Source organism: Ranitomeya variabilis, chromosome 6 (assembly GCF_051348905.1).
Source record: "Ranitomeya variabilis isolate aRanVar5 chromosome 6, aRanVar5.hap1, whole genome shotgun sequence".
NCBI lineage: Eukaryota > Metazoa > Chordata > Amphibia > Anura > Dendrobatidae > Ranitomeya > Ranitomeya variabilis.
In genome coordinates, this window is record NC_135237.1 from 415,811,622 (window position 1) to 415,955,800 (window position 144,179).

At 43.1% G+C, this 144,179-nt stretch overlaps 1 protein-coding gene across 2 annotated transcripts; it reads right to left on the bottom strand.

Moving 5' to 3' along the window:
- Positions 1 to 6,673: 6,673 nt before the first annotated feature.
- EMILIN2 (elastin microfibril interfacer 2) lies at positions 6,674 to 119,381 on the bottom strand. 2 transcript variants are annotated; one of them, XM_077270308.1, is made up of 9 exons: positions 119,083 to 119,381; positions 117,577 to 117,699; positions 49,088 to 49,260; positions 46,128 to 47,999; positions 43,475 to 43,915; positions 37,159 to 37,188; positions 23,659 to 23,694; positions 21,303 to 21,434; positions 6,674 to 9,717 (listed from the first exon to the last, which is right to left on the bottom strand). In XM_077270308.1, the coding sequence occupies exons 1-9, from the start codon at positions 119,211 to 119,213 to the stop codon at positions 9,380 to 9,382; spliced, it is 3,276 nt and encodes a 1,091-aa protein (XP_077126423.1). In that variant the 5' UTR covers positions 119,214 to 119,381; the 3' UTR covers positions 6,674 to 9,379. The 2 variants fall into 2 exon arrangements, with proteins under 2 accessions (XP_077126423.1, XP_077126424.1); XM_077270309.1 differs by lacking the exons at positions 117,577 to 117,699; positions 119,083 to 119,381 and adding an exon at positions 50,682 to 50,879.
- Positions 119,382 to 144,179: the final 24,798 nt, after the last annotated feature.

A 144,179-nucleotide genomic window follows, 5' to 3' on the forward strand; every position in this document is an offset into this window, starting at 1 on the left:
AATAAATATTTTAAAAAGAAGAGGGCCCAATACTGACCCCTGTGGTACCCCACTGCTAACCGCGACCCAGTCAGAGTGTGCTCCATTAATAACCACCCTTTGTTTCCTATCCCTGAGCCAGCTCTCAACCCACTTACACATATTTTCCCCTATCCCCATTATTCTCATTTTATGTACCAACCTTTTGTGTGGCACCGTATCAAAAGCTTTTGAGAAGTCCATATACATCTACTGGGTTCCCTTGGTCCAGTCCGGAACTTACCTCTTCATAGAAGCTGATCAAATTAGTCTGACATGAACGGTCCCTAGTAAACCCGTGCTGATACTGGGTCATGAGGTTATTCCTCTTCATGCTGGAGCACGATGCACCAAGTTATATTTACACGGTGGATTTTACTCTGTAGGCCTTTGTTTAGGCTATGGATAGCAAACAGTCTGGAATCTGGTGTGGTGTCTCATTAGAGTACAGCTGATTTAGTTGTCTATATCAAGATGGCTGTTCTCATGATCTCTGATTATCTCATAACATAATTCATATAATTATAGTCAATATAGTTCTCAAGGTAATTTATTCCATGAGTAATTTATACAGTCTCCTTAAAGAAGCACTAAAATCAAAAATATTATCCTCATATATTGCAGTCATCATATTATTTAGTACTGTGTACTTACAATTTCTCATTTTGCCTTTTTCTCAGTTAATACTTCTCTATAACCTAACGTGATTAAAAACAGACTAAGCTCTATGTAGAAATAAGAAGTCTCTATTCCCTGCATGAGTCATCATTAGGACTATAATTCTACATCACTGGCAGGGAGCAGCTGGGTCAGGAGTTGAAGAAGGTGGATGATAAATGTAGGGACAATAGACTTCCTGTTTCTACATAGAGCTTAGAAGGATTTATCTAGTATGTTTTTAATCATAGACGTCCAAATCCCGTTTTGTGTTTTTGTGTGTGTGGGAGTGGGGCGGGGGGGGGGGGGGGGGGTGTTCAGACACAAGCCTCAAATGGACCCACAAATATGAAGATAAGTGCAATGTCAAAGTACCCTAACTCTTCAATAGTGGCTCAATCACTCAAGTTCGGATCTAGATTTCACAACACAGTCTACAAAGTTGCATTTGTCTTGCATTTTTTGTTGTATGTATCACACACATCCTCCATATTATATTCCGTGGTTACATCCTGTTTACTACCGTTATCTACATTAATCTTTGTAGGAAACAGCTGCTATATTATTTGTTGTGGAGTCATGTGCACTGGAAATTAGTTTAAAAAAATTCCAAAGCCCATACGCCATTGGTGTTCAGATACGTTCCATTATAGCAGTGATCTTTCTTATATGTGCAAAAGTTATGGTAACATTTAAAATGACTTGGGGTGTCAATATATATAGCTGTTTGTGACTTGCTGTTAACCATGTACTTAACTTGTCCAAGCATTTTGGATAAAAATTGAATTTTAAACCTGAGTCAAGTTACTACCATTCTCAGACCCACTACACAAACCGCTATGTTCACAGGTATCTTAAGATGGCACACAGAAACAAGCAGAAAAAGGATGGATATAGAGAATGTAATGTGACATTTTATTCAGGTTTGTCAACCTCTGTCACAAAATTTAGCAGTTTTTAATTATTAATTAACTTTCAAATTGAAACTTGAAAAAGGCCTTTCCTAAACTGTTCTCACAAAGTAGTCCATAATGTGTTGGTTCACTGAAAGATTAAAGAGGTTGTCCAGTACTTTTACATTGATGACCTATTCTTAGGATTCTTATCCTTAGGATGATCCTATCCTTACAATAGCTCATCAATGTCTGGTCAGCCTGGGTCCGACACCCAGCACCCCTGCCGATCAGCTGTTATCGATGTTGGTGGCCTCTGGCCAGAAGTACTCACTTGCCAAGCTGCTCCGTCTTTTGGTAGTGGCTGAGACTTGGTACAGCACATCCACCTCCTAAACAAACTAATAGGAGGTGGATGTGTGGTACCCTGTGGCGGCCACTATCAGAAGACGGCCAGCTCTGCAAGTGTGTACTTCCAGCTGGAGCAGGTCACCGCCGACACCAATAACAGCACAATGCTTTGGAGGAACTTTGGCCCACCACATCTTTGCAGAATTGTTGTAATTCAGCCATATTGGAGGATTTTTGAGCGTAAACCACCTTTCTAAAATCATCCCAGAGCATATCAATCGTATTAAGGTAAGGACTTTGACTAGGCCACTCCAAAGTCTTAATTTTGTTTTTCTTAAGCAATTCAGAGATGGACTGGCTGGTGTGTTTCAGATCATTGTTCTGCCACATAACCCAAGTGCACTTCAGCTTGAGGTCATGAACAAATGGCCGGACATTCTCCTTCATAATTTTTTGGTAGACAGCAAAATTCATGGTTACATTTATCACAGTAAGTCTTCCAGTCCTGAAGCAGCAAAATAGCCCCAGACCATCACACTAACACCAACATAGTTTACTGTTGGTGTGATGTTCCTTTTCTGAAATGCTGTGTTACTTCTACGCCAGATGTAATGGGACATACACCTTTCAAAAAGTTCAACTTTTGTCTTGTCAGTCCACAGAGTATTCTCCCAAAAGTCTTGAGGATCATCAAGATGTTTTCTGGCAAAACTGAGACTAAGGCTAGGTTCACATTGCGTTAGTGGGTGATCGCTAACGGACAGCGTTGCACGGCGAAAATGTCGCAATTAACGCCGTGCAACGGGTCCGTTAGCGCACCCATTGACAGCAATGTAAATTTTGCCTGTAGCGCATCACTAGCGCGTGCCTTTTTCGGCTCGCGCTAGCGATGTGCCGTTCTTTTGTAGCGCGCCTCGGACGCTGCTTGCAGCGTCCACGGCGCGCCCGAGGTCCGTTCCCCGCTCTCGCAGATCGGGGATCTGCGAGAGCGGGCTCCTACAAAAACATTGCGTTAGCGCAATCCGCAAGCGCTAGCGCTAAACGGATTGCCCTAATGCAATGTGAACCTAGCCTAACCTTTATGTTCGTATTGCTCATCAGTGGCTTATGCCTTGGAACTCTGCCATACAGGCCATTTTTGGCCAGCTTCTTTCTTGCAGTGGAGTCATGAACACTGACCTTAACTGAAGCAAATGAGGCATGCAGTTGTTCTTTGGATGTTGTTGTGGGGTCTTTTGCGACCTCTTGGATGAGTCATCACTGTGCTCTTGGGGTAATTTTTGGTCGGTCGGCCACTACTAGGATTGTTCACCACTGTTCCACGTTTTGCCATTTGTGGATAATGGCTCTCACTGTGGTTCGCTGGAGTCACAAAGCTTGAGAAATGGCTTTATAACCTTTTCCAGACTGATAGATCTCTATTACTTTGTTTCTCATCTGTCCCAGAATTTCTTTGGATCATGGCATGATGTCTAGCTTTTGAGGAGCAGTTGGTCTATATCACTCTGTCAGGCACTTCCTATTAAGCAATTTCTTGATTGATAACAGGTGTGGCTAGGGAATTTGAACTTAGCTTCCCAAAGATGTGATAAATTACAGTTAATTTATGCTTTAAGAGGTGGGTGGGGGCAAACGTCTTCACACAGGGCCCTGTAGATTTGGATTTATTTTCCCCTTAATAAAATACCTTCATTTAAAAACTGCATTTTGTGTTTACTTGTTTTATCTTTGACTAATATTTAAATTTGTTTGTTGATCTGAAACATGTAAGTGTGACAAACAAGCAAAAGTATAAGAAATCAGGAAGGGGGCAAACACTTTTTCACACAACTGTAGATATGCACACCAAGCACTTTATATATGTAGCACGGTCTCCCTATGAAGTGGATAGATGCCACTGCATCTATCCAGACTGTGGCCACTGTATGGCGTATACTTCCTGAACATAAGTCCTACAGTAGCCACAGGGCCATATTTGCCACTAGGCACGTGAGGGCATGTGCCTAGGGCGCCAGGATGCAGGGGGCGGCAACTGAGCAAGGTTTTGTTTTTTTTAAGGCTGGGGTCCGCCCGCCCACCCCCCTCAACCCTCCCCACCCACCACCTCCCCACCTCCTTGAAGACGATATACTCACCCTCCTCCAGTGGTCTCAGCGCCAGCAGCAAGTCCTGTGCTCACAGCGGTCACGTGGTACCGCTCATTAAGGTGATGAATATGGACGCATATTCATGACCTTAATGAGCGGTACCATGTGACCGCTCACACAGGAAGAATCTTCGGCGCCGGGAGTTGGGACAGAAGTGCAGGAGGAAGAGTCCATTCAGCGTGCTGTGAGGAGGGTGAGTATGATGGGCAGGGGAGGAGGAGGACGGGGGAGCCATGCATACAAGGATGGGAGGGGGGAATGAAGCCACGCATACAAGGATGGGAGGAGGGGGGAACGGAGCCACGCATACAAGGATGGGAGGAGGCGGGGGAATGGAGCCACGCATACAAGGATGGGAGGAGGGGGGAACGGAGCCACGCATACAAGGATGGGAGGAGGGGGGAATGAAGCCACGCATACAAGGATGGGAGGAGGGGGAACGGAGGCACGCATACAAGGATACAGGGGGGATGAGATGAGCCATGCATACAGGATGGGAGAGGGGGAGATGAGCCATGCATACAGGATGGGGGGAGATGAGCCATGCATACAAGATGGGAGGGGGGGCATTATACAGTATGGAGCATCATGTGTGGCCATTATACAGTATGGAGTATCATGTGGCGTCATTATACAGTATTGAGCATCATGTGGGGTCATCATACAGTATGGAGCATCATGTATGGCCATTATACTGTATAGAGCACTTGTGTGGCCATTATACAGTATGGAGCATCATGTGTGGCTATTATACAGTATAGATCACTGTGTGGCCATTATACAGTATTGAGCATCGTGTGTCCATTATACAGTATGGAGCATCATGTGTGGCCATTATACAGTATGGAGCATCATGTGTGTCCATTATACAGTATGGAGCATCATGTGTGGCCATTATACAGTATGGAGCATCATGTGTGGTCATTATACAGTATGGAGCACTGTGTGGTCATTATACAGTATGGTGCACTGTGTGGCCATTATACAGTATGGAGCATCATGTGTGGCCATTATACAGTATGGAGCACTGTGTGGCCATTATACAGTATGGAGCATCATGTGTGGCCATTATACAGTATGGAGCATCATGTGTGGCCATTATACAGTATGGAGTATCATGTGGCGTCATTATACAGTATTGAGCATCATGTGGGGTCATCATACAGTATGGAGCATCATGTATGGCCATTATACTGTATAGAGCACTTGTGTGGCCATTATACAGTATGGAGCATCATGTGTGGCTATTATACAGTATAGATCACTGTGTGGCCATTATACAGTATTGAGCATCGTGTGTCCATTATACAGTATGGAGCATCATGTGTGGCCATTATACAGTATGGAGCATCATGTGTGTCCATTATACAGTATGGAGCATCATGTGTGGCCATTATACAGTATGGAGCATCATGTGTGGTCATTATACAGTATGGAGCACTGTGTGGTCATTATACAGTATGGTGCACTGTGTGGCCATTATACAGTATGGAGCATCATGTGTGGCCATTATACAGTATGGAGCACTGTGTGGCCATTATACAGTATGGAGCATCATGTGTGGCCATTATACAGTATGGAGCATCATGTGTGGCCATTATACAGTATGGAGCACTGTGTGGCCATTATATAGTATGGAGCACTGTGTGGCCATTATACAGTATGGAGCATCATGTGTGGACATTATACAGTATGGAGCATCATGTGTGGCCATTATACAGTATGGAGCACTGTGTGGCCATTATACAATATAGATCACTGTGTGGCCATTATACTGTACGCAGCATCATGTGGGGCCATTATACAATATTGAGCATCATGTGGGGTTGTTATACAGTATGGAGCACTGTGTGGCCATATTTTCTTGCTTATAATTATTGTTTATGAAACAGTGTGATCAACAGTACTAAATGGGTGTGGTTGGGGCGTGGATATGGGTGTGACTAGTTGTGAATTGGGTGTGGTCAGAGGCATGGCCTAAGATTTGCCGCGGCACGCATAGCGCGCGGCAAACTTTGTCCCTCTTTCCCTTCTTCAACAGTTGGGGGGTATGGTACCGCATTTGCTGGATCACAGCAAGTGCCACAAATCCCATAGGGAATGAATGAGGCCGAACACAGTGTTGCTGTAAGTGATCCGTTACACGGCAGATGCGGAAAAACTGCCGGATCTGCTGGAAAAGGCTACTTTCACATCAGCGATTTTTACCAAAGTCACTGCCGATAGTGACATACTCACCAAAGGGGGAGGCAGCACTAAAAGTGCCTAGGGCAGCAGAAACTCTAAATACTGCCCTGGGTAGCCACAAACACTTAGTGCAGTTAGCGAAATGAAAAAAAAACTCAGATGCGAAGAGTAACTCATAGGCACTATAAAATTGGGTCATACATGCCCCCCATCCCCAAGTATGTACAGACAGAACACCATCGACAATGCTCAACAGCTGACAGATTTTTTTTTTTTACTTTTAAGTCAGATAATGTGGCCACATTTCAAAATGTAAGTTTCCAGAATATGTTTCAATGATGGTACAAAAAAACAGTTCAAAAACTTAATAAAATATTCCTCCATTTTTAGCATAATTAATTTAATAACACAAACCACAAATGTAAAAACAAATCATGTATTAGCAAAACCAAAGAATGGTCAATACTTCAGACCTCCAGACCACATACAGTATAAAATGACTCTACAGTAATGTTTGACATCTGTATACAGTAAACATTTATTTATGGATCATCAGAATGAGCATTGAATAGAATCATCTAAATATCAAATAGAAAATACTATAATTTATATTGTGTGACCAACAACTAATGGGAAACACAGAGAGCTAATGAAATAGTGAAGTAATCAACTATTGTATGTGAAACCCACATAGGTAAGCAATTCAGCGATGATTGAATTGATATTTATAGAACCTATCAATGGCTTTTACTTAAAGGAAGTCTTTCATCTCCAAAATGCAAATTAAACAAAATAGTTATATATGGAACATAACCAAGATGAAAACCATGTAAGCAGTAAATATTTCATTGCTGTGATTGCTTTTAATTCCATATGCAGATGAGGGGGCTTCAATGCACCGTTGGCCAAGAGCTCAATACACCTTTACGATCTCTGAATTTCCTTAATGAACAGTGCCCTGACTCTAATTGATAGCACCCGCTTGGCCACAGCAAGTGCTGCCTGAACTCTAACCGCTGAGCTGCATGTGCACACTGACAGTGAAAGTCACATAATGTAGGGGTTTGCCCCATTTCATGATTGCCTTCTGACAGTGACCACCCCTCACTACACTGATACACCCAGAAGTGTAGCGAGCTGCTTCAGATGGGACGAGAGGATCAGTTACTTGCGGCTCTTGTCTTCACTGCATCACAGAATAGGTCAATGGGCGTATGAATGTAGTGAGAGGTAGCCGCTGTCACTAAACAATCATGAAATGTGGGCCTGCCCCTACACTGTGCACGCCGCTGACTCCTTCATAATCATTGTGCATAAAGACATACTGATCTTTTGGTCGTACCAAGGGTGCACCAAAGCCCCTTTAATTCCATATGGAACAAGACAAGTTTTAAAGGTAATTACATCAAATATAGACAGTTTATATGAGTGTTATAGAGCTAAATCCCCCTAAATAATTGTTTAATTACCTTAATATGCATTTTGGGGGTATCAGACTCCATTTTTTTAAAAAGGTACTTAGTGATTTGGCAGCTTCTTAATTTTTACTATTTATTGCCAATTTGTGCCATCAGTGAAAAAGTTTCCTATCTAATTATTTCTTCAGATTTCTGTTATAATAACAGAATCACCCTGATGCGCTGGGTGATATTAAAGCCTCAGTCTGTATTTCAGATGCATCCCACAGACCTCTGAAAAGTCTACTGAACCCAACTTGTCAGGCACCATAGGTCCTTATGATGATATAACTTTAGTTCAGTTTAACCACAGGGAATTTGGTTATCAAATCCAGAATAAAAACTGTTCAAATAACACAATACAGTAAAGTAGGAGTGCAAGCTCACACGCTAGTCTAGTAATGAAGAGCTGAGAGACCTCTATCCGGTGTGTGCGATTACCGCTGGTGAAGCACAGCAAAACAGAGCAGTGAAGAGGAAGTTAAGCGACACAACCATAGTTTCCTATTAAGGGCATTTACAGCCAGAAACATGTCAGGTTTTTAACATGGTTGTCTGGATGGATCCAGTGATTTTAAAGATTTTTGCAAAAAGAATTTTTATTACCGGATGGTTGTGGCTCACGACTTTCTTTTCACTCCTCTGCCATACAATACAATAATCTAAATGGCAGTAAGGTCGGTTTCACACACTCATTAAACACAGACCGTTCTCACATGGGAAGACCCGGCCCAACTGTCAGGTCCCCTTACCTGAGCTAACTACTTCATATCTGCCCATGAAACAGGTCGAGAGACCTTGTGGTCAGGCTGTGTCTTCTCATGTAAGGTGATCCATGTTTCACATATGTATGAATCAGACCTTTCACAGAAGGTTGGATTCATACATATGTGAAACATGCAAAATATGTTACCATGCCCTCTACCCACCATGAGCCATTTAGAACACTGGTTGGGTTGCTGGGCCTGGGGTTGCTGGCTATTTCTTCACCCTTTATAGCTACTAAACTATTTTAAAACTTGAAATATTAAAAAAAACTAACTCTATGGAGAAATAATTTGCTTCTTTTCTAACAGCAACTTTAAGATGAAGTTCCCACAAACTCTCATAAATGCTCTTGTGACATATTGACAAAAATACAATCACCTTATAGAAGACATATGGATTACCTTATGGATCCTAACATCTTATCATGACCATTACTGAGCTAAGGCACCTGATAATTAACTGTGTATAGTTTCTTCATTATTTTTTGACATTTTACAGAATACACAATCCTGAAAGTACCACATTTAAATAAAGCCAATCGTATACATGCAGAACATTAAATAATGCATTTATGAGTCCTGAACTACCAAACGCAGGACAATAAAAAAAAATCTTAAAATACGCCAAGGAACATTTCAGTGATAAAAAAAATAAAATAAAAATGGTATAAAAGTCTGAACAGTGTACAAAGATGCATTTTTAAGGAATATTTAGAAAATGTCTGACGGAAACAAGTCAGGGGAAAGGCAAGTAATTTCTTATATAGTGTGCATACCACGAGGTACGGAATATATTATACATTCACTCACAATAAGGACTTATTCCTAGATAGTATATATTAACACTTCAAATTCACTTGCACTGAATGTCTCTTCTGAATGTCTCTTCATTAGTGAATTGGCTATCTGAGGGGGGTGAATGGGTATAGCAATACACCGCTGAATGTGGAGAACATTTCGTCAGAGTTTGAATCTGCCAGTTTGCCTCCTGTCAGGACAATGGCAACTTCATCTTGGGGTTTCAAGTTCAAAATAAGATTGAATGTGCCTATCCCGCTACAAACTGGCCTACTGGCGCTAGGCCTGTGAAACTCCAGGAGTTCTCGTCGATAGCCAGAAGAATCCAGCTGTGCCACACTGACATTGGACACCAAGAGGACAGCTTCCACATAGTGGTTATGCTCTGGCGTAAGGACCGCGGACAGCATATAACGACCTTCAATGGGAGCAGTGAAGATACCTGAAAGAAAGAAGCATGGTGGTAAATTCCAAGTGGTGACCATAAAAGTTTGCGTGGTCATAATAGTTCAAAGCCTATTATTAACTATCTGTAAGTTCAAATGAAATGCAAATGCTTTCTTCTCTATCATATTTACAAGCAACAAATCCCTAGGAGCAGGAAAAAAGAATACCACTAGATAAGAGACAGACCTTCTCTCCGCAGCATGGGGTCTCTAGATTTTGATGGTTTCTGGAACTAATTAGTGGAAATTTGTGACATCCTAAGTTAACTGGATATAACACAACCAGATAACATTTACATTGAAGGCGCTTTACTGTCGATGACTTTTTAAAGTAGCCAGTACACCAATTTCAGCATTCTCATTTGGGTTGCCCAAGGGCACGGTGTGGTTGGCCTTTCCTTAAATATGCCTGTGTTAACCCTTGTGCTATTATGTCACCACTGACTGCCCATTTGTCTTCACTAGCAGAGTGAACCCACCAGCTCAAGCTACACTGCATGCAAAAACTATTTTTTTAACTGCATTTCCATTTATTTGACCCTGAATAAAAGTAATAGACTACATAGATATAAAAAAGAAAACCAATAAAAAAGGAGAGCATATGAACATCATAAAGGGGTCTCCAATTGGAACCCCACACTATGAGTCAGATGGTAGAGACAGTCACATTCAACAGCTATCACTATTGTAAATGCAGACCTCTAAGACATTACATGCAGAGTCCTGGGTGACCTGTTTAGATCTAGGCTTCTGTTTAAGAAAAGTAATGTCCTTTGTATGAAATACATTCAGATACCATATAGATGTGTCCACCTGAGTTGAGCAAGGAGATTCGTGCTGCTCTGGTCTAGCGTCCATTCTGGTCCTCCATGGCAGCAAGCCCAGGTCAGTCTACACTTTTGCATCAGCATCCTCAACTATCCTGGTCTGGGTGCCATGGGGACAGGACTGGATGCTGGTTTCTGGCAGTGCAATTCATTTTGCTTAACTTTAGTTTCAATTTTGGTGAATGACCATAACTTCTGCATGATACCAGCTCAATATTATTTCACTCCATCCCATAAAAATAAGTACTCAGTGGCTCAGTGGTTAACACTGATGCTTTGAAGCACTTTGGTCCTGGGTTCAAATTCCACCAAGGACAACATCTGCAAGGAGTTTGTATGTTCTCCCCGTGTTTGCGTGGGTCTCCCCGGGTTTTCCGTTTCCTGCCACACTCAAAACACATGCTGATAGGGAATTTAGATTGTTAGTCCCAACGGGGACAGTGATAATAATGCCTGTAAAGCACTGTGGAATTAATGGTGCTATATAGGTGAGTAAAATAAATAAATATGTCGAGGCATCTGATCCATTCAGTATAGAATTCCCATGGACCATTGATGAGTATGTGCTTCTTGGCAGGGCCTCCTACTAGGTCCAAAAACAGCTGTAAATCAAAAGATATCGGAGGCACCATAGAGATTCTTGAAAAAATCCAATCTTTATTCCAGAATATTTAAAACAACACAGTAGTGAGAAGACAAAATAGGGCAACGTTTCGACCAAATGGTCTTTCTCAAGCCTAAAATACAGTCACAATTGTTGTGAATATTCTGGAATAAAGATTGGATTTTTACAAGGATCTCTATGGTGTCTTGGATATTTGTAGACATGTCGAGGCATCTGTCAGATTTGTATATTATTTCATGTTTAACATTTTGTGCCATATACCTAGGAATATATTGGGTTTAGAGACAATGTAAAGTGTTCCTGTAATTAAAAATAATTTTGAATATGTTATATGTTCTTGAGATTGTCTGAAATTATTCTTGATATGCTGTAACCCCTTAAACGTTCTTCAGATCCCAACTAAAAGACTGCTCAGAAGCGTGCATCAACCACACGCTTGTCTCAGACTTTCTATTGAGCCCGCACTCTGTGCCTGCACTCATGCAAGAGCTGAGCACTTCTGTTTGCTGAGCTGCGTGCTTCTGGGCAGTCTTTTGGGCAGTCAGTGGAGATCTACAGAGTGCATTAGGGGTTATAGCATATCAAAACTCATTTCATATGAAAGGTACCCTTTAAGGATAGACTAAAATTTTTCTTTTTTTAAAAGAGGAGTCTTTTCCTAATTGTCTCACAAAGTTTTCAATGGTTAACATCAATGTGTAAGTCTTTATTTTATAACATCTTTTGTATGGAAATGATATTGCTCATGGAGGATTCTAAGTCATGATTCATCAAATGTGCGCGTTGAAAGAAAATAGTTTGCAGATGCGTTCTCTGCCAACCAAATCTATTTCATAAGGTCCGTACTTGACTGTGGAAAGAACCATGGGATTATTTTTCCACAGTGAAAAACACGTGGGCTCAAATGGTCTATACATGACCCATATGCAATCAGATAAGGTGGTTTATTCTGCAGCCTTGTGGAGAGGAGATTGAACATTAAAATAGGAAAATCATTAAAATGAAGCGTTATAATTAGTGTTGAGCATTCCGATACCGCAAGTATCGGGTATCGGCCGATATTTGCTGTATCGGAATTCCGATACCGAGATCCGATACTTTTGTGGTATCGGGTATCGGTATCGAAACAACATTAATGTGTAAAATAAAGAATTAAAATAAAAAATATTGCTATACTCACCTCTCCGACGCAGCCTGCACCTTACCGAGGGAACCGGCAGCGTTGTTTGCTTAAAATTCGCGCTTTAACTTCCTTACGCGAAGTCCCGGCTTGTGATTGGTCGCGCGCCGCCCATGTGGCCGGGACGCAACCAATCACAGCAAGCCATGACGTAATTTCAGGTCCTTCAGGATTTTAAAATTACATTCCGGCGTTGTGATTGGTTGCGTCGCGGTCACATGGGCGACGCGACCAATCACAAGCCGTGACGTCACGGGAGGCTGGACACGCGCGCATTTTAAAATGCGCGCGTGTCCAGCCTCCCGTGACGTCACGGCTTGTGATTGGTCGCGTCGCCCATGTGACCGCGACGCAACCAATCACAACGCCGGAACGTAATTTTAAAATCCTGAAGGACCTGAAATTACATCACGGCTTGCTGTGATTGGTTGCGTCCCGGCCACATGGGCGGCGCGCGACCAATCACAAGCCGGGACTTCGCGTAAGGAAGTTAAAGCGCGAATTTTAAGCAAACAACGCTGCCGGTTCCCTCGGTAAGGTGCAGGCTGCGTCGGAGAGGTGAGTATAGCAATATTTTTTATTTTAATTCTTTATTTTACACATTAATATGGTTCCCAGGGCCTGAAGGAGAGTTTCCTCTCCTTCAGACCCTGGGAACCATCAGGAATACCGTCCGATACATGAGTCCCATTGACTTGTATTGGTATCGGGTATCGGTATCGGATTAGATCCGATACTTTGCCGGTATCGGCCGATACTTTCCGATACCGATACTTTCAAGTATCGGACGGTATCGCTCAACACTAGTTATAATTATTTTTATTTCATATAGGATATACACAAAGACAGCAGCAAATCATATCTATATAGGCTTCATCTGAGTACTTCTCATTGAGGAATATTTAAAAATCAGTCAATTGTCTCTTCAAGATGCAACCTGATTGTCTGTAAGACCGGGGCCACATTTGGTTGTGTGAATCACAGCAATTTGCAGGATTTCCACAACCTCAGTGTTGGTAATGACAAGGTCTTGAGTCACCTTACAATCTTCATAAAACAGCACATGGTGGTTTACAGTGACTATGTGCCCACGTGTAGCCCATGCTGGGGGTAATGAGCCATGGCACAGTAAAGTCCAATTTGAAAGGCAATTATTGTCCAAATAGGTGGACTCTGTGAGGAGACTTAGTGGTCCAGTGAATATGTTACGCCCAGGTCAGGCGCATAACAATTAACCATGTAGCCTCATAGCAGAAATTATGATAGGGCCAATACTACACCATAACCACCTTCATTGCTGAGTTATGTCACAGTACAGTGATAATGCACACAGTGATGTCACACTGTAAAGAAAAGCTGAAGTCATGGCGTGTGTTGTACTATCCAAAGTCAGGGAATGTGAGATGCCAACTGCTGAGGGGTCCAGGACTATTATTATTATTATTATTTATATAGCACCATTAATTCCATGGTGCTGTACATAAGATGGGGTTACATCAAAATACAAATATCACTTACAGTAAACAAACTAACAATGACAGACTGATACAAAGGGGAGATGACCCTGCCCTTGCGGGCTTACATTCTACAGGATTATGGGGAAGGAGACAGTAGGTGTGGGGTTGCAGTAGCTCCGATGGTGTTGAGGTGGCCGTGTGGTCATTACAGGCTGTAAGCTTCTTTGAAGAGATGGGTTTTCAGGTTCCGTTTGAAGGATCCAAATGTGGTGGATAACCGGATGTGTTAGGGCACAGAATTCCAAAGGATGGGGGATATTCGGGAGAAGTCTTGGCAGTGATTGGGTGAGGAGCGAATAAGCATGGAGGAGAGAAGGAGGTCTTGGGAGGTCCAGAGATTACAAGAGGGAAGATATTGAGAGATTAGTACAGAAATATACGGAGGAGAAAGGTTATGGATGGCTTTGTAGGTCAGTGTTAGTAGTTTAAACTGGATACTCTGGGAAATTGGAAGCCAGTGAAGGGATTTGCAAAAGGGGAAGCAGGAGTGTAGCGAGGAGAGAGAAAAATTAGTCGGGCAGCAGAGTTAAGGATGGACTGGAGGGGTGCGAGAGTGTTAGAGGGTAGCCCACAAAGGAGGATGTTGCAGTAGTCGAGGCGGGAGATGATGAGGGCATACACTAGCATTTTGGTAGAGTGAGGGTTGAGGAAAGGACGGATTCTGGAAATATTTTTGAGTTGGAGGCGACAGGAGGTGGCGAGAGCTTGGATGTGTGGTCTAAAGGACAGGGCAGAGTCCAGGGTTACTCCGAGGCAGCGGATTACCTGGATGGGGGAAAGTGTGAATTCATTTATTGTGATAGATAGATCAGGTAGGGAAGATGTGCGAGATGAAGGAAGAATAATTAGTTCATTTTGTCCACATTGAGTTTGAGGAAGCGAGAGGAGAAGAAGGAGAAGATGGCTGATAGACACTCTGGGATTCTGGACAGCAGAGAGGTGACATCTGGGCCAGAGAGGCAGATCTGAGTGTCATCGGCATATAGATGGTACTGGAAGCCATAGGGCTTTATGAGTTGTCCAAGGCCAAGGGTATAGATTGAGAAGAAAAGAGGTCCTAGGACAGAGCTTTGAGGGACACCAACAGAGAGGGGGCGAGAAGAAGAGGTAGTATGGGAGTAGGTAATGCTAAATGTGCGGTTGTTAAGGTATGAGGAGATCCAGGATAGGGCGAGGTCTTTGACACCAAAGGAAGAGAGGAGGCAGTGGTCAATGGTGTCGAAGGCAGAGTACAGGTCTAGAAGGAGTAGTATAGAGAAATGTCTGTTAGCTTTGGCTGTAAGTAAGTCGTTCGTAAGTTTGGTCAGGGCAGTCTCAGTGGAATGGTGGGGACGGAAGCCAGATTGTAGGCTGTCAAAGAGAGAGAGAGAGTTAGATGCAAGGTGAGATGAAAGTTCAGCGTGGACATGCTGCTCAAGTAGTTTGGAAGCAAATGGGAGCAAAGATATGGAGCGGTAGCTGGACATAGCGCTTGGGTCAAGGGAAGGCTTTTTGAGGATAGGTGTGATTGTGGCATTTTTGAAAGCACAGGGGAAGGTACCAGAAGTTAGTGATAGATTGAAGAGATGGGTTAGGTATGGGATTAGTGTAGTGTTGAGGTTGGGGAGGAGGTGGGATGGGGTCAAGTGCACAAGTGGTGAGGTGTGATTTGGAGAGAAGATGAGCAAGCTGTCCTTCAGTGATTTTGGAGAGGGAAGTTATGGGGTTAGGGCATTGGTCAGGCATACAAAGGGGTTGTAGTGGTCGGACAACAAAGACTTGCCTTGTTTGGTCTATCTTATTTTTGAAGTGTGTGGCAAAGTCCTCAGCAGAGATCAAGGAACTCGGAGGGGGCAGTGGTGGGCAGAGGAGGGAGTTAAAGGTGTTGAACAACTGTTTGGGGTTGTGGGATAAAGAAGATAGGAGGGATGTGAAAAAGGCCTGTTTAGCAGAGGTGAGAGCTGATTTGAATGCAAGTGTCGCTTGTTTGAGTGCAGTGAAATCACCTTGCGAATGCGTTTTCTTCCAACGCCGTTCTGCAATTCTGGATACTTGCCGAAGATTTTTAGTGATGTTATTGTGCCAGGGTTGTCTATTGATTCGTCACACTCTGCTATGCATGACAGGGGCGACCGAGTTGATGGCTGAAGCAATAGTGGCATTGTAGAAACTAGTGGCAGTGTCTGTGTCATGGAGTGAAGCTATAGAGGACAGTGGCTGAATAGAGTCAGAGAGTGTGCGAGTGTCCAGATGTGCAAGGTTTCTGCGGGGTGTGCGCATGTTGCTGGACATGGATGACAGGTATGGAGGACAGTGATCAGAAAGTGAGCAGATGGTGGTCGGATAGAGGGAGAGGGGAGGTTGTGAAGTTAGATAGGGAGCAGAAACGGGTGAAGACCAGGTCTAATGTATGTCCGTCTGTGTGGGTGGCTGAGGAGGACCACTGGGTAAGTCCAAAAGATGAACTAAGGGACAGGAGTTTGGACCCTGCTGACTGGTGGGTGTCAATGGGGATGTTGAAGTCACCTATGATGACGGTGGGAATGTCAGCAGACAGCAAGTGAAGGAGCCAGGTGGAGAATTGGTCAATAAAGGCAGTGGTTGAGCCCGGAGGTCGGTATATGATGGCCATTTGGAGGTTGGAGGGAGAGTAGATGCAGACAGAGTGAACTTCAAAAGAGGTGAAGATAAGGGAGGGTAGAGGTGGAATTGGGTTAAAGGTACAGTTGGAAGAAAGGAGAAGGCCCACTCCTCCACCATGTCCGTTGCCAGGACGAGGAGTGTGGGTGAAGTGGAGGCCGCCGTAACATAGCGCAGCAGGGGAGGCTGTGTCAGAGGGTGTCACCCATGTTTCGGTGAGGCACATGAAGGAAAGATTACAAGAGGTAAAGAGATTGTGAATCACGTGGAGTTTATTGCAGACAGAGTGATCCAGAGAGAGGGAGCAGGGTTGTGGGCGTCAAAGACACGGATTTGAGATGGGCAAGATTTCAGGTGCTTATGTTGGGCTGGGAGTGATAGAAGGGAGTAATAATGAGAGGTATGAGGTGTGGAGGTCCAGGATTGGGAGATATGTCGCCAGCAGTGAGGAGAAGCAGAGAGAGACAGAGCAGGTGGGAGAAGGAGAGTTGGCGGCTTGTTTTGTGTTTTATTAGGAGGGAACTGAGGTTGAGGAGCAGGTCAGCGGAGGAGGTCAGGTGGGGAGGCAGGAGGGAAGGAGAGATTATGACTTGGTTGGAGGGTGCTGGGGTTCGGGGATAGCGAAAGAGAGTGAGGAATAAAGGAGTCAAAACTGTTACAGCGTATGTCAGCATGATGAGTAAGTGTGGTGGAAAGGGAAAGAAATTTAGTACATTTATTAATAGTGGTTAGTCTTACCTTCTGTTCACCTTTGCTCATTTCTGGCACATTTCTGCTGTCATCTTTGCTGTTATCCTTTTAGAGACATTCTTCTAGAGACAGACCACAGTCCACAGTGGCGTATCCAGGGGAGGGCAGCCGGGGCATGTGCCCCGGGCGCAGCCGACAGGGGGGCGCCAGCGGGGCCGCCTGATGATGCGGCATTGCAGCAGTCCAAGCCAGGCTCCTTGTCGGCGGCATTCTGCCGCCCCCACATTCTGAGATAATCCCGTTTGTTCTCTGAGCCGGCTGTCAAATTGACAGCCGGCTCAGAGAAAGTGCTGCAGCTGCGCGTCGCTAGTACCCAGTTCGGCTTGCCTTGTGAGACGAGTCCCTTCCCTTCTCAGTTTAAGCCAGCGCCTGCACCCCTGACAACCGCTGAGAGGCGCTGACCGCCACTGGCACTTCCGCATCAGGGAAGCGTCAGCAGCGGCTGACGTCACTGAGCATGTGACAGGCTGCTGCTTCGTTCGTTGCGCCAGTGTTCGGTTCGGGTGTAGTGTTGCATTGGACGGTGACGTCGGTGCCGGTGGTAAGTGCTCCAGATCGCGGGCACGGGGACCGGGTAATTGAGCTGAAGTCTGAAGACACCGACCGACCGAACCTTCAGAATCATTTCTGAATGAATAACTTTGAAATGAGCCTGCCTGCATGCATGATAGGGGGAGGGGGAGGGAGCAGCGGCCAGGGGCTACGCAAAATGGGTATGTGTCACTTGTGAGTCTGAGGACTGTGAAGCAAAGCCTTAGCCAGGGGGGCAGCTGGATGAAAGACTGAGGAACATATCATGATATGGGGGATGCAGATGGAGGTAGAAATCAGGACATTAATGGGGCACAAATCAGGACAGTATGGGGGCACAAATCAGGACAGTATTGGGGCACAAATCAGGACATTATGGGGGCACAAATCTGGACATTATGGGGGCACCAATCTGGACATTATGGGGTTTGGGGGGGGGGGGCGCCAAACTGGTCCTTTGCCCCGGGTGCAGGAAAGGCTAGATACACCTCTGACGGTCCAGACAGACCTGTGTCTCTGAATTTATAACAGGCCAAGTGTACATGAAATAGGCCAGGTGTGATCAGGAGGGAGGGGCAGCAGGTAGACTGATCACAGACACACAGAAGCAAAAATACAAACAGGAAATAGTCAGATCCAAATGGACAGAAAAAGCCAACTGTGTATTAGCATCAAAGAATTATGGTGGGAAGATATGCAGGAAGGAAAAGAAAAAGAAAAAAAAATTCTTACTATCACTGATAGTAAGAATAGTTAGATAGAAGATAGATAGATAGATAGATAGATAGATAGATAGATAGATAGATAGATAGATAGTAAGAATCCCCTCAGTATCTATCTATCACTGATCTTTCACTATGCTATTGTCTTAGTTCCCCTGCATTTGGCATCTCACCATAGGTTAAGATGCACAGTGTTCTGCTGCCCCAATCTCCAGAAGATCAGAGCAGAGCATTTTCCCCTCTTGAAGAAACCCTTATTACTGCAGAGCAGCAATAGGACTTTAAAAAAAAGTTTGACTGTCATCCCTGAAATGAAGTGGCACGACATTTTCATTGCGCTGTTGCCTCTTCGTTCTAGCAATCAGCAGAGCCACTACATAATGATGTCTTGCAGCTTCTGCAAATATCTGCCATGAGACAATCATTTGGTCTAGAATCTGGAACAGGACACTCCTTGTCAGGAGTCTCTTACGTCAGTTGTAAATCAGCGATGCTTAAATATGAATGATAAATCTTCCCAGGCATGTCTTATGTCAGCGAACGACCCATACATGCTGTTTACACTGCCTCTTGATTAAGAATTATACACATTTACTCTGCATAATGAGCAAATAAAGGTAAGAGGCAACACATACTGTATATAGCCACAGTCAGAGGGAAAGCAGTGGAATAATCAATGACTCATGCTCAGGCGTCTGGTTAAGTGTTCCAGCATGGCAAACTCCCACTTCACACCGATGAAGTAATAATGACTGATGCTAAGTGACTCCACAGGAAACTCCTATTTATGGGTCTCAGGAGTGATGCAACTGACCGGTTAGAGGCATTTATATACCATTACTGCATTGTAACAACTCCCACCATCTTGGTCAGGCATGATATGGTCATCACATTAGAGTCTGTATCTTACCATCACAAACACATCTCTGTAAAATGGGTAATGTCATACTGCTCGCTAACGGGCCTGAATGAACACCCTCTGATCTACAAACAAGAACCGCAGAATGATTTATGGTTGACATTACTTTCATTCCCCAACCACGGGCCTGCTGCACGTTGTAGTCATTAGGGACATGTGGCCGAAGTTGTAGCTTAATGTGATCCATACAAGCAGTGCAGGAGACGGCATGTGTTCTTTTGCTACTAAAGAAACATGACCCCATTTCGGCCAGATGAAGGACCACGCTAGCGGGAAAGTTAGCAATTTTAACCAGACTCAGGCCCAATAAAATATGTTTCTTCAACTGTTAAACCTGCAGAGTTTTGGACAGAGATTGCAACCTTATGTCTTTTGCATATTGTATCCTTACACAAAATGTCACATTTCAGAAAGAGTTCAGTTCGTGAAATTTAACAGGGAAAGCAAAATGTAATAATAAGCAAAAACACATCCATTAATTAAGAAGTCAGGAGGTCTTGACACTTGAATAGAATATTAGAAATGATGAAGTCCAGAAGCAGCTCTCACATCCCTATTATACAATATACCATTCAGAAAAAGCCCTCTGGACACATCTGGACTGATGCATATCTGGTGTATGGAGCTCCTGGAAATGGTCACCAGGGATCTGTACCAGATTTCTTAAACAGTTGCAAACTTGTTTTTGTTCCCCAAAGAAGTTTTTGATTTGTGTCTTTCAAGATGAGAGTTACAACGAGGTGCAGTGGTCACAGCTAGTTACATTTATGAAGTTCTCCCAACAGAATTTCAACCAACATGAGCAGTATATACTGTATATGTGTAGCAGATCAGACCTCTGGTAGAGCTTGTAACCATTTTATAATTTATAGTTTTATGATATGAACCACAAGAAATTATAAAATGAATCAAGGACGAGTGAACAGAAGTAGCACTACCTGATATCATAATATATGCAGAAGCGAGGAGAATTTCTGGTGGCGAAGCAGCAGGTGGAAAACATTTTCCTTACAGCGAAGGAAAGGATGACCATGGTTTACACAATCACCGTAAGTTCTACAATACTCAGATTTGCCCTTGTAGCAACTTGTCCAAGGGAGGAGACAATCTTCTCTATGATACCTAAATTGTGTGCACAATTACTAGGCAATTTGTATTTTTGATGATTAATGTTATTGTTGAATAATCACAGTTCTCTCGGTCAATCAAAAACCTTGAAATCTGAATATTTAAGAAAGTAAAAGTGAAGCTAATTATTGGGCAACTATTAGTGGTCAGAATTATTATACAAGGAGAAACATAAATGTTCACATCTCAATTGTATTTTCATCTCTTAAAATTAGAATAATAACCAAACGACTCAAAGAGGCCAATTCATCAAAGTGCTCACCTCAGACATCTGGAATAAACACCTTTAAGAATCGCAATATTTTTGCACAACTCAGCAGTTGTGCAAGGCGGCAGGAGAGGTCATCAGTGACAAATTGTTTTTTTTTTTGTTTTAGCAGACCCTTTTCCAACTTCCAACTTACATAAAAACCCAAAATTGCAAGCAAGCAATATATTTATACAACTCAAATTAGTTGGAGAATTTTTTGAGACTGTTCCAGTGATCTGGATGGGGCTGGCAGACAACCATGATCCTTCTGCAGCAACAGCTCCATTCACATATATGGACTGAATTCAGTCACAGAAGTTTCTACATTAAATCTGCAGTGTGTGATTATAACGCAAAGCTGCAAAAATCACCATCTTGTTCCACAGTCCTGTGTGTTTATGTGGGAATATCGGTGATAAATATCTTGCAGAACTGTGTAAAATAATATTGTGCTACAATTTCGACTCAGATAGTGTCCATATATACTTTATAGGTCTTGTTCCAGAACATTACCTGTCTCAGGATTATAATGCTCGCCATCATTAACCAGGACATTATTAAAGGGAATGAAGCCGACTTCAAAATTGCCTAATTTCCCAGCGAGCCCAGCAGAGAAGGATATCTGTACAGTTGTAGCACTTGCACCTTAACAAAGCAAAAATAAGAAACAGTCAGAGTCATGTAGATTATTCCTTTCAATATCTCACACATTAAATTTAGAAATCCTACAAAAACTTTCACCAAGTCAACGGAACCTTTACATGATCTCTAGTGACATAAGGCTAATGAACATTTTGAAGTGCAGATCTGAACCTCCATTGTCATCTCTGGACAGGTTATAGTGAACCGCACCTGTAAAAACATCCATCTTGCACTCCAGTCTTGATAAACGGTGCGTTGGGAGTAAGATACATCAAATCTAATGGAATATACGGTACCATTGTGGTGTAACTGATCTTGAAGCGATTACATGTACTCGGCGGCGCCCCCTATTTGCCAAACTATGCCTAGTTTTTAAAAAGTGGGTGTAGCTGGCCAGGAATTGTGTTAAACTGCGAAAAGTCGCAATATTTTTGTGCAACTACGAGCTGCGTGAAAATGTGGCAAAATTTCAGTTTTACAACAGAATTGTGTTGGAAACTGATTGATAAATTGGGGCCTTCATGAATTGCCCCCACCTGCTGTGTGATCACTGCCTCTTCACACTACACTGCATTATAGCACAACATACATACTCTTAACCCCACAACCGCTGACAGGTTCTCAGTGTTTTCAGCCTGCAGGCTGATATCTGAATACAGATACATTATCACTCTGAGACACTAAATACCCCTTCACATTAGATAGCCCTTGTCTTACCCAATAAAAAAATACTCCAAATTGATGGTCAAGTGTAATCCGTCTCTTGCAAGAGATACCGATACAGATTACAGGAAGTGGTGGTGGGACCTAGTCTTTCTGTTCTCGCTCTCCTATCTTTCAAACTGCCTACAAGTATAACAGAGTGGTGGGCTTCCAGTTAAGGGTAGCAAAACATTTGACAATGGCAGGAAATCCTGAGAAGTGTAGGAATGGAAGTTCCAGCTCTAACAGTGCTGACAGAATGCTGTGCTGATAAAGAAAAACCATAGACTCCAAAGGAGTGATTGGCAAGTTCCACAGCATCAGAACTATTCCTGAACACACAAGATTGGTATGTGCACCCAAAACAGTTTTAATTGTTTTGGGGTATGACGACAACCAAATAATGCATTTTTACTCTAGTTTTGGGTACAAGTAAAATGAATCCATACGACATAATAATAAATATATATTCTCTAGAAATGTAAAAAAATGGTCGTCATCATTCTCTCGCGTATCACCCCTACTCTGGAACTCTCTACCACAACATATCAGACTCTCGCCTACCATCGAAACCTTCAAAAAGAACCTGAAGACCTACCTCTTCCGACAAGCCTACAACCTGCAGTAACCACCGATCGACCAAACCACTGCACGACCAGCTCTATCCTTGCCTACTGTATTCTCACCCATCCCTTGTAGATTGTGACCCCTCGTGGGCAGGGTCCTCTCTCCTACTGTACCAGCTGTGACTTGTATTGTTCAAGATTATTCTACTTGTTTTTATTATGTATACCCCTCCTTCCTCACATGTAAAGCGCCATGGAATAAATGGCGCTATAATAATAAATAAGAATAAAATAAATATTAAAAAAAATTATAATAATGATATATTGATATTAGCTTTGACTGAACTTTAATATGTGTTAAAGTTCTTGAAGAAGGTTTCGTTTGGAAATAAATGATTGCATGCATTTTATCTGGACTGGGATTATATACTTCTTTATTGAGCTGTATGCAATTTACCTAAAGTTAAAATGGGAATTTACAATTCCAAAACCCCTTGAAAGCCAGTGGAAAACAAAGCGTGATGTATGGCAATGATAAAATACTACAAGCGGTCTGAAAGTAATACATATGTGGGTATTGTGATGTGTTTGTGACAGAGGTTTTTGACCTGGCAAGTGTTATGAAAAACAGGAAACTCACATCAACTCCGATAATTAATCCCACAAAGGGCTTTCCAGCTGGGTTAAATAAGACCATACAAAGACTTGTTGTGGTCCATAGCAAAACAACTCCATGTAAAGTTATGTTAGCTCACCACGAAAGACAGTAGAATTACATGAATCTCGCGGCTGTAAGGAATAAAAGCCAACACTGTATTATACTGATGAAGAAACGGCCTTTTCTGAGTAGAAGGAGGACGGTATAGTGATATCACAGCATTTGTAGAAAGTAAAGTTAGATCATATTGCACCAAACTGATTCTGAAGTCATGAATGGTTATCATATAAAAATGTATTACCTCTGGATTCTGAAAATGTATTGATTGATATTTGACCTGAAAAGTAAAAAAAAATATATTTTAAATATTTAGATGTATCGGTTTTGCAGTAAAGCTTCTGAAATAATCATATGAATAAGAAAACAAGAAATCCATTAAATTAAAGAACTGTGCAAAGTTTTAGGCAGGTGTGGACAAAATGCTGAAAAGTAAAAATACTTTAAAAAATAGATGTGTTAATTTATTTTTATCAATTAACAAAATGCAAAGTGAATAAAGAAATGAAAAATCTAAATCAAATCAATATGATCAGAGCTATTTCGCATCAGATTAACGCCTTATGCGCCACTGTGAAGAGTGACAGTGGCATTTAAAAGTCTTTAACATGACAGCCGTCGCTGCTGACGGCCACACGACATGATCGAGGGGTGTCGATCGGCTTCCATGGGGGCAGAGAGACTTTTGAAGGCTACTATGCCTGCCATGTGAATTCTCTTATCACGTTCAGCCTGTGGATGTCGTATGAGACATGATTTCATAATGCACTGCAATACCATAGTATGACAGTGTGCCTTATGGGTGATCAAGCAATCACAGGTTCAAGTCCCCTAAATGGATGAATTAAAAATGTTAAAAACATTAACAAAAAAAATACATATAAGTTTAAATTGTCTCCTTTTAACCAAATAAAAATTGTAACAAAATAATCAACATATCTGGTATTGCTGCATGCATACTCACCTGAACTATTAAGATATACATGTTTTTTCCCCACACAGTGAATCAAAATGTATGTACCCGAAAATTGTATCACTGTAATAGTAAAGAGCTGGAGAATCTTGTTACCTAGTAATTTTTGCCTGGTAAGATGGTAATATAAATGTCATTCAAAACTTCAACTCATCAAGCCCTCAAATTTCTATATAGATGGGGAAAATAAGTTATACCTCTTGACAAAATGAGGAGGAAATAACTGAAGTGCAAAAACAAAAAAATGCCCATTGTATTTATTGATATAACTATGTACAGCACCGTGTCGCCATTCGTCAGCTCCCCCTTCCCGTTGCCCATAGCAGATCACAGAGTAGTTGGAGGTGTAACTAGAGTCATTTGTGTATGGGGAAGAACGCAAGGTGATTGAGGGAACTGTAGTTTACAGAGGTTACATTGGCATCACTGATGGACCACCCGCTTCTCACTGAGCAGAGACACGGTTACAGAGAGCTGGAGTCAAATATTGATGTCAGAATTTAGCCAGAAAATGTCGTAAGGTACAGATGGTTATTTATATACTGTAAAGTCATTAAGGGGTTGTCTGACCTTAAGGTACCGTCACATTAAGCGACGCTGCAGCGATATAGACAACGATGCCGATCGCTGCAGCGTCGCTGTTTCGTCGTTGTGTGGTCGCTGGGGAGCTGTCACACAGACAGCTCTCCAGCGACCAACGATGCCGAAGTCCCCGGGTAACCAGGGTAAACATCGGGTTACTAAGCGCAGGGCCACGCTTAGTAACCCGATGTTTACCCTGGTTACCAGTGTAAATGTAAAAAAAACCAAACACTACATACTTACATTCCGGTGTGTGTCGCGTCCCCCGGCGTCTGCTTCCCTGCACTGTGTAAGCGCCGGCCCTAAAGCAGAGCGGTGACGTCACCGCTGTGCTTTGCTTTACGGCCGGCACTGACAGTCAGTGCAGGAAGCTCTGAGCAGCAGCGCGTAACCCTGTGGACGCCGGGGGACGTGACAGACATCAGAAGGTGAGTATGTACTGGTTTTTTTTTTACTTTTACAATGGTAACCAGGGTAAATATCGGGTTACTAAGCGCGGCCCTGCGCTTAGTAACCCGATATTTACCCTGGTTACCATTGTAAAACATTGCAGGCGTCGTTGCTTTTGCTGTCAAACACAACGATACATGCCGATCTGACAACCAAATAAAGTTCTGGACTTCTAGCTCCGACCAACGATATCACAGCAGGATCCAGATCGCTGCTGCGTGTCAAACACAACGATATCGCTATCCAGGACGCTGCAACGTCACGGATCGCTATCGTTATCGTTGTTAAGTTGTTCAGTGTGAAGGTACCTTTAGAGTACAAGTCTACAGTGACTCTAGATGACTGCAGACTGTGAATCCTCACAGCGCAAGGATTCTCCGATACCGGGAGCACGACCGCTAATATGTGATTTGCATAAAATGGTCATGTGCCATCTAGACGTGCATGGGCTCGCTCAATGCAAATGTGTTATGTGAACACATAACTAGTCAGAATGTGTCTGGAAGTGTGCAAATCACAAACTTGTAGTCACATGACCGCCTGCCCCCAGCACTGAAGAATCCTCGTGATTCTCAAGAATTCACAAGTCTGCAGTCACATAGAGTCGCTTCAGACTTGTACTCTAAGGCCAGAGAACCCCTTTAAGCTACAGGGAGAAAAATAATCTATTTTCGGATAATACCAATAACCAATTTCAATTAGCGACTAGGAATATTGAAATGAAAAAAAATTCACTATGAGCATAAAGTAAAATGGCAGTATTGTGTTCTATATTATTTTGAATAAGTAATTCAGCTCTATTTAAATGCTGTATTTGGATAAGTGCTGGCAAAATCCTTCACAGCTATTCTGAGAAATGCTCTGCTTAATATAGGATGACAGTCTACACATGTGACTACAGAGGTAAGCTCTCTGACCGTAAAGTTAAATAAATATACAACCATGTGGTCACCGAAAAAGTGAATGATGTTGAACATTTCTAAGAGATTAATTGTTTTCTTTTAGTCGGTGTAAGTTTCACCATTGAAAAAGTAGCTAGATGGTGATGAACGATTATATCGATTTTATGTATTATAGGTGCATGATGAAGCCTGTGGGATAACCACATCTGTTGCACATGTACAGTGGGTACGGAAAGCATTCAGACCCCTTTAAATTTTTCACTCTTTGTTTCATTGCAGCCATTTGGTAAATTCAAAAAAGTTAATTTTTCACATTAATGTACACACTGCACCCCATCTTGACTGAAAAAAAGAAGTGTAAACATTTTTGCAAATTTTATAAAAAACAAAAACTGAAATATCACATAGTCATAAGTATTCAGACCCTTTGCTCAGACACTCATAGTTAAGTCACATGCTGTCCATTTCCTTGTGATCCGTGAGATGGTTCTACTCCATCATTGGAGTCCAGCTGTGTTTAATTAAACTGATAGGACTTGATTTGGAAAGTCCACACACCTCTCTTTATAAGACCTCACAGCTCACAGTGCATGTGAGACCAAATGAGAATCACTAGGTCAAAGGAACTGGCCAAGGTTACAACAGAATTTCTGCAGTACTCAAGGTTCCTAAGAGCACAGTGGCCTCCATAATCCTTAAATGGAACAAGTTTGGGACCAACAGAAGTCTTCCTAGACCAGGCCGTCCAGCCAAAGTGAGCAATCGTGGGAGAAGAGCCTTGGTGAGAGAGGTAAAGAAGAACCCCAAGATCACTGTGGCTGAGCTCCAGAGTTGCAGTGGGGAGATGGGAGAAAGTTCCACAAAGTCAACTATCGCTGCAGCCCTCCACCAGTCGGGCCTTTATGGCAGAGTGGCCCGACAGAAGCCTCTCCTCAGTAAAAGACATATGAAAGCCTGCAGAGAGTTTGCTAAAAAACACATGAATGACTCCCAGACTATGAGAAATAAGATTCTCTGGTCTGATGAGATGAAGATAGACCTTTTTGGTGATAATTCTAAGCGGTATTTGTGGAGAAAACCAGGCACTGCTCATCACCTGCCCAATACAATCCCAACAGTGAAACATGGTGGTGACAGCATCATGCTATGGGGGCGTTTTCAGCTGCAGGGACAGGATGACTGGTTGTCATTGAAAGAAACATGAATGCAGCCAAGTACAGAGATATCCTGGATGAAAACCTCTTCCAGAGTGCTCTGGACCTCCGACGTGGCCAAAGGTTCTCCTTCCAACAAGACAATGACCGTAAGCACACAGCTAAAATAACAAAAGAGTGGCTTCAGAACAACTCGGTGACCATTTTTGACTGGCCCAGCCACAGCCCTGACATAAACCCAATTGAGCATTTCTGGAGAGACCTGAAAATGGCTGTCCACCAACGTTCACCATCCAACCTGACGGAACTGGAGAGGATCTGCAACGAAAAGTAGCGGAGGATCACCAAATCCAGGGGTGAAAAACTTGTTGCATCATTGTTGCCCAAAAGGGTGCTTCTACTCAATACTGAGCAAAGGGTCTGAATACTTATGACCATGTGATATTTCAATTTTTCTTTTTTAAGAAATTTGCAAAAATTACTACTTTTTTTCTGTCAAGATGGGGTGCAGAGTTTATATTAATGAGAAAAAAAATAAACTTTTGAATTTACCAAATGGCTGCAATGAAACAAGGAGTGAAAAATTTAAAGGGGTCTGAATATTTTCTGTACTCAATGTATATGCACCTTTCACATCTGAAGAATAAGGGTGCATTTACACTGCAAGATTGTCATAAACAATAATTGTGTTTTTCTAATTTTCTGGGTGAAACCTTTTGGTTTGGTTTGCTTAAAAGATCATAGTTCTCAGCAGCACATGTACTGTTCACACAGGATGATATGCTGCCCAGAACTATCTATAATAGATTATTCTGTGGACATATTAACTGTGATCTGCCCAGGGCTGCCATCAGGGCATTATTACCCTTACTGGTGTATGGGGCCTGGTAGGCAGAAGCAAAGAGGTAGGGTGCCCCTCTTTTGCTTCTGCTCACCGGGTGCAGGGGTGGGTTGCTGCACACATCTCTGCGAAGGAAGCTTTCCTGGAGTTCCACGGCCATCAAAACAGAATGGCAACGCAGCCCCAGGGAATGTCCCTCCTCCTTTTTTGTGAAGTGCTGGCGCCGGCATGTACACACACTTGATATCAGAAATGGAGCTGCAGGGGATCTGTCATGATTCCCAATGGCAGGGAATTTGTAAACATAACACGGGCAAAAACAGGACGAGCTCTAGGGTGATGGAACCTGAGCTGACCGCGATCCTGAACCTCAACACTCAACTAACAGTAGCCGGGGAACGTTCCTGGGGGGCCCCTAGACGTCTCGCGCCAGCCGGAGATCTAGCTTCCCCTATCAGAAGAATAACAGACCTCACTTGCCTCCAGAGAAATATTCCCACAGAGATAGCAGCCTCCCACATATAATGACGGTGAAATGAGAGGAAGGCACAAACGTAGTTATGAAAACAGATTCAGCAAAATGAGGCCCGCTTAAGCTAGATAGCAGAGGATACAAAAGGTGAACTGCGCGGTCAGCTGAAAAACCCTTCAAAATACCATCCTGAAATTACTTGAACTCATGTGCCAACTCATGGTACATGAGTGGTAATTTCAGCCCACTAGAGCAACCAGCAGCAGAGAATTACATATCTGCAAGCTGGACTAAAAAACATGAAAGCAATCATGAAACAGGGAAATACAGACTTAGCTTGTCTTGAAGGCCTAGGAGCAGGTAACAGGGACACACACTGATACATTGATAGCCGGCAAGGGAATGACAGGAAAGCCAGGTTAAATAGGAAACACCCAGCCACTGATGGACAGGTGGAAACCAGAGACCGCAACCCACCAAAGTCACCCAGTACCAGTTGTAACCACCAGAGGGAGCCCAAAAACAGAATCCACAACAGTACCCCCCCCTTGAGGAGGGGTCACCGAACCCTCACGAGAACCCCCAGGGCGATCAGGATGAGCTCTATGGAAGGCGCGGACCAAATCAGTCACATGAACATCAGAGGCGACCACCCAGGAATTATCCTCCTGACCATAACCCTTCCACTTAACCAAATACTGGAGGTTACGTCTGGAAACACGAGAATCCAAGATCTTCTCAACAACATACTCCAATTCTCCCTCCACCAGCACCGGAGCAGGAGGCTCAACCGAAGGAACAATGGGCACCTCATACCTCCGCAATAACGATCGATGGAACACATTATGAATAGCAAACGATGCTGGGAGATCCAAACGAAAAGATACAGGGTTAAGAATCTCCAAGATCTTATAAGGACCGATGAACCGAGGCTTAAACTTGGGAGAAGAGACCTTCATAGGGACAAAACGAGAAGACAACCACACCAAGTCCCCAACACGAAGTCGGGGACCCACGCGGCGACGACGATTAGCAAACTGCTGAGCCTTCTCCTGAGACAACTTCAAATTGTCCACCACCTGATTCCAAATCTGATGTAGCCTATCCACCACCACGTCCACTCCAGGACAATCCGAAGGCTCCACCTGACCAGAGGAAAAACGAGGATGAAACCCCGAATTACAAAAGAAAGGAGAAACCAAAGTAGCAGAACTAGCCCGATTATTAAGGGCAAATTCGGCCAGTGGCAAAAAGGCAACCCAGTCATCTTGATCAGCAGAAACAAAACACCTTAAATAAGTTTCCAAGGTCTGATTAGTTCGCTCCGTCTGGCCATTCATCTGAGGATGGAATGCAGACGAGAAAGACAAATTAATGCCCATCTTAGCACAAAACGTCCGCCAAAATCTAGACACAAACTGGGATCCCCTGTCCGAAACGATATTCTCCGGAATCCCATGCAAACGAACCACGTTCTGAAAAAAACAAAGGGACCAACTCAGAGGAGGAAGGCAACTTAGGCAAGGGTACCAAATGAACCATCTTAGAAAAGCGGTCACACACAACCCAGATAACGGACATTTTCTGTGAGACAGGGAGATCTGAAATAAAATCCATGGAAATGTGCGTCCAAGGCCTCTTCGGGATAGGCAAGGATAACAACAACCCACTGGCCCGAGAACAGCAAGGCTTAGCCCGAGCACACACTTCACAGGACTGCACAAAGGTGCGCACATCCCTTGACAAGGAAGGCCACCAAAAAGACCTGGCCACCAAGTCTCTAGTACCAAATATTCCAGGATGACCAGCCAACACAGAAGAATGGACCTCGGAGATGACTCTACTGGTCCAATCATCCGGAACAAACAGTCTTTCTGGTGGACACCGATCAGGTTTATCCGCCTGAAACTCCTGCAATGCACGTCGCAAGTCTGGGGAGACGGCGGACAATATTACCCCATCCCTAAGGATGCCAGTAGGCCCAGAGTCTCCAGGAGAGTCAGGCACAAAACTCCTGGAAAGAGCATCTGCCTTCACATTCTTTGAACCTGGCAAGTATGAAACCACAAAATTGAAACGAGAAAAAAAACAACGACCAACGAGCCTGTCTAGGATTCAAACGCCTGGCAGACTCAAGGTAAATCAGATTTTTGTGATCAGTCAAGACCACCACACGATGTCTAGCACCCTCAAGCCAATGACGCCACTCCTCAAATGCCCACTTCATGGCCAAAAGCTCCCGATTACCCACATCATAATTGCGCTCGGCGGGCGAGAATTTTCTAGAAAAGAACACACATGGCTTCATCACCGAGCCATCGGAACTTCTCTGTGACAAAACCGCCCCCGCTCCAATCTCGGAAGCATCAACCTCAACCTGAAAAGGAAGTGAAACATCTGGTTGACATAACACAGGAGCAGAAGAAAACCGGCGCTTAAGTTCCTGAAAGGCCTCCACAGCCGTAGGAGACCAATTAGCAACATCAGCACCCTTTTTAGTCAAATCAGTCAAAGGTTTAACAACACTGGAAAAATTAGAAATGAACCGACGATAAAAATTAGCAAAACCCAAGAACTTCTGAAGACTCTTAACAGATGTAGGTTGTGTCCAGTCACAAATCGCCTGAACCTTGACGGGATCCATCTCAATAGTAGAAGGAGAAAAAATGTACCCCAAAAAAGAAATCTTCTGGACTCCGAAGAGACATTTTGAGCCCTTCACAGAGAATTGGCCTGCAGGACTTGAAACACCTTCCTGACCTGTAGAACATGAGACTCCCAGTCATCAGAAAACACCAAAATATCATCCAAATACACAATCATAAACTTATCCAGATATTCACGGAAAATATTGTGCATAAAGGACTGAAAGACTGAAGGAGCATTAGAAAGTCCAAAAGGCATTACCAAATACTCAAAATGGCCCTCAGGCGTATTAAATGCGGTTTTCCACTCATCACCCTGCTTTATCCGCACAAGATTATACGCACCGCGAAGATCTATCTTAGTGAACCACCTAGCCCCCTTAATGCGAGCAAACAAATCAGTCAATAATGGCAATGGATACTGATATTTGACTGTAATCTTATTCAGAAGGCGATAATCTATACAAGGCCTCAGGGAACCATCTTTTTTTGCCACGAAAAAAAAACCTGCTCCCAGAGGGGACGAAGGTGGACGAATATGTCCCTTTTCCAAGGACTCCTTAATATAATTCCACATAGCAGTATGCTCTGGCACTGACAGATTAAATAAACGACCCTTAGGGAACTTACTGCCAGGAATTAATTCTATAGCACAGTCACAATCCCTATGAGGAGGGAGCGAATTGAGCTTAGGCTCCTCAAAAACATCCCGATAGTCAGACAAAAACGCAGGGACCTCAGAAGGAGTAGATGAAGCAATTGAAATCAGAGGTGCATCATCATGAACCCCCTGACATCCCCAGCTTAACACAGACATTGTTTTCCAATCCAGGACTGGATTATGAGTTTGTAACCATGGCAGACCAAGCACTAGTACATCATGTAAATTATACAGTACAAGGAAGCGAATCACCTCCTGATGAACGGGAGTCATGCGCATGGTCACTTGTGTCCAGTACTGCGGTTTATTCATAGCCAATGGTGTAGAGTCAATTCCCTTCAAAGGAATAGGAACTTCCAGAGGCTCCAGACTAAAACCGCAGCGTTTGGCAAAAGACCAATCCATAAGACTCAGGGCAGCGCCCGAATCCACATAGGCATCGACGGAAATGGATGACAGTGAACAAATCAGAGTCACAGACAAAATGAACTTAGACTGCAGAGTACTAATGGCAAAAGATTTATCAACCTTTTTTGTGCGTTTAGAGCATGCTGATATAACATGAGCTGAATCACCACAATAAAAACACAATCCATTTTTCCGCCTATAATTTTGCCGTTCACTTCTGGACTGAATTCTATCACATTGCATAGTCTCAGGTGCCTGTTCAGAAGACACCGCCAACTGGTGCACAGGTTTGCGCTCCCGTAAACGCCGATCAATCTGAATGGCCATAGTCATAGACTCATTCAGACCTGTAGGCGCAGGGAACCCCACCATAATATCCTTAATGGCCTCAGAAAGACCATCTCTGAAGTTTGCAGCCAGGGCGCACTCATTCCACTGAGTAAGCACCGACCATTTCCGAAATTTTTGACAATATACTTCCGCTTCATCATGCCCCTAAGAGAGGGCCAATAAAGCCTTTTCAGCCTGAATCTCCAGGTTAGGTTCCTCATAGAGCAATCCCAGTGCCAGAAAAAACGCATCCACACTGAGCAATGCAGGATCCCCTGGTGCCAATGCAAATGCCCAATTCTGAGGGTCGCCCCGCAGGAAAGATATTACAATCTTGACCTGCTGAGCAGGGTCTCCAGAGGAGCGAGATTTCAAAGAAAGAAACAATTTGCAATTGTTCCTGAAATTCAGGAAGGTAGATCTATCTCCAGAAAAAAAACTCTGGAATAGGAATTCTAGGTTCAGACATAGGAGTGTGAACAACAAAATCCTGTATATTTTGAACTTTTGCAGCAAGATTATTCAGGCTGGAAGCCAAACTCTGGACATCCATGTTAAACAGCTAAGGTCAGAGCCATTCAAGGGTTAAGAGGAGGTAAGAAGCAGCTAGACAGCAATTAAGGGCTAGGCAGCAAAACTCTGAGGGGAAAAAAAAAAAAAAAAAAAAAAATTTCCCTTCAACACTTCTTTTTCTCCTGCTTCAGCCCAAACAATTAACACTTTGTGGCCGGCTATACTGTCATGATTCCCAATGGCAGGGAATTTGTAAACATAACATGGGCAAAAACAGGACGAGCTCTAGGGTGATGGAACCTGAGCTGACCGCGATCCTGAACCTCAACACTCAACTAACAGTAGCCGGGGAACGTTCCTGGGGGGCCCCTAGACGTCTCACGCCAGCCGGAGATCTAGCTTCCCCTATCAGAAGAATAACAGACCTCACTTGCCTCCAGAGAAATATTCCCACAGAGATAGCAGCCTCCCACATATAATGACGGTGAAATGAGAGGAAGGCACAAACGAAGTTATGAAAACAGATTCAGCAAAATGAGGCCCGCTTAAGCTAGATAGCAGAGGATACAAAAGGTGAACTGCGCGGTCAGCTGAAAAACCCTTCAAAATACCATCCTGAAATTACTTGAACTCATGTGCCAACTCATGGTACATGAGTGGTAATTTCAGCCCACTAGAGCAACCAGCAGCAGAGAATTACATATCTGCAAGCTGGACTAAAAAACATGAAAGCAATCATGAAACAGGGAAATACAGACTTAGCTTGTCTTGAAGGCCTAGGAGCAGGTAACAGAGACACACACTGATACATTGATAGCCGGCAAGGGAATGACAGGAAAGCCAGGTTAAATAGGAAACACCCAGCCACTGATGGACAGGTGGAAACCAGAGACCGCAACCCACCAAAGTCACCCAGTACCAGTTGTAACCACCAGAGGGAGCCCAAAAACAGAATCCACAACAGGGATCGTATGAAAGGGAAGTATAAAAAAAACGTTTTTTTTTTCTAAAATAAATTAAATGGGGGCTGAGACAGCAAATGGTGATGAATTGAGGGTGTGGGGGGAAGTAAATGATGATGTATTGAGGGTGGGGGAGAGTAAAGGATTTTGTATTGAAGGTGGGAGAGAGCAAACGTTGATGAATTGAGCCTGGGGTAGCTAATGATGACTTGAAGGTGGGGATGGAGATCAGCAAATAATGATGAAATGAGGATGGGAGAGAGTAAATGATTATGAGTCGCCCTGACAGGGCCGTGGGGTACTCGGTACCGGGTCCTGAGTTCACAGGGGGAATGTCACGGCAGCGACCCGATCCGTGGCTCTGGAGCGTCCATGTAAAAGGGAAAGGTCTTTAAAGGGAATAAAGTTTGTGTTCGTGACGCCACCTGTGGTATTCAGTCAGTGGGGACAGACGCTGCTTTAAGGGGTCCTCTGGGGTGATGTTATGGCAGCTAGATGGTATAACTTCCCAAAGGTGAAGTATGTCCCCAGGGCTCCTGGTGTGTAGATGGAAGATGGCGAGGAGTGCAGTAAAGAATGAGGACACAGGTTTGCAGTCTCTTTACCTTGGTTTACTGAAGACTTCAGCATCCGCAGTCCAGAGCAGGGCAGGCAGAGTCTGGCCGGCTTGAAGGCAAGTTAGGAGTCCCCTTACCCAGGTGGAAATCAAAAGCCTTCCCTTAGCTCCATAGTGTTGTAGTCCCTTACTGCTAAAAGCTCACCTAAGGTCCTCACAGATGATGTCTCTCTCTCTGTCCCCCGGGTAGGATAGGACATAGCCCGTATGACTGGTGGCTTAAGGCTATTTATAGGGACTCTAGCACGCCACGGCCTTGGAGGGGTGCCACCGTGCCTCCTGGGTGTTAGGTCGGACAGGTAAAGTAAAGTTCAACTGTCTTACCGGTCTCTGATGTAAGTCATAGAGTGCTTTACGATCCTCGGTGTTCTGGCTACCGGTCCTGCACTTCAGAAGGATGCAGCCTGCTCGGGGCTGGCCTCCCCCTGATATCCACTCCTGCGCTCTGCTCTCCTGCACGCTCTCTGCAATCAATTCGGCTTTCTGTATGTCTCTTTCCAGGAACTGCTGCACTGGGGCTACACAGGTGCGTAAAACCTTTGCCTCCCTCAGATGGCACCTGTCTGCTTCCTTTGCAGGAACCCTCTGGAAACTGACTAACTCTCCCTACAGACTACCAGTCATATCTATATGGGGAATCACCTAGCAAGTAGGATCAAAAGCTCCCCCTGGTGGCCTGGAGTGTGAATGTGTTGCATGTTTTTGGTACCTGGTTGCAGATATCCCTCCTTGCCTTCAAGCGTAACATCACTCTCCCCATGAGGAAAGCAATGCTACTGTGACGACCAGGACCCTGGGGCGCCACAATTATAAATTGAGATTGGGGGTGAGCAACAGGAAATGATGATGAATTGAGGGTGGGGGAGAGAAAATGAGGAATTTAGGGGGGGGGTCCTGTTACTGTGCAGAATGGCACCATGTTGCTTTTTTCTTCATATGGCGCAGTGTAGAAATTGGGGGAAAAAGTGGGGAATGTGCTCTGAAAGCAAAGCTCTAGATAACTGTGTTATTTTCTGCAGAGATGAGCCCTGGCTGGAAGAAGTGATGATGGTCTGCGCTGACTGAAGAAGAAAAGAGAAGATGAAGGACTTCAACTTGAGAGGTCACTGGTGAGTCAATGTCTTCCCTGTACATTTACACAATACACTATATACTATATGCAGAACTCCTGTGTATAATGTCACTGGTGATCACTGTATTACCTGTACACTGACGCTATATACAGAGCTCTTGTATATAATGTCACTGGTGATCACTGTATTACCTGTACACGGACAATTTATACAGACCTCCTGGTGAGGTGCAGAAGTGGAGTTTTTCCGAGAGTGAGCGGTGGGACTGTGGAAGGTTCAAGGGGTGGAGGCACAGCTGGGGTGAAACCTGGGCAAGGGGGGCTGAAAATTTTGCCAGTATGGTACCCTTAAATTCCTTGTCTGCATGTCTAGACAGGCCATTAAATCACTGCCGATCTTCAAACATGTTGCTGATCATTGACTAATGATGCCATTTGGGTAGTGTAAATCAAGCCAAACTTTTGAAACTTGTTCAAAACTTTCTTTATTTTTTATAAACAAGGACGAAATAAGTTTAGTTTAGTTTGATTTAGCTTGTTTTTTTTATTATGCTAACATGGTGGCCCAGTGGTTAGCATTGTTATCCTGAAGTCCTGGATTCAAACTTAACCAATAGCAACATTTATCTGTTATTTTTATGCGTTGTCGCCCACACTACAATATTATTTGATTGCAGGACAAATTTCATAGGATGTTAACCAGTCTGTTTAGTGAAATTAGATTGTGTGTCTCTTGGGGACAAGGACTGATGAAGGGTGACAATCTTTAAGCAGTGCTGTGAAATAGGCTTGTGCTATGCAAGCAAATGAAAAGATATCATTTGGAATAATGCCCTTATCCAAGGCCACAAATATGAGGGCAAAAAGCTTGTATTTCAATGAATTCTAGATTAGGAACATAGAAAATAACACCAGCCACATGCAAAAATATAAAATAAATATGTACAGAGCTTCTGTGTATAATGTCACTGGTGATCACTGTATTATCTGTACACTATATACAGAGCTCGTGCATGTATGTTATTTCAGACAAGCCAGTAAATGTTTTTAACCGGTTTGAAAACAGAGATATGAAGGAGTAAAAATTGTAATGGGACCTCATGAGATCGACCTATAGACCTATGCATTTCACATAATTAAGAAATATAAACTAGAATTTTTACCTTTTGTATCCCTTGTTGGCTTGGGGTAACCTGTAAGAGAAAGTAGGCTTCTGGTAAGAAGAGGACATTTGCTGCGTATTATTTACTAGAGATAATCAAATTTGATTTGAAGCATTGATTTGCTATGAATTTCAAAACTGCAAAGCCTCCAATTGCCTTGAAATGATGTGTAACACTCCATGGTCTCCTAGGACTATATCCAGCCACTTTTGAGCTCTTTGATCCAGCCTCAGTAATGCCAAAGTGACCTCACCATGAAAATGGATGGAAGCCTGGTAGTAACCAACAGCCCATTAAATAATACAGTGCACTGAGAGACTTCACATACAGGTGCATCTCACAAAATTGGAATATCATCAAAAAGTTAATTTATTTCAGTTCTTCAATACAAAAAGTGAAACTCATATATTATACAGAGTCATTAAAAACAGAGTGATGTATTTCAAGTGCTTATTTCTGTTAATGTTGATGACTATGGCTTACAGCCAATGAAAACCCAAAAGTCATTATCTCAGTAAATTAGAATACTTTATAATACCAGCTCGAAAAAATCCGAATTGTTGGCCTACTGAAATGCATATTCAGTAAATGCACTCAATACTTGGTGGGGGCTCCTTTGGCATCAATTACTGCATCAATGCGGCGTGGCATGGAGGCGATCAGCCTGGGGCACTGCTGAAGTGTCATGGAAGCCCAGGTTGCTTTGATAGGAGCCTTCAGCTCATCTGGATTGTTGGATCTTGTGTCTCACATCTTCCTCTTTACAATACCCCATAGATTCTCTATGGGGTTAAGGTCAGACGAGTTTACTGGCCAATCAAGCACAGTGATACTGTTGTTTTTAAACCAAGTATTGGTACTTTTGGCAGTGTGGACAGGTGCCAAGTCCTGCTATAGAATGACATTTCCAACTCTAAAAAGCTTGTGGGCAGAGGGAAGCATGAAGTGCTCCAAAATTTCCTGGTAGATGGCCATGCTGACTTTGGTCTTGCTAAAACACAGTGCATTTACACCAGCAGATGACATGGCTCCCCAAACCATCACTGACTGTGGAAACTTCACATTAGACCTAAAAGCAGCTTGGATTGTCTGTCTCTCCACTCTTCCTCCAGACTCTGGGATCTTGATGTCCAAGGTCTAGTGTGAATTATCCACAATCAATGATTGAGAATGTATGTTGTGTTGTCAAGAAGAAGATGAGAGACACCAGACCCAACAAAGCAGACAAGCTGAAGGCTGCTATCAAAGCAACCTGGGCTTCCGTAACACCTCAGCAGTGCTACAGCCTGATCGCTTCCATGCCATGCCAAATTGATGCAGTAATTGATGCCAAAGGAGCCCCGAGTCCCGAGTATTGAGTGCATTTACTGAACATACATGCCAAAGAAGCCCCGATCCCCGAGTATTGAGTGCATTTACTGAACATACATCTCAGTAAGCCAACATTTTGGACTTTAAAATCATTTTTTCCAGCTGGTGTTATAAAGTATTCTAATTTATTGAGACAATGACGTTTGGGTTTTCATTGGCTGTAATAACTGAAATTGAACTGAAATAAATGAACTTTTTGATGATATTCTAATTTTTTGAGATGCATCTGTATATATATTTTTTTTATTTAAAAAATGGTTCAAAAATTATACTTCTCAGTCATTTGTGATCAGGCAGACCCTTCTGTGAAGAATACTGACTCAAACTGATGGTGCCACTGTCAGAGGTAACATCATCCTACTGTGAGTAGGACAAGTGATGTGATGAGCCATTAATTCCATAACATCCTCTGCTTCCTTCCCACTAATATGCTTGTCAGAGGCAAAGGAGGCCAACTGTTCCCTGCATTTCATAATACTATTGCACGGCTGGCTGGTGCCAGTAGTCGTGATGCTACTGCTTCTGTTAGCAGCTCTGACATTCTTAGCAATTATATTGGGCATCATTTATAGTACCTATCCATTGCCATTTTTGTTTATCACACATTTTGTAAAATACTTTAATTAACTTTTGACATTTTTTTCAATTCCAGTTATTAAACTGTTGCCAAAAACAACATACCGTATATACTCGAGTATAAGCCATCTCAAGTATAAGCCGAGGCACCTAATTTTGCCACGGAAAACTGGGTAAGCTTATTGACTCACTTATAAGCCGGGTATGTATTGTCCCCTCATTCCTATCCCGGTATGCGTGGTTCCCCCCCATCCTGTCCTGCTCTGTGTGGTTCCCCCTGTTGTATTCATGGCTCCCCCGCCGTTCCCCTCCTTGCATGCATTTCTCCCCCCATCCCATCTTGAATGCATGGCTGAGCTCCCCTGTTCTCCCCCTTGTATGCATGGCTTGGCATCCTCCCCGAAATGCTCACCCTCCTCACGCCGTCGCTGAAGGTCCCTGCAACTCCATTGTCCCGGCATGGCAGCTTCTTCCTGTGCTGAGCGGTCACATGCAACCGCTCATTAAGGTCATGAATATGCGCTCCACGCCTATGGAAGTGGAGTCGCATGCATATTCATTATCTTAATGAGCGGTACCACCTGACCGCTGAGCACAGGAACAGGAAAGAGCTGCTGGCGCCGGGACAGAGATGAAGGGACGTAGATGTAGCGATGGAGAGTGAGTATTGATGTCTTCTGGAGCTGTCACTGTGAGACGCCGGCTCACCGCTCCCCCTCCCCGCCGGCTTTCTGGGCCATGACTCGTGTATAAGCCGAGGGGTCGTTTTCAGCACAAAAAAATGTACTGAAAATCTTGGCTTATACACAAGTATATACGGTAACAAGAAATGCTAGCTAGGTAGTTACATATACTAAAACAAAAAATATAAAAATATATAGCAACAGGATAAAGTATAGTATAGTATATGCAAAAACAGATATGCACAGTTAACCCTGCTATTCTCCTGGTTACCACTATACACTTGTTATCTTCCGGTCATTTTTGACCGGACCTAATAAAGTCTTGATTTTTAGCTAATTTGTGTTTTAATTGAATAATTTTTGCAGTATTGTATTGTATGTGAACCTGTTTGTTTATAAACAAATGAAAAATGGAAAGAAAAACTTACTTTTTTTTTTTTTTTTTTGTCAAAACATTTAACATGGCTTTATTGGAATATTTATGCATATTGCATATTTGCACATACAAAAATAATGATTCATCTAACTGTAAACTATAACAATAAATGTATGAGTAAATCTGCATGGACCAAAAGGACCTAAATAAATTGATAAATAGTAGTAGATGTAATATATAGTCCAAAATGAGATTATAGCTCCTTTATTTTACTCATAAAATGGCTGGAGATCACTATAAAAGGCTATCGGTCATTTTTGACCGAAGAGTACAAGTGTATAAAAAATTGTGGAGCAAAAAGTAAGCATAAAAAAATATATATAAAAATACGCATAGTAAGAACCCCTCAAATGAGGAAAAGTCAATCAACCACAAGTTTCAGAACCGCATCTTGAATTTTTTTTAAAATATTAAAGTTCAAAATCGGTCGTTTTTGACCGAAGACAACAGCAGGGTTAAATGGCTCCTTTTAAAAAAAATATCCAATTTGTTATTTTTACAAAATGTAATAATAATAATAATAATAATAATAAAAACTGGAAATGTTAGGTATGTACACATGCAAAAAGTCAGCACCTGCAATAAGGCACTGTATTATTGTGCTGTGTATGTAACTGTTTAAAAAATTTTTTGCAACATGCTCACTTTACAAAAAGGTTTGCAAAAGAAATGCAAAAATTCAGTATAGTCACTTGTCACTTTTGGCAAGAAAGAAAGCACACATTCACTAATTGAGACTGATTTCAGATATTTTTTCTTAAAAAAATATTTTGCTGCCCTGCAGATGCCTCTTATTAATCTTGAAGAAAAAAAAATGCAACTGTAATTTAAACGCAGCCGGACAGATGTCTGCTACATTTTATCACTTGTCAATCATACGAAGTCTGGCATGGCATTACTGCTGGCACCTCTCGTTTCTCGGTCTTCCGCTATTAATTGAATCTGTATTATTCATAGACTGCTACTTTCATCATATTCACTGCTGCAGTTGTACAATACATTAATGTCTGGAGTATTTGTTCAATGTTTTAGGACTTTTGCTTCTTACAGTATCTGTGTTGCTGAGCTATGAGCTCTAATGTCCTCTAACTATCCTAAATCATCAAAAAATCTTTGCTGCATTCCATGCCACAGCTTTTATAGAGGCTGAGATAGTTCCTTCTAATTAGTTGCGCTATACCATGTGAAGGGATAGCTACAGCGTATTAAGGGGAAGCTTGCTCGGTCATACCTGAGGTCATGTATGTGCAAATGGTGATGGGCATTTTTTGTCAATTTGTGCTCAAATTCATCTAAATTTTTTACACAAATTCGATTGGCATCAAATTGATTCTCACATTTCTATTATTTAATTTTAATATATTCAATTACCTTATACAGGGTGGGCCATGTATATGGATACACCTAAATAAAATGAGGATGGTTGGTGATATCAACTTCCTGTTTGTGGCACATTAGTATATGGGAGGGGAAAAACTTTTCAAGATGGGTGGTTACCATGGCGACCATTTTGAAGTTGGCCATTTTGGATCCAACTTTATTTTTTCCAATGGGAAGAGGGTCATGTGACACATCAAACTTATTGGGAATTTCACAAGAAAAACAATGGTGTGCTTGGTTTTAATGTAACTTTATTCTTTCATGAGTTATTTACAAGTTTCTGTTTGTTTACAGCCATTGACATGTCGCAGAGGTTAACACGTGAGGAGCGGATAGAAATTGTGCTGATGTCTGGTACCCAGGTCATTGCAGCATATTTTAATGCAAGACACCCTATGCAAGAAAACTGTCACCATTCCCATGTTATTTAGGTGTATCCATATAAATGGCCCATCCAAAAAGGTTTGCCTGATCATTGAACATAATGTTCTGTGTAAACTGAGGGTCCTGTTCCAATTTTTGTTTTGCCCATTCTGCAAATTCAGGGCTCCAATCTGGCATCAGTCGAACATCCCTTCGGCGGATATTAGCTACTCACAAATGGCGCGCTTACAAAATCCAACTGCTGCAGCATCTCATCAAGAATGACCCAGGTCCAGCACGCTGAATTTGCAGAATGGGCAAAACAAAAATTGGAACAGGACCCTCAGTTTACACAGAACATTATGTTCAGTGATGAGGCAAACTTTTTTTTGAGTGGGCCATTTATATGGATACACCTAAATATAATGGGAATGGTGACAGTTTTCTTGCGCAAGGTGTCTTGCATTGAAATCTGCTGCAATGACACGGGTACTGCGTTCACCAGGCATCAACACAATTTCTCTCCCCTCTTCACGTGTAACCTCTGTGACATGTCAATGGCTGTAAACAAAGAGAAACTTGGAAATAACTCACTAAAGAATAAAGTTATGTTAAAACCAAGCATACCATTGTTTTTCTTCTGAAATTCTCAATAAGTTTGATGTGTCACATGGCCCTCTTCCCATTAAAAAATAAAGTTGGATCCAAAAATGCCCAACTTCCAAATGGCCGCCATGGTCACCATCCATCTTGAAAAATTTTCCCCCTCCCATATACTAAAGTGCCACAAACAGGAAGTTGCTCTCATCAACCATTCCCATTTTATTTAGGTGTATCCATACACATGGCCCACCCTGTATTTTTAATTCCATTGCTCAGTTAACACAGTTTACTGCTATGTGTCAAGTAATCGGGACCTAGGGATGACCCCTGATGAACACTGGCTTTATATCTGGCAAAGTACAGTATAGTAAGATGGATGTCATTACACAATAACAACACTGAGTAATTCTTTAAGTTCCAGTTACGAGTCTCTCAACTAATTTTCTACATTAACAGCTCAATCGTATCTTTGTAAATAGACTCAATGAGAATTGTTTTAACAAAGTAAAGAATCTGAGACATGTGGCCATTACACAGCTCGTGACTTGTAGTTATTGATCTACTATTCATAAGTGAAGATAGGAATATTGAGGAAAAAAAAGTAGTAGGGAGTCAGCAAGTTTGCACAGCTAGAAAACTGAACAGGGAACATGATTAGATATGGTAGAGAGATAAATAAATAGACTACATCAGCAAAGCTGCTAAGTTCAATGATTGGCTATAGCGCTGTTGACGTGATGTCAGCACTGCAGATAAAAACAGACACTGGACTAGGGCAGTGGCGGAGACTCAGCACTAGACCTGGGGAGAGTGAGTAAATCACAGTTTGTTTTTGTTATAAGAAACAGCGCTTGGAGACAGAATTTTCCTGAGAAGGGAAAATCCCTAAAAATATGTAACTTGCCTGGTGCTCCAGCAAAACCTTTTGACATCTGCATATCTTGCTCTCCATCAGCACCTTGTGGCCTTACTGATCCAGTCTGTACCAATCTCCCAGGAGGGCCAGCTTGACCATGCTCCAAAATGACTCCATTGCGGTGTGGAACCAGTGGTATAACGATAGACCCTGAAGAGGTAGGTGGCTCTGGTTTCATTGGTGGTTGCTTTGGCTTTGTACTGGTAGGATCTAGAGGTAGTTGAGGTTTTCCTGGATGAGATGGGGATTGCGGCTTAGTTGGATACTGAGGTTCTTGAGGTTGTCCAGGCTGGTCAGGAAGTGAAGGAACTAAAGGTACCTGGGGGTATATTGTATGTGGTGGGACTTGTGGATGTTTTGGTATTTCAGTTGCGCTTGGTGGCTGTTCACGTATAACTTCAACTTTTATTGTATGTTTTGGCTTGGACCCTAAATGAGAAGAAATAATATTATATAATTGTTAGTAATATTTTTTCTTATTATAGACTCTTCAGGTGTATTATAATGTGTAACTACAAACCTTTCTGTCAGGCCATGCAATTCTAATATTGCTTCACATATTTTATTTTTACAATATTCAACATTATTAAGACTTCAGTATAAAAACTAAAATAATCTCTCTTCTACAGTACATTTACACAAAAAGAAAAAGGGTGTGAATTGAAAATAACCAAATATTTTATTAGCCTTGTCTCCTGTTCTATGTCATCTGTGCTTTTGGAACAAACAAAAATTCCAATAGAATTGAATCATTAAACATCTTGAAAAAGAAGATGACTGAACAAATGAAAAGTTACAGAACAACAATATTTCAGTAAACTAGTTGACTTAGCATTTTTCCCTTCTATGTTTTTAGCATTGTGAATGGTGACAATTATTTTAATTTTTAATTTTTATTTTTTAGTTAATAAATGGGTAAAAGAGGGTTGGGTACTGTTTATTTCAGGGCAGCACGGTGGCCCAGTGGTAAGCCTTGCAGCGCTGGAGTCCTGGGTTCAAATCCCACCAAGGACAACATCTGCAAGGAGTTTGTATGTTCTCCCCGTGTTTGCGTGGGTTTCCTCCAGGCACTCCGGTTTCCTCCTACATTCCAAAGACATACTGATAGGGAATTTAGATTGTGAGCCCCATCGGGGACAGCGATGATAATGTGTGCAAACCGTAAAGCGCTGCGGAATATGTCAGCGCTATATAAAAAATAAAGATTTATTAAATTTGACTATGGGGTTAGTAATGGGGGTGTCTGATAGACACCTCTCGATTACTAACCCCTGGGCTTAATGCCAGCTGGCATCAACCCCACTTGTCAACGCAGAAGGGCAAGTGGGAAGAGCGGAGGCTATGCACCAGAATTGGCACATCTAATGGATGCGCCATTTCTGGAGTGGCTGAGGGCTGATGTTCTTAGTCTAAGAGGGCCAATATCCATGGCCACTTCCCAGCCTATTAATATCAACCCACAGCTGTCTGTTTAACCTTCCCAGAATATTAACAACAGCCCACGGCTGTTGGCTTTCCCTCAGCTGGGGACCCCATGCTGTTTTTTTATTTAATACATATGACACACAGATGGCCGGTGCTGAATACAAGTGTCATCAGAGTCATCTGGTCTTGCTGATCGCAGCAAGCCAGGTGACAATTATCAGAGCTGCATTCAGCACCCAGCACCTGGGAACAATGCTAGCACCTGTACTGCCTTTTCCCAGGTGCTGGTGCGTGTCACACGGAAGACAGACGGATGTCCTCCAAGTGTGTTCAGTGTGCATGTGTGCGGTATTGTGGACAGTGCTGGCAGCAATAAAACGGACATGTCGTGTTTTGAACTCGGACACATGGTCCGTGGAAACACACTGACATGTGTGAAGACCCATAGATTTGAATGTGTGTAGGTGTCCCCGGTACGTGTGCAAACTGTCACCACACATACCGGAGACACTGACATGTGAAAGAGGCCTTACGCAAATAGGTCTAAGTTGCAATGCAAAATACAAGCCACGGAAAAGACTAGAGCTGGAAAACAGCAGCCATGTTTTCTGATGTCATACAACCCCTTTAAAACTAAAATTATTTAAAAAGTAAAAAGAAATACTAGTGTTGCGCTTGACTGCTATTCATCTAAAGATATTTAGATGAATATTTTAAAAGCATGCAATATAATGTTAGCTGAAAAGTATTTTTTTTTTTTTATTTAAAAGGCATTATTTATTTCACCTCTGAGGTGCAGTAAAACTAACTCATTGTTATAGGCATTTACATTTTATTCTAAATATATTTTCTCTAAATCTGGAAAATAACCTTCTTAATGGGGTAAAATTGTAATACTTGTTCATTAAATGCATATAATTTCTAGCGGAGTAAAACGGGCTTTTACCAACAGCAGCTGCTTTCACAGAAAAAAATAAAGTAGAAATTAAAAATGTAAAATCCAATTTAGCAAAAATAATAAAATATATCAATGTGCTGTTACCTGAAGAGAGTCATTTTAGACTACCGTAATTCAAAGCACAACATTAATAAATATCCAAGAGGTTTTTTCCCCCGATATAAATTCTGTATTTACTAAACTAAGCTTCATAATCTAATTTTCATCCTATAAATCTAACAATGGGCTGATAATTTTGTAAATCACTGTATTTCCTACCTTCTCCAGGCTTGCTCTTGGTAAGATCTTGTAAATCAGTTGTAATTTTGATGATCTGTGTTTGGAACACCTGGACAGAATTATTCAGGCCATAAATGTCAGTTGAATGTGACTTTATTGTCCCATTGATCTTGTTTATACAATTCCATAAACTGGTTACATGTTTGTTAAGTCCATCTTTAATCCTTTGCAGGCTTCCAGAGATGGTGTCCAGCTTTCCACAGACATTTTCCAACTTAGAAACTCTGGCATTGACATTTGAAAGCTCATTTCTAACTCCCTGTGCATTTTCAGGGCACTTCCCTTTATCAGCAGTTAGTTCACGCTTTAGGACTTCAAAATTGTCTTGGATATTGTTACAACAGTTATCATTTGTAGAAACATCTGAGGTACCATCGAAAAGTTTTTGGACAACTTCAACTTTCGCTAATAGGCCAAGCTGATTATCCATGACAGTAGAGTTAATACCTTGAACTTGGTCTTTTAAGGAACCAAACTTATCATTCAATAAATCAACACTGTCTTCAATCTGGTATAGATCAATTTTAACCATTCCCAGCTCAGTTTTCAAACCTTCTAAATCTGATGTCTTGTTTTGCAGCAACTCAAATTTTTCATTCATTGTATCAGTAAGTGACTTCAAAAGAAGAGCATTATCTAGCTGTGTCTGAACCAAAACTTCATAGTTATTGTTGTAGCCCTCTGTGTTGCCCAAAGATCCTTCCTTGCCATGTAAAACAGCTTTCAATTCATTATCCAGCTTCTGTACCACATCTTTCAATTCATTGACATCATTAAAAATGGAACTAGCACCAGTGCTACTGGAATCAGCAGGATCACGATTACTGGTAAAATCACCCAACCTATTCTCCAGTGATTGGAACTTCCAGTCAATTAGATCGCTCATATTGTCAACACTACTGTTAATTAAACCTCTCAAGGTGTCTTCAATATAGAAGCAATGCTCCTCTACATTTCTTTCTGTGACATTAACCTTAAACTCTAAATCAATCAGTTTCTCATTCCAAGAGTGGTCTGGGGTTAAGGTGTTCAGACGCTGTACCTCACTGTCTAGTCGGGCATTAAGAACCAGGTTGGCTTCAGAAATTCTATCAACTTTTTGACCCAAATTTTTCAGGATGGTGTCAATATCAGTTTTGCAACAATCAGAACCACCATTTGGTGCAGTCAGGACTTGAGATTTCAACTTGTCTATTTCATTACGGAGCTCAGCCTCCTTTTCAAGAACAAAATCCTTGACCTCAGAGCAGCTACCCTCATTCTCTTCACATTGTTGCTGAACATTAGTCAGTTTATACTCACAAGAGTTTTTCAGATCAGCCATTTTTCTGTCCATTCCCTCAAGCATCTCATTTCTTAGAGCTTCCAACTTATCATCAACATTAGATACAGATGCTGCTACCGTTGCTGATGGTTGACGAGACATCTCTTCAATATCAATTAAGCGTTCCTCATACAAATTGATTTTTCTGGTTAGTTCTTCAATTTGATCAGTTTTCTTTTCAAGTTCTTCTCGGGCACTTGTTAATTCAGACACTAGATCTTTTACACCATCCTCTTTCTCAGCACTTCCAGTGAACCCTGGTAAATAGTATTCTGTCTTACCACCAGTGGCACTGGCTGTGGGAGTCAAGTTGTTGAGCCAAGTATTTAAAAATTTACTGGTGTCTTCCTGAACAGTGATCTTTAAGTTTTCGTTTACACCCGTCAAAGAGGTTTGCAAGTCAATAACAGTTTGTGTAAGTCGGAGCATTTCTTCCTCAAGAGTCTGAATCTTTTTCTCTTGTGCTGCATTTAATTCTTGAAAATCTTTTTTAGAGTCCAATGGTTTGTACTGTTGCACATTTAATTCTAAGGTGAAATAATAAACAGTGATGTATTAACTTATCAAAGCATCATGACAAGTTTCAAGTAGGTAACGCATGACTTGTGAAAATATATATTGGTCCATATTACTTTTTACTGCCACCATTCAATACTTGAAGTAAAGTTCTACTGTAGTCCACCAAACTATTTTAACTTGGTGGCAACTTTGGAATTACTGAAAAATCAAATTCCCTGTAAGTAGCTACTTTTCAAAGTTTAAACCCTATATAAACACATTGCACCAAAAGGGATCGTACCAAAAAAAACCTTTATTGGACAAAATACACAATTAAAATATTAACAATATTAATTGGGATACTCTGAAGGTGACAACTACACCAGAGCCGCAGGCAAGAGGAAAAAAGGACATGCTTGGTATCAAAGTAAGAAAGAACCACCTCTGTATCAGTGCATATGTACTAGTGATCCACAAAGTTATAACACTAGGCTGGTAAAAAACGTCCAGTAAGCACATAACACCAGAGCAAGGAAAGTATGAAGTTATAAGAGCATGATTACCTCAAAACCTGCGGCGCCACCCCTACGCGCGTTTCGGCGTGCGTGCCTTCTTCCGGGGGAGTCCCGGAAGAAGGCACGCACGCCGAAACGCGCGTAGGGGTGGCGCCGCAGGTTTTGAGGTAATCATGCTCTTATAACTTCATACTTTCCTTGCTCTGGTGTTATGTGCTTACTGGACGTTTTTTACCAGCCTAGTGTTATAACTTTGTGGATCACTAGTACATATGCACTGATACAGAGGTGGTTCTTTCTTACTTTGATACCAAGCATGTCCTTTTTTCCTCTTGCCTGCGGCTCTGGTGTAGTTGTCACCTTCAGAGTATCCCAATTAATATTGTTAATATTTTAATTGTGTATTTTGTCCAATAAAGGTTTTTTTTGGTACGATCCCTTTTGGTGCAATGTGTTTATATAGGGTTTAAATATTGTAATTGCATGGGATTTCTTTTTGATAGTAATCTCCCATACAGGCACAGGTGTTTCATCACACACTGTGTATTGTGTATCATTTTTTGTTTACTTTTCAAAGTTGTACATTCCAAAATATTACTTACCTGTGTCCTTCTTCCCACCACTTGGACGAGGAGTATTCATGGGGATCTGTTTGGCCTTGTCAGCGGGGCCCTCCTTGCAATCTTCACCCTTAAAACCGGGGCAACATCTCCATTCCATCTCTGTAACAACTTTGAAGGATGTAACATACCTAGGTCTAAAGCCAACCTTATAGCTGCAAAAGAACAGAAGACACAATACTTGATCAGTTTTATACACCAGGCTCGCAACTCCGACTCCATAGAGTCATACATAAAGAATAGCACAGATTAATCTCAACTAAAAACCGAGATCCTCATATCAGGAATAGGACATTTATAGGACATTTCATAACTTTCCTGAATTCTTAGGGAAATTTAAAGCACATTCAACTACTACCCAATTTATTCTATATTTTAGGAGTCGGAGTCAGTCCATTTTATACCGACTCCACCAAAATGGGCACCGACTCCACAGCCCTGTTAATATATGTAGTAAATCTATTTTAGTTTTCAACTCCCACTTTATGTCATGTTGTATTGGAGCGCCCCCATAGGACCGTGGGGTACTCGGAGCCGGGTCCTTCGGTTCTCAGCGGGGATGTCACGGTGGCTGACCCGGTCCATGGCCCTAGGGGCGTACGTTGATAAATGGGGGGAAAGGTCTTTAAAGCGGTAGTTCGTGACGCCACCTGTGGTATTCGGTCAGGGTGACCGATGCTGCTTAGGAATCCGCTGGGCTGATGTTATAGCAGCTTGATAGTATACCTTCCCACAGGTGAAGTGTATCCCCAGGGCTTCCCACAGTGTAGATGGTGGATGGTGTGAGGCGCAGTGAATAACGAGGACACAAGGTTGCAGTCTCTTTACCTTTACTGAATGCTTCAGTGTCCACAGTCCAGGGCACCGGATCACAGGGTAGGCAGAGTCCGGCCGGTCTGAAGGCAAATCCATAGCCTTTCTATGCACACAGTAACACAGTAGGTCCTCACTTGCATAAGCTCTAATAAGGTCCTCACTGTTATTACTCCTCTCACTGTTCCCCGTGGTCGGATAGAACAAAACACATATGACTGGTGGCCTGAGGCTTTTTATAGGGACCCTAGAGACGCCCCGGCCCCCACAAGTTGCCACCATGTCTCCTGTGTATAAAGGTCGGGCAGCCAACATAGAATTAACTGTCCTGCCAGTCTCTGAAGTAAAGCATAGAGATCCTTACTCCCTCTGTATTCTGGCCACCGGTATTCCTGTGCTTCAGAAGGAGGCAGCCTCTCACAGGACAGAACTCCTTCTGGTTTCCTCTGGTTTGCTATGACTTCGTTTCTCACTCACTGCAATACACTTCCTTTCAATGTCTCTTTCCTAGGATGCTGCCGCACGTGGGGCAGGCGCAGCTCTGTGGACCCTCGTCCTCCTCAGATCGCAGTCTGGATCTGACTGGACCTCGCTCCAGCCAGCTCGGTCTGGAGACCTTTCTCTCTCGACCCGCAGCCAGGAACTCCCTAACTTTCCCTCCAACTACCAGTTTTACCTAACTGTGAGGAGTGGTCTAGTAGATAGGACCCTTTGCTCCCCCTGGTGGCTGGAGTGTGAAGTGTGTTGTGTGTGGTTGTGATACCTGGACAGAAGATCTCCTTTATTGCCTTCAGACGTAATATTGCTCTCCCTGGTGGAAGAACAACATTACTGCAACGACCAGGACTCTGGGGCGTTACACTCCCCCGTTAAATCCAGTACTCCCGGACTGGGAAAAGAAAACAACAATTACAGGTTAGCAATAGACATGCAACATTTTTGAAATGCTATAAAACAAGTTAATATAACAGTGCTTCCCTTTATGGGAGGTGATAATACTTGAACGTTACAAACAAGAACATATTTACATTGTGCGTACGACTTTAAATTAAGTAAATAACAATTATTAACTAACTAACTATGAACGACCATCACCCATACGGGTATACAGGTCCTTCTCAAAAAATTAGCATATAGTGTTAAATTTCATTATTTACCATAATGTAATGATTACAATTAAACTTTCATATATTATAGATTCATTATCCACCAACTAAAATTTGTCAGGTCTTTTATTGTTTTAATACTGATGATTTTGGCATACAACTCCTGATAACCCAAAAAACCTGTCTCAAAAAATTAGCATATTTCACCCATCCAATCAAATAAAAGTGTTTTTTAATAACAAACAAAAAAACCATCAAATAATAATGTTCAGTTATGCACTCAATACTTGGTCGGGAATCCTTTGGCAGAAATGACTGCTTCAATGCGGCGTGGCATGGAGGCAATCAGCCTGTGACATTGCTGAGATGTTATGGAGGCCCAGGATGCTTCAATAGCGGCCTTAAGCTCATCCAGAGTGTTGGGTCTTGCGTCTCTCAACTTTCTCTTCACAATATCCCACAGATTCTCTATGGGGTTCAGGTCAGGAGAGTTGGCAGGCCAATTGAGCACAGTAATACCATGGTCAGTAAACCATTTACCAGTGGTTTTGGCACTGTGAGCAGGTGCCAGGTCGTGCTGAAAAATGAAATCTTCATCTCCATAAAGCATTGACCCTGCCCTTGATGAAACACAGTGGACCAACACCAGCAGCTGACATGGCACCCCACACCATCACTGACTGTGGGTACTTGACACTGGACTTCAGGCATTTTGGCATTTCCTTCTCCCCAGTCTTCCTCCAGACTCTGGCACCTTGATTTCCGAATGACATGCAAAATTTGCTTTCATCAGAAAAAAGTACTTGGGACCACTTAGCAACAGTCCAGTGCTGCTTCTCTGTAGCCCAGGTCAGGCGCTTCTGCCGCTGTTTATGGTTCAAAAGTGGCTTTACCTGGGGAATGCGGCACCTGTAGCCCATTTCCTGCACACGCCTGTGCACGGTGGCTCTGGATGTTTCCACACCAGACTCAGTCCACTGCTTCCTCAGGTTCCCCAAGGTCTGGAATCGGTCCTTCTCCACAATCTTCCTCAGGATCCGGTCACCTCTTCTCGTTGTACAGCGTTTTCTGCCACATTGTTTCCTTCCAACAGACTTACCATTGAGGTGCCTTGATACAGCACTCTGGGAACAGCCTATTTGTTGAGAAATTTATTTCTGGGTCTTACCCTCTTGCTTGAGGGTGTCAATGATGGCCTTCTTGACATCTGTCAGGTCGCTAGTCTTACCCATGATGGGGGTTTTGAGTAATGAACCAGGCAGGGAGTTTTTAAAAGCCTCAGGTATCTTTTGCATGTGTTTAGAGTTAATTAGTTGATTCAGAAGATTAGGGTAATAGGTCGTTTAGAGAACCTTTTCTTGATATGCTAATTTATTGAGACAGGTTTTTTGGGTTATCAGGAGTTGTATGCCAAAATCATCAGTATTAAAACAATAAAAGACCTGACAAATTTCAGTTGGTGGATAATGAATCTATAATATATGAAAGTTTAATTGTAATCATTACATTATGGTAAATAATGAAATTTAACACTATATGCTAATTTTTTGAGAAGGACCTGTACTATCTACTAAGTGCAAGTACAAAACAGTATTTTCCTTTATTCAAGTGCGAATACCCTCTAAGGGTGTACTATAAAACTTCAAAGTGCAAACCAATATGCTATTCTTACTCCTTCTACATATGCAGGACTATCTATCAACCCCTACGGGCTCACTGCATTTTCCTTCAGCTTATCCCTATAAAACCTAACACTTACTTTAACTTTAATTTTATTCAAAGTACATCATTCAACATTTTCTATTCCTAGCTACATACTATCATTATGTAAACACTAGATGGTGGCCCGATTCTAACGCATCTGGTATTCTAGAATATGCACGTCCATGTAGTATACTGCACAGCCCACATAGTATATTGCCCAGCGACGTAGTATATAGCCCAGCCACGTAGTATATAGCCCAGCCACGTAGTATATTGCCCAGTGACATAGTATATTGCCCAGTGACATAGTATACAGCACAGAGCCACGTAGTATATTGCACAGCGACGTAGTACATTGCCCAGCCACATAGTATATTGCCCAGTGACGTAGTATATTGCACAGCGACGTAGTGTACAGCAGAGAGCCACGTAGTATATTGCCCAGCCATGTAGTATATTGCCCAGTGACGTAGTATATTGCCCAGCCATGTAGTATATTGCCCAGTGACGTAGTATATTGCACAGCGATGTAGTATACAGCACAGAGCCACGTAGTATATTGCCCAGTGACGTAGTATATTGCCCAGTGACGTAGTATATTGCACAGCGACGTAGTATATTGCCCAGTGACGTAGTATATTGCCCAGTGACGTAGCATATTGCCCAGTGACGTAGTATATTGCACAGCGACGTAGTATATTGCCCAGTGACGTAGTATATTGCCCAGTGACGTAGTATATTGCCAGTGACGTAGTATACAGCACAGAGCCACGTAGTATATTGCACAGCGATGTAGTATACAGCACAGAGCCACGTAGTATATTGCCCAGCAACATAGTATATTGCCCAGCTACGTAGTAGATTGCCCAGCTACGTATGTCACAGGTTAAAAAATAAAAAATAAACATACTCACCTTCCGATCCGAGGGCCCATTGTAGTTCTAACATACTCACCATACTTGTAGTTCTGTCGCCTGTGTGCGGTACAGGCGGCAGCTTCCGGTCCCAGGGTGTGATGACGTCGCGGTCACATGACCGTTACGTCATGGCAGGTCCTGCTTGCGCAGGCACGCAGGGCATGTGATGACGTCACAGTCACATGACCGTGACGTCATGGCAGGTCCTTCTGCCATACGATCCTTGCTACCGGAACTTGCCGCTTGCACAGAGCGGTTACCGGAGGATGGCAAGCAACGGGAAAGGTGGCGGAAGGTGAGTATATAATGATTTTTTATTTTTGTTTATTATTTTTAACATTAGATCCTTTTACTATTGACGCTGCATAGGCTGCGTCAATAGTAAAAACTTGGTCACACAGGGTAAATAGCGGCGGTAACGGAGTGAGTTACCCGCGGCATAACGCGGTACGTTACCGCTGGCATTAACCCTGTGTGATCCATGACTGCGGGGAGTATGGAGCGGCCGCCCGGCACTGACTGCAGGGGAATAGGGAGGCACTAATCGGACTGTGCCCGTCGCTGATTGGTCGCGGCAGCCATGACAGGCAGCTGGCGAGACCAATCAGCGAATGAATAACCGTTACGGAAGTTGAGGACAGACAGACGGAAGTACCCCTTAGACAATTATATATACATAGATTATTACTATCTAACTACTCAAGGCAACATTATCACTCTTAGGCAAAGAGCAACAAGTAAACATTTCCTTTAAGGGTAAACCCAAGTTTCTCAATCAGGTAGTGCAAACAATCAAGATGCAAGTCAATCATCAACTTGTAAAACAGCAAGAACTTTCACGATGTCATCAGGAACAGTCTCTTCGAGAAGCTCTTCTTGTAAAACCAGTAGAGAGCACCTTTAAGATGGTGCAAACTATTTACAGAAACAGTTTGTGATCATGCACAGTCCATGATTCTGCAGTTCTTTTAAAGCAATTATAACTTGTGAAAAACAGGTTTAAACTTGGAATCCTCCTGGAACTGAGGACCCCTTTAAGGCATAACCCTGGACGGGTTTTAGCAGCAAAGTAACAGGAAAAGTTTTTAAAGAGAACTATTTACATTCCTTCTTCAGGGTTTCTAGGTTTATTGGTAAACTGCCTCCAGGGCCTTATACGATATCTGGTAACCTTTTGCCTTGGACGACTCGTGTATATGTCCTCGTCTACATCGACCCCATGGGTCCGTTGCTCATGCATTGTCAGGTCGTGGGCTGCAATTGCAGTCTGAGTGGCTTGCGTGCGCATATCAGTTACCGCATCCATTTGTACTTGCACATCAGTGATAGCCGCAGGGGCGGCAAGATCAATCTGCCCGATGCTAGGTGACCTCATTAGAGGGGGAGCCTTCTTTACTTCCCGGGTATGCCAACCGGTATCTGTCTGGTAGCGGGTGTAGGTGACTATGTCCCCCCTACACGGCTCGTAGTCAGTGAAGTCTGTGTCAGTGGGAGATGGTACTTCCTTTTCAGTCGCGGGGACCCCTATTGGCGGCTCTATCTCCTGGATGTAGCCCTTCTTATTCTGGAGGGGAGAGGCCACCACCTCCCCCCATCGTACCGGAAGCACAGGTGTCGAGTCAGAGCCTGAGTGCTGTACAGCCGCTGGGGTCGGCTTGGTCACCGGGGTGACGGCATTCTCCGTACCTGTATCGGACATGGTTCCCCCGATGCTGCCCCGCTCTGCGGTCCCGAATACTGGGGTTGGTGGTAGAACGGCCGGTATTTCCGCCTGGGCGTCCTCCTGGCGCAGGATCGGCCTCGCTTTCCTCGGTGCCGTAAAGCCGTTGTGCCACGACAGTCGACACAACTGCTCCACCCATAACTGCACAAAATCGACTTCCTCCAGCGGCGGCATGCCTGGGCACTCTTCCTCCAGTGACTCGGGATTGCTGTGGGTCGGGTCGTCCTCTTTCAGGTACCCGCTGATCGCCATCTCTGCTCCTGAATTGTCGGTAGCACACACATGCTGCTCCTCCATTTTCTGGGGTGGAGCTCCTTCCTGATTTCTGGGCACTTTGTCTTCTCGCAGCAGTAGTCGGAGGAGGCGGTCGTCACTTTTGGCGCCACTTTGGTAGTCTCCTCCCATGTTGGCACGCCCTTCTTCTCCAGCGCTCCTCGTGGCGCTATAATGGCGGCAATTTTGGTGGGAATTTTGGCGGTAATGGCGATACACAGTTCAGCAATGAAACACTGTTCAAATACAGTTCTGGCACAGTTCTTAGGCGCACATGACCCGATTTTCAGGCTTAAGTAGATCCTGCTCGTGACGCCAAGATTTTGAGTGCCCCCATAGGACCGTGGGGTACTCAGAGCCAGGTCCTTCGGTTCTCAGTGGGGATGTCACGGTGGCTGACCTGGTCCGTGGCCCTAGGGGCATCCTTTGATAAATGGGGGAAAGGTCTTTAAAGGGGTAGTTTGTGACACCACTTGTGGTATTCGGTCAGGGTGACCGACGCTGCTTAGGGGTCCGCTGGGGTGATGTTATGGCAGCTTGATGGTATACCTTCCCACAGGTGAAGTGTATCCCCAGGGCTTCCCACAGTGTAGATGGTGGATGGTGTGAGGCGCAGTGAATAACGAGGACACAAGGTTGCAGTCTATTTACCTTTACTGAAGCCTTCAGTGTCCACAGTTCAGGGCACCGGATCACAGGGTAGGCAGAGTCCGGCCGGTCTGAAGTCAAATCCAGAGTCCCCTTATCCAGGTGGAATTCAATAGCCTTCCTATGCACACAGTAACACAGTAGGTCCTCACTTGCATAAGCTCTAATAAGGTCCTCACTGTTATTACTCCTCTCACTGTTCCCCGTGGTCGGATAGAACAAAACACATATGACTGGTGGCCTGAGCTTTTTATAGGGACCCTAGAGACGCCCCGGCCCCCACAAGTTGCCACCGTGTCTCCTGTGTATAAAGGTCGGGCGGCCAACATAGAATTAACTGTCCTGCCAGTCTCTGAAGTAAAGCATAGAGATCCTTACTCCCTCGGTATTCTGGCCACCGGTATTCCTGCGCTTCAGAAGGAGGCAGCCTCTCACAGGTTAGAACTCCTTCTGGTTTCCTCTCCTTTTGCTATGACTTCGTTTCTCACTCACTGCAATACACTTCCTTTCAATGACTCTTTCCTAGGATGCTGCCGCACGCGGGGCAGGCGCAGCTCTGTGGACCCTCGTCCTCCTCAGACCGCAGTCTGGATCTGACTGGACCTCGCTCCAGCCAGCTCAGCCTGGAGACCTTTCTCTCTCAGCCCCCAGCCAAGAACTCCCTAACTTTCCCTCCAACTACCAGTTTTACCTAACTGTGAGGAATGGCCTAGTAGATAGAACCCTTTGCTCCCCCTGGTGGCTGGAGTGTGAAGTGTGTTGTGTGTGGTTGTGATACCTGGACAGAAGATCTCCTTTATTGCCTTCAGACGTAATATTGCTCCCCCTGGTGGAAGAACAACATTACTGCAACGACCAGGACTCTGGGGCGCTGCAGTATATCAATGAATTTTTGCCTAAATTAGTTGTGGCTATACAATTGTGATCCATTATTGTATAGTGATATACTTTGCTTTTCCTGGCACGTGCTTGATATTAGTGCAGACTTTCTGTGTGTGTGGTTCTAAGAACACATCCCATCATAACAGTAATAGATGGTATTAGTCTAATAAAAAAAGTAAGGAAGCCTTGATACTGCTCAGAGTAATCCAATAGTAAAAAGATACTCAAATGAACCTTGAAAACTGCATGCCTCAACAGGTCCAAATGTGGGATTACCGATTCACAACTTTGGGATTGTGTACCTCCCAAATCTATTAAAAATATTTATGCCTCCCACCCCTTATAAACAGCAGTCTTCAAAGGAGTGGCAACAAATGCCACATGGTATTCTTCGATTTCATACCCAAGTACAGTTCTAAACTAAGGAAAAAGTGCTGCTGTCACAGGATGTAATGTATAATATTTTTATTTGTGCATATAAGACAATACAATATTGATTTTTTTTATGGCTATGATTACAAAGATTTTCTAAAACTTCGCAAAAGAAACAATAAACCTTAATGGATAATAATTTTTATAATCTTCACCTTGATGGGCCATTCTGACAATCATCAGGTATAAATCCTATATTTGGGGGTTAGCACGATTATATGCAAGTGACAACTGTGTAATGTGAAGCAGTTGGGTATGAAGCACAATATACTGGTAATACCCATATAATGAATATCAACATGTCCCCAATCGCTATTAACCTGCAGATATGGGGTTAATCTGGAGCTTAAAACCTTCTAAAACTACCTAGCTGTCACACTGAAAGCACCAGGAGGAAATTAACTCTATTCTTTCCAATAGACTTCGGCTTTCAGTGAACGGTACAGCTCCAATCATGGCTCAGTATACAGAGAGTGGCAGCTGTAGTAAGTACGCCCTGGCACATTGACAGAGAGCAGTCTCTACAGCGTATCAGTGCAGAGCAGAGGTTTCATTTCCTTCTGTATTACGTTACCAATCAAACAGATAAAAACCACTTCCCAACATGACATCTATCTGTTATAATTTCTTCTCACATCCTCTTCTAAAAAACCTTTCCCTCACTCATGCCAATACTGGTTTGTACATCATTATAACAACCGACAGGAAATATCTGTATCACATCTAGGAATATATATATACATAAGCAGTTTTTTTCTGCTTGCACTGCATACTAGAATATTAACTGCTAGAAATTACCCCATATATAATATGGCCATACTGGATTACAATGGCCAAAATAAAACTATGCATCGAGAACTGGAAACCAGCAAATATATCTAATAACAAGAAAGTTAATACACTCAAAAGTGTTAACCTAGGCTCCCTAAGAAATCAGGAACATTATTTTTTACTGAAACATCTTTAAATACAGGTCCAATTGAGTATGCAACCATTATGTGCAGAAATCTGACCCATAAGTCAAAAAGCCCCATACATACAGTGGGGAAAAAAAGCATTTAGTCAGCCACCAATTATGCAAGTTCTCCAACTTAAAAAGATGAGAGGGGCCTGTAATTGACATCATAGGTAGACCACAACTATGAAAGTCAAAATGAGAAAACAAATCCAGAAAATCACCTTGTCTGATTTGTAATTAACAAAATTTCATCTCAATATTTTGTTATATATCCTTTGTTGACAATGACAGAGGCCAAAGGTTTTCTGAAAGTCTTCACAAGGTTGGCACACACTGTTGGTGGTATGTTGGCCCATTCCTCCATGCAGTTCTCCTCTAGAGCAGTGATGTTTTGGGCCTGTCGCTGAGCAACACGGACTTTCAACTCCCTCCAAAGGTTTTCTATGGGGTTGAGATCTGGAGACTGGCTAGGTCATTCCAGGACCTTCAGATGCTTCTTACGAAGGCACTCTTAGTTGCCCTGACGGTGTGCTTGAGATCATTATCATGCTAACAGGATAGCCTCCCAAATCTCACCAGAGAGATAATGTCAGGTGAGATAACGATCTGGTATGTCCAACTTGGACTGCCAATCCTTTTATGCTCATTGAGATAAGCTGTCACAAGAGGAGACCGGCAGCAGCTTTGTCATGGAGAACACAGGAACAGAGCTTAGCACTCCTGTGTATGAAAAAGTGGGGAGAGACAGTTGTCAGCTGAATGATCATCCGAACCATCATTCAACCGACAGCTATCTATTGTGTATGGGGGGGCTAAAGGTACCTTCACACTAAACAACTTTCCAACGAGAACGACAACGATCCGTGACGTTGCAGCGTCCTGGTTAGCGATCTCGTTGAGTTTGACACGCAGCAGCGATCTGGATCCCGCTGTTATATCGCTGGTCGGAGCTAGAAGTCCAGAACTTTATTTGGTCCTTAGATCGGCGTGTATCGTCATGTTTGACATCAAAAGCAACGATGTCAGCAATGTTTTTACATGGAGCGTGAACGATAAGTGAGTCGCCGTTACGTCACTGGATCGCTCCTGCATCGTTCTGGAGCTGCTGTGTTTGACGTCTCTACAGCGACCTAACAGCGACGCTCCAGCGATCTAGTTTAGGTCGGATCGTTGTCTATATCGCTGGAGCGTCGCTTTGTGTAACGGTACCTTTAAGGTTTAAGCTGCCCAATCTTTTTGAATTTGGAAATTGGTCTGATGTATAAAATCACAGGATCAAATGATAGGACCAAATTGTTGTCTAATGAATACATGCATAATTTTTTTTTTCCAAGATAACAGGATACAAGGAACAAGATGCCAGAGATGATAATATTGAGTATAAAAACAGTTTTCAATCTGGACAGTGCCAAGATGCGACCGCCTAGGCTGAGAACCACTGGTAAAATGAGCTGCTGCAAGCGCAGCATCAGTGACTAGCAATGACGTCATCGAGGTTACCACAGGTCACTGAGGGTGCATTCCCTGCAGGGCAAGTTAAACTGTGGTGACCTTGCTGAGATAACTACTCGCACAGTGAGAAAAAGCCTCATGGTGCAGCGGTGAGTTCACAGTGAGAAATTTCTCACAGCGAACTGCGGTGAACTCTCTGAGCTCAGCGCTGCAGCGTGAGACTTTCTCACTGTGCTAGCAAGGGTGTCACCGAAGTCACTGCATTTCAGGGGCCTGCTTGGGAAAGCACCCTCAGTGACAGGCATTAACTTTGATGACATCACCGCTAGTCACTGACGCTACGCTCACAGCAGTTCATTCATCAGTGGTTCTCAACCTGGATGGTCGTATCTTGACAACAATCCAGGTTGAAAACTATTAATCTCCAGACGTGGATTACGGGGTAGGACAGAACATAGGACAGATGAGGCATACGGTTGTTTTTATTTTTGTTTTATTACAGGAAACGAGGGCTTCAATGCAATGCTTGTTAGGTGAATATAACTGTACTTGTTAAAATAAAAATGGAAAAGTATATTTTTTAATTTCAAATAAAGGACTTTATTCTTGCTGTGTGTTTATTTACAATATAACTCTGGGATTAGTAACGGATAGGTGTCTTACATTACTAAGCCGTGGGATAAATGTCACCATACAATACAAAGGATACCACAACCCCACAAATATGAACCCCCACTTGCCATCAACACAAGGCAAGTGGGAAGAGCTGACAAAGCGCTAGAATTGGCGCATCTAATACATATGCCTTTTCTGAGCGGCTGCTATTTCTAGGCTGGGGGGGCAATATTCGTGGACCCTTACCAGCCATCAACTGTCTGCTTTAGTTTGGCCGGTTGTCAAAAATTGGGGGGCCCACGCAATTTTTTTAAATTATTTATTTAAGTAACTTAAAAAAATCGAAGTGGGGAACCCTCCATTCTTGATAACCAGTCTTACTAACGCTGACATTGAGGGTTACAGCCCCCAGCTGTGAATTTTGCGTTGCTGGTTATCAAAAATACAGGGGAACCCCGGGCTGTTTTTTTTGATTATTCATTTAGAGTACAGGCTGATTAATGCTCAAATCAGCTGCCTCCTGCTCTCACTGTTATTAGTGGCAGCAGGCGTAGGCTGATGGGAATAGTAGTCTCATCAGCCAACGCCAGTGACGGGAGGTAAACCTTTTACCTCCCATCATAGCTGCGGATTCACGCTGTCATTTGACAGCATAGGAGCCGCAGCTGTCTGACCGGCGGTAATGATTTTACCGCTGATCAGAAGCAGTGTTTGCCACGTTCTCATGCACCCAAACCCGAACAGTAACATGGACTTCCTGGTGAAGTCTGTGTTCAGTGTATGTGACCAAACAGTAAGTGTTCGGTACGGATGCCAAACTTTATTGTTCGTTGTTCGGGTTCGCCCAGCTCTACTCCTGAGTACACTGATATCTCATATGTGGCGTAAAACTACTATTTGGGTGTAGGGCAGAGCTCGGAAGAGAAGGAGCGCCAACTAAATTCTGGATCTAAATTTTGGCTGGAATATATTGTGGCTGCCATGTCACATTTGAAGAGCCCCTGACACGCCAACACAGCAAAAACCCAATTTTGGAAACTACAGCTCTCGAAGAATTCACCTTGGGGTGTATTGAGCATTTTAACCCTCAGACCTGTGCTTAAAAACTATTTTTGAGGCACAGTACAAAGCTCAGAAGGGAAGAAGCGGCATATTGGAGTTCAGATTTTGCTGGAATGATTTGAGGGTGCCATGTCACATTGGCAAAGCCCCTGAACAGCAGGACACCCCCATAAGTGACCACATTTTACAAACTACACCCCCCAATGAATTAATCTAGGGGTGCACTGAGAATGTTAACACCACAGGTGCCTCACAGAATTTTATACCATTAGGCGGTGAAGAAAAAATAATTACATTTTTACCACTAAAATGTTGTTTTATCCCCAAGTTTTAAATTTTATAATGGCTATTAGGAAAAAATGGATCTCACAAGCTTGTTGTGCAAGTTCTCCTGAGTGCGCTATTATCCTACATGCAATAGGGAAATACTTTTCAGGCACAGTGGAAAGCTCAAAAGGGGAAGAGTGCCATATTATAGTGCAGATCTTGTTGATATGGTTTGGAGGTGCCATGACCCGCTGGAAGAGCCCGAGGTGCAAGACCAGCAGAACCCCACATAAGTGATGGCATTTTACACACTACACCTCTCAAACTCATCTAAGGGTACAGTGATCATATTGACACCAATGCTTAGCCACACGACAAGACTTGGGAGGAACGGAGAGCTATTTGACTATTTGGAGAACAAACTATGGTAGAATAGTTTGCAGACTCCATGTGCAGAGCCTCTATGTGCCAGAAAAGCATAATACCCTCATCAAGTGACCCCCATATTGAAATTACACCCCTCTAGGAATTTATCGACAGGTGTAGTGATGATTTTGACTCCATGCGTATTTTCCAGAAACAAGCAGCAGTGTAGTTGTTGCCGAGTGAAAACTGCAAATCTGTCCGTGTAGTGCCCAGGACATTTTACCCAGCTCATACTTCTGCAGACATGCATCTGTAAATTAGGTGAGCTCTCATTGCTACAGAAATGCCAAATATGTGGACGCTAAATGGGGTTTAGGCACACTGGGCAAAGAAGGGAGGGGGCATTTGGATTTGGGAGCGCATAATTTGCTGGATTTCTTTTGGGAGGTGAGGAGCCACGCTGTTTTCCAGAGCCTTTGTACTACCAGTAACCTTGAAGCCCAATATATTTTAACCACTTTAAGTCATTTTGCGTGAAACCCTGCCCTACTGTGATGTAAACTTAAGTCAAATGTCAGAAAGGGGATAATGTAATGTGTACTGTAGCAAGAGGTGCTTAAAGAGAATCTGTCAGAAGGAAAAATCTTCCAAAGCCATCCATATATAGAATGTCATAGAGCAGCTGCAGCCGAACTTCTTCATTTTCGATTTGTCTGAAGGCGCCAACACTGATTGGATGCCAGAGTCATATGTCACAACATAAGCACACATAAGCACGGGATCCCATGGGAGAGCGAGTGCCAACATCGGGGGAATGGCAACAGCAAGGGAGGTGAGTATAAGAATTTTTTTATTTTATCGGGGCCAAGAGTGGTGTATGAAAAGAAGTTGTCTAAGCAGTGGACAACTTCTTTAACCCTTTAGTGACAGAGCCAATTTGGTACTTAATTACCGAGCCAATTTTTACAATTCTGACCACTGTCACTTTAAGACACTGGAACGCTTTATCGGATCCCGCTGATTCTGAGACAGTTTTTTCGTGTCATATTGTACTTCAAGTTAGTGGTAACATTTCTTCGATATTACTTGCGATTATTTATGAAAAAAATGGAAATATGGCGAAAATTTTTAAAATTTTGCAATTTTCAAACTTTTTATTTTTATGCCCTTAAATCAGAGAGATATGTCACGAAAAATAGTTAATAAATAACATTTCCCACATGTCTACTTTACATCAGTACAATTTTGGAAACAAAATTTTTTTTTTGTTAGGGAGTTATAAGGGTTAAAAGTTGACCAGCAATTTCTCATTTTTACAACACCATCTTTTTTTTAGGGACCACATCACCTTTGAAGTCATTTTGAGGGGTCTATATGATAGAAAATAACCAAGTGTGACACCATTCTAAAAACTGCACCCCTCAAGCTGCTCAAAACCACATTCAAGAAGTTTATTAACCCTTTATGTGCTTCACAGGAACTGAAACAATGTGGAAGAAAAAAATGAACATTTAACTTTTTTTTGCAAACATTTTACTTCAGAACCATTTTTTTTAATTTTCACAAGTGTAAAAACAGAAATTTAACCACAAATTTTCTTGTGCAATTTCTCCTGAGTACGACGATACCCCATATGTGGAGGTAAACCACTGTTTGGGCGCACCGCAGAGCTTGGAAGTGAAGGAGCACCGTTTGACTTTTTCAATGCAGAATTGGCTGGAATTGAGATCGGACGCCATGTCGCGTTTGGAGAGCCCCTGATGTGCCTAAACAATGGAAACCCCCCACAAGTGATACCATTTTGGAAACTAGACCCCTTAAGGAACTTATCTAGATGTGTGGTGAGCACTTTGAACCCCCAAGTGCTTCACAGAAGTTTATAACGTAGAGCCGTGAAAATAAAAAAATCGCATTTTTTCTACAAAAATGATATTTTGCCCCCAAATTTTTATTTTCACAAGGGTAACAGGAGAAATTAGACCACAAAAGTTGTTGTGCAATTTCTCCTGAGTATGCCGATACCCCATATGTGGGGGTAAACCACTGTTTGGGCGCACTGCAGAGCTTGGAAGAGAAGGAGTGTCGTTTTACTTTTTCAATGTAGAATTGGCTGGAATTGAGATCGGACGCCATGTCACGTTTGGAGAGCCCCTGATGTGCCTAAACAGTGGAAACCCCCCACAAGTGATACCATTTTGGAAACTAGACCCCTTAAGGAACTTATCTAGATGTGTGGTGAGCACTTTGAACCCCCAAGTGCTTCACAGAAGTTTATAACGTAGAGCCGTGAAAATAAAAAATCGCATTTTTTCTACAAAAATGATCTTTTTGCCCCCAAATTTTTATTTTCACAAGGGTAACAGGAGAAATTAGACCACAAAAGTTGTTGTGCAATTTCTCCTGAGTATGTCGATACCCCATATGTGGGGGTAAACCACTGTTTGGGCGCACTGCAGAGCTTGGAAGAGAAGGAGTGTCGTTTTACTTTTTCAATGTAGAATTGGCTGGAATTGAGATCGGACGCCATGTCACGTTTGGAGAGCCCCTGATGTGCCTAAACAGTGGAAACCCCCCATAAGTGACACCATTTTGGAAACTAGACCCCTTAAGGAACTTATATAGGTGTGTGGTGAGCACTTTAAACCCCAAGGTGCTTCACAAAAGTTTATAACGTAGAGCCGTGAAAATAAAAAAATCGCATTTTTTCTACAAAAATGATCTTTTTGCCTCCAAATTTTTATTTTACCAAGAGTAACAGGAGAAAATGGACCCCAGAAGTTGTTGTACAATTTGTCCTGAGTACGCTGACACCCCATATGTGGGGATAAACCACTGTTTGGGCGCATGGCTGAGCTTGGAAGCAAAGGAGCGCCATTTGACTTTTCAATGCAAAATTGACTGGAATTGAGATCGGACGCCATGTCGCGTTTGGAAAGCCCCTGATGTGCCTAAACAGTAGAAACCCCTCACAAGTGACCCCATTTTGGAAACTAGACCCCCCATGGAACTTATCTAGATGTGTGGTGAGAACTTTGAATGCCCAAGTGCTTCACAGAAGTTTATAATGCAGAGCCGTGAAAATAAAAAATATTTTTTTTCCACAAAAAAAGATTTTTTAGTCCCCAAATTTTTATTTTCACAAGGGTAACAAGAGAAATTGGACACCAATATTTGTTCTCCAATTTGTCCTGAGTATGCTGGTACCCCATATGTGGGGGTAAACCACTGTTTGGGCGCATGGCTGAGCTCGGAAGAGAAGGAGTGCCGTTTTGGAATGCAGACTTTGATAGAATTGTCTGCGGGCGTTATGTTGCGTTTGCAGACCCCTAATGTACCTAAACAGTAGAAACCCCCCACAAGTGACCCCATTTTGGAAAATAGACCCCCAAGGAACTTCTCTATATGTGGTGAGAACTTTGAATGCCCATGTGCTTCACAGAAGTTTATAATGCAGAGTAGTGAAAATAAAAAATATATTTTTTTCCCACAAAAAAGATTTTTTAGTCCCCAAATTTTTATTTTCACAAGGGTAACAAGAGAAATTGGACACCAATATTTGTTCTCCAATTTGTCCTGAGTATGCTGGTACCCCATATGTGGGGGTAAACCACTGTTTGGGCACACGGCAGAGCTCGGAAGAGAAGGAGCGCCATTTTGGAATGCAGACCTTGATAGAATTGTCTGTGGGTGTTATGTTGCGTTTGCAGAGCCCCTGATGTACCTAAACAGTAGAAACCCCCCACAAGTGACCACATTTTGGAAACTAGACCCCCTAAGGAACTTATCTAGATATGTGGTGAGAACTTTGAATGCTCAAGTGCTTCACAGAAGTTTATAATGCAGAGTAGTGAAAATAAAAAATATTTTTTTTTCCACAAAAAAGATTTTTAGCCCCCAAGTTTTTATTTTCACAAGGGTAACAGGAGAAATTGGACCCCATAAGTTGTTGTCCAATTTATCCCGAGTACGCTGATGCCCCATATGTGGGGGTAAACTACTGTTTGGGCGCACGGCAGAGCACAGAAGGGAGGGAGCACCATTTGACTTTTTTAGCGCAAAATTGGCTGTCGTGTTTGGAGACCCCCTGATGTACCTAAACAGTGGAAACCCCTGTTATGATCCTTAGTGGTTGAGGATCACAAAATACTCCAGCTAAGTAACAAAACATAGGACAAGCTCTAGAGAGGTGGTAAACTGGACTGACCGCAAATCTGAACCTATCCAACACACTAAAGGTAGCCGGTGAACGTGTCTAAAATCCTAGACGTCTCGAGCCAGCCTGAGGAACTAACTACCCCTAGAGAGAAAGAAAGACCTCACTTGCCTCCAGAGAAATAATCCCCAAAGATATAGAAGCCCCCAACAAATAATAACGGTGAGGTAAGAGGAAGGCACATACACAGGGGTGAAAGCAGATTCAGCAAATGAGGCCCACTAATACTAGAAAGCAGAAAATAGAAAAGGGGTCTGTGCGGTCAGTAAAAACCCTTACAAAATATCCACACTGAGATTTCAAGAACCCCCGCACCAACTAACGGTGTGGGGGGAGAAACTCAGTCCCCTAGAGCAACCAGCAAGCGAGGAAATCACATTTTAGCAAGCTGGACAAGAAACATGATGAATGCTGATAATCAAAAAATAAACAAACAAAAATTTAGCTTGTCTTGGAGAGACTGGGAGCAAGGTAGTCACAAGGAATCTGAAGAGCACTGAATACATTGAGAGCAGGCAAGGAACTGAGTATCCAGGTGAGCTAAATAGGAAACCAACCAAGGATAACGAACCTGCTGATGCTGCCAACCTGCAGAAAGACAACACTACACAGTACCGCTTGTGACCACTAGAGGGAGCCCAAAAATAGAGTTCACAACAAACCCCCCAATTCTAACTCCAACCCTAACCCCAACACACCCCTAACCCTAATCTCAACCCGATCCATAATCCTAATCACAACCCTAATGATAATCACAACCCTAACTCCAAAACAGCCCTAATCTCAACCCTAACCATAACCCTAATTAAAACACTAAATCCAACACACCCCTAATCCTAATCTCAACCCTAACCTCAAACCTAACCCTAATCCCAATACACCCCTAACCCTAATCCCAACCCTAACCTTAACCCTAATCCCAACCCTAACCTTAACCCTAATCCCAACCCTAACCCTAATCCCAACCCTAATCCCAAACGTAACCCTAATCCCAACCCTAATCCCAAACGTAACCCTAATACCAACCCTAATCCAAACCCTAACCCTAATCCCAACTCTAACCCAACTTTAGCCCCAACCCTAACCCTAACTTTAGCCCCAACCCTAACCCTAATTTTAGCCCCAACCCTAGCCCTAACCCTAACTTTAGCCCTAACCCTAAATTTAGCCCCAACCCTAACCCTAAATTTAACCCTAACCCTAGCCCTAACTTTAGACCCAACCCTAACCCTAGCCCTAAGGCTACTTTCACACTTGCGTCGTGTGGCATCCGTCGCAATCCGTTGTTTTGGACAAAAAACGGATCCAGCAAATGTGCCCACAGGATGCCTTTTTTGCCCATAGACTTGTATTGCCGACGGATGGCCACACGTCGCGTCCATCGTGCACTGGATCCGTTGTGTTTTGGCGGACCGTCGTCACAAAAAAAGTTCAATGTAACCTTTTTTGTGTACGTCGCGTCCGCCATTTCCGCGCATGTGTGACCGTAATTCTGCCCCCTCCTCCCCAGGACATAGACTGGGCAGCGGATGCGTTGAAAAACTGCATCCCGCTGCCCACGTTGTGCACAATTTTCACAACGTGCGTCAGTACGTCGGGCCGACGCATTGCGACCGCCCCATACCGACGCAAGTGTGAAAGAAGCCTAAGGCTTCTAAGATGTGGACAAAATGTTTGTTGGTCTACATGACAGTGGTTTTGTTTTTACAGAGCCCCTGATTTTCCATTTGTTAATCACAGTTTGAACGCTGCTGACTGGCATTATGATTTCCTTGGATATCTTTTTGTATCATTTTCCTGTTTTATACAGTTCAACTACCTTTTCCCATAGATCTGTGGCACTCTTGAGGGTCCAGTCGCCACAGGGATACTGCACCTCAGCCAGAGGTGTGGTATTTCGCTCTCAGGTAAGGAGGGGGCACTGGACAGATCCCCACATCAGCATCCAACACTGAACACTTCAGTCAGGGCACCCAGGCGTACCCTTAGGGAGGATGGCCTCATCCCAGGCTGGAAGGGGTATATATGGGGCTCGCATTCACACTGACCATCGTCAGGTGGAGGGACCAGGTGGCAGTCAGGGGACCGGCCCCATTCTAGTGGAGAAACTAAAAACTCAGCTAGATATCCAGAGGCTGTGAATTTTGCAAGAAGCACAGCCACATCTGCACACATTTGCTGAAAAGGCAGCCGTATAGGATCCAGGGGGACTTAGAGCTCGCCACCCAACAAGATCTGTGGATGCTGGCTTGGGACACTGTGTGGCAGGCACAGGGCATGAGAGGTGAGTGCCAGCGCAGAGAGACGGCCAGGAAAGGAACATAGGAAGGGGGTTCTGGAAGGTGCACCCAATTTACTTCAGAGCTGGCTGGACCTTCAACTCGGAGGACACAGCACCCCGGAGTACCAGAGGAGGCGTCACGAACAATTCCCCTTTTCCCCATAAACTTTATTTCCATTTCATTGACTCCTATACTGGATGCCCAGGGCCACGGACCGGGTCACTGCTGCCGTGACACGTCCCCTTTAAAAACCGCCAGCCCAATACCAAGCATCCCCACGGCCCTGGCAGGCACTTCGGACCCGCTAACAATTCTTTTGCTTTCCCCATGACTCACAATCCAGAAATGTCAGTGGCTGGATGAAAGATGCAAGAGTCTGTCTGGATCCCAGAAACTCACTCAGCTTTTATGCACACACACTGACTACAAGCAAACAGGTCACAGGTGAGGATGTTATCTTTAGTAGCCATTCAAACCCATTTGTGTCAACTTTTGTGCATGTTATCAGGCCAAAATCACTAGGGTATGTAAACTTTTGATCACGGTCATGTGGATGTTTTGGGTTGTCATTATGATTTAAAAAGAGAAAACACAGTAGTTTGAAAATAAATGGCTTCACCCAACTACTAACCATGAGTGGAGAAAAAGTTTTGGTGTTATCATTCATATTCTCTGAAAAAAGGCCAAGAAAGCAAAAATTCTGCTGGGGTATGTAAACTTTTGAGCACAAAAGTCTGTAATCAAAATTTATGCAGTGCCTTGCAAAAGTATTCAGCCCCTGAAACTTTTCAACCTTTTCCCACATATCATGCTTCAAACATAAAGATACCAAATGTAAATTTTTGGTGAAAAATCAACAACAAGTGGAACACATTTGTGAAAGTTGAACAAAATGTATTGGTTATTTTAAATTTTTGTGGAAATTCAAAAACTGAAAAGTGGGGCGTGCAATATTATTCGGCCCTTTAACTTAATACTTTTTGCGCCACCTTTTGCTGCGATTACAGCTGCAAGTCGCTTGGGGTATGTCTCTATCAGTTTTGTACATCAAGAGAATGAAATTCTTGCCCATTCTTCCTTGGCAAACAGCTCGACCTCAGTGAGGTTTGATGGAGATCGTTTGTGAACAGCTGTAATAATTATAGGGGATAACTCAGGAGACTCTTTGCGTGGAACAAGACAACTACAGGACACAGTTTTATAAGTGGTAAAGTTTATATTATCACACGGTGATTCAAACAGGTGCAGAGAGAAACTCAAGTCCACAACACTTGGTGTAAATATTAAACGCAGCTTAGCAGTCTATAGGAAACTTCAGAGGAAAATGTAATCAAGCAGAAAGTCTATGAAGCATAGTTATTCTTGAGGATACTTGACACGAATAAATCCTTGTCTTAGGGTACTGTCACACATTGGCACTTTGATCGCTACGACGGTACGATCCGTGACGTTCCAGCGATATCCATACGATATCGCTGTGTCTGACACGCAGCAGCGATCAGGGATCCTGCTGAGAATCGTACGTCGTAGCAGATCGTTTGGAACTTTCTTTCGTCGCTGGATCTCCCGCTGTCATCGCTGGATCGTTGTGTGTGACAGCGATCCAGCGATGCGTTCGCTTGTAACCAGGGTAAACATCGGGTTACTAAGCGCAGGGCCGCGCTTAGTAACCCGATGTTTACCGTGGTTACCAGCGTAAAAGTAAAAAAAAAACAAACAGTACATACTCACATTCCGGTGTCTGTCCCCCGGCGTTCTGCTTCTCTGCACTGTGAGCGCCGGCCGGCCGGAAAGCGAGCACAGCGGTGACGTCACCGCTGTGCTTTCCGGCTGGCGCAGACACAGTGGAGAGAAGCAGAATGCCGGGCGACAGACACCGGAATGTGAGTATGTACTGTTTTTTTTTTTTTTACTTTTACGCTGGTAACCACGGTAAACATCGGGTTACTAAGCGCGGCCCTGCGCTTAGTAACCCGATGTTTACCCTGGTTACCCGGGGCCTTCGGCATCGTTGGTCGCTGGAGAGCTGACTGTGTGACAGCTCCCCAGTGACCACACAACCACTTACCAACGATCACGGCCAGGTCGTATCGCTGGTCGTGATCGTTGGTAAATCGTTTAGTGTGACAGTACCCTTAGTCCAAACACAGATAGATAAGCTTATAAGGCAGTTCAAATCATATCTTAGCTCAACCAGGGAGGCCTGGTTAATAGTCTTGGTTTTTGCAGAGCAGAAACAGCTTACATGTCCAGCAAATGCAGATGGAAGTAAACACGAGCAGCAGATGAAGGAGGATTACTGGAAACCGATGTATGCAGCAGAAACTCAGAGCAGAGTAGCAGGATCACCACACAGGTTCACAGGAGAAGGTATATAGCCAGGGAGTAATCAGAGGTCAGGAGCTGGATGCAAGGCAGAATACTCTAGCACAGACTGAAGGCTGGGGTGGAGTTTTATAGCAGGAAGACACAGTGCACATGAGACCAAAGATGCCATCTTGGAAAAGGGCAGTAATGCACAAAAGGTAAAAAATGTTCAGAGTCCTGACAACAACAGTTTTCAGCTCTTTCCACAGATTCTCGATTGGATTGAGGTCTGGACTTTGACTTGGCCATTCTAACACCTGGATACCTTTATTTGTGAACCATTCCATTGTAGATTTTGCTTTATGTTTTGGATCATTGTCTTGTTAGAAGACAAATCTCTGTCCCAGTCTTTTGCAGACTCCAACAGGTTTTCTTCAAGAATGGTCCTGTATTTGGCTCCATCCATCTTCCCATCAATTTTAACCATCTTCCCTGTCCCTGCTGAAGAAAAGCAGGCCCAAACCATGATGCTGCCACCACGTTTGACAGTGGGGATGGTATGTTCAGGGTGATGAGCTGTGTTGCCTTTACGCCAAACATATCGTTTGGCATTGTTGCCAAAAAGTTTGATTTTGGTTTCATCTGACCAGAGCACCTTCTTCCACATGTTTGGTGTGTCTCCCAGGTGGCTTGTTGCAAACTTTAAACAACACTTTTTATTGATATCTTTGAGAAATGGCTTTCTTCTTGCCACTCTTCCATAAAGGCCAGAGTTGTGCAGTGTACGACTGATTGTTGTCCTATGGACAGACTGTCCCACCTCAGCTGTAGATCTCTGCAGTTCATCCAGAGTGATCATGGGCCTCTTGGCTGCATCTCTGATCAGTCTTCTCTTTGTTTGAGATGAAAGTTTAGAGGGACGGCCGGGTCTTGGTAGATTTGCAGTGGTATGATACTCCTTCCATTTCAATATGATTGCTTGCGCAGTGCTTCTTGGGATGTTTAAAGTTTTGGAAATCATTTTGTATCCAATTCTGGCTTTAAACTTCTCCAGAACAGTATCATGGACCTGCCTGTTGTGTTCCTTGGTCTTCATGATGCTCTCTGTGCTTCAAACAGAACCCTGAGACTATCACAGAGCAGGTGCATTTATACAGAGACTTGATTACACACTGGTGGATTATATTTATCATCATTAGGCAATTAGGACAACATTGGATCATTCAGAGATCCACAATGAACTTCTGGAGTGAGTATGCTGCACTGAAAGTAAAGGGGCCGAATAATATTGCACTCCCCACTTTTCAGTTTTTGAATTTCCACAAAAATTTAAAATAACCAATAAATTTCATTCAACTTCACAATTGTGTTCCACTTGTTGTTGATTATTCGCCAAAAATTAACATTTGGTATCTTTATGTTTGAAGAATGATATGTGGGAAAAGGTTGAAAAGTTCCAGGGGGCCGAATACTTTCGCAAGCCACTGTTTATCGGTGACTTAATTCTCCTTAATACTAATGTTTTTCAATTTACTGTACAAGTTTTGATTTTCTACAACTCTTGCCTAAATCTTCTAGAATAGGAAATCCAAAATCAAATATTGAGCTATTCAAGGTATGAAGAGTCACGCGTAGGCAGGGAATGGAAGGAAATAGGTGTTTACTACCAGTACAGGTATAGAATATCTAAAGAATTATTGAAGTTTGCAGTGAGGGCAAAGCAAATTACAAGTAGAGACTGATCAGAGACCCTTTGATGTTAGATTGGCTGATAGACAAAGAGGAGGCATTGTGATACTTTACTGTGAGGTGACATTTACCTGAGTATCTAATTAGGTGTTGGCTACCATTCCTCCATGCATTACCCCTGATTATTACAGTATGTTTAGGTAATGAAGGATCACAAGTGGTAATAAAGGAGCACAATAAGAAAAGTCTTTTTAATGCATTCCTGGAGTTAAAATACCCTCAGGCCATAATTTGAACAAGAAGTAGCTAAGTAGAAGACATCCCTGTAATAAGTGGTTGATTTGGTTAAAGATTTAACTTTTTTTACTGGATTTTCTAACTGGAATTTTTTTCAGAAAATGAGCAGAATTTTCTTAGAAAGATTTCCAAGAAATGTGAATATTTATGTGAGCTCAGGAATTTACTAGTATATACACTGGATGCCAGGTACATGGAATATTACAATAACATAGCACAAAGTCACACACTGGAAACTTCTCAGCTTTTCTTGGCGGGTAATTGTGGCATTGCAAAAAATATATTTTCTAGTTATGAAAAGGAATGGCCAGAACACACCATGATGTAGGGGCTGAGACACTGCTTTCAGTGATGTATTATTTACTGGGCTGTGTGCTGTAGTTTCAACACTATCAGTGTTTTATCAGAAGGAGATTATCACTACAGAACTAGCTGCTCAGTGCCTCCTGGTCCAACCTCATCCCCAGTACTGACTAGCAGCTTTCTGTCAATATATACACAGAAAGTTGATAACTATTAGTGTGGGAAGGGTCAGATTTCTGAGCACTGCTACATCTACAGCAAAGAAAACTGTAATTGTAACAACACTGCTTCACCCAGTAAAGTACCGTATATACTCGAGTATAAGCCGACCCGAGAATAAGCCGACCCCCCTAATTTTGCCACAAAAAACTGAGAAAACTTATTGACTCGAGTATAAGCCTAGGGTGTATAAGCCGACCCGAGTATAAGCCGACCCCCCTAATTTTGCCACAAAAAACTGGGAAAACTTATTGACTCGAGTATAAGCCTAGGGTGGAAAATACAGCAGCTACCGGTGAATTTCAAAAATAAAAATAGATGCTCCATACCGTTCATTATTGCCCCAAAGGAGGTTCCATATAAAGCTGTGCCATATATAATGCTCCATACCGTTGATTATTGCCCCATAGATGCTCCATATATAGCTGTGCCATATATAATGCTCTGCACCATTCATTATGGCCCCATAGATGCCCCATATACAATGCTCTGCACCGTTCATTATGGCCCCGTAGATGCTCCATATAAAGCAGTGCCATATATGCTCTGCACCGTTTATTATGGCCCCATAGATGCTCCATATAAAGCAGTGCCATACAGTATATGCTCTGCACTGTTCATTATGGCCCCATAGATGCTCCTTATTAAGCTGTGCCTTACATGCTCTGCACTGTTCATTGTTACCCCATAGATGTGCCATATAAATCTGTGCCATATATAATGCTCTGCACCGTTGCCCCATAGATGTGCCATATAAATCTGTGCCATCTATAATGCTCTGCACCGTTGCCCCATAGATGTGCCATATGAATCTGTGCCATATATAACGCTGCTGCTGCAATAAAAATAATAAAACACATACTCACTCTCTTGCTTGCAGCTCCTCAGCGTCCCGTCCCGGCGTCTCTCCGCACTGACTGATCAGGCAGAGGGCGGCGCGCACACTATATGCGTCATCGCGCCCTCTGACCTGAACAGTCAGAACAAGAGGACGCGAAGACAGAGCGGCGCCCGGCGTGTGGAACGCGGACAGGTAACTATGTAATACTCACCTGCTCCCGGCGTCCCGCTCCTTATCCCGGACAGCTGGTCTTCGGTGCCGCAGCTCTTCCTCTGTCAGCGGTCACTGGCACCGCTGATTAGAGAAATGAATTATGCGGCTCCGCCCCTATGGGAGTGGAGTCCATAATAATTTCTCTAATGAGCGGTCCCACGTGACCGCTGAACCGGGGAAGAGCTGCGGCACCCGAAGACAGTGTGACAGGCAGGGGGAGCGTCAGGATCGCCGGGACTAGGTGAGTATGCCTCAGCGCCCTCTCCCCCTCACCCGCCGACCCCACCGCCGACCGTGACTCGAGTATAAGCCGAGAGGGGCACTTTCAGCCCAAAAATTTGGGCTGAAAATCTCGGCTTATACTCGAGTATATACGGTAAGTGATACATTGCTGGAATCATGGTCTCTTTTCCTAGATTATGCTGCTCTCAGATGAGGTAGCAAAAACCTGATGAGATTCCCTTGACTACAAGTAGTTTTAAGCATGGAACTTATGTGCAAAGCAATTAACAAAATCGCACTAATGTTCCAATTGGTCCCAGAAGCTCCATTTCTGGTTTGTGCTCCACACAGGAGAGCATTGCCTGTGTCACCACATCAAAGCAAAGCCATCCCCTTTCTTTTTCATTGTCAGTGAAAACGTACTAGCCATTTAGGCCGGCCTCACACTCAGCGTATAAAAATACGGTCCGTTTTTTACGGCCGTAATACGCAGAAAAGTCCCCAAAATAGTGGTCCGTATGTCATCCGTAGGCAGGGTGTGTCAGCGTATTTTGCGCATGGCATCCTCCATATGTAATCCGTATGGCATCCGTACTGCGATATTTTCTCGCAGGCTTGCAAAACCGACATCTAATGGATTCATGTGCTCAAATGTTCGTAAAAAAATATATACAGTATATATATATATATATGTCATTGAGACACATATATATACATTCTGTATTTATATTTAATTCAGCGCGATATATGTGAAAAGCCGGTAATTCAATTGCCGGCTTTTCATTTCTCCTTCACAAACCCGACAGGATATGAGACATGGTTTACATACAGTAAACCATCTCATATCCCCCTTTTTTTGCATATTCCACACTACTAATGTTAGTAGTGTGTATGTGCAAAATTGGGGCGCTGTAGCTGCTAAAATAAAGGGTTAAATGGCGGAAAAAATTGGCGTGGGCTCCCACGCAATTTTCTCCGCCAGAGTGGTAAAGCCAGTGACTGAGGGCAGATATTAATAGCCTAGAGAGGGTCCATGGTTATTGGCCCCCCCTGGCTACAAACATCTGCCCCCAGCCACCCCAGAAAAGGCACATCTGGAAGATGCGCCTATTCTGGCACTTGGCCACTCTCTTCCCACTCCCGTGTAGCGGTGGGATATGGGGTAATGAAGGGTTAATGTCACCTTGCTATTGTAAGGTCACATTAAGCCAGATTAATAATGGAGAGGCGTCAATTATGACACCTATCCATTATTAATCCAATTGTATGAAAGGGTTAAAACACACACACAGGTGAGGCGGTGAGGCGCCCTCTGCAGGATGAACTCACATGAACTCGAGCGTGGGAACTTTTCCAAGGCTGCAGTTCATGAGAACATCCAGCAGAGGGCGCCTCACCGTGACTCAATGTAAGTACAGATCACCCAGCTTTCCTTTCAGCACCCGGGGTTTACAGGTACGAGCGAGTGCTTTAGCACAGCTCCTGCCTGTAAATTGATTTAACCCCTTCAGATGGATTTACTTCGTGGGACGTGACAGTTCATCAGAAGGTATGTATATTGTTGGTTTATTATTTTGCCAAGCGAGGGTCTTCAGGTGGATTGAGAGAGCAATAAAATATTAAAACAACCTGTGTGTTTATTTCATTAAAATAATTTTTAATAATGTGTGTGTTTTTTAACCCTTTCATACAATTGGATTAATAATGGATAGGTGTCATAATTGACGCCTCTCCATTATTAATCTGGCTTAATGTGACCTTACAATAGCAAGGTGACATTAACCCTTCATTACCCCATATCCCACCGCTACACGGGAGTGGGAAGAGAGTGGCCAAGTGCCAGAATAGGCGCATCTTCCAGATGTGCCTTTTCTGGGGTGGCTGGGGGCAGATGTTTGTAGCCAGGGGGGGCCAATAACCATGGACCCTCTCTAGGCTATTAATATCTGCCCTCAGTCACTGGCTTTACCACTCTGGCGGAGAAAATTGCGTGGGAGCCCACGCCAATTTTTTCCGCCATTTAACCCTTTATTTTAGCAGCTACAGCGCCCCAATTTTGCACATACACACTACTAACATTAGTAGTGTGGAATATGCAAAAAAAGGGGGATATGAGATGGTTTACTGTATGTAAACCATGTCTCATATCCTGTCGGGTTTGTGAAGGAGAAATGAAAAGCCGGCAATTGAATTACCGGCTTTTCACTAACACCGCTGCGTATTTCTCGCAAGTCACACTGCTGGTCCATGTGGAATCCGTATTTTTCTCACCCCCATAGACTTTCATTGGCGATTTTTTTGCGCAATACGGTGACAAACACAGCATGCTGCGATTTTCTACGGCCGTACAAGACCGTATATTACGGATGCGTAATATACGGCAGATAGGAGCTGGGCCATAGAGATTCATTGGGCTGTGTGTAATGCGAATTTTACGGACGTAGTTTATGCGCTCATACGTCCGTAAAACTCGCTAGTGTGAGGCCGGCCTTAATCTTCCTATAGAACATTGGTCGCAGATCAACACAGGAAACTTTTTCTTGTTTCAAACTGAATACAAAAGTGGACCTGCCGGGGACCCTTTATGCTAAGTTCACACATTGAGTATTTGTTACATTTTTTTTTCGGCTATGTATTTTTGTGTGCAAAACAATGCCTCATATTACAGTTCTAACAAAGGGGATAAGATTTATAGCAATCCTATGCCCACAGTGCTGTTTTTCAATGCTGCAGAAATTGACCTGCTGTGCGTTTTTTAATTTTGGAGCATGCCAATTTCTTTTTATTCATAGTAGATTTTCTCATAGACTTGAATGAGATACAGAAAATCCACAGCGGAAAACTTGAAAAAAATGCATGTACGGTAATTCCCACACGACCATATCAATAATTTTTATCAAACCTAGTTATCTCATCCAACAGGAAGTTTCCAAAACATAGAACCAAAAAGAGACAAAAATAGCAGCTGAAAAAAGCTCATAAAAACACAATAAAAATGCACTAAATTACAGTAATTGGTGCAGAGATTCTGAACAAAAAATTGCAGCATCAAAAATGCACCAAATACTGCAAGTGGGGATTTAGCCTTAATATTTACTATGGTAATTGTCACAATTGTGCATGTTCAGACTATTTTACTGTTAGGCTGCAGTCACACTATCAGTATTTGGTCAGTATTTTACATCAGTATTTGGAAGCCAAAACCAGGAGTGGAACAATTAGAGGAAAAGTATAATAAAAACCTGTCACCACTTCTGGATTTCTCACCCACTCCTGGTTTTGGCTTACAAATACTGATAGTGTGACTGCAGCCTTAAAAGCTGATAATATCTTTCTAGAAATGCTGTCTGCAGTCACCATGCTTATATTTGTATCATATGTTCCCAAACCTCAGTTATTACCAAAAGAAGAAGTAAAATATTTCTTAACAAAAATGAAATAGACAATTTCATCACAAGTTTTCTGGACTCCAAAATATCCTGCGAGGGAAATATAGCTGTATCATACCACACTTTCTATATAATGCCTAACATCTGGAATATATTTGCTGTCTACATTTTAAGTCTTTAGCGCTTGGAAAAAGCATATCCAATTAATCAGCACTAGCATTCAGATCTGCACTGGAATCCCTCTCATACTTGGCGGGTTTATGCCGATGACCATCTAAGATCACTTGGAAGACCAATGTAAGATGACACCAGCGTCTGGAAGAAAATATAAGACTTGAAAAGGGAATGGTGTAAATTATTGCAGATCATGTTATGTGCAGGAACTAAGGGTAGAAAGAAACGTGGGCGATCGCCGAGTTTGTGACCTGGGTAGACATATCCAGGCTTAAGGAGAAAAAAACCCTGATGTATAGTTTGATGCTGATAACAGGCAATTTTTTCTTGGTCTTATGACATAATAAATCTTCTCCAACCTCTGGTCAAGCAAAAAAAAGACAAATATAATCACCATAAACGGAATAACATACAGTGACCGCAGACCAATGACAGCACCATGTGTAACAATCACGGAAGCTGCCTGCAATTCTATTTCTGCTGCGAGGCTGTAAAGAGCTTCTTTGTTTTCACAGTTGCGTGTACGGTAAAATCCATGGATGCGCATTTTAGCACCCCACAATGCTGGATATGTTTATGCATAGTTTACACACCATGGATATTTCAATGCTTATATAACTTTGATCACTTTCCTTTTAATAATAATTGTATTTTCACAGCTGCCTGTGACATAAACCTACAGATAGGAAAGCCACCATTTTTCTATGACATGCATGTTTCCAGTTAAGGGCCTCACCCTTTCATACCATCCAGTAACTGTTAAAAGGGAATCTGTCAGCAGGCTTTTACTGTTCAATCTGAGAGCTGCTTAATGTAGAGGCAGAGAGCCTGATTCCAGGGATGTGTCATTTGCTTAACATCTTGTTTCATGATAATCAGTATTTTATCTGCAGGAAATTATCACTGCTGGACTAGGTGCCACGTGCAAGCTAGTCAGGCTAATCTGTATAACCCCGCCCACATCACTGATTGGCAGCTTGCTGATAATGTACAGTATACACAGGAAGCTGTGAATCAGGGCTGTGGGCAGGGTTATACACAGCTCAGCATTTGAGCACTGCAATATCTACAGCAGGGAAAACAGTGATTTTATCAAAACTACATCAAGCAGTCCAGTAAGTGCCCCATTGCTGGAACCAGGCCCTCTTGCCTGACATCATGTAGCTCTCAGATTTCATAGCAAAAAACTGCTGATTGATTCCCTTTAACTAGCTTTCTTTCAATGTTTGGCATTACAGCAAATTACATGATAATTTTGGGCAGCAAATGTTGGCTGCAAGCGTGGAAAAGGGACTTTCTTTCATAGGGTCACTGGCAAATATCATCCATGAGGTTGAGCAGCTTTTTGGCTATTTTGATTAACTTATCTAGTATCAATCTATTACATTACAGAATATTTAATCTGCACTTCCGAGAGCACTAAGCAGAAAGACCATGTGGCAATGTACAGTGGCTTGCAGCTCTCCTTAAAGTCAAACTGCCAAAGCATGCATATGGTGACAAATGAGTGGCAATATTGTCCCCTAGCTGCAATGGAATTAATGGAATCAAATTGAAAAAACATACGGTTGTACAGTAGTGATCTTGCATATACACCTATATGGCAACTATATCATGCCTCCGCGCAAAGCAAAGTTGCACTGTGACATTTACCCACATCTGCACGATTCAGGCTTCTAGGCTGAAACCCGGCCTACTCAATGTCTGCATGTCTGGAGATCTGCATTCTGGAAAAGTGGTCTTTACAGATTTGATGAATATAAAAGCACTTATTGTCCCAACTTATTAAAGCAGTCCAGCTTTGGAGCAATAGAAAAGCACAAAAAAATCTCTAAGAAAGTAAAACAGCATAAAGCACCGAAATACCAGCCCAGATACACTATTGTGACCGATATGTCTCTGCTGACAAGCTGACGAATTAACCCAGTACCAGCCAACAGAAATCGGGGAGAAGCCAACTTGCATCCATTATTTTGTCATTTTAGAAAAACTGACAGTCCAACCTCTTGCATCTACCACAATCAGAGCATTTTTTTTCTCAGGCCTGACCCATAATGTTTTTTTAGACATAGATTGAAAAATGATGCCAGTATGAAGACATTAGCGCACTTTACTGTGAACTGAAAAATGAAGATAACTGCAGATCACCATAACCTGCACAAGCTCCTCCAAATCAGACATTAAAGGTTCCTTTCTTTTACCTACTGCTTGTCAATTTAGACCAGTCGTGTATCAATTTGAGCACCTCTTTAATGCTACGTGCACATATTGAGTGTTTGGTGAGTTTTTTACCTCAGTATTTGTAAAGCAAAACCAGGAGTGGGTGAAAAAACACAGAAGTGGTGAAGTGTTTCTATTATGCTTTCCGCTGATTGTTCCACTCCTAGTTTTGGCAAATACAAATACTGAGGTAAAAAACTCTCCAAATACTCAACATGTGGCCTAAATTAAATGTTGTGAATTCATACCATAGAGTACCAGCAATACAATGAACAGCAACGCAGCAACCATTTTGTCAGGGGACTGAAACCAGGACTCAATGTGTCTATGTCAGATACTTATGAATGGGTCTGGTCTTGTAGAGACTGACGGACTAATGTAGTGCTTCCAGGTCAGATTTACAGTAAAAGGAATATCCTACTTCAGAGATTCCAATTCACCGTTACACAAGCCACATTATGTTGGAGGTGAAGTGTCAGAATATGAAATGGATCTGGGCTGTTATTCGTTGCCTTCCCATGTTACTTCATTTGTGTGTCATCTGTTCCAAAACTCAACTTGACACTCCTGTTACAGTACAGTAAAGGAATGCGCATATAGCAGCTTTTATATCAGCTGTACCCACTCACAGGGGAGCTGCTGCAGATCACATTACATAACCGAAGTCTGCTTTATTCCAATATATTTTGGGAAAGTGTCCAGTACTTTACTAACTTATCTAAAATAAAGAACCATGCTCCACTTGTACAATCATGTCTATTACGAGGAATCCAGAACATTTCATGGAACCAGAGACACTGCAAACTTCTTATCATAATGTACATAATTGAGGGAGGTCATCATAATTACGGTAGGTCTGGCCTCTTGATATAAAAAAAAATGCAAAATCAAGTACCCCTAAAATAACCTCAACATCAGAAGATCATCTTTAATGATACCATAGCTGCAGATTAAAACAAAAATTAAGGTAACAATTTTCAAAGTAAGCAATGCCCCCATGTAAAAAAAAAACAACCCTCCAGATGTAAAGGAATTATCGTTGTTTCCTTCTAGACATGTTTTTTTCTCTTGGAAGTTCATGGGTCAACATGCCTCATAAACTCCAGGAAAAGGCCAAGCTGCGGTACAATAACAGAACTCATCTATTTGCTGCTGGCATAGACATAATCACTATAATTATGACATTAGCTGACAATTCAAGGCATCATTACTTTGAAGATTATAGCTGTTATTTTATGACATCAGTAATATGACTATTTCCACCAGTTAATACGTAAATGATCCTACTTTAGGTTTTGATGTCCTTGTATGATTTGGATTATGTAGTAAACCTAACTGTAATAACTGTACATTATCTTTCAATTAAGCACTAAGTTTATTTTTACATTACATTCAGGTCCAAAGTGTCTAATCCAGTCAGTCAATTTTTCCATTCATCATCCCAATGTCTTTTTCTATAAGAATCTAAAAGTGATTAGCCTAAATAGGTGTCTCAACCTTCAGCCCCAAAAGTGGGAAAATGTCCCATTACCAGTGAAACAACAATCCTTTGCCAGATGTGTACATTTCCCTTCTAAATTAACAGCAGTATGGCAATACACCCCAAAAATGGATGAAAAGCTCTAATAGTAAACATTAACTACGAGCCTGTGACTGCCCATCACACATCAAACTATCCATCCACACATCAAACCTCCTGATGAACCGAATGGACGGAGAAACACATTGAGGCAGCTTCTATAACTAATGATAAGTTCCTGTTCTATCTACTTTCTATCTGATAGTCAGAGGTTATTATTATGATTTTACACAGACTATCTGCCTCACAACTAGTCCGCTGTGCAAGACAGGACTTTAATTACAATTAATGCTAAGTTCCTGTCCTATCTGCCTTCTATCTGATTATCAGGGCTAATATCATGATACTATACAGACTAGTGGGAATGCTCTTTACAACTAACCTGCTATGCAAGATAGGACTTAAAAGTATTCATCTTTTTTATGTGTTTTACATTTGATTATTCAGAATATTATTATGATTACCTATGAAATTATGTGATTATATTTACCTACTCTCATACTTTGCTCATTATAATATCAGGGCATAATAGGGAGATTTTGGGACGGCCACCGACGAGCAGAGGCACCATTTCGTCCATGGTAGGGTGCCAACATACGTGGCTAATCAGTTTCAGCCCAGGTACAAAACAAGGGAATCGCAAGACATTTCAATCTGGGTTTTGTATATACAGTATGTGTATAATTATTGGATATTTTACAGGGGAAGGACTCCTTTTAGATCCCCAGGTTTCTGTATAAAATGGATGTCCTCCCTTTTTTCTTCTTTATCAACTGTGTGTCTAAGTTACATGGTGTAATGGTGGTTTTTTAGAAAAGTAATAACATGTATTGTTTTTAATTGTCCTACCTAGTAATTAGCTTACTTCTTTAAAAATACTAAGCACTCACTTCCTCAGTTTTTTGCCACCATAATGCATGTAGGAATCCTGGGAAAGTCAATTATCTCACAATTTAGAAATTCCTTCATCTCCCCGCTTTGAAACATATGGTAGAAAAAAATGTCACAACATGGTTTCTTACTACACATGATCAGACCTGAATACTTCTCTAAGTTTACTTAGGCGCGTAGAAATGGGGACAACTGGGGCATTAGATGTCAGAGGTATTTAGATACAGGATGAGGGCACTGAATAGTACATTTTTCCAACAGGTAAATGAAAGCCTAGCTATAGGTCTAATTTACTTCATATGATGAATGAAAATGAATGAAGACATGCAAGGATTTTCAAATGTTCCACAACTGTCTTGAAGATCTTTGGAGCCTGTTGAACGATGGACATTCATTGTTAATCTAGTCACACATATTAGATAATGGTCTACCAAAATACAGTATTGTATCGGCCAGTGAAATTCCAATGGCTGGATCCTTCTCTCCCCCAACATCACCTGTCCGGGTACAGCCAGGAGACTTCCATACATGCTAGATATCAATATACCCCCAGATTCCTAGCATCTCAGGCACATGCCGCAATCTCCCTGGCTATCGCTAGATTGTGGTAAATTAATTGAAAAAAGTCAGTTCAATGTCACATTAGCCTACTAGGTCAGATAAATGGTTTATCCCTTCACAACTAAGGCTGGTTTCACACTTGCGTTTTGATCTGCAGCGTTTTTAAAAAAACCGCATGTGGTGAAAAAACGCATGTAAACGCGGCAAAATGCCGCGTTTTTTTAGACGCATGCGGTTTTGCATGCAGAAAAAAACGCAGCGTTTTGCCGCGATTACATGCGTTTTTTCCAGCATTTGCGTTTTTTAAACGCATGCTGAGAAGTGTGTGACAGCTGCCAATCATCAAAATCAACTAGAAAACCCACTATAAACAGAAATAGCTAGGGTTAGGGTTAGGGTTGGGATCCCTAGTAACCCTAGGGATCCTAACCCTAACCTTAACCCTACCCCTAACCCTGACAAGCCACCCCCCACCATCAAGGTGATAAAGGCATCCAAACCCTAACCCTAACCCTGACAAGCCACCCCCCACCATCAAGGTGATAAAGGCATCCAAACCCTAACCCTAACCCTGACAAGCCACCCCCCACCATCAAGGTGATAAAGGCATCCAAACCCTAACCATAACCCTGACCCTATATGACAGTCAATACTCTACGAGTTTATATTTTTAGTACTCTATAGCAATACCGTATATCTTGGGGTGTCCACATTGAACAAAGCTTTTTATTAGAAGAATGTCCTGGTCACCAGGTCAACATAATAGCCAATTCCTATGGATCCCTAGGATCCCTAGGGTTAGGGTTAGGATGCCTTTATCATCTTGATGGTGGGGGGTGGCTTGTCAGGGTTAGGGTTAGGGTTTGGATCCCTTTATCACCTTGATGGTGGGGGGTGGCTTGTCAGGGTTAGTGTTAGGGGTAGGGTTAGGGTTTTCTTGTTTTTTCTTGTGTTTAGGGTTAGGGTTAGGGTTTTCTTGTTTTTTCTTGTGTTTTCTTGTGTTTTTCTATAAAAACGCATGCGTTTTTAACGCAAGCAAACGCATGTGCTTAAAAACGCATGCGTTTACATAGACAGCTATGCATTTTTTTGCCGCGAATAAACTACATGTTGCATTTCTGCAAATGAACGCACGCGTCAAAAAACGCATGCGTTGCCGAAAACGCGTCAAAACGCAAGCTAAAAAACGCATGCGTTTTTTAATGTTAAGTATAGAAAAAAAACGCATGCGTTTTTTAGCGCTAAAACGCAGCGGACAAAAACGCAAGTGTGAAACCAGCCTAAACCTATTTTAACATAATCCAGAGATTATTACAAATATTTCAGTATTCCTCTGCAGGTCACAGAGTGATGAAAGGGTTGAGTGCCAAGCATCCCATCCATCACTGGGGGCTGACTTCACTGCACTTAAAACTTCACCCATGACTATGTACAGAAAAATTGAATATTTGCTGTGAGGCTGAGAGCAGGTATCATATAACCTATTCTGGGATTGATGATCTGTTACTAAATGGTAGTTAGGTTGTGATATGTGATCATTGGGTCATGATTACCGGCCCCTAAAATCATGGAAGTAACTGGAAGAATGTCTACTGAGCAAACATCACCACAGGAATTCACACTCACTGTGTTCTATGTTATGATCTGGTGACCTTGGAGCCGCATGAAACTTTCTCTGGAGTCGGTGGAACCTGTACTGACCGCAAATCCTGAACTAACACCGCAACTAGAAGTAGCCGTGGGGTGTGCCTAACATACCCTAGACACCTCGACACAGCCGGAGGACTAAATACCCCTATAGATGGAAATAGGAATGCTACCTTGCCTCAGAGCAGACCCCCAAAGGATAGGCAGCCCCCTACGAATAATGACTGTGAGTAGGAGAAGAATAGACACACGCCGGTAGAAAACAGGATTTAGCAAAAGAGGCCACTCTAGCTAAATAGGAAAGGATAGGACAGATTACTAGGCGGTCAGTATTAAAACCCTTCCAAAAATATCCACAGCAGATAATACAAAAAGTTCCACAATCTAACTAAAGACATGGAAATGTATATCTGCCACTCCAGAGAATCCAACAAGACTGAGAAAATACTGACACAATCTAAGCTGGACAAGAAAACACAAAGAATAGCACTGAATTGTGAAGCACATAGCATGTGTGCCACAGGAAAAAAAAAACAGACACTTATCTTTGCTGATTTGGCAGAAAGGCAGGAGCAACCAAGCAGAGGTCCAACACCTCCCAACAACAATTGACAACTGGCAAGGACTAATGAATCCTGCACGCCTAAATACCCCAGTCAGAACTGCAATCAGCAGATACACCTGACCAGGACTGCAACTCAGGGGCAACTGCATTACCACCTACAACCACCGGAGGGAGCCCAAAAGCAGAATTCACAACAGTTCTACATACGTGGAGAATGGAAACACAGTAAAAGAGCTGAATTTTGTATATATGGTATTATTGATGGAAACAGGTTTCAAGTTATGAATACCTATTTAAAAATTCTATATATTGAAGAGTTATTTCCAAAGAAGCAAGTTATCTCCTAGGTCCCAATATCAGGGCTTTAGAACTCTGAGAACAGGCCTCTGTAGCCCGTCCTGAAAAGAGTGGTTGTGCACATGTGTGGTCTCTGCTCGATTCATTGTCTATGGGATTGCTGAGTACAGCGCTCATGTTTTTCCAGCAGCTGCAATCTCATAGACAATGAAAGAAGGTGCAAGCCCAACAGAGCCCCATTAAGGATGGAGCTTCTGAGACCCATTTTCAGAGGTCCAGGTTCCCAATCTCAGGATTGTTCAGGTTCCTAACGGTCGGATCCACTGTGATCACAAATTATCCATTATCCTGTGGGCAGGAAATAACTTTATTTTTTGGTTGGGAAATAACCCTTTAATCTTCTAGAAGTGTACCTTCAATGTGCACATTTTCAGATGCAACTAATATGGCTCATATGATGAATATCATTGTAAAGGCTTGAATTGAATTGATAAAATTGTCCACATCAACGTGCACTGATACCATTTCCATAAGTGAAGTGTGTCGCCGCAGGTCCTGTATTTAATCCCACCAATGTGACAGGGTAAGCCAACTTTAACCATATTCAGTTGTGTGAAAAAGTGTTTGCCTCATTCCTGTTTTCCTAGTCTTTTGCACGTTTGTCACACATGTTTCAGATCATCAAACACATTAAATAATTAGACAAAGATAACACAAGTAAACGCATAGTTTACTATTAAGGGAAAAAGAAAGAAAGAACTTACATGGCCCTGTGTGAAAAAGTGATTACCCCAAAACCTAATAACTGGGTGAAGGGGGCAAACACTTTTTCACAATACTCAGCCATAATACAAATGCTGCATCAAATGCTGGTTGTCTTTAAAATACAGCAAGGTTCCCCCAAAAAAGACACTGCTTTTAAACTGGTGGCACACGGGGGCAATTTTGAGCGGGTGTATTCACAGAATCTCTGCGTGCTAGTGTATGTAACAAGCTTATGTACAAAATAAGGGTATGTGCCACACGTTGAGTATTTGAACTGATTTTCCTGTTGCAAAAAAACAGCTTATTGGCAGGAAAAATAATGAGAAAAATATTCGCACGTTACTAGTGTTTTTATCCCATTCTTTTGAACAGGTTAAAAACACGGAAGAAAATGACATGCTGCAGATTAAAAAATAACCAACTGAAGGGTCAAACCCAAAAAATAAGCAGAATGTGCATGATATTTGAAAAATCTCTATTACTTTCCTGGTACCGTAAAACACAAGTTTTTTTTTCACTTAGCAATAACACGTGGGAAAAAGCGGCAAAAATGCAATGTGTGAACAAGTCCTTATGAAATAAAATAGAGAAAACCAGAAGATATATGGTCAGCACGGTGGCTCAGCAGCACTGTAGCCTTGCTGGGTTCAAATCCCACTGAGGAAAACATCTGCAAGGAGTTTGTATGTTCTCCCTGTATTTGCATGGGTTTCCTCCGGGTTCTCCGGTTTCCTCCCACACTACAGAAATTACTGATAGGGAATCTAGATTGTGAGCCCCAATAGACGCTGTGGAATTAATGGCGCTATATAATTCAGTAAAATAAATAAATAAAAATATACAGTATCAATAAGTCCACAACATCAAAGACACATCATTAACAATAAATAAGACAGTAACTGCTCCACTGTGAAAACACATAGTAAACACAGTGGGGTGTTATGTAGACATGAAATGCAAGAACACAAGCAGTAGCTCAGGATTTATAGGACTAGTTTCCTGAAGGATCTTTGAAGTTGTTACCAGAGTCATGTTTTCACCCTATATGTGTTGTGACAAACTCACTGGTACAGTAATGGAGGGGAGATATGTGTCACTGTGCTTAAAGGTGGCAGTGATGTGAAACCAGAGTGTTTTCCTCCAGGACACTACGTGTTGTGAGGGTTAAAGTTTCATACATGGGCTGGTTTTATGTGGGCATCCATAGAGTGGGTGGGAAGATGTACACCTGTGTGGCGTCACAATCATGTGATCAGTCACATGATCAATTGGAGTCACATGGTCTAGAGTTTAAGTGACAGGCTTTGCAAGACAGCAGTGTGCCGTGTACCTGAAGAGGAAACAATCCAGGATAGTGTCTGTGCCCATGTGGCATGTTATGGACCTGTACCGTGAACACTATATCCGTGAGGGGGCTGACCCCCGCTAGGAAAAGGACTGTGTTTTCTTCTTTTTATTTTGTTTTGCCCAGAGGACCATGTTTATTTTGCCTTGCTTGGTTTATGCTGCCTCAAGAAACCAGGCACATTCTTAAAGAGACAGTGTTCTGTTTATACCTCTGTGTCCAGCCGAGTGAGACGCTTTACCATAATGTTAACAAGAAAAAGGGTGTACCAAAGACAACCAGCAGTAGATAAAAACTGAAGGTATTCTTATGAATACTAAGACAAACAAAAGTAGTAGCATTCAAGTAATGTGTGCCAGACAGAGCACCTCACTTATATAGGATTTGTATCCTAGTGGCAATGTACTTTTATATTTCCACGAGGAATAATAGAGGACAAAACAATGAAGTGTTCTAAGAAAAGATTCATAATCATTAATTTCGGTATACAAGTACAGCCCAACCAGTCCAAAGGACCACCTCTTTAAAAAGGTCACCCACTTATCCATTTCAAAAAGACCATCCATTTATTTAGACCATTTATGCTGGAAAAAAAGCTGAAACGTCGTGATCTGTCAGGTCGCTCCAGTGTTTGCTAGGCAAGCCGGAGGTCACGTCTTAATGCAGGTCTATAAGAGCCAGAATGAAGAGCTGAAACTTACACTGAGAGCTTGTGACCGTTATCTCTGACTTTCGGTCAGTCTGAAGCTGCGATCACAAGATGGCGGATCAGGACTGGAAAGGCACCAGGAAGATTGCTGCTGGTAAGTATAATATTAAGGTCAGGGAAATTACATTATTGCCACAACTCCCGTGCTGAAATAAAAAAAATGCTGGCGTGGTGCTTTACTTGCTAATGTACAAAAATTAATGCCATACGGATGTGAGATAATGGACACACAGATGGCAAACGAATGACAATATGGATGAAAAACAACATTTTGGGGGGATGAAAATCAAACAATTTTTAAAATGCTTGGGTGAAGTTGGCCTTATAAAAAGCCATCCTTCTACTCCAACATCACCCTATAATTGATATACCTAATGTTTACTCCTCGGTTATTCCCGTGGGGCAATGTAGAGCTGGCTCAATGAAGTTTGTGGATAGGAGACAACATATGTTTTTTGCTGAAGAAAAGAACCAGATATTACCAAATATCAGGTTGATGATGTTCCAAGATTCGGGTGTATGTGATTTGTATGACTCCTGTTTTTCTATGACCTATAAACCGTGCCAGATGTTAAAACTAAATTGAAATAATTAATTTGCTTTCATTAAACATTTTCAAGCATTTTAGCAACTTAGATAGGATTTTCTGGTTTTCCGTAGAACAATTCTTACTGCTTCATTTCCTGATCGGCGGCAATACTCCAAATCCTTCTTTGGTAGGAAAAAAGTACGGTAGATGCTTTTATTCCCTGAAATAGAACAACTTACAACAAAACCTCAGGAAGCAGAAAACGCTGCCAAATACAAACGGAAATGGAATGACATCACAAGATCGCAGCTTTTCATTTCTGGAGTTTTGAAGGGGGTCAATGTATATGTATTGTCTATATACAAAGTCCATTTCTTGCTTCCATAGGGGTTTAAAGAGTTATTTAAAAAAAAAATTCAGGCTTTAGGACTTGATGTATCAAATTTCAAGTGCATTGAAGGAGGAATCCGCTTCAAAGAAGTGACATGTAGTTCTTTTTTTGTCCACCAAGTGTTTGTGAAGCTTTTTTAAATTGAACCTGACAGCAGATAGCATGTATCACGCACCAGTTGCATCTCAGCAAGGCATGTTTGACTCAATCACTGCAGCATTTCAGAGAAAAACATGCTTTATAAGTTGCCGGCGACCAAGGTGCACGGTTGCCTAGACTAAAAGTCTATTCCCTGGTGGCTTCTCTCCGCCTTATGACAATGACTGACAGGTCTCTCCCTATACATGCCTGCAGCGAGAGTCCTGACATTCAAGGGGAGTGGGAGGGAAGTCACCGTTGGGGACCATGTTATGATCCTTAGTGGTTGAGGATCACAAATTACTCCAGCTAAGTAACAAACATAGGACAAGCTCTAGGGAGGTGGCAAACTGGACTGACCGCAAATCTGAACCTATCCAAACACACTAGAAGTAGCCGGTGAACGTGCCTAAAAATCCTAGACGTTTCGAGCCAGCCTGAGGAACTAACTATCCCTAGAGAGAAAGAAAAGACCTCTCTTGCCTCCAGAGAAATAATCCCCAAAGATATAGAAGCCCCCCAACAGATAATAACGGTGAGGTAAGAGGAAGGCACATACACAGGGGTGAAAGCAGATTCAGCAAATGAGGCCCACTAATACTAGATAGCAGAAAATAGAAAAGGGAATCTATGCGGTCAGTAAAAAACCCTTACAAAATATCCACTCTGAGATTTCAAGAACCCCCACACCAACCAACGGTGTGGGGGGAGAAACTCAGTCCCCTAGAGCAACCAGCAAGCGAGGAAATCATATTTTAGTGAGCTGGACTAAAAACATAATGAACACTGATAATCAAGAAATGATCAAACAAAAACTTAGCTTGTCTTGGAGAGACTGGGAGCAAGGTAGACACAAGGAATCTGAAGAGCACTGAATACATTGATAGCAGGCAAGGAACTGAGTCTCCAGGTGAGCTAAATAGGAAACCAACCAAGGATAACGAACCAGCTGATGCAGCCAACCTGCAGAAAGACAACACTACACAGTACCGCTTGTGACCACTAGAGGGAGCCCAAAAATAGAATTCACAACAGGACCAAGCCTCACAGTTGACTAATCAAAAAGACTGGTCCCCGGTGGCTTCTCCCCCGTTTTAAAGTTGATTTTTCAAGAGTCAAACATACTTGGCTGAAATCTTACAGTTAGTGTCAATTACATACTGTCAGTGGATCGTGAGGCATGTATCAGCTGTCAGGTTCATTTTAATGCTTTTTTTCAGCAGATCTATTAAACCCCAAAAAGTCTCCAAAAACTCTGAAAATAAAAAATAAGTCAGACCTACAATTATGAGGTGGGCTGCTTTAGGCTCATAAGGGTCATCTGAAACAAACACTTTAATAAACAACTTGGGATGCATTCACAATAGTCATTTTCATAGCGATATAAAAGAAAGGATAAATAAATACATTAGAATAGATGAAATACTCTCATTGAAAACATACATATATACAATGTACCACTTACTCCAGTTCATACTAAAAATATGCTCACATTTCATCTAAGGACATGTGCACACAACGTCTTTTCCAGGTGGGTGAACATGTTGAGCTTTTCAAGAGGAAGGCGCTTCAAGAAATGCTGGCATTTTTCGCCTGAAATTATTTTTTTTAAACGTTTCTTTGATCTTTTGCTAAACATTATTTCCATGTTTTTGACTGCTGGCATTTTACAGACATTTGTTTTTTAAATCCATTAAAAAATGAAGAAACCGCTAGCAGTTTTTGTAGTAAAAATGTTGGCAAAACATTTGGGGAGTCTTTGGAGCCTTCTTACTCACCTACATTGTAAAGTATAGAGCAGAAGATGCCTGAGGAATGGTCAGGTCACTTATTGTATCTGCTTGTAATCTTTGGAAAAATGCAGTGGTTAAAAGACACTCAAAAGACTGAATAAATGAGTCAGGAGAGTCTAAAAAGTATTGTTTGCATCTGTGGGAGTAACTGGTCTCAGAATGCCAAAAGTCTCAAAACTTTTGTGTAAGTTTTAGTTAATTATTCTGCAACTTTTCAAAGCTTTTTTCTATTTATAAGCTTTGATATATTGGGGCCATAGTGCGCATCTACCTTAAGACTTCCATCCCATGTACATGTCAGGAGCATTCCCTAGCATTTACGGTAGTTCTCAGTGAAAGCTTCATTTGCCATTGTATAGCCATAGAGTAGTATATGTCCTCCACTGGTCCAAATGTTTTAAAATAAAAGATACCACCAACATATGTTCTATTATTTTACGGTAGGCTTCAGTAGAGGGAATTGCAGTCTATTTTCCTTTACGAAAAATTCGTAACAAACAAAAGGTGGGCTGATCAACCTCCAATTTATGTTGCAAGAAAGAGACTGGGTGCTTATTCCGGGTGGAGCAGGCCACTTTATTTCTTACTTCGTCAGACAAATAATAATGCATAAGGGAAGAGCACACCAAGAATAGGCATAGATCGGAATGTGTTTTTTTTAATGATTTTAATATTATCAACCCTCATATCCAAAAAAGTTATTACACAGCAATGTGTATGGACGAAGAGTACTTAACCGGAAACTTTGCTTTACTTCACTTTAAGGTGTAATAACTTTTTTTTAGGATTTAAGGGTAGAAAATTAAAAGCTTTACAAACATTACGTTTTGTGCCTATTCTTGGTATGGTATACCCTTATACAATTTTACTTCCCTATATGGTTCAATATGTATGCCATGGTATAAAACTGGCAGAATCCAGAAAGACGCTTTTTTCATACTTATGGAAACATAAAACACAATTTAGGGAAAATCAGACTGAGCAGATTAAGAAAAAGAGACTATTTTATAAATTAGTGCATATTGGTCCCCCAGATATAGGGATTGGCACCTATCCCTAGTACGAGTTAAAAGGAGGAGACTGCAATTGCACTATGTTCTAACCTCGGTTACCACTCCCTTGTGAGGGGACACCAGACCCAGAACCTGGCCTTAATCAACCACCTCTACCAAGCCTCTATTGCACCATGTGCCGTCCCAACGTGGCATGTTCTTATCTGTGTAATGGACTCATCAACAAACTTAAAAACACTAGTTTAGTATAGACCGCAGCGCAGACCTCAGGCGGTCCGTGCTGTGGGTTAACGTAAAAAAACCTCTAACAGATGATATAGAAAAATGATTATGCTGCATAGCCATGCATTCTAATATTTTTCTTCTGAAAGTTGCGGTTCACTTTCATTTATTTTATTTTTTCCATTTAGCACGTTTTCACAATGCCTTTCATTGTTGGTACTACTCGTGAAACTCTGCATTACAGTATCCCAAGTTGTTAGCTATGGTCTAGAGCTCAACGCTCCTCTTCTGTTATTTTATGGTAGAAGCTTGCTCAACAAAATGATCAATTTAGTAACTAAATAGCTTAGTTGAAAATAGAGAGTGGATTAGATTTTCTCTGGTTTCCTCAGAGAATTCCTGAAAGCTCTCACCGTTAGGAATGCCAGGTCAATATAAAATTGCTGGAGCAATGAGAAAACCTTCTCCAAGGAATCAGTGGCCAAACCTTACCCAATATATTGTAAATGCCAGCATATAAAAGTGCCAACACATACAACAAGCAGAGCCAAAATCTAAAGAAGAAATCCAAGAATACAAAGAAGTGAATAAAAAAACAGTTGTAAAACACAAACACATTTATTAAAACTACTTGGTGAATATGTAAAAGGAAGAGTAATGGAAAGGAGAAATGATACAAACAATAGTCCTTTGTACATCGAAGGCTTGGATTTCATGTCTTGTATATTAAAGAAATGGATTCCAGTAAACAACGTTCACTCTCTTGAAAATAATGTGTAAATCAGATGCAATGCCTGAAGCACAAAAAGCTCCAATGGAAAGTGGAAAATATTAATATAGAAAGAAACAAAAAGATACTGTTAGCAGATTATACTGTGAGCTAATGGGGAACATCCAACTGCAATAGATGGTGCTAGGTGACTAGACGAAATTTGTATCAAATAATGAGAACACTATGTAACACATGTGGCCGTCTATGCAGTCTAATGCCTAGCTCTACACAAAACCAAAGAATTCAGGGGTCACTTTTGTAAGTTTTTAATATAAATGCCCTACACCCCCCAAAAAAGGAAAATATACGATCAGTTTAGAAGGTGGCAGTATGGGACATAAAAAACCTCTACTGATGTAAAATTGCTAATAATATTTCTTTATAGTTGTTATTACCAACATAGGTTACACAGTTACACAGGTTGAAAAAAAACACAGCTCTATCAAGTTCGATCTTTCTCCACCAGTTACACATTGTCTATCACTAGATTATTTATACCCCACAATGCCATTTGCTATGAGAAAAGCATCCAGCCCATTTTTAAAAAATGTTATAGTGTCTGCCCTTATTACGTCTTTTGCTTGCAGCCATTCCAGTCTGACTGCTCTAACTGTAAAGAATCCTTTCTTACTGTATTTAGCTGCCGGTATCACCTTTCCTCTACTTAATGCGTGCCCCCTGGGCTTTAGTATGGCCCCTAGAAAGAATAAATCATGCGCCAGTCCTTTGTTTTGACCACACATGTATTTATACATATAAATAGATAAAAGTTAAAGAATTCAAAATTTTCCAAACTTTCATCATATGAGAGCCCTTCCATCCCTTGTAATAATCTAGTTGCCCGCCTTTGATCTAATTAACTTCACAATACATTTTTTAAAATGTGGAGCCCGAAACTGGATATCATATTCTAGATGTGGCCTTACCAGTCATTTATAGAGGGGCACTGCATTTACACCTGTTGGTGAAATTATGCTAAGATTAGTGGAGGTATAAATTTTTAGCGAATAGTGGTGATATTATAGAAATTAACCTTTAATCTGTACTATTAAAAACTATAAATAAAGACATACAAGTCACATCATTATCAGATAACGGTCACAAAAATAGTTCTACTTTTACCATCTTTCTATTGAAACACAAGTCACCTATAGAATCTCCAATGTCTTTTCTTGTAAGAATCTGTTACAGGAGTAAAACGTGTCACCTGACAAGAAGAATACTGTGAGTGTCCGAACAGACAGATGTTGGCGTCCCATGATGACCACATGAGTCTAAGCCGCCCCTCCCTTCTTCACTGTTTCTCAGAGCAGAGTAAATTGGCTGCAACATTAGTTCCTCTAAATAGAACATTATTAAAAGAGGAAACCAAGAACGTACAATAAAAAGAAGTTGATTTCAAGGGTTTTTCCCATCTTTAGGAGTTAAGCAAATCAAGCAAAGTAGCGAATTTTGCAGATTTGTAGAGGGAACAGCACGTAAAAACAATTTGTCCTGGTCCCACTTCCGCAGCCCCTCACACAAACCCCCTCCAGCACTACAGCATTTAAAGAGAGTTCTACATTTACATCAAATAAATTTGATGCAAATCTAATTTCCTGATTAAATTAGAGCAAACTGTCCAATCAGAATTTTGGCAGATTCGCTCATCACTAGTCCTTGCAAGGAAAAAGACTTGTCACTTATGACATGCCTAGTAAATATTCACTATCCTTATGAAACAACAATACTGGAGCACCTTTTCTTACAACTCGTTAGTGTAAATATGCTGCCAATCACCCGACGAATGAGCAAAAAATTAACTCACCAGGTAAGATGATTTTTTAGCATATTTAAAAAAAAGTCGAAAACAGTGGCATTTTATAGGCACAGAACAATCAGTTTAACGATTGTTCTGTGAGCATGAGAAGAGTGGTCAGACTGCGTAAACTGGCTACTAAATGGCCACCAACTGACTAACACATAACCATCACATTGCAGCTATTTAACGTAATGCACCTGACATTGGTATTGTTGATACCCAGGTAATGAGCATCATCCCATGGGTCACTGACCCTCTCCCCAACCCAAAATGACATGACTCCTAAATTGGATATAAATGGCCACAGCAGCCTTTATTATAAACAAACAAACATATAACAGTAAAATAAGCTGGGAAGGGGTCCTTGAAGCTAAAAATCTGGTGTTAACCATAGGATAAACTAGTGGACAGAAAACCAACCATAGTTTACTCTCAGCCATTACCCCACTGGCTCGAGAGCACCAAAGATACCCTGAAGGGTTACCATTGTCCACTTCCAACTTAGGAATCTGGCCCACCGTTGCCAAGACTCCCCCAAATCACCAGACCCGAAACCAAAACTTATCACAACTGAAGAATCCGTATCCCGACGGATCCCCCAGGCCAATTTAGCACCAACTCCAAGGACCCCTCCCACCGCCTACAGCCACTATGACCCAAAGCCCTGAAACAACCCAACTTACAAAAACAACCGAAAAAAGAGGGCGGGCGGGACTGCTCCCTGTCTCCTGAGTGGGAAAGTGACAGGCTCCACCCCCCACCACCACTATAGCTCCCTTCTCTGAATAGAAAAGCCCTCCCCCTTATAGAATTAACCCCCACCTCACCCAACCTGGCTCCAAACCCGTCATGACGGCTTCCACGTAGCCGCCCGGACGGCTTCCACATAGCCGCCCGTGGGGAGGGGGGGGGGCAGCCTGCGCTTTAGCACCTAATTGTTAATTTATCTGTATATTTTGAGGAGGAATAACAGAAACAGCACATTGAGAAGTTCCGAGTTGAGATGTTCCAGAATTATTTTAATGTGAATGCAAGTAAATACTAAACTAAACACATCAGGAAGGAAGAGAAATCCTCTCGTCGAAAATTATAGAGATTGTCAAGCAGTTTATGAGGTTATGTATGAGGTTATTGTTTTATTTGTGTCATTTTGTGGGTTCACATAGAATTATATGTCAAGGGCATAAAAGATTGCTAATGAAGAAAATCCCTTTTTGTAAAAAATAACCTTTATTAGGTAAATATTAAAACTGTTTAGCCACAAGATCTAATTATACAAAAACTAGGTGAAAAAGTTCAAATAAATATAATAAACTAGGTGTCAGAAAGAATTTCTCAGCCTGAGATAATGGCCTACCAGGCACCTTCCTAACTGCGGGGGTTGGTACCCTAGAAGATACGAGAGATGGCACCCCTGCTCAAACGTCATCTGTCCCTAAGCTTATCCTGCTATCCCTAGACATATTAGACTATACTCTGATATCACTACTTCTGATTCTCCTGATGAACCGCTGCTGAGTGGGGAAACACATTGAGAGATACGAGACTCATGGAGAGCACAAGCATCTAAAGAAATCACCAGAGACTAAACGGAGGTGGACATGACTTGGGGATGGGTGGACCAAGAACTCCTGCAGCTTATGTTTGTATTGCGGTGTAGATTTTAAACAAGAGTGTTGTTGCTTTAAGAGGAAGGAGTTTAGATGTTTGTGCCTGGTGTATTACTGTGAGGAGGGTGGGGCTTATATAGGGGAGGAAACTCTGGCTCTCCCTCTTTCTCTCACAGGATAGACAGGAGGAAACACTACCCGCCCTCCCGCCCTGTTTATAATCTCTGTCCTAAAACTTTTTAATTATTGCTTGTATAATGATAGATGCTTTATTGTATTTTTGAATTTGTCATTGTATATCTTGTACCAGGTTCAATTGTATATTGGCTATAAAGAGTTATTATTTGTTGTAACCTTCTAAGCCCAAGGGAAGGGCAATCCTTAAGCCATGGTTCCCTGGAGGTTTCCTCCACAGGGGGAGTTTCCTCTCCTGGGCGCTGTAGGATGACTCTATGACTCTTTGTGAGTCGGAGGTTTGCCAAGTTTAGTCCCATTAATGCTTTTGCAGGGACTTCTAGTTTTTAAGTTTACAAAAATGATTAAATTATTAAAAAAAAAAAAGAAAAGGGGCAAATGAGACTTGGAATTTATAACCCGTCACGGCTTTGCGGTTTAGGAGTCAGGTGGTAGTTGCAGACAAGTTAAGGTGGACTCATTTTAACTAATAGAGGATGTAAAACCTCATGGTGGTGAGCAGGCTCGACTTTGGTGGCTAGCCTCAAGGACGTTGTAATGGTAACATCAATCAGGGGCGGGCACAGTGGTTAAGCACAGGAGTGAGGATAATAGGGTCATTGGTGCCCTGAAAGTTTACTGGCTCTGTTTGAATGGCAAGCCAGTGCGTGCCGCCCCTTTATGGCTGTCTGTCCTGGTGCTGTATGTCAGACAGCTGGGGATATCGCAGTACTTGTGAATCCCAATGTACTAGCACTCCACCTGACTCCTACTGTGATTATTTAATCCTGTGATTTGAATAAAAGCTGTAGCCATTTTGACAACCAAAATAATGTGTTTTGTGTATTTATTTTAGTACCTAGGTTTACAGTAGTTATAGTGGTTTTAAGATGGAGTGGGGTCCATCCCATATCCAAAAGTCATGACAAGTAACTGCAGTCGAGATGCAATGACAGTTGGACAAAACTTAAAAAAGAGGGCCCAAATGTGAACACTTGACATATTGCACCATCACACAGATATTTAGATGGCATGTTTACGAGACGATTTCAGACCATTAAACGAGAGCCCACCAACTATATTCGAGTCATTCAGCACTGGTTTGGTGGCCGTTTACACAGGTTAACGAAGAAGGGAACAGAACAATGACTAGTATGACGGTTCCGTCCCCATAGAGAATCATGCTAACTGACGAACATCTTCTGTTTACAAGATGTGAAGTGCCACCAAGAACGATTATTTTTTTCTGGCATAAACAATTGAATCACCTGATGAATGAGTGTTTTGCTGGCTTGTTGGGCGACTTATTTATTTAACTCACTTATGTAGCACCATTAATTCCACAGCGTTTGCAGACGCCATCATCGCTTTCCCCATTGGGTCTCACAATCTAAATTCCCTATCAGTATGTCTTTGGAGTGTGGGAGGAAACCAGAGTGCCCGGAGGAAACCAGAGTACCTGGAGACAAGCCACGCAAACATGGGGAGAACAAACAAACTACTTGAAGATGTTGACCTTGGCGGGATTTTTGAACTCAGGACCTCAGCGCTGCAAGGCTGCAGTGCAGTCGTGTTTACATCTACAAATTCGTTTTGCTGCCAGCATTTTTAATTCTGTAGGATGCACACTGTGTGTTAGTCATGCACGCCATTCTACAGACAAACACACACCAGTAACAGCACCATATACCCCATAATGTGTTATCAGTGTATAACCCTCATGTGTCGTTATTCTAAGTAATTGTTTATTTACTGCAAAACTGAAGTCTAATTGTGACACGTCTGTTCCATGGACTAGACTGAAGAGTTGTCCCTCATCCCTGCACTTCATTGGTATTACTCCAAAAGCAGCACGATTGACAAACCATCGTATGCAGGGATAGCAGGGATGAAGAGAAAGAGCTTGTTCTCTTCCTACCTGCAACTACTAGTTTGTCAATCACATGGCTTTGTGAGTGATACTAGCAAAGTGAAATCATGACTGACAGTGCTCCCGGGACAGGTGCTCAGAGATGCAAAAAAATTTGCAATAAATGTATCAGCCATGACCAGCTCTATCCTCACCTACTGTATCCTCACCCATCCCTTGTAGATTGTGAGCCTTCATGGGCAGGGTCCTCTCTCCTACTGTACCAGTTATGACTTGTATTGTTCAAGATTATTGTACTTGTTTTTATTATGTATACCCCTCCTCACTTGTAAAGCGCCATGGAATAAATGGCGCTATAACAATAAATAATAATAATAATAATAATAATACACTCTAATTTATGACAACGAAATCATTAAAATCATTATGAGAAGGCTGATATGACACTTTTAACACATTATGGGGTTAAATCCTATGGCCAAGACTCCTTTAAATGCACACATGCTGCATATTAGATTGTGAGCCTTCGCGGGCAGGATCCTCACTCCTCCTGTACCAGTTATGACTTGTATTGTTTAAGATTATTGTACTTGTTTTTATGATGTATACCCCTCCTCACATGTAAAGCGCCATGGAATAAATGGCGCTATAACAATAAATAGTAATGATAATAATAATATTACACAAAGACACACACAGCGTGGAGGACATACCAGGCTCTCTGACCATGAAGTCAAAGGTTCTTCTACATTTCTAATCTCAGAATTTGGACTGACAATACAGGACTGTATATATATCAGAGCAGTTTCAAGCTTAAAAAGGCCTGCTTTTTTTGTGGATGAAAGCCCTGGACAATTGCCCAGCTTGCCCCACTTGTCCTTGCCACTGAATGTCACTTTCTTATGGCTCAAACTGTGATTCTTTTCTGTACCCTGCTGTACATCTGGCTTAGGTTAACCAGGGACCCCAGGTCCAAGGTAGACTTCACTATGCTTTTCCCCTGGAAGGCAGCAAAGAAATTAGCTGGTCACCGCCCATCAGGGTCGCCATCAGGGCATTACTGCCCTGACTGGCGTATGGGGCCTGGTGGGCAGAGGGCAGGGCCGCCATCAGGGCATTACTGCCCTGACTGGCATATGGGGCCCGGTGGGCAGAGGGGGCCCGCATCGGGCCCCGTCTCATATGCTCACCAGGCTCCCCCTACAGGCACTGCGGCACGCTATTGGGAGATCATATAGGGCAGAATGAATACTCATGAGGGCAGGATGGAAGAACATATGGCTGGAGCAAGGAATGAGACACAAGGGGGCCAGGATGGGGGATATTATTACCATAGGGGCTAATTAAGGGATATTATTACTGCAGTGATGTATTTATTTTATTTTTTAAGGGTACTGTTTTAAATGGGGGAGGCGGTACTGTTACTGTGCAGAGCGACACTATGTCGCCTTTTTTTCTTCATCTGATGTAGTTTAGAATTTGAGAAAAAATTTAAGTAATGTGTTCTGCAAGCGGAGCTCTAGATAACTGTGTTATTTCCTGCAGAGAAATGCCCTGGCTGGAAGAAGTGATGGTGGTCTGTGCTGGATGAAGATAAAAAGAAAAGATGAAGGACTCCACTTAGACACGTCACTGGTGAGTCAGTGTGTTACCTGTACACTGTATACTATATACAGTGGTCTTGTGTAGAATGTCATCAGTGATCACTATATTACCTTTACACTGACACTATATACAGAGCTCCTGTGTATAATGTCATTGATTACTGTATAACCTGTACAATATATACAGTTCTCATATGTATAATGTCACTGGTGATCACTGTATTACCTGTACACTGCATGCAGTTTCCAGAAGTTACCTGAGAAGTGGCTACAGCATTGATATCACAAATGAGACGTCCCCTTTGCTGAAACAGCCATTGCAAAGTGCGCATAGTTGGCAGCCAGCAATGCTTTTTCTTACTCTTTAGCCCTCATAACCACACACTTACAATAAATAGAGCCCATCCCCTAAAATACACCAAGACATAATGTATATATTGAAATAAAGGGTCCTAATATTCCTGCCATACAATGCTTACATGTTATTGGCCTCATGCACAGGGAGTTCCTCAAAGCTATGGTCACTCTGAGTACATACATATACTACCTCCACCTAGGGGAACTTTTGCACCTTCCTCTATGTACTCCATCAATGAAAAATTCTATAAACTTTGCAGTGATAGCTGAAAGAAGTTATCATATAGGATTGGCCCAGATAGAAAAGTTGAGGAAAGTTAAAGGGCCACTGTCACCCCCCCCCCCAGCCGTTATAAACTAAAAGAGCCACTTTGTGCAGCAGTAATGCTGCATTCTAACAAGGTGACTCTTTTAGTTTTTGGTTCCCAAAATAAAGCGTTTTGAAACTTATCCAAAATACCTGTCTTTATCCAGGGAGGCGGGTCCTCACTCCCCAGCTTTAACCGCTACTCTGCCGTCACTCAAATCTTCAGAGGCTTTCGGCACCGCCCCCTCTGCGCTTTTTTCGCTTCAAAACCGGCGCCTGCGCTGTGTTTAAGCTCTGGCCGTCTGACGTCCCAGCCAGGCTTGCAGACTGTGCCTGTGCGGGCATTGCGGCCACCCACCTTGGGAATCCCAGCCCCACAGTGTGTTATGCATTATGCACAGTGCGGGGCTAGGATTCCTGGGCATGCGCACCAGCTAGCAGGAAAGTTTCCAAGGTTGGTTCTTTCCCGGCGATTGCTAGGAGGAGGAGGCACGATCAGCTGAATACAGTATACAGACGCTGTAAGGCGGGGGACCTGGGTGACAGGCTGACACACGCAGTGCGCATGCCCAGGAATCCTAGCCCCGCACTGTGCATAATGCATAACACACTGCGGGGCTGGGATTCCCAAGGTGGGTGGCCGCAATGCCCGCACAGGCACAATCTGCAAGCCTGGCTGGGACGTCAGACGGCCAGAGCTTAAACAAAGCGCAGGCGCCGGTTTTGAAGCGAAAAAAGCGCGGAGGGGCGGCGCCGAAAGCCCCTGAAGATTTGAGTGAAGGCAGAGTAGCGGTTCAAGCTGGGAAGTGAGGATCCGCCTCCCTGGATAAAGACAGGTATTTTGGATGAGTTTCAAAACGCTTTATTTTGGGAATACTTGAACCAAAAACTAAAAGAGCCACCTTGTTAGAATGCAGCATTACTGCTGCACAAGGTGGCTCTTTTAGTTTATAATGGCTGGAGGGGGGTTACATAGTTACATAGTTACATAGTTATTAAGGTTGAAGGAAGACTTTAAGTCCATCTAGTTCAACCCATAGCCTAACATGCCCTAACATGTTGATCCAGGGGAAGGCAAAAAAACCTCATGTGGTAAGAGTAAGCTCCACCATGGGGAAAAAAATTCCTTCCCGACCCCACATACGGCAATCAGACTAGTTCCCTGGATCAACGCCTTATCAAGGAATCTAATATATATACCCTGTAACATTATACTTTTCCAGAAAGGTATCCAGTCCCCTCTTAAATTTAAGTAATGAATCACTCATTACAACATTATACGGCAGAGAGTTCCATAGTCTCACTGCTCTTACAGTAAAGAATCCGCGTCTATTATTATGCTTAAACCTTTTTTCCTCCAGACGTAGAGGATGCCCCCTTGTCCCTGTCACCGGTCTATGATTAAAAAGATCATCAGAAAGGTCTTTGTACTGTCCCCTCATATATTTATACATTAACATAAGATCACCCCTTAGCCTTCGTTTTTCCAAACTAAATAGCCCCAAGTGTAATAACCTATCTTGGTATTGCAGACCCCCCAGTCCTCTAATAACCTTGGTCGCTCTTCTCTGCACCCACTCCAGTTCAGCTATGTCTTTCTTATACACCGGAGACCAGAACTGTGCACAGTATTCTAAGTGTGGTCGCACTAGTGACTTGTATAGAGGTAAAATTATGTTCTCCTCATGAGCATCTATGCCTCTTTTAATGCATCCCATTATTTTATTTGCCTTTGTAGCAGCTGCCTGACACTGGCCACTGAATATGAGTTTGTCATCCACCCATACACCCAGGTCTTTTTCATTGACGGTTTTGCCCAGAGTTTTAGAATTAAGCACATAGTTATACATCTTATTACTTCTACCCAAGTGCATGACCTTACATTTATCCCCATTAAAGCTCATTTGGCATTTATCAGCCCAAGCTGATCCTGTAATATAAAATTGTCCTCCTCTGTATTGATTACCCTGCAGAGTTTAGTGTCATCTGCAAATATTGAAATTCTACTCTGAATGCCCCCTACAAGGTCATTAATAAATATGTTAAAAAGAAGATGGCCCAATACTGACCCCTGTGGTACCCCACTACTAACCGCGACCCAGTCTGAGTGTGCTCCATTAATAACCACCCTTTGTTTCCTATCCCTGAGCCAGCTCTCAACCCACTTGCACATATTTTCCCCTATCCCCATTATTCTCATTTTATGTATCAACCTTTTATGTGGCACCGTATCAAAAACTTTTGAAAAGTCCATATACACTACATCTACTGGGTTCCCTTGGTCCAGTCCGGAACTTACCTCTTCATAGAAGCTGATCAAATTAGTCTGACATGAACGGTCCCTACTAGTAAACCCGTGCTGATACTGGGTCATGAGTATAGTGTCCCTTTAACATCCCCAATCAGGATACGTTACCTGTGAGTCAATGAATATAAAAGCTTTTGCCTTTGGCCAGGTTTAGAAGGGTGTGTTTCATGGTACATATACAGTGCCTTATTTTTGTAAGAGTGACCATTTATTATTATGATTGCTCAGAAAACTATGAATCAGGATGATAATTGGACCTTTAATTTAGGGTTATTGCACTGGTTAGTTTGAGCTATGAAACCAGACCTTGGGACAACTCCTCTGACGTTTGTGCTGCAGGGAAAATATACAGGTTTAGTAAAAAAAAAAAACACGCAAAATATTGATAAACATAGTGTCTTGTAACACATTTATGGCGATACAGCATAGTGAATGAATCAAAAATCCATAACGTCTATTCCTGCTGACCAACAGCATGTGTAGGTATGGGATGTAGCTCCCTAACAATGTGTGTAGGTATAGGATGTGGCTCCCCAGCAGTGTGTGTAGGTATAGGATATGTGTATGTATAGGATGTGGCTCCCCAGCAGTGTGTGTAGGTATGGGATGTAGCTCCCCAGCAGTGTGTGTAGGTATAGGATATGTGTATGTATGGGATGTAGCTCCCCAGCAGTGTGTGTAGGTATGGGATGTGGCCCCCTAACAGTGTGTGTAGGTATGGGATGTGGCTCCCCAGCAGTGTGTGTAGGTATGGGATGTGGCCCCCTAACAGTGTGTGTAGGTATGGGATGTGGCTCCCCAGCAATGTGTGTAGGTATGGGATGTGGCTCCCTAACAGTGTGTGTAGGTATGGGATGTGGCTCCCTAGCAGTGTGTGCAGGTATGGGATGTGGCCCCTTAACAATGTGTGTAGGTATGGGATGTGGGTCCCTAACAGTGTGTGTAGGTATGGGATGTGGCCCCCTAACAATGTGTGTAGGTATGGGATGTGGCTCCCTAACAGTGTGTGTGGGTATGGGATGTAGCTCCCCAACAGTGTGTGTAGGTATGGGATGTGGCCCCCTAACAAAGTGTGTAGGTATGGGATGTGGCTCCCCAGCAGTGTGTGTAGGTATGGGATGTGGCTCCCTAACAGTGTGTGTAGGTATGGGATGTGGCTCCCTAACAGTGTGTGTAGGTATGGGATGTAGCCCCCTAACAATGTGTGTAGGTATGGGATGTGGCTCCCTAGCAGTGTGTGTAGGTATGGGATGTGGCTCCCTAACAGTGTGTGTAGGTATGGGATGTGGCTCCCTAACAGTGTGTGTAGGTATGGGATGTGGCTCCCTAGCAGTGTGTGTAGGTATGGGATGTGGCCCCCTAACAATGTGTGTAGGTATGGGATGTGGCTCCCTAACAATGTGTGTAGGTATGGGATGTGGCTCCCTAACAGTGTGTGTAGGTATGGGATGTGGCTCCCTAACAGTGTGTGTAGGTATGGGATGTGGCCCCCTAACAGTGTGTGTAGGTATGGGATGTGGCCCCCTAACAGTGTGTGTAGGTATGGGATGTGGCTCCCTAACAGTGTGTGTAGGTATGGGATGTGGCCCCCTAACAGTGTGTGTAGGTATGGGATGTGGCTCCCTAGCAGTGTGTGTAGGTATGGGATGTGGCTCCCTAACAGTGTGTGTAGGTATGGGATGTGGCCCCCTAACAGTGTGTGTAGGTATGGGATGTGGCCCCCTAACAGTGTGTGTAGGTATGGGATGTGGCCCCCTAACAATGTGTGTAGGTATGGGATGTGGCCCCCTAACAATGTGTGTAGGTATGGGATGTGGCCCCCTAACAGTGTGTGTAGGTATGGGATGTGGCCCCCTAACAATGTGTGTAGGTATGGGATGTGGCCCCCTAACAATGTGTGTAGGTATGGGATGTGGCTCCCTAACAGTGTGTGCAGGTATGGGATGTGGCCCCTTAACAATGTGTGTAGGTATGGGATGTGGGTCCCTAACAGTGTGTGTAGGTATGGGATGTGGCCCCCTAACAATGTGTGTAGGTATAGGATATGTTTATGTATGGGATGTGGCTCCCCAGCAGTGTGTGTAGGTATGGGATGTGGCTCCCTAACAGTGTGTGTAGGTATGGGATGTGGCTCCCTAACAGTGTGTGTAGGTATGGGATGTAGCTCCCTAACAATGTGTGTAGGTATGGGATGTGGCTCCCTAACAGTGTGTGTAGGTATGGGATGTAGCTCCCCAACAGTGTGTGTAGGTATGGGATGTGGCCCCCTAACAATGTGTGTAGGTATGGGATGTGGCTCCCTAGCAGTGTGTGTAGGTATAGGATGTGGCTCCCTAACAGTGTGTGTAGGTATGGGATGTGGCTCCCTAACAATGTGTGTAGGTATGGGATGTGGCTCCCTAGCAGTGTGTGTAGGTATGGGATGTGGCTCCCTAACAGTGTGTGTAGGTATGGGATGTGGCCCCCTAACAGTGTGTGTAGGTATGGGATGTGGCCCCCTAACAATGTGTGTAGGTATGGGATGTGGCCCCCTAACAATGTGTGTAGGTATGGGATGTGGCTCCCTAACAGTGTGTGTAGGTATGGGATATGGCTCCCTAACAGTGTGTGTAGGTATGGGATGTGGCCCCCTAACAGTGTGTGTAGGTATGGGATGTGGCCCGCTAACAATGTGTGTAGGTATGGGATGTGGCCCCCTAACAATGTGTGTAGGTATGGGATGTGGCTCCCTAACAGTGTGTGTAGGTATGGGATGTGGCTCCCTAGCAGTGTGTGTAGGTATGGGATGTGGCTCCCTAACAGTGTGGTGTAGGTATGGGATGTGGCTCCCTAACAGTGTGTGTAGGTATGGGATGTGGCTCCCCAGCAGTGTGTGTAGGGATAGGACATGTGTATGTATGGGATGTGGCTCCCCAGCAGTGTGTGTAGGTATGGGATGTGGCTCCCCAGCAGTGTGTGTAGGTATGGGATGTAGCTCCCTAACAGTGTGTGTAGGTATGGGATGTAGCTCCCTAGCAGTGTGTGTAGGTATGGGATGTGGCCCCCTAACAGTGTGTGTAGGTATGGGATGTGGCTCCCCAGCAGTGTGTGTAGGTATGGGATGTGGCTCCCCAGCAGTGTGTGTAGGTATGGGATGTGGCCCCCTAACAGTGTGTGTGGGTATGGGATGTGGCTCCCCAGCAATGTGTGTAGGTATGGGATTTGGCTCCCTAACAGTGTGGTGTAGGTATGGGATGTAGCTCCCTAGCAGTGTGTGTAGGTATGGGATGTGGCTCCCTAGCAGTGTGTGTAGGTATGGGATGTGGCTCCCTAGCAGTGTGTGTAGGTATGGGATGTGGCCCCCTAACAATGTGTGTAGGTATGGGATGTGGCTCCCTAACAGTGTGTGCAGGTATGGGATGTGGCCCCTTAACAATGTGTGTAGGTATAGGATATGTGTATGTATGGGATGTGGCTCCCCAGCAGTGTGTGTAGGTATGGGATGTGGGTCTCTAACAGTGTGTGTAGGTATGGGATGTGGCCCCCTAACAATGTGTGTAGGTATAGGATATGTGTATGTATGGGATGTGGCTCCCCAGCAGTGTGTGTAGGTATGGGATGTGGCCCCCTAACAAAGTGTGTAGGTATGGGATGTGGCTCCCTAACAGTGTGTGTAGGTATGGGATGTGGCCCCCTAACAGTGTGTGTAGGTATGGGATGTGGCTCCCTAACAGTGTGTGTAGGTATGGGATGTAGCTCCCCAACAGTGTGTGTAGGTATGGGATGTGGCCCCCTAACAATGTGTGTAGGTATGGGATGTGGCTCCCTAGCAGTGTGTGTAGGTATGGGATGTGGCTCCCTAACAGTGTGTGTAGGTATGGGATGTGGCTCCCTAACAATGTGTGTAGGTATGGGATGTGGCTCCCTAGCAGTGTGTGTAGGTATGGGATGTGGCTCCCTAACAGTGTGTGTAGGTATGGGATGTGGCCCCCTAACAGTGTGTGTAGGTATGGGATGTGGCCCCCTAACAGTGTGTGTAGGTATGGGATGTGGCTCCCTAACAGTGTGTGTAGGTATGGGATGTGGCCCCCTAACAGTGTGTGTAGGTATGGGATGTGGCTCCCTAGCAGTGTGTGTAGGTATGGGATGTGGCCCCCTAACAGTGTGTGTAGGTATGGGATGTGGCCCCCTAACAATGTGTGTAGGTATGGGATGTGGCCCCCTAACAATGTGTGTAGGTATGGGATGTGGCTCCCTAATAGTGTGTGTAGGTATGGGATGTGGCTCCCTAGCAGTGTGTGTAGGTATGGGATGTGGCTCCCTAACAGTGTGGTGTAGGTATGGGATGTGGCTCCCTAACAGTGTGTGCAGGTATGGGATGTGGCTCCCTAACAGTGTGGTGTAGGTATGGGATGTGGCTCCCTAACAATGTGTGTAGGTATGGGATGTGGCTCCCTAACAGTGTGTGTAGGTATGGGATGTGGCTCCCTATCAGTGTGTGTAGGTATGGGATGTAGTTCCCTAACATTGTGTGTAGGTATGGGATTTGGCTCCCTAACAGTGTGTGTCGGTATGAGATGTGGCTCCCTAACAGTGTGTGTAGGTATTGCAGTGCAGTCATAGCACACTTATGCAGTGTTGAGGCAGTCACCCAGCAAAGTTCAAAGCAAAACATCTCTTTAATGTTCAACTCATATAAACACAGCACATGATAACCACCGGATTGCAGCCGGGCACGGATCCTCTGGATTACAGTCACTAAACACGCCAGTCCACCTCTGACCTGTTGCCGTGGACGACTGCATCGCCGTGTTAATGTCTCTTTACTCACAGCATTAGACAGTACACGATATCCTCCGGATCGCAGCCGGGAACCATATCCTCCAGTTTACAGTCACTAAACACGCCAGTCCACCTCCTGAGACCAGTTGCCGCGGGCGACTGCACTGCTGAGTATGCTGTAGGGTGCCATGCTTTTCAGCTGACTTCGCTGTTTGGCTCAGCTGGCCTGTGTTGCCTCACACAGGTGGAGTGCTGCAGAGCCTTCTGCTCTGTACTCCTCCAAACACCAGACTGACACTGACTTTGAAGATGACACACCCAAACCCTATACTGCAGGGTTTTTATCTTGAATTTGTGGTCTTCAGCCACATGGAAAACCTGGCCAGGAATGAAACAGACTGCATGACTACCATCCTACAGTCTGTTTCAAAACACCAAAGCCCAGAGTAGGTTTACCCTAAGGCTAGGTTCACATTGCGTTAATGGGTGTCCGCTAGCGGACTCCGTTACATGACGCAATTGTCGCAATAAACGCTATGTAAGGGGTCCGTTAGCGCACCCATTGACCGCAATGTGTTAACGGGTCGCTAACGAATCGCTGACGCATGCCATTTTTGGCATGCGCTAGCGATGTCCCGTTATTTTCGAACGGACCTCGAATGCTGCTTGCAGTGTCCGAGGTCCGTTCCTCGCTAGCGCAGATCAGGCATCTGCGCTAGCGGGATCGCCAAACGCGATCCCTTTTGGGACATTGCGTTAGCGCAATCCGCTAAACGGATTGCCCTAAAGCAATGTGAACCTAGCCTAAATCTGCCTTGGACAACCAGCATGTCCAAGGCCTATACTCACTTTAGTCTGCATTGCAACCACAGCTACGCCTGCGACTGCAGTGCATTCTCATGGCCTCAATTCGCCTCCGTGCGCATCCTGGGGGGAACATACAGTGACCCTCACATGTAACACCAGTCACTGCATCACAGTATGAAATATGGCTCCATAACAGTGTGTAGGCATGTGATATGGCTGCTTAACAGTGTGTGTAGGTATGGAACATGGCTTTAATTTCCTCCAGATGGAAACACTGAAAAACAGAGGGAAAGAAAATTAAGGAAAAGCTGGTAATTGATTAATGGAGGATCTTGTTTGGGCAGTATGTGAATTACACAGTGCTTGTACTGAAGTTCATCAATGGCTTATAGTGCCTGCTTGATGAGGGCTGTAAAGTATTTATAAATTTACTTTTCTGTCTATGGTAAACACAGACAACCCCCACTAATTACCATAGAGAGGGGCTTTCACGATGTTGAATTTCTGTGAGCAAGAATGTAGGTTAACGCATAGCTGGCTGTGCATTATTCCATTGCTCAACGCAGCAGAGCCAGTAATCAGAGCGCAGGATTCATAAGACTCCCAGGCTCTTCTCCTTCAAGTATGTTGTAAGAGTGTTTAAAAAGGACCATATGAGACTTGTGCCCCCCAGATCCATAGAACAGAAGACATATCTTGTAGAATGCCAAAGTGGTGACACCGAGACTACATTTACATCCAATGTTAAACATTTCTTGAACTTAGGACATAATACATCTGCCAGTAGTATTACAGATTGGTGCGTACCGCAGGGCGATCATATCCAGTTGTTATACTTATTTTGGGATGTTTAAGAATTTTTGTTGAAAGAGAATTTCCTCCACAACAAACATCACCTGGAATCAGAATTCCCTGAACAGTCATCTTATGTGAAACAGATTAATATTATATTCAGACGTTTCTATATTTCTATACTGTCCCTGTCTCTAGATAATGACCATCAACAACTGCCTATTTTCTACAAGTATTTTTGTGACTATTGCACAAAAGCCTATATGAAAAACTTTAGAAAAGCAATAGCAAATATCTAGTTACTGACTCCCAAAACACTAACAAAACACAAACAGAAAAATGCTGTGACACTTCAGCCTCGGATTAGAAGTAATGAGCGACCTCCCAACTACTCAGTAAGGCCGGGTTCATTAGCGCTTGAGTCCGCAGCGTGGGGCTGTGAACTTCTTACCTTAGCTCCGCCTACTTCTGCATGCGTCCTGTGTACCTATCTTTAACAATGTGTACGCAGGGACATGCCTTGTATGAGGATGCACCTGCGTGCGTCATTTTGACAAGCCCGCCGAACGCAACATATTGCATTTTCTTGCGTTCGGCAGGCACGATGGATGGAGCCAAATACAGGACCATTCTTGAAGAAAACCTGTTGGGGTCTGCAAAAGACCTGAGACTAGGACGGAGATTTGTCTTCCAACAAGACAATGATCCCAAACATAAAGTAAAATCTACAATGGAATGGTTCACAAATAAAGATATCCAGGTGTTAGAATGGCCAAGTCAGAGTCCAGACCTCAATCCAACCGAGAATCTGTGGAAAGAGCTGAAAACTGCTGTTCACAAACGATCTCCATCCAACCCCACTAAGCTCGAGCTGTTTGCCAAAGAACAAATGGGCAAGAATTTCAGTCTCTTGATGTACAAAACTGATAGAGACATACCCCAAGCGACTTGCAGCTGTAATCGCAGCAAAAGGTGGCGCAACAAAGTATTAAGTTAAAGGGGCCAAATAATATTGCATGCCCCACTTTTCAGGTTTTGAATTTCCACAAAAATAACCAATAAAATTCGTTCAACTTCACAATTTTGTTCCACTTGTTGTTGTTTCTTCACCAAAAATTTACATTTGGTATCTTTATGTTTGAAGCAGGATATGTGGGAAAAGGTTGAAAAGCTCCAAGGGGCCGAATACTTTCGCAAGGCACTGTATATAGTATATTACAAGCCCCGTACTCGCGCTGTACACAGTATATTACATGCCCCGTACTCGCGCTGTACACAGTATATTACATGCCCCGTACTCACGCTGTATAGAGTATATTACATGCCCCGTATTTGCGCTGTATGTTACAAGCCCCGTACTCGCGTTGTATACAGTATATTACAAACCCCGTACTCGCGCTGTATACCGTATATTACATGCCTCGTACTCGCTCTGTATACAGTATATTACATGCCCCGTACTCGCGCTGTATACAGTATATTACATGCCCCGTACTCGTGCTGTATACAGTATATTACATGATCCGTACTTGCGCTGTATACAGTATATTACATGCCCCGTACTCGCGCTGTATACAGTATATTACATGACCCGTACTCGCGCTGTATACAGTATATTACATGCCCCGTACACGCTCTGTATACAGTATATTATATGCCCCGTACTCGCGCTGTATACAGCATATTACATGCCCCGTACTCGCGCTTTACGCTGTATTTTACATGCCCCGTACTCGCGCTGTATACAGTATATTACATGCCCCGTGCTCGCGCTGTATACAGTATATTACATGCCCCGTACTCGCGCCGTATACAGTATATTACATGCCCCGTACTTGCTCTGTATACAGTATATTATATGCCCCGTACTCGCGCTGTATACAGCATATTACATGCCCCGTACTCGCGCTTTACGCTGTATTTTACATGCCCCATACTCGCGCTGTATAGTATATTACATGACCCGTACTTGCGCTGTATACAGTATATTACATGCTCCGTACTCGCGCTGTATACAGTATATTACATGCCCCGTACTCGCGCTGTATACAGTATATTACATGCCCCGTACTCGCTCTGTATACAGTATATTATATGCCCCGTACTCGCGCTCTATACAGCATATTACAAATAAACTAAAGAGAAAAGCGTACGCTGAAGAGAGGGAGACCACCCAAATATATATTAATCAATAAACTTTATTATAAAGTGCACACAGACCTACAACATTTATAAAAGCATTTAAAAACAGAATTACACAATATACTCTGTAAGATGTAAATACCCCCTCCCCCCCTACTCATAATGTCAGATAACAAGTATTTAGATGTAGAGTAACTATAAATTCAAACAATGAAGAAACGTGCCCATACCACAAGCGCAACCAGTGCAGGTGGCACCTATACAGTAAGAGGTGTCAATCTAACTAGATACAGAGGAGTCTACCCCTAAATATGCATGTAAAGTACAGCCACATATCATTTAGATAAGTTGGCCCAGCTACCGCGAGTAACTATTGAACATGACCAATGCACAACCAAATAGATGGTGAAAAAAAGACAATGTGGAAATACGTTACTCAGTGCGGCCAAAAGTTGCAGGTGGTCACGTGGTCCTATGAATCATGGCTGGAGCAGGCAGTAGAAGACAAAGGTAAGGACAGGGGGGGGCAAAAGCCCAACGCGTGTCGCCACACCGAGGTGGCTTCGTCAGGAGCAGAGTAAGTACGTCTGAAGAGCATGGTAAGCGTCTATATATACATACATAGAATTACAAACCTAAGTCAGCTGGGGACGTGTCAGCTGTGCAGGAGCAGAGACGACCGGAAGTAACAAGCGCCGAGCGCGTCATGAAAATGTGGTGCGCATCATGGAAGTGTAGTGCGCAGGTGCCATATGCTGAAAAGGTCGGCCCTACTGCGCACGCGTAAGAGCAGCTGGTGAAATGAAGAGTTTGCGACTGCGCAGAGACAGTCACATGAATCATCATGGAACTGACAAAGAGACCCGTCAAAGTGCGCAGGCACCAAATAGAACACAATGCGCAGATGCCGAGCATGAGAAATTCAATGCGCATGCGCTAAAGGAGGACCACAAAAAAATAATAATGGAAATCAAACTTAAAAAGAATAATTGTCCTATATATAGAGAGACACAAAGAAAGCATTCAAAGAAAACTGAATGTACATGGTAGAGATCCAACAACAAAGAATATACCGGACGCTGTAGATATACACTAACGTGATATACACATGTCAGTAACGGTAAACAGTGGACAAGTAACGGTGAGTACGGGGCTGAAGCCAATTCAGGTACCAATGTGCAGATGCCAAGTGTAGAAACTCACACAATATATTTATACATCCAAATGGAAATAAGGCATGAAAATAACAATCAGCCCCCCCCCCCCCCATATGTCTGTCTAAAGTATCACACACGGAAAATATAACAGCCATGGCAAATAAAATGGTACATCCATCACAGGCGTAAATGGCCCAACACCCTTATGCTCGAAAACCAAGGGCTAGCGGTTTACAAACATATGGTGTATTAAAAATATACATGTAGAGGGCATTACTCATGAGTAATATGCACAGGGTAACCAATAAAGCAAACATTCCCAGCCGACAGCGCAAAACCAACCAGATCGTCCACTAGAACCCTGTGTGATGAATGAAAGAAATGAAAAACATGTTGTTAACTATACAGCAGTAAACAGTTATAGTTGTTTATAGAAGCCTGTATATAATAAATCCTTGTCCAAACCACGAGGAAACTGGCTTTGGAGATCAAAAGGAGGGCTTGTACCGTATTTCCGCCCCTTATTAATTTGGAGGAAAAGCGGACTCTTTCAAGGTGATGGGCCTAGAGTCTGTCTATACAAATATAAGGGGCGGAAATACGGTACAAGCCCTCCTCCGTTGTGAATCCAAATGGATTTTTGATCTCCAAAGCACAGGTTACCCTGTGCATATTACTCATGAGTAATGCCCTCTACATGTATATTTTTAATACACCATATGTTTGTAAACCGCTAGCCCTTGGTTTTCGAGCATAAGGGTGTTGGGCCATTTACGCCTGTGATGGATGTACCATTTTATTTGCCATGGCTGTTATATTTTCCGTGTGTGATACTTTAGACAGACATATGGGGGGGGGGCTGATTGTTATTTTCATGCCTTATTTCCATTTGGATGTATAAATATATTGTGTGAGTTTCTACACTTGGCATCTGCACATTGGTACCTGAATTGGCTTCAGCCCCGTACTCACCGTTACTTGTCCACTGTTTACCGTTACTGACATGTGTATATCACGTTAGTGTATATCTACAGCGTCCGGTATATTCTTTGTTGTTGGATCTCTACCATGTACATTCAGTTTTCTTTGAATGCTTTCTTTGTGTCTCTCTATATATAGGACAATTATTCTTTTTGAGTTTGATTTCCATTATTATTTTTTTGTGGTCCTCCTTTAGCGCATGCGCATTGAATTTCTCATGCTCGGCATCTGCGCATTGTGTTCTATTTGGCGCCTGCGCACTTTGACGGGTCTCTTTGTCAGTTCCATGATGATTCATGTGACTGTCTCTGCGCAGTCGCAAACTCTTCATTTCACCAGCTGCTCTTACTCGTGCGCAGTAGGGCCGACCTTTTCAGCATATGGCACCTGCGCACTACACTTCCATGATGCGCACCACATTTTCATGACGCGCTCGGCGCTTGTTACTTCCGGTCGTCTCTGCTCCTGCACAGCTGACTTAGGTTTGTAATTCTATGTATGTATATATAGACGCTTACCGTGCTCTTCAGACGTACTTACTCTGCTCCTGACGAAGCCACCTCGGTGTGGCGACACGCGTTGGGCTTTTGCCCCCCCCTGTCCTTACCTTTGTCTTCTACTGCCTGCTCCAGCCATGATACATAGGACCACGTGACCACCTGCAACTTTTGGCCGCACTGAGTAACGTATTTCCACATTGTCTTTTTTTCACCATCTATTTGGTTGTGCATTGGTCATGTTCAATAGTTACTCGCGGTAGCTGGGCCAACTTATCTAAATGATATGTGGCTGTACTTTACATGCATATTTAGGGGTAGACTCCTCTGTATCTAGTTAGATTGACACCTCTTACTGTATAGGTGCCACCTGCACTGGTTGCGCTTGTGGTATGGGCACGTTTCTTCATTGTTTGAATTTATAGTTACTCTACATCTAAATACTTGTTATCTGACATTATGAGTAGGGGGGGAGGGGGTATTTACATCTTACAGAGTATATTGTGTAATTCTGTTTTTAAATGCTTTTATAAATGTTGTAGGTCTGTGTGCACTTTATAATAAAGTTTATTGATTAATATATATTTGGGTGGTCTCCCTCTCTTCAGCGTACGCTTTTCTCTTTAGTTTATTTATCACTGTTTTTGTACGCTGTGGGATTGATCCCCTTGTATGGGACTGTTAGTCCTTTAGATGGTGCCCTCCATATGCTGCTTATTCCTATACAGCATATTACATGCCCCCTACTCGCGCTTTACGCTGTATTTTACATGCCCCGTACTCGCACTGTATACAGTATATTACATGCCCCGTGCTCGCGCTGTATACAGTATATTACATGCCCCATACTCGCGCTGTATACAGTATATTACATGCCCCATATTTGCGCTGTATACAGTATATTACATGCCCCGTACTCATGCTGTATACAGTATATTACATGTCCCGTACTCGCGCTGTATACAGTATATTACATGCCCCGTACTCGCGCTGTATACAGTATATTACAAGCTCTGTACTCACGCTGTATACAGTATATTACAAGCCACGTATTCGCGCTGTATAGAGTATATTACATGCCCCGTACTCGCTCTGTATACAGTATATTGCATGCCACGTACTCGAGCTGTATACAGTATATTACATGCCCCGTACTCGCGCTGTATACAGTATATTACATGCCCCGTACTCGCGCTGTATACAGTATATTACAAGCCCCGTACTCACGCTGTATACAGTATATTACATGCCCCGTACTCCTGCTGTATACAGTATATTACATGCCCCGTACTCGCGCTGTATACAGTATATTACAAGCCCCGTACTCACGCTGTATACAGTATATTACATGCCCCGTACTCCTGCTGTATACAGTATATTACATGCCCCGTACTCGTGCTGTAAACAGTATATTACATGCCCCATACTCGCGCTGTATACAGTATATTATAAGCCCCTTACTCACGCTGTATATAGTAAACTACACTCTCTGTACTTGCGCTGTATACAGTATATTACATGCCCCGTACTCACGCTGTATATAGTATATTACATGACCTGCAAACACACTGTATATAGTATATTACAAGCCCCGTACACACGCTGTATACAGTATATTATAAGCCCCGTACATACGCTGTGTACAGTATATTACAAGCTCTGTACTCACCCTGTATATTTTATATTACAAGCTCTGTACTCACGCTGTATACAATATGTTAAAAACCCTGTGATGCATAACAATGAATTAGGACATTTCATATTATAAAAATATTTTCTGTCTGGTTGTAATTAAGCCTGATGAATATTACTTCCTAATTCAACATCTACCATGAACTTGTAGTCAAAAGTCCTTCCCTGTTTCTCTAGTTCCCCTAGCAGAGATGTCATGTGCAAATTTCACCGCCCTTTGACTGCTAATGATAAGGGACTAGGAGGCACTGTACTCACGATCACAGTACTCCACCCAGAACATAAGACCTCCATTTTTTATAGCTTCTAAAAGTGTCTACATTAAATTGGTCCTTTTGTCGGAATAACCAATATGTTCAATTAGGAAGGTAATCTAATGTACTCTGGCTGGCAAGGACTGAAGAATGTTCAGAGTTGTACACAATTATTTATGAACTTATGACAGATAAAGTAGCAAGTTATAGCTATGGGAAACCTCAATTAAGGAGAATCTCCTGCCTACGTGAAGCTTCTGAGGTCAATGGCTATCTTAGTAGCAGCACCACCTTGTCAGGATCCCCAAGTGATACACTTTGGATAGGAGAATGAAACATAACTTGAGGTCTTCACTGTAACTTACAACTGCCAGTATTTAGACCAAAACTAAGAATGCTACATAATGTACTCTCCACACAGGAGTTGGTATCTTCTACATGTTTCGCTGCACACTTATTGGATTATTTGGTGACTACTTTGCGCCATCATCTATTACAGACATTTTAAATCAGCAGAATTGGTCATTAGCCATTCCACAATCTGGTCACTTACGCTAGTGTTGGTTGACAGTGGACCTGGTTCCAGCTACATCTGTACTGGGTCTGGATAAAGCTCTCACTCCCGTCCATGACAGTGCAGCTAACATTCTTGTTCACAATGTAAGCGCACCAGTTTCTATGGAAAAGAACCAAAAATAAGCAGATCAGCCAGTGAACAATAGACGTCATTTCTGCATTCTTACATTGTAAAGTCATTGTCAAACACGACTATTGAAGAGCAGTCAATTAGTAATTTACCAAGTCCATTGTTCTCCTAACCGCCAGCATTTTCTACAGTCAAATGTACTGCTCTTCTTAATACATCTGGTGAACCTTCCATAAGAAGCTCCTCAGCAGGACAATATGACAAACTATTATCACTAACTGGAAAAATAATGTGAATGGGATCTGATCAGGGAGGTCACCAACTGGCAAATGTGCTAGCAACCACTAATCATCTTCATTCTCTAGGATGGTCAGACAGTACAATCTGCTTTATATAGCCCAATATTCCCATATATGCATCCTATTGTAGCACCTTTATATTTGACAGCACATCTGTCCATGGAGCTGCCTTTTCTGCTCAATGTCTGCATTAGGAAGCATCAGGAGTTAGTAGAGCATTAGAGATCGGTTAGAAAGCACAAGAAAGCTAGTAGTCTTTTACATGTTAAAAGTGTGTGCCAGACATTTTTGGCATTTTGGTGAAGTCCCTTACCTGACTGCACAAGAATGAGCTTTCTTGGCTGTTTTGTAAAACCTATAGGCTTCAATGTAAACAGCTGTGCACTCCAACAAGTACTTACTTGCTCTCCTATGACTGTCCATGACCACCTTGGCTTGCAAAACAGGGGTGAACACCCTACCTGTACATAGTCTACAAGTGTCTAAAGTTGGAATACACCTTATTAAACAGAATTAAACACTTTTGTGCAGTCAGGTATATAACAGCTTGTATGCAGGTAGTCTATAACTCATTAGTGATGTCCTTTACCTTAACAATCTAGCCCTAGGTCACATTTTGGGTAGCAATATAAATTGGACTACAGTTCTAACATCTTGACCTCAAACAAAGGTAATGTGCAAGCCTCTGCCGAGTCTAGAACATAAATGTAGGTTAGAAAGATAGATAGATAGATAGATAGATAGATAGATAGATAGATAGATAGATAGATAGATGTAAATATTTCCTACATCTGTCAATAAATTTTAACAAAAATCTCCCAATCATCTGCCGGCACATATTAGGACATGTGCGAATCATGCCAAGAAAAGATATCACAGCCCCACTTGTTATATTGCCATACAATGTCCTTCACGATATTTCTCAGAACTACACCTCACAATGCTCTGCAGCTGCAGCCAGTGATTCTGTGGGCGGTAGAGACAGAAAATGATCCAATTCTAAGCTGTCCAGGGTGAGATTCAGGACCCATGCAGAACTTAGAAAGACCTACAGGACTGAGGCATTTTATACCTTGTTCCTCAGTAACAATACAGTGGATAGAGCAGCACTTACCTTCCCCTCTGTGCAGGACGATGGTAAGTGAGTTGTGGGGTGGCTTCTATCAGGAGATATCCAGAGAAGACCAGAAGGAGCACAGTCCACAGAGTGGTGGGTCCTGCGGCAACCCTCTTTGATGGCCTCATCAGCTCGGATGTCACCTAAAGCTCTGGAGGAAACTTCTGAGCTGGATTGATCCCTGGGCTCCACAAAGTCCACACAGAGCAGAGACTTGGAGAAGACTTCTGTGCTGAACTCCTCACAAGTGATGGGATCTGCCTCCCTCTGCCTGTGTCCTGCTCTGTGTAGAACCCTGCTCTGCTTCATCCTTCCTCTCCACACCTCCTCCTCCCCGATGTCCTCCTGACGTCATATCTCCTAGATTAGCTGCTTCTCCTCACTCCAAGGAGTCTTCTGAGATGAGTTGTGTGGTTTTAGCCCTCAGCCTGGAGCTGAGCATTTGTTGCCTCTGCTCATTGATAAAATGTAGGTCCCTTTCCATGTAGGGCTATGCTGGAGCTATGGGCACTGGCTGCTACTACCTCCCTTGTTTGGGAAGCTGCCTGTGATGCTTTATAGAAATAATGGATTTAGGCTGTTGGTTGGGATTCTGCTGTTCCCTGGCTTCAACCAGTGCAGCCAAAGGACACAAAGTAACTAATGAAAGGAAACTGGGAACTATGTAATAGAATGTATTAGCATCAGAGATTATTTGAAAATAATTTTCATAGAGATTCGATTAGAAAAGTATTCACAATCTGCAGGTTGAGAACTTTCTACAGCAATATTGAGGGTGTGTAAGTATAACTGTGAGTGGTCTACAGAAAATAATATTCTCTACCACATACCAAAGTAAATATAGGGTTAACGTATAATGAGCTACACCCCATTATCAAGATGATTTACATGTGTCTGGATAAAGAACTTTAACTTCTACCACATTATTAGGAATGCAGAAAATACACAAAGCAAAGCAACTTCCAAATGTCAGTGATCTCAGCTACCAACACAAAGTTCAATGTCATAACTCCTCACAACGCGGTGTAGGAAAGCCGCCATATGCTTGTGTTGTGCTACATGGATCATTGTTTTATCAAAATCTCTTGGGGCGCAGGTATTTTCATGTACAGTACAGATCAAAAGTTTGGACACACCTTCTCATTTAAAGATTTTTCTGTATTTTGATGACTATGAAAATTGTACATTCACACTGAAGGCATCAAAACTATGAATTAACACGTGAAATTATATACTTAACAAAAAAGTGTGAAACAACTGAAAATATGTCTTATATTCTAGGTTCTTCAAAGTAGCCACCTTTTGCTTTGATGACTGCTTTGCACACTCTTGGCATTCTCTTGATGAGCTTCAAGAGGTAGTCACCGGGAATGGTCTTCCAACAATCTTGAAGGAGTTCCCAGAGATGCTTAGCACTTGTTGGCCCTTTTGCCTTCACTCTGCGGTCCAGCTCACCCCAAACCATCTCGATTGGGTTCAGGTCTGTGTGGCATTGACCTGGTCTCTAATCTAAGCTGCTGTTAACCTGCGATTTCTGAGGCTGGTGACTCGGATAAACTTATCCTCAGAAGCAGAGGTGACTCTTGGTTTTCCTTTCCTGGGGTGGTCCTCATTTGAGCCAGTTTCTTTGTAGCGCTTGATGGTTTTGCCACGGCACTTGGGGACACTTTCAAAGTTTTCCCAATTTTTCATACTGACTGACCTTCATTTAAAGATGGCCAGTTGTTTTTCTTTACTTAGAATTTGTATTATGGCAACAAAAAAGCAGCTAACAGTCTATTCAGTAGGTCTATCAGCTGTATATCCACCAGACTTCTGCACAACACAACTGATGGTCCCAACCCCATTTATAAGGCAAGAAATCCCACTTATTAAACCTGACAGGGCACACCTGTGAAGTGAAAACCATTCCCGGTGACTACCTCTTGAAGCTCATCAAGAGAATGCCAAGAGTGTGCAAAGCAGTTATCAAAGCAAAAGGTCGCTACTTTGAAGAACCTAGAACATAAGACATAATTTCAGTTGTTTCACACTTTTTTGTTAAGAATATAATTCCACATGCGGTAATTCATAGTTTTGATGCCTTCGGTGTGAATGTACAATTTTCATAGTCATGAAAATACAGAAAAATCTTTAAATGAGAAGGTGTGTCCAAATTTTTGGTCTGTACGGTATATATTTTTATGAGGATTTATTTTACAGAAAAACTAGATTAATAAACCTGAAACTTTTTTTATTTATGCAGTTTTTGTGTAAGGGGCTTATTTCTGCTTTTAATTTACTCAGTGGTACATTTTTAAGTTTTTGTTCAGAATTGCCTCAAGAACTGACATGAGAAAAAAAAGCACAATGTTCTCTATAGGTTTGTTATGCTCAGGGCTAGTGTGTTTTTTGGCTGCATTACAATCACTAGGACTTTTTGATTGAAAAATTCACATCCAAAAATCACTTTTTAACAATGGGCATATTCTCAATAAAGCAACAAAAAGCTTTTTCAAAGTGCATTTCATGCAGTTTTTGATGTGGATTTTGGAAAATAATATGAACGTACTCTAGTGTTAGGTCGACACAGCAGCATGTGTCACGTGACATGGAGATCATGGAGTTGCTTTGCGACATCACGTCTAATGATTTCTTATGGTCTCACACTGCAAAATATAACCAACAGAGACTTAGGGTACTGTCACACTCTGCAACTTTCCAACGATCACGACCAGCGATACGACCTGGCCGTGATCGTTGGAAAGTCGTTGTGTGGTCCCTGGAGAGCTGTCACACAGACCGCTCTCCAGCGACCAACGATGCCGAAGGCCCCCGGGTAACCAGGGTAAACATCGGGTTACTAAGCGCAGGGCCGTGCTTAGTAACCCGATGTTTACCCTGGTTACCATCGTAAAAGTGAAAAAAAAAAAAACAGTACATACTCACATTCCGGTGTCCGTCAGGTCCCTTGCAGTCTGCTTCCCGCTCTAATTGAGTGCCGCCGTAAAGTGAAAGCAGAGCACAGCGGTGACGTCACCGCTGTGCTCTGCTCTTACTTTCCGGCCGGCAGTCACTGGAATGTGTAAATGTATTGTTTTTTTTTTACTTTTACGATGGTAACCAGGGTAAACATCGGGTTACTAAGCGCGGCCCTGCGCTTAGTAACCCGATGTTTACCCTGGTTACAAGCGAACGCATCGTTGGATCGGTGTCACACACACCGATCCAACGATGACAGCGGGAGATCCAGCGACGAAAGAAAGTTCCAAACGATCTGCTACGACGTACGATTCTCAGCAGGGTCCCTGATCGCTGCTGCGTGTCAGACACAGCGATATCGTATGGATATCGCTGGAACGTTACGGATCGTACCGTCGTAGCGACAAAAGTGCCACTGTGAGACAGTACCCTTAATAAATTTCTACAAATGTGTTGGATTTTCTGTCGCTTGTCGTAAATCACATGTGACTTGGGTGCAACTTGTCTGTGATTGTCATGTCGGACGCTGTTCAGACCAGGTCGTCCGACAGACAGCGGTAATTCTGCTTTTGACCACTATTTGCTCATTGGCGTCTGCTAGATTTTATCTAGCTGTTCCGGGGTTAATTGACCTAATCCTCGGATTGGAAGCTGGGCCATTCCCATGGACTTTAAATAGTTCTCCTGTTCATTGGGCATCGCCGATTATAGCTTCTGTCTTGTGCGTTGTTATCTCGGTCCGGAGTGGAGAGCTGGTTGTTGGAGATTCGTTGCTGGTGGTGTATTTTCCTCTGTCTTATTTACTCCTTCCTATATTTGTATTTATTTTGCCATGCACATTTATAGTGTATTCCTGAGTGACTGCGGCGTGGTGTATATTTTCCTTTATCCTTGTCTGTGCTAACTGTGGGTATTGGAATATAACCTCTTCACTGTGTGGAGGGTGGAGGTATCAGCCTAGGGTTAAAACAGGAGTGAGGTTCGAGGCCTGGACATGCACACCATCAGTGTAAACTCCAGGTAGAGGGTCAGTCAGGATTTCCCTAGTCTGAGGGAAACTTCAGGGGTCCGGGTTTTTAGCCCGCTCTCCTAATCTCCCCGTGACATTATAATCGGCCCCCCCCCCCAAAAAAAAAGGGGTTTCTTTTTTTTTTGTGTTTTGTCATGGATCCCATGACTTCCATAACCCGCCAGTTGGAGGCGCTGTCCCTACAGGTCACTGAGTTGAGGGGGGCAGTGCAGCCACAGGGACTAGCAGTATCTAATGTGCAGGCTGGAGCGACAGGAAGAGTTGCTTAGCCTAAATTTCCTTTGCCTGAAAGATTTACTGGGGAACGCAGTAAATTTGTTTCTTTTCGTGAAGCTTGCAAACTATATTTCCGCATGCGCCCGATCTCCTCAGGTAATGAGGCTCAGCGTGTGGGCCTGGTGTTGTCATTGTTAAGCGGGGATCCCCAAGCATGGGCGTTTTCTTTGCCATTTGATTCTGTTGCATTTGACTCTGTGGAGAGTTTTTTTTTCTTCTCTTGGGAAAATCTACGATGAACCTGACAGAATGGCTCTAGCAGAATCTAAGATACGCACTATTCACCAGGGGGAGCGAGTTGCAGAGGATTACTGTTCTGAATTTCGTCGCTGGGCGATCGATACACAATGGAATGATCCAGCATTGCGGAGTCAGTATATACATGGGATTTCTGGAAGGGTTAAAAAAGCCCTTCTGATGTACGAGACTCCTGCTTCTCTAGATTCCGCCATGAGTCTGGTTGTCCGCATTGATCGTCGTTTGCGTCAGGGGGAGCATGAGACGCCGCCTGTGGGAGAAGGTTTAGGTTCACGTGAGGTTGCTGCAGGTGAGCCCACGGAACCTATGCAAATCGCAGGGGTGTCACGTCAAGCGTCAAGCCCCTGAGCTCAGGAAGCAGGGAACCTGTTTTTACTGTGGTAAAACTGGTCATTTTATTAACATCTGTCCTCTGCTGTCTAAGAAAAACGCAACGGCGGAAAACTTCTAAGTTCAGATGGTGTGGAGGAGACCAATCTGAGCTTATGTATATCCTCCATGGTGGTTTCTCAATGCATGCTCCCTGCTAAGGTTTTTATTGCTGGCAGTGAGCTGCCAATTACTGTTTTTGTGGATAGTGGTTCAGCCACAACTCTCATTGATGAGGAGTTTGCGCGCACAGCAGGTTTTAGGATTGAAAAACTGTCTCATCCTATCCGCGTGGTCACCATCAATGCTGCTCCTCTCTCTCAGGGGGAGATTACTGAATTTGTGGCTGAGGTGAAACTCCACATAGGAGTTCTACATTCCGAGCGGGTTACATGTAAGGTGCTCAGGAATCTTCCTGCTCAGGTGGTTTTGGGTTTTCCTTGGTTGTCTATGCACAACCCGGTAATTGACTGGAAAACTCAGGACATAATTCGGTGGAGCGAGTTCTGCCAGGAGAATTGCCTGGCCACATGTGTGGCTGCGGTGACTTCAAGCGTTCCGGAGTCACTTCTGGATTTTGTGGATGTGTTCTCTGAGAAGGGTTGTTCAGAGTTGCCGCCACATCGTCCTTATGACTGTTCTATCAGGTTTAAACCAGGGGCCAAATTGCCTAAAGCTAGGATGTTTAACATCTCCGGTCCGGAGAGACAAGCGTTAAAAGATTACATTGCTGAAAGCTTGAGCAAAGGGCACATCAGGCCGTCATCATCGCCGGTGGCAGCAGGGTTCTTCTTCGTGAAGAAGAAAGATGGCGGATTACGCCCGTGTTTGGATTTCAGGGAGTTGAACCAGATTATGGTTCGAGATCCATACCCTATGCCTCTGATACCAGATTTTTTCAACCAGGTGGCAGGTGCTAAGTGGTTTACCAAGCTTGACCTCAGGGGGGCGTACAACCTCATAAGAGTCCATCAAGATGATGAGTGGAAGACGGCTTTTAATACCCCTGAGGGTCATTTTGAAAATTTGGTGATGCCGTTTGGGTTAACTAACGCACCCGCAGTGTTCCAACATTTCATCAATGATGTGTTCTCGCATGTTTTGGGGAAATTCGTTATCGTGTATCTAGATGACGTTCTCATATATTCTTGCGACCGTGATGCTCATTTAGATCATGTCAGGCAGGTGTTACAGCTTCTCAGAGAGAATAAGCTGTATGCTAAACTTGAGAAATGTGTATTTTCTGTTTAAGAGTTGCCTTTCTTGGGTTATATTGTGTCTGCTTCTGGGTTTAAAATGGACGCCGCTAAGGTGCAAGCGGTGCTGCATTGGGAACGTCCTGATAACCTGAAAGCACTTCAGCGGTTCCTTGGGTTTTCTAACTACTATAGGAAATTTTTCAAGGATTTTTCCATCATTGCTAAACCGCTAACTGACATGACTAAAAAGGGTACCAATTTCTCCGTTTGGCCTGAGGCTGCTGTGCGTGCATTTGAATTTCTTAAGAACAGTTTTGTTCCAGCCCACATTCTTGCGCAGCCAGACGTATCTAAACCATTTGTTGTGGAAGTCGATGCGTCTGAGGTTGGTGTGGGGGTGGTACTATCTCAAGGCTCATCTTTGAGTGGTTTACGTCCGTGCGCCTATTTCTCCAAGAAACTGTCGTCCGCCGAACGTAACTACGATATCGGCAAAAGGGAGTTGTTGGCAATTAAGTTGGCCTTTGAGGAATGGCGACACTTCTTGGAGGGGTCGGTACATCAGGTTACTGTTATTACCGATCATGAGAATCTGCTGTATTTGGAGTCAGCCAAGCGTCTGTCCCCCAGGCAGGCTCGCTGGGCATTGTTTTTCACGCGGTTCAATTTTGTGGTCACTTACAGACCGGGGTCTAAAAACACTAAGGCGGATGCTCTGTCCAGGTGTTTTCCGGGGGGGGGGGGGGGGAGAACCTCGGGAGGATCCAGTACCCATCCTCCAAAAGGGTGTTGTGGTTTCAGCTCTCACTACCGAGGTTGAGGCTGAGATTGCCGAGGCTTAGGAGGATGTACCATCTGAGCTTCCCGTCAACAAATCTTTTGTACCGCTTCATCTCCGCCTAAAGGTTTTGGCGGAGCATCATGATGCTGTCCTGGCTGGCCACTCAGGGGTTAGAGGTATCTTGGAGTTGGTGTCACGTCGGTTTTGGTGGCCCAAGATCCGACAGGACGTGGTCTCATACGTGTCAGCTTGTACCACGTGCGCTAGGGCTAAGACGCCTCGCTCCCATCCTGTTGGCACACTACTTCCTCTTGAGGTACCTAGTAAGCCTTGGACGGAAATCTCCATGGATTTCATCACTGATTTGCCCTCATCAGCTGGGAACACGGTCATCTTGGTGATTGTTGATCGGTTTTCTAAAATGTCGCACTTTGTGTCTTTGCCTTCGTTGCCTAATGCTAAGACTCTGGCTCAGGTATTTGTGCAGGAGGTGGTCAGACTTCATGGGGTTCCGTCTGACATCGTGTCTGATAGGGGGTCTCAGTTTGTGGCAAAATTTTGGAGAGCATTTTTCTCACGGCTGGGGATCAAGTTATCTCATTCTTCGGCGTTTCATCCTCAGTCAAATGGTCAGACTAAGCGTATGAACCAAAATTTGGAACAGTACTTACGCTGCTTTGTCTCTGATAACCAGGAGGAGTGGTCTACCTTTCTTCCTTTGGCTGAGTTTGCCATCAATAATCACCGCCAGAAGTCGTCTGGGGAGTCTCCGTTTTTTTGTGTTTATGGGCTACATCCTCAATTTTGTACTTTGAGTCAGAGGGGCTCTTCCGGCGTTCCGGAGGAGGACCAGTTGGGGACACAATTGTCATCAGTCTGGAGGAGAGTTAAGCAGCGCCTGTTGAGTGTGGGTGCTAGGTACAAGCGTGTGGCTGACAGTAGGCGTGTGCCAGGTCCGGACCCGAGTGTGGATGACTGGGTGTGGTTGTCCACAAAAAACATAAGACTCAAAATACCGTCCCTTAAATTGGGTCCACGGTTTATTGGTCCATTTAGGGTCACCGCCATCATTAATCAAGTAGCATACCGATTGGAGCTCCCTACTGTGTATAAAATACACAACGTGTTCCACAGGTCTCTTCTAAAGAAGGTGGTGGGTTCTGTGGACGCAGCGCCTATGCCACCTCCAGTCTTGGTGGATGGTAATTTGGAATTTGAAGTCTCCAAGGTGGTTGACTCTCGTGTAGTGCGTCGCACTTTACAGTACTTGGTACACTGGCGTGGTTATGGGCCTGAGGAGAGGTCCTGGGTACCAGCCTCGGACATTCATGCTGATCGGCTGGTCAGGTTTTTTCATCGTCGCCATCCAGACAAGCTGGGTCCTATAAGCCGTGAGGGCCCTGGGGTCCCTCGTAGAAGGCGGGGTACTGTCATGTCGGTTGCTGTTCAGACCAGGTCGTCCGACAGACAGCGGTAATTCCGCTTTTGACCACTATTTGCTCATTGGCGTCTGCTAGATTTTATCTAGCTGTTCCGGGGTTAATTGACCTAATCCTCGGATTGGAAGCTGGGCCATTCCCATGGCCTCTAAATAGTTCTCCTGTTCATTGGGCGTCGCCGATTATAGCTTCTGTCTTGTGCGTTGTTATCTCGGTCCGGAGTGGAGAGCTGGTTGTTGGAGATTCGTTGCTGGTGGTGTATTTTCCTCTGTCTTATTTACTCCTTCCTATATTTGTATTTATTTTGCCCTGCACATTTATAGTGTATTCCTGAGTGACTGCGGCGTGGTGTATATTTTCCTTTATCCTGGTTTGTGCTAACTGTGGGTATTGGAATATAACCTCTTCACTGGGTGGAGTGCGGAGGTATCAGCCTAGGGTTAAAACAGGAGTTATGGCCCCGTCACACACAGCGACGCTGCAGCGATACAGACAACGATGCTGATCGCTGCAGCGTCGCTGTTGTGTCGCTGTGTGGTCGCTGGGGAGCTGTCACACAGACAGCTCTCTCCAGCGACCAACGATCAGGGGAACGACTTCGGCATCGTTGAAACTGTCTTCAACGATGCCGAAGTCCCCCTGCAGCACCCGGGTAACCAGGGTAAACATCGGGTTACTAAGCGCAGGGCCGCGCTTAGTAACCCGATGTTTACCCTGGTTACCAAAAAAAACAAACACTACATACTCACCATCTGTTGCCCGTCAGGTCCCTTGCCGTCTGCTTCCTGCTCTGACTGAGCCGCCGTACAGTGAGAGCAGAGCGCAGCGGTGACGTCACTGCTGCGCTCTGCTCTCACTTTACGGCGGCAGTCAGAGCAGGAAGCAGACGCCAAGGGACCTGACGGGCAACAGATGGTGAGTATGTAGTGTTTGGTTTTTTTACATTTACGCTGGTAACCACGGTAAACATCGGGTTACTAAGCGCGGCCCTGCGCTTAGTAACCCAATGTTTACCCTGGTTACCAGTGAAGACATCGCTGGATCGGCGTCACACACACCGATTCAGCGATGTCAGCGGGACCTCAACGACCAAAAAAAGGTCCAGGCCATTCCGACACGACCAGCGATCTCACAGCAGGGGCCTGATCGCTGGTACGTGTCACACATAGCGAGATCGCTACTGAGGTCGCTGTTGCGTCACAAAACTTGTGACTCAGCAGCGATCTCGCTAGCGATCTCGCTATGTGAGACGGGGCCTTTAGGGTGATGTTCGAGGCCTGGACATGCACACCATCAGTGTAAACTCCAGGTAGAGAGTCAGTCAGGATTTCCCTAGTCTGAGGGAAACTGCAGGGGCCCGGGTTTTTAGCTCGCTCACCTAATCTCCCCGTGACAGTGATTTGACGATAATGGTCTTCTTTGTGCTTTTCTTGTGCCAAGAAGAGTATATGCATCAACAACATATATGGGAAACTTTGGCATGGAAATGAGATAGAAAGTTGCTTGTGCAATATAATACTTTTATTTCTTCCCCGATCAATGTATACAGATATGATCCTATCCGCAGGCATAGAATCAGCAAAAGGTAGATATATTGATCCAGGGCTGCCACTAGGAATTTCGGGGCTCCATACTGGCAAACTTTTTGGGGCCCCCTTGAGACTCCGCCCAGGCTCCACCCCTCAAACTGTCCACAGCCCCACCGTTCTCTCTTGGAAAACTCCACTTCTCACCAATCACACATTAACAGTTCCCATCACCAGATCACACATATAGCCAGCAGCTTTTGTTTTGGCCAAAAGATTTTTTAAGCCACCACAACAAGGTAGACTTTTTTGGCCGAGCACTACTCTACTCTATCCTATGAATCATTTGTTAAAATAACAATTTTGGTATATTTTTATTTATTTTTCAATTTTTAAAATGACCAATAATATCACATACAAGGAACAAATATCCTGTCACACCATGACCAGACACCATATTACTGCCACATAGGGACCTATAATACCACATACAAGGAACAAATACCGCCACACCATGTCCAGACCACATATTATCATCACAGTGACCGAATAATATCACATACAAGGAACAAACACTACCACACCATATCCAGACCACATATTACCACCACATTGTGACCAAATAATAGCACATACGAGGAACAAATACCACCACGCCATGACTAAACCACATATTACCACCACATAGTGACCAAATAACAGCACATACAAAGAACAAATACCGCCAAACTGTGGCCGTACACCATATTACCACCACATAGAGACTGAATACTACAATACTGATCATTAATAAAAACACAATACTAATATCACCATAAGTGCCATTATACACAGCAGATCTGTACTTAGTATGCAGTGTCTGTGTACAGGTAATACAGTGATTACCGGTGACATTATACACAGGAGCTCGGTATATAGTGTACAGTGTACAGGTAATACAGTGATCACCATTGACATTATACACAGGAGCTCTGTGTACAGCATCAGTGTACAGGTAATACAGTGATCAGCAGTGACATTATACACATGAGCACTGTATATATTGTACAGGTTATACAGTGATCAATGACATTATGCACAGGAGCTCTGTATATAGTGTCAGTGTAAAGGTAATACAGTGATCACTGGTGACATTGTACACAGGACCTCTGTGCACAGCATACAGTGTATAGTGTACAGGTAACACACTGCCTCACCAGTGATGTCTCTAGGTGAAGTCCTTCATCTTTGCTTTTCATCTTCATCCAGCACAGACCACCATCACTTCTTCAAGCCAGGGTTTGTCTCTGCAGGGAATAACACAGTTATCTAGAGCACCGCTTGCAGAATGCATTACTTAATTTTTTCCCAACTTCTACAGTACACCGGATGAAGAAAAAAAGGCGACAAATTGTCGCTCTGCACAGTAACAGGACCTCCCCCCATTTAAAACAGTATCCTCAAAAAATAAAATAAATACATGACTGCAGTAATAATATCCCTTAATTAGCCCCTAGTGATCATACCCTATCTGTCTCCATCCTGCCCCATGATCCTGCCCCCTGTCTCCATCCTGCCCAATGATCCTGCCCCCTATCTCCATCCTGCCCCGTGTCTCTATCCTGCCCCCTGTGTCTCTATTCTTGCCCCGTGTCTCCATTCTTGCCCCCTGTGTCTCCATTATTGCCCCTGTGTCTCAATTCTTGTCCCCTGTGCCTCCATTCTTACCCCGTGTCTCCATTCTTGCCCCTGTCTCCATTCTTGCCCCTGTGTCTCCATTCGTCCCCCTGTGCCTCCATTCTTGCCCCTGTCTCCGTTCTTGCCCCCTGTGTCTCCATCATGCCCATGATCCTGTCCCCTGTGTCTCCATCCTGCCCTCTGTGTCTCCATCCTGTCCCCTGTGTCTCTATCCTTGCCCCCTGTGTCTCCCATCCTGCCCCGTGTCTCCCATTCCGCCCTCTCCCCCTGCTGCTTTCAATAAAAAAAAACTTTCACCTTACCTTGTTCCCTCCACGCAGTTCAAGAGCGCACTCGCCAACGAATGACAATGACGTCATACACTGGCGACGTGCACGCTGATGTCAGCTGCCAGCCTCCCGATTGGCTGGCGGCTTTTAACTATTGCCGTCTGGGCCCGCATGGCAACATGGTTTAATGCATGTTCAGTTTCTGCATCGGCAGAATCCTGCCACTGGGGCCTGTTGACCAGAGAAGATGGGGCCTGATGCGGGCCCCCTCTGGTCATTGTGCCCCATACACCAGTCAGGGCAGTAAGGCCCTGATGGCGGCCTTGTATTAATCCAAAATACATGTAAAATGACTCGTTCAAAATACATAAGCAAAAATTTTAATATTTGCAAACAAATGTGTGTAAATGAGGATCAGATCACATCTCCAGGGGTAAGTACCTAATATCAATGGGGATAATTAGGCAGAGTCTAATGATGCTGTTAAGGCTGGAGTCACACTACTGTAGAATACGGCTGAGTACTATGCGAGGAAACATCACATAGTACTCGGCCCAGTGTTAATCTATGGGGCAGCTCACATCAGCATTTATTTTTTCAGGCGTATTCGTCGTGCATGTAAAATCGCAGCATGCTGCGATTGTCACTGAGACTCGGCTGAGACTCGCCAATGCAAGCCTATGGGTGCGAGAAAAAAAATCGGACAGCACTCGGACCATGCAAGTGCTGTCCGATTTTTACGCACTGATGTCCTTTGAGAAGCCAGCAAATCATCTGCTGCATACAGTAAAATCACAGAATGACAGGTTAGAATAGTTAGAACAGATATATACACATAGAATACATAGATATATAGATGTCAGTGACACTCACATATATATGTAGATACAGTATAATAGATATATAGATAGATAGATAGATAGATAGATAGATAGATAGATAGATATATAGATAGATATAGATGTAATTGACATATGCAATTAGTACAGTGTGTGTGTGCAGCTTACTGTACATGTATTTAATTAATAAAAGATTATTTTCTGAAAAAAAATGGTGTGGTCTCCCGTGTAATTTTGTTAAGCAGCAGAGGGAAAGCAGACGGCTGGGTGCCGATGTTTATAGCCTGGGAAGCCTGGGAAGGGTGTAATACACATGGAGCTTCCCAGGCTAATTAAATGACGTAGGGTCCCCTTTTGCATTTTCATAAGAAAAACAGGAGAAATTTCGCCATACAGTTTGTTGTGCAATTTCTCCTGAATACGCTAATACCCAATATGTGAAGGAAAACTTCTGTTTAGGAGCACGGCAGGTCTTGAAAGGGAAGGAGCACCATTTGCCTTTTTGAATGCAAAATTTGCTGGAATAATTAGCAGACGCCATGTCGCATTTGGAGAGCACCTGATGTCCCTAAACAGTGGAAACCTCCCCCACAAGTGACACCATGTTGGAAACTAGACCCCTCAGGGAACTTAGATGTGTATTGCGCACCTTGAACATCCAGCTGCTTCATAGAAGGTTATAACTAGTGTTGAGCGATACCATCCGATACTTGAAAGTATCGGTATTGGATAGTATCGGCCGATACCAGAAAAGTATCGGATATCGCTGATACCGATACCCGATACCAATACAAGTCAATGGGACACCAAGTATCGGAAGGTATCCTGTATGGTTCCCAGGGTCTGAAGGAGAGGAAGCGCTTGAAAGTCCTTAGATGACGTCGCGGCTTGTGATTGGTCGCGTGGCGGTCACGTGACCGCTCACGCGACCAATCACAGGCCGCGACATCATCTAAGGTCTTTCAAGCGCTCATTCTTAGGAACGGAAGCTGCCGGTTACATCGGTAAGGTCCAGGCTGCGTCGGAGAGGTGAGTATATCAATATTTTTTATTTTTATTATTTATTTTACACATTAATATCGATCCCGATACCGATTCCCGATATCACAAAAGTATCGGATCTCGGTATCGGAATTCCGATACAGCAAATATCGGCCGATACCCGATACTTGCGGTATCGGAATACTCAACACTAGTTATAACGTTGAGCCGTTACAATAAAAAAAGTCACATTTGTCCCACAAAAATGATTTTTAGCTCCATATTTTGCATTTTCATAAGGGTAACAGGAGAAAATGGACACACAAATGTGTTGTGCAATTTCTCTTGAGCACATTGATACCCTATATGTGGTCAAAAACTACTAGTAATTTTGAGGTACAGCGCAAAGGTCAAAAGGGAAAGAGCATATTACAGTGCAGATTTTGCTGCCCTGGTTTGAGGTTGACGTGTCACATTGGCAGAGCCCCTGAGGTGCCAGAACAGCAGAACCCCCCATAAGTGACCCCATTTTACAAACTACACCTCTCAATGAGGTGCAGCGATCATATTGACAACACAGGTGGGTCACAGAATTTTATACTATTGGGCAGTGAAGAAAAAATAATTTACATTTTTACAACCAAGATTGTACATGGGTAAAAATGCCACCAAAATGTGTCCTACAAGTTCTGCTGAACGCATTACACAATTGAAATGAAAAAAAGGAGATGAAGAGATCCATAAAAAAGACTTTTATTAATGAATACAAAAAATAAAATGACTGAAGTTAAAATAAAACAGTGTGCCTCACATAGAGGGCGGCCCAGACTACTAAAAGCAAAGACTCTTTAAATCAATACAGTGTATACATGCCACGTGGAACGATAGCAACAATTAGCAATGCTAATATATTTGCCTCATATGTATATTGCGATGGCTGGCTACTAAAATAAAAAAAATAAAGTGTCAAAGACTAAATAGATAATGGTATACCAATCAAATATATTCCAATCTCCAGACAAGTAGCTATCTAACTGTGAGTAAAAAGTAAATCCACGCTGGCTAGTTATAAACCAGAATACATGAAGCTGACATGCCTCTGCAATAATGGTAAGAGTAAATGGAAATATGGAAGCCTATTATGCTTAACCACTTATGAAACTTTATAGAGTAGCAGCAGGTATAAGTTCCATGATCCGGGAAATAGTAAAATAAATATACTAGTGAAGGGAACAAATTAACTAATAACGTCAGACCATATGAAAGACCATGCCCGCAATTGGTGGGGGACAGTGCCCGCAACAATAGGAGACCGATTCACCTTGCAATCTGGAGCCTGGAGTGACGTCCTCTCACCCGGATGTGCATTTCGTCACTGGCTTTTTCCGGGGGCATGGCTAGGTGAGGGGCGGTGATCTATTTATGTGAGTGCGTGGCCAATGAGAGTGGATGACTAATTTGAGGAACACGTCGGACCTGTTGACTCATGCCGCTGATGCTGCAGCCCCGGCACAATGTAACTTCCTAGGATATCACCATGCAAGTGGATCGCCCCCAGGCGCAGGGCAGTGGGGTACTCGGTACCGGGTCCCTTTGTCTCAGTTCTGGGGATGTCACGGTGGCCCGACCCGGTCCGTGGCCCTGCTAAGGGGCGTCCAATTAAAGGAGTAGATGAAAGTTTGTCAAGTGTTCGTGACGCCACCTGTGGTGTTCGGTCAGGGTGACCGACGCTGCTTAGGGGTCCGCTGGGGTGATGTTATGGCAGCTAGATGGAATACCTTCCCACAGGTGAAGTATGTCCCCAGGGCTTCCCAGTAAAGTAGATGGTGATGGTGTAGGTCGCAGTAAATAACGAGGACACAGGGTTGCAGTCTCTTTACCTTTTACTGTAGACTTCAGCATCCACAATCCAGAGCACTGCTAACAGGGCTGGCTGAATCCGGCCGGTCCGAAGGCACATCCAGAGTTCCCTTTGCAGGTGGAAATCAGTAGCCTTCCTACTAGCGCCTGTGTGTTGTAGTACCTCCCTGCTGAGCACCACGGGATAGTCCTCACAACTCTTGTGTATGTTTCTGATGTTCTCTCTCCGTCCCCCAGATGGTATGGATAGGACGCACCCGTATGACGGGGTAGGCCTGGAGTTAATTTATAGGGACCCTAGTGACGCCCCTCTCCCACAATTGCCTCCGTTGTCTTCATAGGTGTAAAAGTGAGACAGCCAACCTAGAGTTAACTGCCCTGCTGTTGTCTGAAGTAATCCGTAGAGCCTATTACTCCCTCGGTGTTCCGGCCACCGGCTACGTGCCTCAGAAGGATGTTGCCACGATCTTAAGGCAAGACTCCTCCTGGTATTATCTCCTTGTGCTGTGATCTCGTTTCTCACTTCTCCACAATATACTTCACTTCTTGTCCTTTCTTAGGATGCTGCCGCAATCAGGTGCAGGCACAGCTCCGTAACGCTCTATCTCGTGCTAGGCCGCTGTCAGGATCCCACCCCTGACAGGTCCTCCCTGGGTCTCCCCAGTCAGCTTTCTCTCTCTGACTCGATGTTACCGGGGCCGAGCCCAGTCAGCTTCTCTCTAACTTCCTATCTGACTCTCAGTTTTACCAGAGTGTGAGGAGTGGCCTAATAGAACCCTTTGCTCCCTCTGGTGGCCGGAGTGTGAAGTGTAGTGTGTGACTGTGATACCTGGTCAGGTGAACTCCTTTAGTACAATCAGACGTACCATCACTCCCCCTGGTGGAAGAGCAACAATACTGCACGACCAGGACTCTGGGGCGCTGCACTCCCCCCCCGTTAAATCCAGTACTCCCGGACTGGGAAAAGAAGAACAACAATGCATGTTAGCAAAAGACATACAAAATTTTTGAAATGCTGTAAACAACTAAATATAACAGTGCTTCCCTTTATGGGAGGTGAGAACACTTGAACGTTGCAAACAAGAACATATTTACATTGTGCTTAAGATTTTAAATAACACTCATTAATTTAACTAGCTATAAATAACTGTTATTACCCAGCCGGGTATGCTATCTACTATCTACTAAGTGCAAACTTTTCCTTTAAGGGCGTATACCCACTAAAGGCATGTTATAAAACTCTAAAGTATAAATCAACATTTTCTTTATTTTTCTAAGTGCAAGGTCTATCAACTATCTATCTATGGTTCTCTGGAGGACTCACTAACCCCTACGGGTTCACTTTATTGAAATTCGGCTTTCAACTTTCTCCTGTCCTCAATCTCTAAAGTACGTCATTAAACATTTCTTATTACTAGCTGACTAACTACATACTACTACTATGTAAAACATTTATCACTATCTAACTACTTAAGGCAACATTATCATGTTTCAGGCTAAGTGCAACAAATGAACATTCCCTTTAAGGGAAACCAAGTCTCTTCTGAGGTAGTGCAAACCATCAATTTGCAAGTCAGTTCAAAGTAAGAACTTTCATGCTGTAATCAGGAACAGTCTCTTCAAAAAGCTCTTCTTTTTGTAAAACCAGTAGGGAGCACCTTTAAGAAGGTGCAAACTATATACAGCGACAGTTTGTGATCATGCGCAGTTCATGATTCTGCAGTTCTTTTAAAATAAACTTTGGCAAACTGGAAACAGTAGGGATCCTGGGTCGACAAAGGGATCCCTTTAAGAAGAATAACTCTGGACGGGTTTAAAGCAGCAAAAACAGAAAACAAACAGTTAACTATTTACAGTTTTCGGTTCTCTGAGGTTTAGTTGGACGGCTTCCAGGGCTGCACCTAGCACTTAACCCTTCTTGGCCTGGGAAGGGTGAGGTCCAGGGTTATACTCAGTGCTGGATAAACGCCGTTAATCCGTCTTTCATGTATGGTTAAGTCATGTGCAGCGATGGAGGTCTGCGCAGCTTGAGTATGGGCATTTGCTGCAGCAGGGGTAGCGGCTGCTGCAAGATCTGTCACTGGAACGGAGTCAGTAGCGGTGGCACGAGCAGTCGCTGGAGTGGTGTCAGTCATCAGGGCAGGGTCGTTCTTCATACCTGCTTCAGATGCGGTCCCTCCGATGCCGGTCTGCTCCGTCTCCGCTGGGGTCTGGAATGCTGGTTGCAGGGCCTTGTGCTGCGGCGTTGTCATCTCTGTGTGCAGCATCTCACTTTCCGGCAGGGCCGTGCTTTCTGGCTTCAGAGCGCTGGAACTTCTTTCTTGCTCCGGACCAGACGAGGCTGCCGACAGACGTCTGATGAGGCTCCCGATGAAGGTCTTCTTTCGCCCGACCTCAGTGCTCAGCTGCGTCTGCAGGAGTTGGTCGCTGAGCTCTTCCACGCCGGCATGTAGGAAGTCAGGGCCAACGGGTGATGCCTGGCCTCGGTGTCTCTCCAGGTGGCTGGGGGAGTCCTCGACTCCGACCCCACGCTCCGGTCCCGGGCGGCTGGCCATGGCGTCCTCCACGTGGCTGGTTCCTTCCTAGTCCTTTTCCCGCTCTCTCCTTCGTGGGTGGTTTCGTTTTCTTTGCCTCCGCCCTCCATTGAGGATCAGGAACAGGATTATCTCCTTGTGCTGTGATCTCGTTTCTCACTTCACCACAATATACTTCGCTTCTTGTCCTTTCTTAGGATGCTGCCGCAATCAGGTTCAGGCGCAGCTCCGTAACGCTCTATCTCGTGCTAGGCCACTGTCAGGATCCCACCCCTGACAGGTCCTCCCTGGGTCTCCCCAATCAGCTTTCTCTCTCTGACTCGATGTTACCGGGGCCGAGCCTAGTCAGCTTCTCTCTAACTTCCTATCCGACTCCCAGTTTTACCAGAGTATGAGGAGTGGCCTAATAGATAGAACCCTTTGCTCCCCCTGGTGGCCGGAGTGTGAAGTGTAGTGTGTGACTGTGATACCTGGTCAGGTGAACTCCTTTAGTACAATCAGACGTACCATCACTCCCCCTGGTGGAAGAGCAACAATACTGCACGACCAGGACTCTGGGGCGCTGCACAAGCTTGGAACGCAAGCGGTTACCACGGTAGCATATCTGGGAGCTTGCCGGGGTCTGGGAAAACAGCGCATGCGTGCTTCTGGTATGGACCTAGAGAATGCATAGTGCAGTGACAGAGGAAAAAAGGAGTACCGAAGCTGCAGTGAGTGAGATTAAGCTCTTTTATTGAAATAAAGTGCAGGAGTGCGTATAACAGTCTTGGATCATTGAATAATATTATATAAGTGAATAATCCAAGGTAATATACAGCTCTGGCTAAAATTAAGAGACCATTGCAAAATGTTGAGTTTGTCTGATTTTTCTCTTTATAGGTATTATTTTGAGTAAAATGTAAATTGTTCCTTTATTCTATAAACTTCTGACAACATGTCTCCGAATTTCCAAGCAATAAATTTTGTTTTTTTTCTGACAAAGAAAAATGGTCAAAATTAAAAAAAACAAACAGTTCTTTCAGACCTCAAATAATGCAAAGAAGACAAGTTCATAATCATTTAGAAACAACAATACTAATGTTTTAACTCAGGAAGAGTTCAGAAATCAATATTTTGTGGAATAACCATGATTTTTAATCACAGCTTTCATGCGTCTTGGCATGCTTTCCACCAGTCTTTCACACTGCTTCTGGCGCAAAAATGTAAGCAGTTCTTCTTTGTTTGATGGCTTGTGACTATCCAACTTCCTTCTGATTACATGCCAGAGGTTTTCAATGGGGTTCAGGTCCGGAGATTGGGCTGCCCATGACAGGGTTTTGATGTGGTGGTCTCTTAATTTTTGCCAGAGCTGTATATCAGTGACAAGATGTGTGGATAAAGTGACAAGTGCAACATAAGCCAAATATATAAAAGGGTGATATTAAATGGGAAATACACATTAAACAATATCCAAAGCAAGCTGAATGAATTCCCCTAAAAATATCAACCTAAAATGGGGTGCTGTAATAAAATCACAAGGTTCATTATGCCATTAGCAACCAATAAAAAGACCTGATTCAATGAACAGAGTCACAATAATAATTAAAGGTATAAATAAGAAGTCCAAGTGATATACTATAATATAATAACAAATACGGTGAAATAAATAATCCATATTGGATAATAAATAAACATGTATTCTTTTGTGACACATTGTATTTAGTGGTAAATTTAGATGGATATGATTTGTGTTTTTTGTATGAAAATTTGACCAAAAAATGTAAAACTTTGCAATTTTCAAACTTTGAATTTTTCAGATTTTTTATGTTATACTACACAAAATCAGCATAATTTTTTAAACATATTTATTTTAGGAAGATAGAAGACTTAAATTTATCTGCAATTTTTCCAACAAAATTTACAAAACCATTTTTTTAGGGATCATATTACATTTGAAGTGACTTTGAGGGGGCTATGTGACAGAAAATACCAAAAAGTAATACAATTTTAACACCTGCACCTCTCAAAGTGAACAAAACCATATTCAAGAAGTTTATTAACCCTTTAGTTTCTTCACAGGAATTATAACAGTGTGGAAGGAAAAAAATATATTTTTTCCCACAAAACTGTTGCATTAGCCCTACATTTTTCATTTTCAAAAGGTTAGTATTAAAAAATGGACCCCAAAATTTGTTATGCAATTTCTCCAAAATACACCGATACCTCTTATGTGTTTCAAAACTAGTGTTTGGGTATAAGTCATGGCTCGGAAGAGAAGGAGCGCTATTTGACTTTTACAGTGCAAAATTGGTTGGAGTAGAAAGCGGAGGCCATGTTGCGTTTACAGAGCCCTTGTTGTGTCCAATCAGTAGAAACTCCCTACAAGTTACACCATTTTGGAAACGCACGATAAACCGCATGCAAATGCGTGCAAACGCAGGTGATCACACCTTGGAGAGCTGTTGCACCAAGTGGACTGACATGAATCATGGCTCCAACATGAAAGATGTCAATTAAAACAAAGGAGAGGATTATCAAACTCTTAAAAGAGGGTAAATCATCACGCAATGTTGCAAGAGATATTGGTTGTTCACAGTCAGCTGTGTCTAAAATCTGGACCAAATACAATAAACATGGGAAGGTTGTTAAAGGCAAACATACTGGTAGACCAAGGAAGACATCAAAGCGTCAAGACCGGAAACTTAAAACAATATGTCTCCAAAACAGGAAATGCACAAGAAAACAAATGAGGAACAAATGGGTGGAAACCGGAGTCAACGTCTGTGACTGAACCGTAAGAAACCACCTAAAGGAAATGGGATTTACATAGAGAAAAGCTAAACGAAAGCCATCATTAACACCTAAACAGAAAAAAGCAAGGTTACAGTGGGCTTAGGAAAAGCAATTGTGGACTGTGGATGACTGGATGAAAGTCATATTCAGTGATGAATCGCGAATCTGTATTGGGCAAGGTGATGATGCTGGAACTTTTGTTTGGTGCCGTTCCAATGAGATTTATAAAGATGACTGCCTGAAGAGAACATGCAAATTTCCACAGTCATTGATGATATGGAGCTGCATGTCAGGTCTAGGCACTGGGGAGATGGCTGTCATTACATCTTCAATAAATGCACAAGTTTATGTTGAAATTTTGGACACTTTTCTTATCCCATCAATTGAAAGGATGTTTGAGGATGATGAAATCATTTTTCAGGATGATAATGCATCTTGCCATAGAGCAAAAACTGTGAAAACATTCCTTGAAAAAAGACACATAAGGTCAATGTCATGGCCTTCAAATAGTCCGGATCTCAATCCAATTGAAAATCTTTGGTGGAAGTTGAAGAAAATGGTCCATGACAAGGCTCCAACCTACAAAGCTGATCTGGCAACAGCAATCAGAGAAAGTTGGAGCCAGATTGATGAAGAGTACTGTGACACTCATTAAGTCCATGGCTCAGAGACTGCAAGCTGTTATAAAAGCCAGAGGTTGTGAAACAAAATACTAGTGATGTTTTGGAGTGTTTTTTTGTTTGTTTGTTTTTCATGATTCCATAATTTTTTCCTCAGAATTGAGTGATTTCATAATTATTTGTGTTTCTGAAAGCCAGAAAGTTGCCATTTGAAATGACTTAAGTTTTGTGCCATGTCGGTGATCTGCTTTTTTTCTACAAAATTAAACAACTGAATGAACATCCTCCAAGGTCGGTAATTCCATAATTTTTGCCAGGGGTTGTATTATTTGTATTTTCCTTTATGTGTTTAGCAAAACCCCACCATAAATAGAATTGTTCGTAATTTTTTTTTTTCTTTCAGATTCCTGGCTACCGGGGAGAGCTTATCATCGCTTCACTTTCAGTACCGGCTTGGAATTTCCACCTTGTCTTGAATAGTTGTGGACACCTGCCGGGCTTTGTGAATTTGTGAATTTATCCCCTACCCACTGCGGACATGTGGATGGAAATTGCTGACAAAATCTGGAGAGTGTGTAATTTTCCCAACTGGGAGCAGTGGATGGAAAGCACATACGGATTATCAAACCTGCTAGATCTGGATCGGAGTACTTTAACTACAAGAAATATTTTTCTGTAGTGCTCATGGCAATAGCAGATGCGGTCTGTCGCTTTATCGCTGTGGACATTGGAGCGTTTGGCCGCGGCATTGTCTCCCAGAGTTTCAAGAACTCGGATATGGGCCGACGTTTGTATGGCAAAAATTTTAATTTTCCCCTGCCACAACCTCTCCCCAACACTCAAGGCCCACCGATGCCATTTGTTATTGTTGGGGATGAGGCCTTTCAGATGTGTGAAAACCTACTGAAGCCATATTCCAGTCGGGACTTGAACCACACTAAAAGGATTTATAACTACAGACTGACCAGGGCTCAAAGAACAGTTGAGTGTACCTTTGGGATTCTTGTCTCAAAATGGCACATTTTTGGGACAGCCATTAATCTAAAAATAGAGACAGTCGATGAGGTTGTCAAAGCCTGTGTGGTTCTCCACAATTACATAATGGCTAAGGAGCGACCCAACATTGAACTGGATGAACCAGTTGCAAACCCATTGCCAGATTACCAGCATCACCCTCTGCGGTCAACTGTTGAAGTTGCCCACATGCGGAACCAATTTGCTGCCTATTTTGTTTCTGACATTGAACGTTTGGAATGGCAAGATAATATTGTGTAAAATGTGCTGTTGGGTTTGGGTCTGTACCAGTTATGTTTTAAATGTTACTAATATTTTTTGTTAATAAACAACGTGTTTTGATACCTGTACCGAGTCTCCTATGTCTTTCCTCTAAAAACCACTTATGTTGTTAGTGGCAAGGTAGTTGACGTCATTACATCCTGAATCTCTTCTGCAGTATCTATTGGATGCAGACTGAAGAGACGATGGAGGTATAATACAAAGTAGATCTATACTCACCAGTTTATGTGTGAGAAATAATGACTTCATGATGCCCCAAACCCAGCCTCATGAATTCACTATTTCTGACACCTGTCCAGGTGAGTATAGATTTGCCTTGTATGACCTCCATTGTCTCTTCAGTTTGTGTGAAATAGATTACATAGACTAAAGAGAAAATGGAGGTTATACAAGGCAGTTATCTACTCACCAAGTCAGGTGTCATAAATAATGAGTTCAAGATGCTGAATTTTGTGCATCATGAACTCACTATATATGACACATGACCTGTTGAGTATAGATCTGCTTTGTATTAGACTGCCGTCACACTAGCAGTATTTGGTCAGTATTTTACATCAGTATTTGTAAGCCAAAACCAGAAGTGGAACAAATAGAGGAAAAGTATAACAGAAACATAGGCACCACTTTTGCATTTATCACCCACTCCTGGTTTTGGCTTACAAATACTGATGTAAAATACTGACCAAATACTGCTAGTGTGACAGCAGCCTTACCGCCATTGTCTCTTCAGTCTGCATCACATACAGTTATATGAAAAAGTTTGGGCACCTTAATGTTTTAAAAGCTTAATGTTTTATAAAAATAGTTTTTTTTGCAACAGCTCTTTCAGTTTCATATATCTAATAACTGTTGGACACAATAATGTTTCTGCCTTGAAATGAGGTTTATTGTACTAACAGAAAATGTGCAATCTGCATTCAAACAAAATTTGACAGGTGCATAAGTATGGGCACCCTTATCATTTTCTTGTTTTAACCCCTTCACCCTAAAGCCTGTTTACACCTAAGTGACACGGCCAATTTTTACAATTCTGACCACTGTCACTTTATCAGGTCATAACTCTGAAACGCTTCAACGGATCCTGGTGATTCTGAGATTGTTTTCTCGTGACATATTGTACTTTATGATAGTGGTAAAACTTCTTCGATATGACTTGCATTTATTTGTGAAAAAAACAGAAATTTGTTGAAAATTATGAAAATTTAGCAATTTTCTAATTTTTCGTTTTTATGCCCTTAAATTAGAGAGTTATATCACATAATATAGTTAATAAACAACATTTCCCACATGTCTGCTTTACATCAGCACAATTTTGGAAACATAATTTTTTTTTGTTAGGGAGTTATAAGGGTTAAAAGTTGACCAGCGATTTCTCATTTTTGCAACAAAATTTGCAAAACCATTTTTTTTATGGACCACCTCACATTTGAAGTGACTTTCAGGGGTCTATATGACAGAAAATGCCCAAAAGTGACACCGTTCTAAAAACTGCACCCCTCAAGGTACTCAAAACCACATTCAAAAAGTTTATTAACCCTTCAGGTGCTTCACAGGAATTTTTGGAATGTTTAAAAAAAATTGAACATTTAACTTTTTTTTTCACAAAATTTTTACTTCAGATCCAATTTGTTTTATTTTACCAAGGGTAACAGGAGAAATTGGACCAAAAAAGTCGTTGTAGAATTTGTCCTGAGTACGCCGATACCCCACATGTTGGGGTAAACCATTGATTGGGCGCATGGCAGAGCTCGGAAGGGAAGGAGCGCCATTTGACTTTTCAATGCAAAATTGGCTGGAATTGAGATCGGAACCCATGTCGTGTTTGGAGAGCCCCTGACGTGCCTAAACAGTGGAAACCCCCACAAGTGACACCATTTTGGAAAGAAGACCCCTAAGGAACTTATCTAGATGTGTGGTGAGCACTTTTAACCCCCAATTGTTTCACTAAAGTTTAGAATGTAGCGCTGTGAAAATTAAAAAATCATTTTTTCTTTCCACAAAATAATGTTTTAGCCCGCAATTTTTTTTTCCCCAAGGGTAACAGGAGAAATTGGACCACAAAAGTTATTGTCCAATTTGTCCTGAGTACGCTGATACCCCATACATTGGGGGGAACCACTGTTTGGGCGCACGGCAGAGCTCGGAAGGGAAGGAGCGCCGTTTGAAATGCAGACTTAGATGGATTGGTCTGCAGGTATCATGTTGCATTTGCAGAGCCCCTGATGTACCTAAACAGTAGAAACCCCCCACAAGTGACCCCATATTGGAAACTAGACCCCCCACGGAACTTATCTAGATGTGTTGTGAGAACTTTGAACCAACAAGTGTTTCACTACAGTTTATCACGCAGAGCCGTGAAAATAAAAAATATTTTTTTTTCCACGAAAATTATATTTTAGCCCCCACG

What these genes read in the sequence shown, in the direction of transcription:
- EMILIN2 (XM_077270308.1), bottom strand. Translation starts at nt 119,213, where the DNA reads ATGAGGCCATCAAAGAGGGTTGCCGCAGGACCCACCACTCTGTGGACT. An exon ending in AGGTTTTGCTGGAGCACCAG is followed by an intron (nt 37,189 to 43,474) that starts GCAAGTTACATA and finishes TTTCTCTTACAG; the next exon opens with GTTACCCCAAGCCAACAAGG. An exon ending in GCATTATAATCCTGAGACAG is followed by an intron (nt 9,718 to 21,302) that starts GTAATGTTCTGG and finishes TCTTTCTTTCAG; the next exon opens with GTATCTTCACTGCTCCCATT.